The 128,159-nt window shown below is 42.8% G+C and overlaps 9 protein-coding genes across 24 annotated transcripts; 4 read left to right on the top strand and 5 right to left on the bottom strand.

Annotated features, from left to right (window-relative positions):
• Window positions 1–28,187: 28,187 nt before the first annotated feature.
• si:ch73-43g23.1 (serine/arginine repetitive matrix protein 2) lies at window positions 28,188–36,170 on the bottom strand. Its single transcript, XM_034544361.1, has one exon. The coding sequence runs from the start codon at window positions 36,168–36,170 to the stop codon at window positions 28,188–28,190; it is 7,983 nt and encodes a 2,660-aa protein (XP_034400252.1).
• A 3,279-nt stretch (window positions 36,171–39,449) lies between these two features.
• rmnd5b (required for meiotic nuclear division 5 homolog B) lies at window positions 39,450–45,664 on the top strand. Its single transcript, XM_034543779.1, is given in 11 exon segments — window positions 39,450–39,555; window positions 40,767–40,938; window positions 41,122–41,264; window positions 41,347–41,484; window positions 41,672–41,772; window positions 42,188–42,308; window positions 42,310–42,355; window positions 42,597–42,762; window positions 42,885–42,987; window positions 43,083–43,237; window positions 43,668–45,664. Coding segments are annotated over 10 exon segments (1,176 nt in total). The 5' UTR covers window positions 39,450–39,555; window positions 40,767–40,799; the 3' UTR covers window positions 43,732–45,664.
• Window positions 45,665–46,781: 1,117 nt separating this feature from the next.
• n4bp3 (NEDD4 binding protein 3) lies at window positions 46,782–68,034 on the bottom strand. Of its 2 annotated transcripts, none has more exons than XM_034544363.1 (10): window positions 67,826–68,034; window positions 51,561–51,832; window positions 51,255–51,417; window positions 50,520–50,729; window positions 50,116–50,237; window positions 49,776–49,971; window positions 49,584–49,676; window positions 49,240–49,491; window positions 48,804–49,062; window positions 46,782–48,370 (listed from the first exon to the last, which is right to left on the bottom strand). In XM_034544363.1, exons 2-10 carry the CDS (start codon window positions 51,797–51,799, stop codon window positions 47,973–47,975), a joined length of 1,932 nt encoding a protein of 643 aa, XP_034400254.1. In that variant the 5' UTR covers window positions 51,800–51,832; window positions 67,826–68,034; the 3' UTR covers window positions 46,782–47,972. The 2 variants fall into 2 exon arrangements, with proteins under 2 accessions (XP_034400254.1, XP_034400253.1); XM_034544362.1 differs by lacking the exon at window positions 67,826–68,034 and adding an exon at window positions 61,318–61,579.
• Window positions 68,035–69,504: 1,470 nt separating this feature from the next.
• On the bottom strand, window positions 69,505–72,099 carry LOC117737804 (platelet-derived growth factor receptor-like protein). Its single transcript, XM_034543990.1, has 7 exons — window positions 72,018–72,099; window positions 71,599–71,765; window positions 71,359–71,501; window positions 71,099–71,250; window positions 70,654–70,947; window positions 70,047–70,186; window positions 69,505–69,711 (listed from the first exon to the last, which is right to left on the bottom strand). The coding sequence occupies exons 1-7, from the start codon at window positions 72,097–72,099 to the stop codon at window positions 69,505–69,507; spliced, it is 1,185 nt and encodes a 394-aa protein (XP_034399881.1).
• Window positions 72,100–73,619: 1,520 nt separating this feature from the next.
• On the bottom strand, window positions 73,620–78,703 carry LOC117737923 (cationic amino acid transporter 2-like). The gene is made up of 11 exons (XM_034544171.1): window positions 78,340–78,703; window positions 77,637–77,792; window positions 77,378–77,543; window positions 77,124–77,260; window positions 76,542–76,764; window positions 74,860–74,996; window positions 74,661–74,763; window positions 74,427–74,560; window positions 74,147–74,313; window positions 73,947–74,055; window positions 73,620–73,861 (listed from the first exon to the last, which is right to left on the bottom strand). Exons 1-11 carry the CDS (start codon window positions 78,701–78,703, stop codon window positions 73,731–73,733), a joined length of 1,827 nt encoding a protein of 608 aa, XP_034400062.1. The 3' UTR covers window positions 73,620–73,730.
• Window positions 78,704–82,276: 3,573 nt separating this feature from the next.
• On the top strand, window positions 82,277–93,288 carry anxa6 (annexin A6). Of its 2 annotated transcripts, none has more exons than XM_034543748.1 (25): window positions 82,277–82,442; window positions 83,392–83,447; window positions 85,080–85,164; window positions 85,341–85,435; window positions 85,548–85,661; window positions 85,758–85,848; window positions 85,931–86,010; window positions 86,117–86,173; window positions 86,802–86,895; window positions 87,405–87,500; window positions 87,590–87,648; window positions 87,736–87,858; window positions 87,955–88,013; window positions 88,300–88,378; window positions 88,972–89,053; window positions 89,153–89,247; window positions 89,429–89,542; window positions 90,285–90,375; window positions 90,461–90,540; window positions 90,753–90,806; window positions 90,898–90,991; window positions 91,101–91,196; window positions 91,310–91,368; window positions 91,614–91,751; window positions 92,853–93,288. In XM_034543748.1, the coding sequence occupies exons 2-25, from the start codon at window positions 83,445–83,447 to the stop codon at window positions 92,910–92,912; spliced, it is 1,998 nt and encodes a 665-aa protein (XP_034399639.1). In that variant the 5' UTR covers window positions 82,277–82,442; window positions 83,392–83,444; the 3' UTR covers window positions 92,913–93,288. The 2 variants fall into 2 exon arrangements, with proteins under 2 accessions (XP_034399639.1, XP_034399640.1); XM_034543749.1 differs by having other exon boundaries at window positions 82,301–82,442; window positions 91,614–91,736.
• A 1,333-nt stretch (window positions 93,289–94,621) lies between these two features.
• On the top strand, window positions 94,622–108,603 carry tnip1 (TNFAIP3 interacting protein 1). Of its 13 annotated transcripts, none has more exons than XR_004610014.1 (19): window positions 97,502–97,620; window positions 98,657–98,839; window positions 99,569–99,733; window positions 99,866–99,951; window positions 100,105–100,161; window positions 100,827–101,036; window positions 101,795–101,889; window positions 102,317–102,470; window positions 102,674–102,766; window positions 102,892–102,957; window positions 104,087–104,218; window positions 104,301–104,429; window positions 104,517–104,651; window positions 105,183–105,308; window positions 105,456–105,539; window positions 106,120–106,245; window positions 106,507–106,591; window positions 106,941–107,122; window positions 107,336–108,603. XR_004610014.1 is itself a non-coding variant. In XM_034542757.1 (18 exons), the coding sequence occupies exons 2-18, from the start codon at window positions 98,692–98,694 to the stop codon at window positions 107,051–107,053; spliced, it is 2,094 nt and encodes a 697-aa protein (XP_034398648.1). In that variant the 5' UTR covers window positions 94,622–94,743; window positions 98,657–98,691; the 3' UTR covers window positions 107,054–108,603. The 13 variants fall into 13 exon arrangements, 11 of the variants coding, with proteins under 11 accessions (XP_034398648.1, XP_034398654.1, XP_034398652.1 ...); XR_004610013.1 differs by having other exon boundaries at window positions 106,030–106,245; XM_034542757.1 differs by lacking the exon at window positions 97,502–97,620 and adding an exon at window positions 94,622–94,743 and having other exon boundaries at window positions 106,030–106,245; window positions 106,941–108,603.
• Window positions 108,604–108,743: 140 nt separating this feature from the next.
• Window positions 108,744–111,877, bottom strand: gpx3 (glutathione peroxidase 3). Of its 2 annotated transcripts, XM_034542767.1 has the most exons (5): window positions 111,762–111,877; window positions 110,533–110,680; window positions 110,301–110,418; window positions 109,597–109,696; window positions 108,744–109,268 (listed from the first exon to the last, which is right to left on the bottom strand). In XM_034542767.1, the coding sequence occupies exons 1-5, from the start codon at window positions 111,834–111,836 to the stop codon at window positions 109,050–109,052; spliced, it is 660 nt and encodes a 219-aa protein (XP_034398658.1). In that variant the 5' UTR covers window positions 111,837–111,877; the 3' UTR covers window positions 108,744–109,049. The 2 variants fall into 2 exon arrangements, with proteins under 2 accessions (XP_034398658.1, XP_034398659.1); XM_034542768.1 differs by lacking the exon at window positions 110,533–110,680 and having other exon boundaries at window positions 111,762–111,854.
• Window positions 111,878–113,097: 1,220 nt separating this feature from the next.
• Window positions 113,098–122,819, top strand: dctn4 (dynactin 4). The gene is made up of 13 exons (XM_034543531.1): window positions 113,098–113,303; window positions 113,899–113,969; window positions 114,119–114,297; window positions 114,478–114,521; window positions 115,055–115,162; window positions 116,414–116,487; window positions 117,354–117,466; window positions 117,562–117,671; window positions 117,767–117,840; window positions 118,125–118,179; window positions 118,596–118,703; window positions 120,895–120,992; window positions 121,179–122,819. The coding sequence occupies exons 1-13, from the start codon at window positions 113,169–113,171 to the stop codon at window positions 121,396–121,398; spliced, it is 1,389 nt and encodes a 462-aa protein (XP_034399422.1). The 5' UTR covers window positions 113,098–113,168; the 3' UTR covers window positions 121,399–122,819.
• The last annotated feature ends 5,340 nt before the right edge of the window (window positions 122,820–128,159 follow it).

Here is a 128,159-nt window from a genome sequence, read left to right as displayed (position 1 = left end):
AATCATCAGTCAGATTTGATGTTGTGTACTGCATCGCGTCTCAAATTCATTATTCACTGTAAATGTCTTCTCTGTGGGTTAGGAAGTCCAATGCTTTGCAGCATTGCAACTGCAATGTATTTGCATCACATCATGTAAATACACTGAATGGCTGAAAGCTGGAAAGATACTAGACATATTACAGGTAAGGTTTAATTGATAATGGTCTGGTTCACAATTTGCTTAGGGACCCACAGACTATTTTACACTGCTGCTTTCTATGTTAGTAGAGGTGAAATAGCAGCTCAGCTCAGTGCTTCCATCTCCACTTGCTCCTGATGCAGCAGGAGTTGGGCAGGGATACCAGCAGATTCCCCTCTGCTGATGTCACCCTGCAGGACAGACACTTGCCATGTATCATGGTCACACTATTAAATTCTCACTGAAGTCTATTTAGGCCCTAAGGAGGCTGATGGTGGCATCGCATTACTTACTGGGTAAGAGGAGAAGAGAGAGTCAGAGACAGAGAGAGACATTGACCAGGATTGGGTGAAGAGGAGACGAGGTAAGGAGGCAGGAGAAAGGAGAAAGAAAGGGAGAGAAGAAGAGAGTGAAGACAAAGAAAAGGAAGAAACTGAATGTAATTGACCATTCCCCTAATCACCATCACGACTAGCACACACACACACACACACACACACACACACGCACACACACACACACACACTCACACGCAACAACAGCATGAACGACATAAACAGGCAGGAAGACTGGATGACGGCATGCCTGACTCATCTGTTTTCTCTACCCCCTTACAATATGCTCTGCCGTTCTCTGAAATAAAAAAAAATAAAAAAACTCCTCCCATATCCGCCCAGTGCTTGTGTGCAGAGCACCTAATGGTGGCTTAGAGGATCAGCCCAAAGCGTGCTGGCCAGTTGAGCTGGCTGACACAGCTTATGACAAAGGACAGGCGGACGGATGTCAGAGCAGACGGCAGCATGCGCCGCTTACCGCAAGGAGTGGGCTCCCTGCATTCTTCTTTACTGTGTTTCCTTTGTGGTCGGCTGATGTTGAAACACCTCACCCCCCACCCCTCACCCTCACGACAAACACTTTAATCTTTACTGTTCCAGTTTGATCTTGAAAGTATTGTTGGGAAAGAACGCAGGGATTTCCCTTGTGGGGAAATACTCCAATGTACCTGAGATATGTGTGGAATCACTAAAACAACAATGTCAATTTATATTCTTCATACTACGGACCAAATTTAAATAAATATCTCACGTTAGCACTTTCTTTTTCTTTTCGACTCATTTATGCATTAATTGATTAAAAATTAAATAAAGCAATTTCTATTTTCATTTTCACTACCAGCATAGGCATTCTAGTGACAGTATTAACATGATAATGGAAAAAAACATTTGACAAATTGTTTCCAAAGAATAAACCCTATGGTTGATAATATTAAAATAATAATTAAAACGTTAAACTGGAAAAGTATTGTGCAATGCTGTTTTCCTGTCTAAATGGAATGGTAAATGCAAAGTGCATTTTCAATGTGCCAGAAAAACTTCTCTCTGAACCATGTTTAATGCAATCCATCCAATAGCCAGGATGTTTCACTAAAAAACCTCAAATGCCAACCTATTTGAGGCTAGAGTGGTGGACCGACCAACCGACCACGGCGCTTGTGTTTGAATGTGTTGGTCTTCAAAGACTGGCAAGGTGTCCAGGGTGCCTTCTGCTTAATGTATAATGGAACGCCCATGACAGGAAAATGTAAAGCAAATGAAGGAATGATTTTCCCTCTCTTGAATTTCTTCATTCATCTCTGCCAAATCTCTCTGACTCCAAGCCCCCCGCGGGAGCCCGCCTTAGCAGCCCACAGATTATTAGCGGGGTCCATGACCTCAGCAAGACTTTCCCCTCTGCGGCTCTCCGTCTGTCCATCCACCCACTGTTACTCTGTGTGTTCCCTCTCTCCTGCCGCAGCCTCGAGACAGTGTGGGAGCTGTTCAGGGAGCAGGAATGCAGAGGGAGCTCAGCTGCCGGAGGAGAGAAGAGAGCGGAGAGAGAGGCAGGAGAGGGGGATTTTTCCTTGGATGAGGTCATAGATGATGGCTTCTCTCAGCGCGAACGCTGAGCTCGTGGCAGACGCGCCCCTGACCAGCACACGCACACACACAAACACACACACAAGCACGCACACACACGCACACACACTGACTGAACCCATGGGCTGGCAGAGATGACATCTAGTTTTCATCTCTGCCCATTACAGCTAATCTCCCAATCTCCAGATTGCTCCGTCTTTATCAACACACCACACACATGCGGTGAAGTCAAGCCCCAGCGGGCCACTCAGCCATGTGAAAAGCCCTGCTAAAATTTGCCCTGTTACGAGCTGAGAGATGGAGGTGATTACTAATACACTACAATTAGCGTGCTAAGCACACACATATGCCCCAACACAGCTGATTCAACAGCAATATTGTCTCATCTTGAGTGATCTGATCGTGTATTAGCACACTGATTGAGTGAGGAGTCCCGGTTGGTAGCGACTGTCGAGACGGCAGGATGATGATGGTTATTATTGTGATTACTCAGGCAGTTTCCTCCACATGTGTGAGTCACGGAGACCGACGCTCTGTGGCTTTGTGCCATGGTGTGAAAAATATCTCTCCTTCCCCAGCATGGATTTCGGGAATGTGACAGCACCAAGGCTTTGTCGGGGGACAATAGGGCCCCAATCTGAATGTGACACATCCCTGTGGGAGTAATGTTTGTTTTTATATGTCCTCTTCCTGCTGAACTGGATTAGTTGGAGTCGCTCTTACAAGCCAAGCTGTCACAGTCTCGCTGTGAGAGAAGATTGACAACAGTAACACTGAACACAACCTTCGACACAAGTGTGAAACATCTAAGGGCCCTGACATATCAAGCTAACAGTGGACTGCGAGGTGATGTTGGGCTGTTGCTGAGTGTTTGCAGCTGTTTGTCGCCCATAGCTTTTGCACTGTATTTGGCACTGTAGCCTCGTCTATCATCGACTGTGATTTGACTAATTGAGAGCGACAAATTGGTAACAACCAGGTGAAGATTGAAAAGCGGCAGTGTTCATTTTCCATGGGAAGCAAACCATTTTATCTTATTAATCCTATTAGCAAGTTTTCTAATTAATACCAAACACACGGTACAGAGTCTGTACTGGTCATGTTATTGCTTTTGCTGCTGACTAACACTTAACTTGTGTGAGCAGTTTTACCCCTTCTTCGTAATGACCACTGGACATGTTTGTGCAAGCAACAACTTTTTATAGGCCTATTCCCGATTGGTGTCACAAGAAGAATACAGAGTATTGACGAGTTCTTTCCACTGTGTGTTCAAGAGCAACTTTAATGGAAGAAATAAGGCATCGGAGGGGGCGGGGGTGGGGCAACACAACGCATTTAATAGGTCAACCTTTGTTGTGCTTGGCTTGTGTGTCAGGGTTAAAGTGAAATTCAACCCTAAGGTGTCAGCGGTTCAGCAAGGTCTAGTGTAATTGACTCGCATTGAACACCTCCTTTAGTTCCTTCACAAAGGTTGTGAAGCCAATTGACATCTACAGGACAGTTTGAGATCACTCAAACAGATTGGGACTTGCTATTTTTGTATCTTGTCACTTTTGGAATTCAATCACAGTCCTCCCCACCTGGTTTACTTTTGTATTTAACACACACACACACACACACACACACACACACACACACACACACACAAGCAGCCTCCCCATTAGGCTTCAGTTCTCTTCTCTAGGACAGTGGCGTTATTGTTCTCGGGTGCAGGTGCGTTCCTTCAAGTTAATGACAGACTCTTCGCTGACATCTCTATTGACTCTGAATTCGGCCCCTCCCCAAACACTCCCTCCAAATCTTGGTGATCCTTTTTTTCTTTTTGACCTAATATTCAGGTCAGGAGCTGCTGAGCGATATCGACCCAATTACAACTCGGCGGCTGCAGAAGCCTGAGAAGGAAATGCGTTTGGTAAAACAGGCAGCCGCACTGTGAGCGACCACAATATCCTCCTGCTTCTCTGCTCATTAACAGCACTCTTTCCTTTCCAGTCTCTTCCGATCTACGTCCATCCCAGTGGGGTATCGCCTCGCCCCCTCAATCCACCATCAGAGGCCCCACTTCAAAGAGAGTCGCGGCCTGCCTGGAAGTGACATCACCACTCCGCAAGTCTTTGTTTGAGGAGCTTGGTTCACCATGGACTCACTTCATTCACTGCTGGGCCCCAGGTCTGAAGAGTGGTTGTGGCAGAGTGAGTATACGTACTGGCTACTGTCCAGGACCGACATTCCTGTCAGTCCTGTGTGTAAGTGTGTGTGTGGTGTCTCATGATAGCACCTTATATAGAGAAAACAGGGAGGGTAAACCACCGGTAGAGCATCCAGTGAACTTCATAATGGTGGAAGTTGTTTTTTCCTCTAATGTGACCACTGAATCGGACACCGTCCTCTGCAGTCAGTGCCAGCCTTTGCCGTCCATCTCTATAGTTACTGCAAGCAATGCAACGCAGGGAAAGCAACACCATAAAATACAATTGCTGTTGCGTTTCTCAGTACTTATTGGATTCTATAGCTTGGTGGGTGGGAGTAATTGATGGCAGATGTTTCTCTCTTTGAGAGAGTGAAAGAGGTTTTGTGTGCTTGTGTGTCACAATAGGCTTACAGTAGACAGTTAGGATGAGGCTAATGTTTTCCTGGTCAAGGTTAGTTAGTCAGTCATCTTTTGGAGCTTACACACCCTTTCCAATAACATCTGTCTCTTATCATTTTCTGTTTGTGAAAGCTTGGAGATAATATTTCCTTTGTGCTTTTTTAAAAATGTTCCTTCTTGATCATTTGATTGTGTGTGAATCAATGTAGGAGTCTACATTTCCTGAAAGGAGATATGTGCACTGCAGAGAATATTCTAGAGACAGATTATAATTTCAAAGATGCGTTAATTCAGTTTAAAGTTTCAACACATATACAGGTTCCGCATCTATAGATATAATTGATTCATGTAGATTACCTCAAATGTATATACGCAGTTGAAAGCTTTGATCGAGTCTTCACAGTAAACACCCGAGGAATGATTTTCAACAACGTCCCATTGGTACAACTTGGCATTGAGCCTAAACAGGAATTTTATTTTGTTTTTTGTTTTACTGACTTTTATCTCACGCCTCCCTAATCACTCGCCCTGCACATTTCTCCGATTTGTCCTCCCTGACACAGTTTTCCATTCTCTTATCTCAATATCAAGGTTCCTTCACTGTTGGTAAAAATAACCCTTCTGTCAAGATCATTGTCTTTTTACGCCCTCGTAGACAGGGCTGCACTGTTGTCTCACTTACTCATGCTATTTGGTGAACATTTCATTTGCTTCTTCCTGGTCTTTTTTATGCTTTTGTAATCTAAACACTACACATTGTTGTCTAAAGTCTGTAAAACAAGGCTGCGCCTGCATGTGTATATATACTGTGTGAGAAAACGGGTGGATCCCCGGGCCAGGGGGAGATACGCTGTCTGCACTTGGACAGACTCTTCCTCCTGGCTGATTACTGCACAGTCAGACAGGCACACATCCACCAAAAACACACACACATACACACACACACACACACGCTGACGACACACCGCTGACCTTACACACCCAAGAAAAGGCCTGTCGTGCATAAACACAAAGATTGTTTTCTCCCCCCTCCCCCCTGTTCACTGTCGCTTATAGCTGTGCTTTATTCCATCTGTGTGTCTGTCAGTGGTGCTATTTAAAGAGGCTTTCTTTGAAAATGGGTGTAAGTAGCCTAAAGTAACGGCAAACACACTAAAAATACAGAATTGAAAAGGACCTAAAAATAAACAAAAGAGGGAACTGGGGGAAGAGGATGTGAAGGCATAGAAACTAATGTCTGAACATTTAGTTTGTTTATGTGCACAGCTGTCATCTGGCTTTATATGTGCATAAACACTGACACAAATACACACACACGGCATACTAAATGCTGCGTATAAGTTAGTTAGCAGTTGTTTGCTAGTTTATTTAAAAGCTATCAGTCTTTCAGATCTTCTACAATTGGACAGCTGACAGAATAAACTGTTGCTGTGGCAATAGAAAGGTCTTTCTTCATTATTGTTCAACAGTCCCATTGTTTTCATCACCGGAACTCAATGTCAAAAAATACTTGAACACGATCACTTGTAGAATTTGTGTGTTATTATGGCATGTGTCAAATGATTTTGTTGCCATAGGGTTTTGTGGATAGAGGGATGTATGACATTTTATAATAAGACCCCACACAGACAATTATATTTTGTGTCCTCCAGTTATAACTGAGTATACATAAAATGTAGTTTCTCCCAAATTTCAAGAATTTAAAAATCTCTTGTATGCACTGCAGATAGACCGAATATGGCCTGTTGCATGCTTTTTTGCATTGATCTCTGCAAACATGCAAACACACGCAACACCTCATCAATTATGTAATTGGGACTGGTGTGTGCCTTGAAACATTGAGGTCTGTCACCATGTTGCTTTTCTGCCTCCTTTTCAAAACACTCAGAGTGTGGCCAGCTATTGTAAAAGATCTGTCACATGTGCCTGTCCCTGCTTTCTTCTTTCCACTCTGCCTTTCTGAGTGCTCACTGCAGATGTGTCCACAGCACTGAGGACTCGCTAAAGTACTGTATGTACCAGTGGTGTATGAAGTACCCAACATAAATACTTGAGTAAAAGTAAAGATACCTTACTGGAAAATGACTCCAGTAAAAGTGAAATTCACCTATGAGAATAGTACTTGAGTAAAAGTCTTAAAGTATCTGATATTTACTGTACTTAAAAATCAAGAGTAATTTTCTGATATTAAATGTACTTAAGTATTGAAAGTAAAAGTACAAGTAAATGCTGTTAATAAAAAACAAAGGGTCAGAATTTTGAGAATTATGAGGTTTATTCTTTTAAGTGCTGTGGCCACCATGACCAAGCACAAGGAGTTGTGTTGAACATAATTGGGTTGGCTGTGGTCCATCCAGGAGCAACAATGTTCAACATAGTATATTGTACATAAGTATACTTTTGCATCTACTATGAACTTATCATCATAATTCTCCAAAAAGCAATATGACACTATGAAGGAGTTGTAACAGTGCGTTTATAAGTATGCTCATTCCGACTAGAGGATGTAGAGGCAAATGCATAATATTGTGTTCAGCAAAATATATCAACTTGATGCATCAGGTCAGTGTTTTGATAAAGGACACCTACCTTGTACACTCCTCTGGGCCTGATGTGAACACAATAGGCAAAGGGTTTTGCTCAAGCTGAATCTACAATTGTGCGACTGCGACCATCATAACTCAATCTGATCATCCACAAAATGAGTCAAATATCAAAACATGATCAATACTAAAGCAGCACCGAAAGTAACAACCCAGTCATGACTGAAAAATGTCCTGTGTTCCACCACAGTCCCCGACGTTTGTCACATGATTCATTTGTTTTCTAAAGATAGATTTGATTTTGTAGCGAGTAACGAAGGTTTCAGGGGAAATATATCAGAGTAAAAGTATCAGTTTTATTTGCAAAAGTTAGTGAAGTAAAAGTGAAATATAAATAGTAAAGTAAAGTACAGATATCCAACAAAACAGTGCACGTAGCTACAGCTGCAGAGGAGATGGCAGGTTTTCCGCAGAGGGATGCTGGGAGTCCCAGAATGGATGCTTTTTGGAGATGCTATGGAAATACATAATATACACCAGGGCTTATACTGTGGTTGGGGAGAGTGTTGTCGGTTTCCACACCAGAGTAGAAGAAGTAGATGTGGGGGAAAAGTCACAACTGCTTGTTGCTGGGTAATCAGTTGTTAGTAATGGCACCAGAGCGCTGGGTTTTGTTAGGTTGTAGTGGATTTTATATATATTTGCACATGTAGATAAGAGAAGTTTATGTTTTAAAGTAATACATAAAGAAAGATATGATAATTAATTTGGGATATTATGAGGAATATTCTGGAGGAATGTATTATGAAACATAAGAGAGGATCACTGTTTTATTATTCTGTTTTAATGACAAATGTAATGATTAACTGTATGATGCATGAGAATGAATGAATGTTTTATTGTTTAGACAATAGTTAAAATGGATGCCGATTGAAACCTAATGTGTTGCTTTTATTCTGAAGGCAGGATAATAGGGTTTTATTCTGAAGGGGAACTTCCTGTCCTTGACCGGAAGTGTGAGCTTTGACCTCGCCAGCTTATCAATTGGTTTAGCGAACAGAACTGCGGCATCCTTTGAACTGACCAATGGAACTAACCTTTAGGTGTGAATTCATTTGCATGACCAGACTAACGACCCAGCGTTTGTTCTGGGGAGACATGGTTCTACTGGTCTGGAGACTCGAGACAGCCCCGGTCTGTTGCTCCTTGGGAGCTGCAGTCCGTCTGTGGAGAGTTTCTCCTTTCTGGCCCCACGATCGTGAACGCTACATGAGTATTATCTTTGCCATTAAATATTGTTAAACTTTAACTCGAATCCTGAATTTCCTGCGGCCGCGGGACCCGGAGCTTTGAACACGAATCTTACAACTTGTTACAATCGAAACTAGAAAGTCCAGTGTCCTCTACCACTCAGGATTATGAGATCACAATGTGCCCAAAATTAATTTAGTAAATATTCAGATTATGCACCCTGCTGCGATGAGATGGTAAACTGAGAGACACGTGGTTGTCAGTACATTCTCACCACATGACACACCCGCTACTGTATCACACCTACATCATTACTCCGGAGAACGTTCTGCGATGCCAGTTTGAGATTATGCCTGAGACAGACAGGAGCAAAACCAAAGCACTTTTTGGTTTTGCAGGGAAACTAATCTCACAAAAGTGATTTCTCGGTGTGGTCCTTCATCCGCCCTCAAACCATAAAGTGGGACCCTGAGTCACTGTAAAGATGGAAAACAACAGCTCTCACACCTGCGCTGTAAAAGCAAATGCGGACGGTGAATGGTCTTCACAGTTTACTGATCGAATGTGTCACAGTCTGACTTTTTATTTCTTAGAAAAATGACAGCTGGGAATGAATGAGGCAACAGACAAACCTCTTCCTCTTTTTATTTGAATCATTGTGGTTGAATTAGCGTCCTCCTTCATACAGTGACGACACCCACTATAAATGCGGTTCTCTCTTTAAAACGCTTCCCAGCACCTCTTTTGACACCTCATTGGCCCTCCCCTCTCCCCCAGGCAACACCTTTCTCTCGCTCTTTCCACCTCCTTCTGTTGTGTCCGTGTGGGTGCTCTCGTCTGTGTCACACCACATTCCTCCCTGACCTGTTCCTGTGCCATCTCAAAACAATACCGACCATGGAGAAGGAAAGAGACACGCGCAGAGCGGAGGGCCGAGGCTGGCAGCAGTGCCAAACGGAGAGACGTCAAGAGAGGGTGGCCCAGTGAGATCACTGCTGCCGTGATGCCATGGAAATGCTGGTGGCCTTGAAGCATAATCATTTTGAGCTAAAAACGTATAAACATAACGTGGCTGATGTTTAGAAATTGTTTGAGCTAATAGTAGAGTACAAGTTAAGAGGATATGGGCTCCCTAGCTCCCTGTGCAGCAGTGGGTCTTCAGTCTGTCCTCCATAAACACAAAGAAGCTGAAATAACAGCTTTGAAGTGAGGAAGTGGGATTGTTTTGAGGATAAAAGAGGAGAGGGTGGTGGTTTTCAACCAGCTATTTGTCTGCTATGAGAAATCTGTGTGTGTTTTACAGCAGAACTCTTGACCTTCAAATGAGTAAATGGAACAAAACTAAGCCCTGCTTCGGCATTTGAAGACAGGCACAATATACACAGACATACACACAATGCTACAATGGGGAGCCATTGGCATGGTGGTAGCACTTTCCCATAATCCCCTTGCGTATCGGCACAAGTGGTGGGAAGTTGCTATTTTAGTTTTTTGTCAGTATTTTTACACATACAGTAGTCAGAAACCGACTTCCTGAATGTTTTATGGCATTTTCAGTCTCCAAAGCAAAAGACCGCACATGTCTCAAGGTTTAAGAGCTGAGCTTCCCGTTAAAGAGAGTTTGCTTTATGAGCTTTTACTGTTGTTTCAATGGAATGTGTGTAAAATCCTGTGAAGGCCTTACTATGTTCTAAAGTATGCTCCAACGCACTGCTGGCATGCCAAGCATTATTAATCAAACATTACTATGCAACATTATTATGCTAGGAGACGGCCGGGCACCAGGGCTTTTAAGCCTGGATATATAATGCCGTAATGGTATATGTGTTGTGCATTTGCACTCTGAGATAAGATCATTTCAAAGACTCGCCTGTGGAAAAAAATAGCTTTTATGAAAGCTATTAAGCCTGGTCAGTATGAAATTAATGTGTTTCATGACTTCATTTTATTGTTTTATTTTGATATTAATCATCATTTATTCCACTAATCATTATTGAACAGTGTATAAGTGGGAATATACGCAGTCAACAAGCATGCATTTCGCTGACCAAACTTTCTGGAATTCATGTGATCTACTTTAAGTTTACTTGCTACAATTAAAATGAATAGACTGTTGCTTAAGATGGCAAATGTACGGTCAAGGTTAAGGTTAGATTTAAGGATAAAGTTAAATGAATGCAGTTTACCGCTAGATTAACATTGAGGTTAGTTATGAAGGAAAGCACGGTTTAAACTCGGGTTTCTGTTTTGAAAACAAGTTCCAAAGGAGCGACTATGGTTCGATGATCAGACTGGTTGTAAACAAGCCAAACGTTGAGCCAGACATTCTAAACCACTTTATTGAGGCTACAATTCCAAGTGAGCATCTGATGTTGCAGATAATCCCTCATTGATGATGGATGTTCACAACACACAGTTTGGGTGATAATTACACAATGCTTGCCTTAAGCCTAGTGCCGTAGTGGCTGCTCGGTCGAGTTTGCACGGGGCCTACACTCAATCATGAGGAAATGTACGTTACACAGGCTTTCTTGTTGCTGATGCGGAAAGTACAACTTCTGCTTTAGTTTCTTCCAAATAAGTGATTAACGGAAATGATGGCGTCAATAATCAATGATCAGTCATTAAATCGGTGAATACACCGTTATCACAAATGATAGCGCTGAGGACCGGAGCAAATCAATTTAAAATAGAAGTTATGAATAAACATTAGTTTTTCTTTAATATTGGCCACTGAGCTAACAGTGGATCATAATAACAACATGTTTCTGCACTTCTCTGTGACATACATGCAATCTGACAGTGTTTCAGTTTAAATGCAGGTTGTGACAGGAAAGCACAGGGAGGTGATAAATAAGGTGTGGAGGGTACAGGGGTGGGGGGGGCCAAGTGTAGCCTGAGGCCACCTTCTTGTAAAGGTAAGAACTGAATGAAACATCATTTACACAAGACGTACTGAGTCACAGAGACAACACTGTTACACGCAGCTGTTTTGCTGTCTTTGTGTGCATGGCCCAGTAAATGCAGGCCTTCCGAGCCAGCTGTAGTAACCTGAGTAAACGTATGACGAGGCAGCAGCATCTCGGGTAACTTCAAAGCGCCTTCTCCAAAAAAAACGTATCACATTTCTCTCCTGGAATGTTCCCCTGCCACAGAAACACTTTCAGCAACCTTCAGTCGGAGGGCGAGTTTAATCGAGTATGTTTGACATGAAAGAGAATGAGTAGCGAATCCTTTGATCACTGTTAACACACCTCTGTGAGCTCTGGCTCTCCAGGGAGTGAAGGACCAGGTGAAGAGCCTGTTGTGGTCATGTAGGGTTTTATTGAAGTTTGATCTCGCACTGACGACGCAGCTGGTTAATATAGAGGAAGAACAATGTGGCATCAACAAGATGTTCGCATTACTATGACAAAGAGCAGCGCTCTCATGAATGTCTTGAATGAGGATGGAATATTTTTGAGGTTTACAGCATTCCTCTAAATACTTAGCAGAACAATCCTCGGATTATCTAAATAGTTTCCATTACACGCGTTTGTCTCAGGCCTTGAAAATGTATGTCAGGTATTGTTTGACATTGCAACAACCAAATCGCTGAAACCAGAATATGGGGCACCTGATAAACCTGAACCGGGGTTCCGGAGGCGCGGACAAATAGCTGGTGGCTCACTGACTCACACAGGAGAGGGATGTGATGCAAGGCAGTGACAGTTGAGAAAGTTACATGTTGCACAATTCAGGCAGATATTACATTGGTGGGATACAGTCAGAGACAAACAGACTGAGATGCATATTATGGTCAAGAGTTACCTTTAACACCCTAGATAATCCTATCTCCCCTCCCATCTGTTTTTGCCTTTCACCCACTTCTAAGTGGCACGATGAGGAGACCAATAAATACCAGTATGAAGCTTCTTATTATTCGTATAAAGAACCAATATATACAAAGCTGGTTTTGGGAGAATTGTATTCACTTTAAGTTCCCATTTGAACATAAAAATGAATAAATTACAATGTCAATGTTATTCAACAGAGAAACAATTAAACGATGGAAATGATTGGATACTTTCTTTAAATTAATTTGAGAATTAATATAATTTTTTTAATACATAACCTTGTACATTGTGTTACCAAACCAGATATTTTGTAATGATGATTCAGCCATGAGAGTTTCGTACCCATCCAAGCTCTGGAAGTGCTCCAACTGCCAGTCACCTTACAAAATGAGCCACACTTTACGTATTAAGAAACTCCGAGCAACATAATCTGGTAAATGTGTAGCTGTGTCATACCTTTAGTCAAAGTTGTGAATGGGGTATATTCATATAGCCTTCCACAAAACTGTTCTGGGCTCTAATGATTGACAGCTATAAAACCATCCACAGTCCACTGTCAGTTTCCGGTTTAGGGTTGGGTTACACTGAGCAGGACGACCCAGTGATTCCGGTATGTGAATGGATTCAGACACAACTTCAGGAAGCTGTATTGTCACCACTATTCCTGGGTTGCACAACTTAATCATGCTACACAAACAATAGTTAGAATTACTATCAAAACTCAAACAACAGCTATGGCAGTTGTCAACAATATAAAAGCCTTTGTGATGATAAACAATGTGGTGATATCATATCTCAGCAGTCTCACTGAAAAGGAAAGTGTAACTGACAGATCCATACTGTTCTCTTGTCAGTCCTCAGTTGCTCATGCCATTCCTGTCACTTTTTCCGGAGGAAGTCCTCTGCGAATATTTACAGTTGACCTGCTGCCAACCTGGAAATATACAGAGGTTAATTTACTAGAGAATACAGGATGGAAAGAAAAGGAGTAGAGGCACAAAGAGTGAATGAAAGAGGAAGAAAGAGCGGTAATGAAAGTGAAAAGGGCAGGATGTGGTTCCCCTTTGACTTGCTTTCTAAAATGGGGTCCATATGGTTTCACTTCTTGAGAAATATATTTCATCATCATCTTTCTCGTGTCCCTAAAACTGATGGATATGTTTTTTCTTTTTTACCCACATTACAAACAAGATATTCTCTTACCTGCCCTGGCTTATCTAGCCATGCACACACTTGTATGTCGAGTTTTTGACATATACTTTGTAAAGCTTTTGTCTTCAACGATGCTCAAAGTCCACCCGTTATGAAATAAACCCAGTAACCACCAGCATATCTCAAACACTGACCTATGTAACATTGTCCCGTGGCAGGAGTCTTGATCCTTGCTGGACTTTGCAGTGTTCTGATGTTGTGTTGTATAAATTTACTTTACTGATGGCATCATCAGGATTAGCTCATACCGCAGTTTCTGCCAATTCAGAAACCATAACCTACCCCACTTTCCATTAATATTTAATAGAACCAGTATCAGGATCTCGTGCTTGTGTTCGTGGAGTATGGGTGGCTCTTGCTGGGAAGCATCCTTTGAAGAAAGAAATCACTGTTATCCCTTACTCTTCTTCACTCATCTCTGGTCTGTCTGAGAGGCAGATAATAAGTCATAATAAGATCAGAATCTCATTCGTCACTGTCTCTCTAATGCTCTCTGGATTTGTCACACACACACACACACACACACACACACACACACACACACACACACACACACACACTCCTTTCCTTTTATCCAGCTCTCTCCTCTGGTGCCTGTGTAACGGGAGCTGGCTGTCCAGCCTTTCTCAAATAATGGAGAATGTCCCAACGATAGATCTCCATTCCACAGACTCTCCTGACCTTCACACAATGCTGCTTTTGAAAGACTAAATGCCTCTGCACACAAGCCAGGCAGTTACTTGGGAGTGTGTGTGCGAAGTATGAGAGGGGGAATCCCTGAGACAAACAGTGTTTTTTACAAGCCCAGTAATTAAATGGTGCATTTTGCCAACATAAGCGTGCTCGTAAGGCTCTGCAGACTCTTTTTTTGGACAGTGTGGTTTATATTACTCTTTCACAAGACAGCATAAAATGGATATATGGAACATAAGTGTGTTGATTTGGAGGAAAAGGGAAAGAGAAAAGGCATTTGTAAGACCGGGTATGACAAGTCTGTCTGCCTGGGTTTCCTTGACAGTGATGTCTCCCATGCTACAAAGCCTGGTTTGTTTTTCTATCGTGGACCACACTCACATCCAGCAGGGAGGGAATATGGCGGCAGTCTCAGCTGCGCCTCATGGATTATGGGAAATATGCTGAGGATATGTGGGAGACAGACATATTATGTTAGACGTGAACAATACTGGAAATAAAACCAATCCAAGCAGCCAGACAGTCTGATGACTTAGCTGAAACGCAGGAGTTGACCCCTGTGATGAAGTACGGAAGGAGAGTTCATCCGCATCACAGATAATATCAGCCACTTTTACACGTTTAATAATTATGAACACTTGCAGCAAGTGTTGACAATATTCTAGAGCCATGCGAAGCTGTGAGTTGCAGCTGTGGAGCTGAACACAAACGTCCCCAAGCTAACATGCTTACAATGACAATGCTATAATGCCGATGTTTAGCAGATATAGCGTATATCATCGTCACCATCACAGCATTCCTTGAAGCTAAATGCTAATGTCACAACCACAAGGCAACAACCTCCGGATCTGCAAAGTGAAGCCAATGCGAAGTGCCCTAAACTGGTTCTGATTGTGTAGAATTGTCTATGAGAAAATAACCCAACTTCTCACTTTTTTTTTTACCTCAGTATACATTCATAAAATTAATTTATGGTCTCAATCGCTAGTTTCAAGTCTTAGGCCGTAGCTGCCTTGTGATTGACAGGTCCCTTCTACAGCGTCTGGGAGTTCTCTGGGGTTTTCTCTTACAACCTAAACACTATGAACAGTGTGTTTTCACTTCATGAAAGGTAATTGTGACATTTTGGTTGCCTAAAAATGTCTTGTTAAGCATTCGGTTGTACTTACCTTCATCGTCTCATGTCACTTCTGGTTACCAAGATGGCAATGGACAAAATGCAGAACTCAGAGCTTCAGAATCGTGGTTCACAAACCAATGGGGAACGCCACGGTGGCTACACGTCCACCTCTACGTCCTACCTCCACCTTTACAGTCAATGGTCAGCACACCAACATGCTCACAATGAAAATGCTAGCGTGTTCACCACATTTGCCAATTAGTGCTGAAGTACTACTGAAGGTGGGATTCTTGGGTATTTTGCTATAATGTGAACATAAATATCTGTAGGCTACCAAATTCCATGGCAAACCATCCAATAGATGTTGAAATATTCCACTCAAAACTACAAATGTCAACCACATAGTGGTTATAGTGGAAAAGTCACGGGATCTTGAGAGACAAAAGGAGTCCCCTTCGGAGGACCATAAACCTTGTGGTTAATTTTAATTGATCGTACCTGCTGATGTAGTGTATCTTGAAACATAAAATGAAACCCCTGATAGAGTAGAGAGGAAATAAAATGGTCCTGTCTTCTGAAGGTGTGTGGTGAAGGTGTGTTGACATCGGTAGTCTGTCTGGACATGTATGTGAGCACATTCTCTCAACCTGTCGTGACATCACATTTTACTCCTCTCATAACTCAGGAATGCATCGCAAGCTTCCCCTGTCTACCAGGAGCCCGCCTGTGGTACTTTTCCAAAGCACAGCTGGAGTAGTTTTCCAAAGTAACACAAGAGGCATAACAACAGATTTAACAATAAACTTTTTACAACTACATACACTTTTACTTTTCGCCTCCTATGTCTCCTTTCCCCTGTAGTTTTGTTTCTGTGACACTAGTAATACCACACAAACCCAGACGTCACAGATTACAGCTATCAACACATGCATGATTTATGGCACCGATGTATCTGAGCCACTGTGTGTGTAGAGATTGTAAAACACAGTGCCCACCGACTGGAGCAGCTGTGGCTCAAGTTTATTGCCAAGACAATCTTGGCTTTTTATATTACATTCGTAATTTTGAGCCCATTGCATCAAAACAATACACCAGGCAGTGCAGTTTAGCAGCCAACCTAATGCACATAGTAGTGGTTGTATGTTGGAGTAAAAAGGTGACAGTGGGGTAACCAAACATAGGATACAGTATACTGAGTGAGCATAGCCAGCATTCCCCCCGACCTTACTCTGTATTTAGCCGACCCCCCCCCCCCCCCCCCCTCCCAAAAATAACAAGGATCCACAGACCATCATGACCTCACCATCCAGGAGGCTCGTGCATTCACATGGTCAGGGGACAGCGGGCCGCAGGGTGTTAATCTACATGATGTCATTAAACTGGACACATACACACACTCTTATCACAGACCAGACCCCTACATCAACATGAACCCCATGCATGGTGTTCAATGTGTGTACAGTGTGCATGTGGCAGGGAAATGGGGGGAAAAGGAGCTTTTTTTCTGACCAAGAATGTGGGCATGCAATGACAATTTTTTTCAGCACTCATCAGAATAACACTTTTGCTCGGGGGTTGCATTGTTGATCAGTAGTTGGACAAGAGTGTGTATATGTGTGTGTGTGTGTGTTATTAATACCCCAGAGGCGGTCAGTTGGGGGGATTTGAGAGGCTTCTTTGGTTTCAGTGTTTCTGAACTCACAGACAAATGTCCCTACATGGCGGGTTTCTGCTCCACTCCAATGTGCTAACGACCTGGCCTCCACGCTGAAAATGCCAACCCAATCGGACCCCATGCTGCAGGGCATTGATGCAAACTATACGATCTGCTGCTTGAGCCAGCGCACATGCACATCCACATACACACAGAGGGCGGCAGAGTGGCACACTAGGAGCTGGATGCAAACTGGGCAACTTGTGACAGGGTCACAGGCTTGCTTTGAAAGTGATTCAGATTCCCTGAGGGCCTGGGCACAATCTGAATGGGATGGATGACAACCACTGTCATCGACCCCAACAATGGTTATTGTGGTAAACAAGGTACTGTTTAGTGGTCAGCAGCAAAAGACTGTGGTTGTACTTGGCCGCTCCAAGAAATTAACTTAAACGAGAGCATATATGCACAGTCAGCTTTTCTTAAAGGCGAAACATGCAAGATTGTATATATGCACAAAATCAATTGTCGAGTTGGATACTGTTGAATTCTCTTTTCCTACATTTAGTTTTTAATCTTTATTACTGTTTTGGCATTATTCAACTGTTATGTACTTTATGCAAAACGTATTCAAAGAAATTATGAAAACAACTATGGAATTGTATCCATCAGGCATCATAGTAATTCTCCTCACTTACACTCATGCTTTTGGTCAAACACAAGCCAGTCTCTGTATCCAGCAGTGACTCAGCATGTCTGTCTGTCAGTCATCCTCTGACCTTGTGCCTGTCCGTCTGTCTGTCTGCCTTCATACTATCTGTCATTTCAGGCTGTCTGGCCATCTATTTGCAGGATCAGACAGTCTCTCCTGTTTGCAGTTGACAGTTGATGTGTTATTCTGTCTGTGTGTCTGAGTGATGTCATGCAGGTGCAGTGTGCCAGGGCAGAAAGCCCAGGACTCACCCTCAGCTTTTTTATGCCCCTCCTGCTTTTTCTTTTGTCATTGGACTCCTTCCAGTCTTGATTTTCTGCATGCACATGTGCATGCATCCCCAAACAAAAAAAAACAAACCCAAAAACCCAAACATGCAATATGAGCATGAGTACATGCATGCACGTTAGATGGCATGGTGTAAGGATGCAGATGTTCAGTGCAGTGATGTAGGTCCGGTAGTACAGCGTGAGCTGAGGCACTGTTGTGGTCAAATTGTGAGGTGTTTTAAATAGGCAAGCCCTAGGATTGGACTGTGGTGACTGATGGGCCACACTTTCCTTTCCTCGCTCTCTGCCTGTCTGTGCTTTTGCATGGTGATGATGGATGCCCAGCCCTCTGTAAATATAGCCTTGCCCCAGCTAGTTAGCATGGTTGGCATGATCCAGGCCGGTGGTCACAAGCTAAATATATATCCAAAATAAATACTTACAGATTCAGTTCTCAAATGTTGTTTAGACAGGCTGTAGCATATGTATCACATAGAAAAAGAGTTCAGAATCTATTTTGTAATGAAACAAAGACAATGGTGGACACATTGCAGACTGAAAAAGCCTAGAAACCATAGAGTGATACATACCAGTGGAGGAACACACTGTGGTTCTGCAACTGTCTACAGAAGCTTTGCCCAGTGCTGTGGTGGCTGTGGTGGCGAGTCACTGCTGTGGTAACAAGTCATTACCATGGTTTCCATCCAAACTCAGATTCTGTGTTAAAATGCACTGATACTGTGGAATGGATGCTGTGGGTGGAGAAATGGAGACAGCCAGCCAGCCAGCAGTGACCGCAGTAAGTGACGCAAGTGGAGAGGCTATGATGTTAGTGTGGCACTCAAGAGTTCATTCAGGTGTGATTGTACTGAGCAGTGGTGAACAACAACATCTTTCATGCAGTCAATACACAAAGAGGAACAATGGCACTTCCCACAGGTGATCTGTCAATACAGATGCTTAATTAGATCAAACAGGCATCAGTGTACGTGCATTCACAAGCCTGTGACACTGTGTCACCCTCAAATCTGTGACCTGTTGTCTGAGAATAGGCCACGGAGGTATTCAAAAGGTTGAATACTTTTTCATCTGGCAGAACAGGACAACAGAGTCTTTGAGAACGGTTCAGAAGAAGCTTATCGGAGTTCTGCCACCGTGACCGCACTGGTAGGATGGAATCTGGCTGTGTGAGAGTCTCCATTCTGTCCACAACAATAGAAGGCCTTCTCCGCCTGCTCTCACCCTGCTGACTCGGCGCGCTACACCCAAACATGTCTCCGGTTTTCCCCCGCCGCTGCTCTTTTGACCTATATCTTAAATCATCACCTATGAAGAGAAACTATAAAACTCTTATCATGTTATCCTAAGCATTGATGGGGGAATTGACATTTAAAATAAGATGCCCTGTGGAATTGTGTTGCAAACACACAAAGGTTATGTTTACATTAAAAAACACATACATGTAAATATACTTTAGGTCTAACAAACATGCTAGACTGATTAAAATAATGCTACATAGTCCACTCCTTGTTCCCTTCTTTAAATATGTGTAACATTTTCAAAATGCAGACAATTGCCAACAAACCTTTTGGTGTGATATTGATGGTTCATAATGGGAAACTAATATGGAGGAGCTCTACACATCTTAGATACAAATGTGCACTAGTTTTCACGATGACAATGTTGCAACGAATCTGGCCACAGCGCAAAACAACCACAAACAAAATGAATGAATCGTGGAAAGGATGTTTGGACAAAAGCTAAATTGACAACCATTGATTTAGGCATTGCATAACAAGAGTAAGATTAGAGCATAATATATGTTTCATGTATCGAGTCATTAGTTCAGCACACACATATGCGTGGAACTTAACTTGGATAATGCTGGCCTTTCTTATAGGAGAAGTACAAGTGTTGCTAATAACATTATCATCGGCTCCATTTAATTCAAGTGTGACAGTAAACCGTGACAGCGTGACAGAGAGGCAGCATTTACGATACCAGGACCCTCAGCTTTTAAACGGTATTCAGTCATCGTTAATGTCATTGTCTAAACCTGATTGGTTTGTCGCTGTATTTTATTCTGCACCGATTACACCTCAACATGCATAATATTTTCCAACAAAATACCTTTTTGACAGATGTTTATTTTTCCTTGGTTGGCACTGCATGCCCTGTCAATGTAATACTACAACAAAGCGAAGCCTGAGCAGTGCCACTTAGTGCTGAAGGGAAGGTATGACACAGAGTTCATGAATCTGTCGTCACGCTGCATCTCCACCCTTCCACACAAAAATAAATTTGACACAAGGTCGTCTTCAAACCCTGATAAGAAATGTTCAGCGTTCCAACTTGTGGTTTCTGGGAAAATCAAAGTCAGCCGTCTCAAAAGGGAGATTATGAGTGACTACTTGAGAATAAAAACATTAGCAAACTGTGTTTTGGGTTTTCTAAACACTTTGCTACGCTGCTTGAAAAACATTACTCTGGCTCAGGGATGGAAAAAAACCTACTCCGATACTTACTACAAACAATCCGGGGGAAAAGCTGTGAATGACAATTCATCCAGTCCACAAAACTATTAAGTTGAGTTTCATGCATGTATTGTTTGTCTGCTACTATTACTGCTTCTAATGCCATGGTTACTGTGACCGCCAGGATAAGAGCGGTTATTAGATCTAATCTAAAGAGCTCACTCCTGTCATTTAAGTGCAGTAGTCACGTAAACTTGGAATGTGTCTTGTATCAGAGCTTTTTTTCGTGTCCAGCTCTTTTTGGGGTTTTTTACCGCCCACAAGGTTGAGTCTCACTGCTGTCATCAGCGTCATTTTCATCTGGAGCAGCAGTTTTGTGTGAAATCACTCTGATGAACACTATGTAGTAGACTGCCAGCTCCAGCACCAGAAAGCAGACAGACAGAGTCAGCACCTGGTGAATATACCGTATAATAAGCTAAAGAGGCCTATAGTTCCCTCATGAGTTGATGGAGACCAAAACAGACCTAAAGTGAATATTGAATTTACAACTCAAAATGAAGGCAGATGTTGGCCCCCAAGTGATCAAAAATTCTTATTGCATTATATTTTGCTGAGAAGGAAACCAAATAAAGGAGCATGACAAGTTCACGCACAGAGAGGTAAAGAGTAAGTCTTATTCTCAATATGGATAAGGATTGTTTCAGATATGATTTTTCTTTTTCTAGAAAGACTCCAACAATCCATTATTCCTATTATTGTAGTAAAACTGTGGGATCATAAATTAATTCCCGACTTCTTCTGTGCTGCCCTGTTTATATTTGGAGCTGAGATATTTAACAAAATGGGATTCAACTTTGACCCAGTTAGTCAATAAATATTAAAGTTGATACGCCGGTCAAAGTACACGCGTGAGGTCCACCTCCTCGCCTTTGTCACTTTCTATCCCTGCTTGCCCCAACCTCTCTGCTAACTGTTTGGCACCTTGGTGTCGACCCGTGATGTTGTTCAGGATATTAAGTCCTCTAAAGCATTCCATGGAGATTCTTGAGTGAGAGAAGGGAAACATACATATTACAGTTTCCTCTGAACACTGTGAGACTAATGCATTACTCGTATTGGTTTTTGCTCTGATGTCTGATAGTTGCATCATTAAAAGTCTACAGTCTGTGAGGCCGGGGGCCACCCTTGTATGACTCATTACTTTTACCTCATGCCTGAGGAATCCAGTGACCCAAACACCAGCTCATAACGGACCTGATCGCTGCAGGAGAGCAAAGGCGGATTTCCAGGAGATTCCCTCACATTAATTTTTGCCAGACCTCTCTGCAGTTGGCTGAGACCCATGTGGGATAACACCGCTGTCCAACTCAATATAAAGAGCTTTTAGGAAACAGTGTAGCGAATAGTGACATGGCATATAGTGGCGAATAGTGACATGGCATATAGTGGCGAATAGTGACATGGCATATAGTGGCGAATAGTGACATGGCATATAGTGGCGAATAGTGACATGGCATGGCGAATAGTGAATAGTGACATGGCATGGTGTCAATAAGTCCTTCCATTCCTCATTGATCTGCCATCCAGGTCATGGGTGGAAGAATAGCAGCAGGACGGGTAAAGTGATCAGGCTATGACATAATTTTTTGACTACCTCATCCTCAGAGAGTGTGCTCATGTGTGTGGCGTGTGCATGTGCGAGTGTGCCCCAGACTTGGAGACAAGGCTAGACTCATACTATAAGTAATAATTTCCTTCCTAGACATGAAGGGTCCTGGGACACCAAAGGCACTAGACTATAGTCTAGTCTAATGAATTCCACTTTGAATGAAAACATCTTCTTACAGAGCCCTTTCTCTGTTATAATTTAGTCATTGCATATCACAACACTCATTTAAGGCAAAGCTCCTCTGTGTTATTTAGCACAATAATTAGAAATAAAAAATGGAAAACGATGAATGTCCAGCTTAAAAGATGGCAAATCATCCAAAGCAATCAGATTGTAACTTAAAAAATCCTTCATTGATACATGGAGGTGCCAACAGAGGTGGAAAGAGCACTAGAATGTTGTACTCAAGTTTTTTTTAAAGGAGGCAAGTTGTGATACAATTGTTAAAATAAATAGGCTAGAAAATAGACTGCAACAACATTATCAACAAGGTCCACACCAACAGACGGGCACTGTGCATACAACTGATTATCAATTATAGATATGCAACTGCTTTCCTCGGTGTAGCCTAACAGGAAAAAAACAGAAAGGATAAAAAACTCACACAATGTGGTTAAAGCATCACCAAAGCAAACAACGTGAACAATATAAACTCCTCAGAGGCCACTAGCACTACAGCACTTGCTAGCGCATACACAACTAGTTACTTTGCAAAGAAGTGGTTGTTGGCGTAGTTCAGCAGTGTGATGTTGTGCTCGCCTGTCCTCCACAATCTGCTCCAGGGTCAACGGCTCTACTCGCTCATCCTCAAAGCTCCACATAACCAGTCCACTGGGCCTCTCTGCACCAGTGTAACCAGTCCACTCCGCTGCGCTCCTCAAATTCAAAACGCTTAGAGCTGAGTGAGGCTCTACGATCACATCACAAACTGCAGAGAGTCCTGTGACATCGGTGGAGGCCGGAGGCTCCAACAAGAGCATGTTAGCATTTAGCATGTGAGCCAGACCCAGCGTGCCGCGACAATAGAGGTCACGAACATCGTCGGTGAGACACTTATTATGGTCACCGGGCGATTTATAAAAAATCAGTCATTAATTAAGACCGAGACCTATGAAGAGGTTTTTAAAAAATGCTTCATATAACCCAACCCCACAAGTGATCCTTAATTTCATTGTGTTTGAAGTGGCCTGTGAACTTGGCGACACTGAAGCGAAAAATGTATTGGTATCATCTGTGCCACCTCTCTGGACATGGAGCCCTGCCCTCCTGCTGCTGCCCAGAAACACCGGCAGCTTCTTCTCTGCTTATCTCCTTTCTTCACATTTTATCAGGAATTTTCACCTGACTTTTGCTTTTGCTCTGTAGCAGATGTGATTTGAAATGTACAACACTTAGGATAAATAGTAGCCAAATTAAGTAGATTAAAAGTAAAATTGCTACGATTTTAAACAATACTCAAAAGGTAACATAAAATAATCCTTTCTTGGTTCCACAGTGGGGACATTTTCAGTACATAAAAACCTTAGTTACAGTAACGAGAGTAACTGTAATTCGTATTAACCATAGACCATCAGGCAATTATCCAACCATGAATAAAACATGTACCTAAAAGAGTGTCTGGAGGCTTTTCCCGAACCATGTACCATGGGCTTACATTAAAAGCCAGTCGTTGTGTTTGTACTCGACTACTTACACATGTTCTTGTTACCCCACAGGTGAGTCATGTCAAACTAATTAATGTCTGTCTGATGATATTACTAGCGGAGTTTGGGCAATCGTAGGAGAGGACACGTCCAATCTGCAGTCAGACAGTGACAGGTGACGCCCCCCCTAGTGGAGGGAGAGGACGTCTGTATGACACGCACGGATTGTTATGGTCCGTGGTTGCCTGGCAGCAAGGTGAATGCCGGAAGGTTTCAGGTGTTCACCGGCGTCTCGCGTGGCCCTTCTTTCTCTTATCTCCGCTCCTCTTGCTTCACTCACCGGCTGTCACAATCAACACGCACTCACACACACACACACACACACACACACACACACACACACACACACGCACACACGCACACACACACACGCACACACACACACACGCGCGCCGCCCATAACCCCGCCCGCTTCCTTCCTGGAAAGAAATGCCTTATATGGGCATTATTTCTGAGCGGCAGGTGAAGCGACCTTTGAGAGGAGTGAGTTTTGCTTGCTTTCTCTTGATGAACTACATTTCTCCAAGTATCTTCTCCCCAGGTGGTCGGTCATGATCAATAGAGTGTGCCTATATGTGACATGGCCGTCCCAGGTAATAAAATGTTCCCAATATAGAGCTGAATACATGGAGACATCAAATAAGGAGTGGAAAGTTAACGCAAATGCAATCTTTGTATTGTATGAACATTTTGGCTTCTTCAAGATATAAGTTAATAATCATTAGGTATACAGCCTATAGCAATGGTTTCTAACCTTGGGATAAATCTGAACGGCTACCTGATTATTTAATTATACTCACTTGTTTTATTTTTAGGAAATACTGGATAGTTCTACCTTTTCTGGTAGCTTACAATTGATGACCTGCTGAGAGGGAAAATTGCCCTCAGGCAGAACTCACAACAACCTGTGCCACGAGTGTACACTGCCACAAACCAGGACAGGTGTTTCAAATCAGGTGTGTTTTATGTCCCCAATAAAGGTTTCCAGCCAGAGGTTGCTCATATCAATGTCTGACAGAGGCCAGACATTCACCTCATGATCTGGTGTCCTCCCTTTGATTGATACGCCACACGCACCGACAGTCATGGACAGACTGACACACAGCGCTCCTCTTTTTCTCTCTTAGTCAGCGATACAGTCGCCACTAGTTACCACTTCCATAAACTATTGACATCTAATCTCTGGCCACACAAGCAGTGGACACTCACTGGAAAATGTCCAAACAACTTACTTATCATCACTTAAAACTCTGCGTGTTATCTAGGTGCCTGGCCCATGCCACCCACTCTTTTACACATTACTGATACCAGAAAGACAATGCAGAGAGGACTTTTCAGTTGGCCAATCAGCCCCCCAGTGGGTCCACATCAAACGTGGCACCCACTCACTCCTGGGTGCGGCATAGATGATGGGACTCCTACAGCGTGTGTATTCACATTGTGGTGTAGAAAAGTGGTCACAGAACCGTAACAATAACAGATGCACTGGAAAGATTCCCAATGATGTAATGTTGTCTGTTTAATGTCTACGTATGATTGGAATTTACCATTGTCACGTGATGGGGAGGATGTGTTTGGAAAATGTTGATTCATTTATATGATTGTTGGCTTTATTAGTTGTTTAATATGTAGCTTCACAATAAATACGATAAAGCCACTGGATTATCTTAAAAACGTTGCAGAGCAGATGTTTTTAAGATAATTATCAGATTTGAGTGGGTTCTGTTTTTCACTCAGAAAAGATGAACTCCATTAAGCTGCTTCTTGGAACAGGCCCAAGGTGTGTGGAAGTGTGTGTGAGTCTGGAAGTGATTTAGCATGAGGCGTGCCAGTGTGTTTTTAGATTAGACTGTGTTCCTAAGGTGTGTCTTTAATCATTATCCAGGTTGGGACAATACAGGATCAAGGCAATAAACGTGACTAGCTAAACATTGCATTCCATTCACCAGGACAGGAGGAAGTTGTCGGGAGATGGATTGAGTTCAAGTTTATTTTCTGCACACTATCAACACACATCTTGAATTTAAAATTCTTTTTTTAACCTGTGTGTTATTGTTTTGTTGTCACATGCTGTTGCTGTGCCATGATTACGTTTTACTGATAAACATGGGGGCCGCCTTTCTTCTCATACTTATATGACTTGCCCATATAACATAGGTTCAGTCGCCTCCTTAGTAACATGTTGTCTGTTGTGGGAACTAAGTCACTCTCTTTCTAATCAGTAGGACATCACAGCATCTCTCTTCTGATTCAGTTGGCATTACTAACAGCAGCTGTAGGTCTCCAAGACCCACATACGGACACCACAAAATTTGCCAGGTGCTGTGAATAATATATCCCCTCCAGATGTGTTCCTGTGGGCCTTTGACTTACTTCTGTCAGATGAAACAATGTTTTGTTCAGACACATGCACACACACAACCACACACTCGAGCCCCTTTCAGCTACTGGTCAGACCTCTCATTAATTTTACTGCCATCCACATCAAAGAAAGGCGAGACCAATTGTGTCCCTCTGGACTAACAAATTGGGCCCTGGTTTCAGTTAATAGGGCCAGGTTTTAATTAGGAAATCATTAAACTGTGTTTTAGAGTGACTGGCCCTTCTCACGAGAGGTAAGCAGATTTAGACATACCTTCAGGATGGGACTTCCTGTGCTGCTCTGGTGGTCTGTGGCACCCTCCAGTGGTCACGGCAGTTCAATGTACTGACACAAATGAACAGCAGATAGAGAACTGATTCATACTGAATATTAACGGTTTCTTTTGTATGGATAATTTATGTAATGTGTATTGAATGTGTTATAACTCAGTTATGTTGTTAATTCTATACACATGACATTTATTGTACTTTTGTCCTTCTGGGGAGAAGGATTCTTCTCTGTTGCTCTCCCGAAGGTTTCTTCCCCTTTTCTCCCTGTTAAAGGTTTTTTTAGGTGTTTTTTTTCCTGATCCGATGCGAGGTCCCGGGACAGAGGGCGTCGTATGTGTACATTGTAAAGCCATGAGGCAAATTTGTAATTTGTGATTTTGGACTACACAAAATAAATTGAATGGAAATTTAATTGAATTTAATTTCTCTGTCTTATAAATGTCATAGCTAGTTAGTATTTATTTTCAATAACTGCCATGGCCTGTGATCATATCCAATTCAGTATCCAACCAACAATTGATCAGTTATTATGATTAATCAATCATTGCAGTGCCCTCTAAAGGCGAAGAGAAAACATGTCAAGGGGTGGGCTAAATAAATGTCTTCTTTGCAAAGCTGGTCTCAAAGCAATAGCTGTAACATTTGATGTATTATAGTGGAAATATCAAGCATTAACGTCCTCTTACACACGTAAGTCTCTGTATCATTTGGTGTAACTGGAAATCAGAATGTGTAATGGATTGTAAAAACTAATATATGTTTTAATATAGCCTCATTTATATGGTATACATGTGAACATTTGGCATTGTGATGTACTGTGCCAGCACCATTGTCTTTTCACGGCCCAAGCCCTAAAACTCTTTCCACTCACTCTCTAATTGTATTGTTCATTCCAGCCAGATCTCTCACTGCTTGGTTTACCATTTAATTATAAAAAACACTGACTTTATAATATTTTTTAAATGCATTACAACATTTTCCTGAAAATAATGCATTGGATTATTCTTTTTTTTTTTTAATTAATACAATGTCTAATGCAGTTACTGATTAATAATTGCATATTAAGTTTTTGCAAGACTATATTTGCATGGCAGTTTTAGTATTTGACACTGGAGGCCTAATTACATGATCTGGTTAGTAATAAATGCAGAGCTAGTAAAGCACAGAAATGATCTATTGATAAATAGATGAAGGTATGAGAGAGCAGAGCAGTTCATATGTAACATGTTTTATTGGCATTGTTGTTGCAGACATCATGTGCACAAACTCACTCATCCAATATTAGAGAAACACAATAATAAAATAAATATGAGGTTCTTTTTTCAAGATATTTGTTGTTAAAATGTCAGTAAAACCTATTTATTTGTAGTGCCTGAGCATTACTGTTGAAATTACAGTATGAGGTTTTTACCCTGTATCAAAAGTGACAAACATTGTAATAGATCATTTTTAGATTTAAGAACACCTCATAAAAATATCTTCCTCTCTTGTGTTTTCAAAACTATTAACTCAAGACTCATATATTTTTGCACTATTAAAGCAGCAAAGCACAGAACAAGCAGCAGCAAATAAACAACAATCAAAGAATTGCTGTCTTCAGTTGCAATGCGAACACTCAAATAACATTACAGGCTAACATTGGACACCTCCTTTACACACTGTGTATTTAAAACCCAACAGGCTCCAGGAAGGCGGCCTCTGTCCTCTATTTCAGGACCTTTTCCCCCCTGTTGGGGGACGGTTGGGAGGATGTTTGTGGTAATAGTCTGGTGGGGTGGGATTGGGGCTTGCATTCATCCCTGTGGGGACATAATACATGCTGTCCAGGTAACTCTGGTCGAGCGGTGGATGGCTCTGGGGATCTGGCTTGGACTGACCAGAGGGATTCCTGTAGTGGACCCCAGGCCCACCTGGGTGCATTGTTGCAGCGACAGAGGCCTCAGGATATCGGGGTGGCTGAGGCGGCTGGGCCTGGGGGTGGGCTTGGGGAGGAGGAGCTGCATAGGGCATGTACTGTGGAGCAGGAGCGTACATGTTGGGGTTGTGGAGAGATGTGTAGGGGGCTGCTGCGGGAGGATACAGGCTTGAATGTGACATTGCTTGCTGCGGGATGAGCACCTCCACATATTGGCCTGTCTCTGGGTCAAACAACATTTTTCTCAGTGGCTGCATAGGCACCTCAATGTAAAAATACTTCCCTGTCTCAGGATCCAGGAGTACTCTGCGAGGTGTCTGTCCATAGCTACTCTCTGAGTACAAACTGGAGCTATCACCCCCATATTCAGAGCCATAGGACGGCCCCAGGCTTTGAGGGCCACACAAGTATTGGGGATCCATAGGAGGTAGGCCAGGAGAGTGACTGTGGCCTGGATCGCTGTAAGGAGCACCAGCCATGCTTGGCGGCTGTTGCTGGGGGGATCTGTGGACAGGGGGTCGTCGAGGGTCAATATGCTGGGGGGGATACAGCGGGCGATCAGCAGGGCAGGTCTGCATGAGTGAGGGGTGGGGGGGGCAGGGAGGAGGTTGGTGGAGAGGCTGGTACATGGTCGGTGGCTGGCTTGGACCAAGTGGACTTAATTTGGGAGAGCCGGGCTGGTAGCTCAGTGGCTGAGCGTCAGGTCTGCACTGGTGGAGACGGAGAGCGGGCTGAGCCACTGAGTAAGGCAAAGCCTGTCCTGGAGAGTGTGGAGGTGCAGGAGGGGTGAGGTTATGGGGGCTGTGGTGATGGTGAGGAGGGGTAAGACCAGGGTGGGAAGGGCAGCCAGCTGTGCAGGAGCAGGGAGGGGGGCGGGATGAGGGTTGATAGCGATTTGACCTCCTGTGGTTGAGATCTGGGAGCATGAGGGGACTGAAGCTCTCTCTTTCATCGTAGCTTGGAGGGTCATCTGACGCATAAAAAAGCAGGTCATCTGTCCTTTGGGAGCGCTCGCTGGAGAGGGATCTGCAGCATGGCTGGGGTGTGTATCCTGGCACTTGTGTTGTGGAAACAGCTGCAGGTTGTTTTGTACTGTTTGGAGTTACCGGCATAGCTTGTTCATGAGGGTATGCCAATCTGGGATACTGGGGTTGGCTTTCTGGATCCATAACAGCTGGCTGGCTTGGCTGGTTGGCGACCGCTGATTCAGGTCCAGGAACATGGTTTGGTTTGGGGTCAGAGACTGTACCCGGAGCTGAGGTGAAACCTGGCCCAGTGGCTGATATCGGAGCTGTAGCTAAGGTTGTGGGTCTCTGTGTATATCTAGAACTCTGAGGCGAGAAACCTGGCTTTTGCTGCTGACCTCTGTCATTATATGCCTCTGTCTCTGATGCTGTTGACTGGTTTGAGAGATTAGAGATGGTAGTTGCTGTTGCTTTGCAAGATGGAGGTTTGAGGCTGGATACTGCAGACACAGCCAGTTTTCTTGTATAGTTTGAAGTGGATGTGGACTCATTGGAGATCTTTCTATAGATTGTCGGTGAGGACACAACAATTGTTTGAGGCCTCTCCTCAGCTTGTGGTCTTACAGTTGTTGCTGATGGTGTCTGTGTGTCACTTGACATTGCTCCCAAATCTGCCGGTTTAAATTTGCAGCTTGGTTTTGGAGGCACTGCTGGCTTTTGAGAAGTTTTAGCTATAGATTTAACCTCAATGGTTTGAGGCCTGCTGTTTCCTGTAATGTTTGTGTGGCTCTCTTGTTTCTGTGTTTCTTTAGAAAGCGACTTAACCTCAATTGCCTGTGGTTTGAATGTACTCACTGCAGGGAACCTTGGGGGGAAAGTAGGATCTAGTCTTTTCACTGCTTCAAAATCTCCAAGTTCCTTGTGTTCGGCGGGAGGTGTTTGCTCCTGTGTATTCCTTAGCGGAGAAACACTTATTTCCTTTGCTGTGTCTTTTACTGCAGGCTTACTGCTAACACTCTCATCTTCTCTGGCCTTTGTAGGGGTGTCTGTGTTGTTAGATGCTGCTGAGGGGCCAGACGTGGTGGATGAGGAGGAGAATGTCCTCTCTCTATGAGACTCCAGCCGACCTCCATGTGAAGGACTCGTCTGAAGGGGGATCTCCAGGCAGTTCACATGTTTACGTGTAACCACTTTATTCCCAGGTCCATTCATATCACCTACCACTGCTCCAATGTCAGCTTGGTAGCCTTTCTCCTTTAATAGCATTGAAACTGAGTGGCCCCCGCTAGCATGGTTACCACTGGGGCTAGTGGGCCCAGGTGAGTGTGAAGCAGCTGGGGCTTGGAGTAGGGTGGGAATCTCTTTCTGGGCTGGAGATGCAGATATCTTGGTCTTACTGGATCCATCTCTTATTAACACTACAGCAGTGGACACCTCTCTTTCCTTACTGGGCAGTTTGGGGAGGCTGCCGAGCATGGGAGGTTTTCTGTCGGTCTTAAGCACCACAGGTTTGTTCTCATTGTCTGACACTTTATGCACTTCCATCATAGTATCTTGTGTTTCCAATGTCTTGTTTACATCATGTTGACATGACTTTGGTATTGCTGCATCTCCGGTTGTGTTGTGTGATTGTCTGCTTACCTGTGTGACGAGCTTTTGAGCAGCCTGGGGTTTGTCACCTGGGTTCTCCGAGTCTTTCTTGGCGCATGACGTTTTATTTTTGTCTTCTTTCCAGAAAACAGCCTTGTATTGTATTTGCATCGGTTTGCTCTGAAGAGATGGAGATAAGGTTAGCCTCTTTGAATCTTTTACCTCCTCTTTCTGTTCCTCTTTCCTCTCCACCCTGAAGTCCTCCTCCCTCCTTATCGCCTGCCTTACCTCTCTCTCCTCCGGTGCTGTGAACTCTTCCCTTCTTTCATCTTTTATTTCTTCCCTCCTATCCCTATTTGAAGTGTCCATCCTTTCTTTTTCCACATTTGATGGCATTACAGCACTAGTTGCCTTGAAGGACAGATTATATGTATTTTTTACAAGTCGCCTCACATCTCTAACTTTGTGAATGGGGACCTTAGCTTTATTATTCCCATTTCCTTCTTCTTCCTCTGTTTTCTCATTTACACTGGTCTCTAGCCGTTCCTTCTTAATATCTGGAAAAGAAGCCCAAGGTTTGTTCTCTGCCTCAGGTGTGAGACAGACATTTAAGGAAGCTTTCTTTTTCTCCACGGCTCTGACTGTAATCTCCGGTGTTTGTGACATGTAAGCGCCCTTGGCATCTTGTTGCAGTTGTTTGTGGTCCTCTGTGCTTCCACATTCCTGGTCTCTGTTTATCATCCTGACCTGCATGCTGCTGGCTTCTGTGGCAGAAGGAGCTCCTGAGTTCCTGGCAGTGGCATTTGCTGAGTCACCACCCTCGATTCCGTCCCATGTCTCACTGTCATCAGCTCGTTGTACTCCAGTTGTTGACTGTTTACTATCAGACGGCACTTTCAATTCTGATCTCATTTCAGATCTTAATGAGGCTGCATTCGTGCTTTGAGAATCGGCCACCTCACTCTCGTTCAGTGAAAAGTTAACACTACGGCTGCTGCTAGATGAACTTGGCCTGTTACTGGATCTCACTCTAAAGCTTTTTTGTGGTTTGGATTCATCCTTTGTTCTTGGCTCTGCTCTTGCAGGGAGACCCTCAGATGAAAGACTGTGATCTGACTGAAGCCTGGAATTAAGATGATGTGAGTCAGGTTGTGGGGACTCTTTGAGTGGTGCCGCTGCGCTCTCTGGCGGTCGTCTGTTTTCATCAAAAGCGGGGCTCCCTTCTTCTCCTGCATGCTCATCAGGTTGTTTGTCATCACCCTGCATCTTCTTGCACAACACACTCTTGATGAGACAAGTGGCCATCTTGGTTTTAGTGCATGTTTCATCCAGAGAAGCAGATTTCTGGAGTTTTCTTTCATTTTGTTGATTGCGCTCAGGGCTGCGTTCAGAAGTGTAGCATTCTTGCATTGCAGCTGGTGTACTGTGTTGTCTCATGAACGACTCCCTTGAATAACTCTCTAGAGAGGGGCTTTCCACCATGCCTGGTAACCCCGGACTACTATTTGCACTGCTCTCATCCTGCTTCCCTTCACAATTACTCTTTCTCTTCAGCTGGATCTGTCTCTTTGGCACTCCTCTTCTTACCCTCCTGTAGTCCTCTCTTTCCACGGCCACATCCACGCATTCAAAGCTGTCCATCTCATGGCGCATTGATGGATCTAGGCATGCAAGTGGTTGCTGGAAGGGGAGTTCATCATTGTCCAGCCTGGGAGCAGAACCCCTGAAGTCAGCATAGGCCGGCCAGGCGCCACTGACCCCAGCTGGGCTCTCCTGTGTCGATGGTTGAGAATTGTTGGTCGATGAACGATGGCTGGAGTTGTACATGTCAAGGTAATCTACCTCAGGGCTTGACAGGCTGAGGAAAGCTGAGTCTGTGAACCATTTCACCTCATCGTCTGCCTCATCAAGCTCACTTCCCATGCTGGAGCTGGAACTCCGGCAGGGCCTGTTTACGGCCACACGTCCAGGACCACTGCTCTTGTTGTGTGGTGCGGGAGGTTGACGGCGTCGGCTAAGACCACCACCCCTGCTGTCTTGTTGGGAGGCAAATCTAAGCAGACTCTGTTGTTGCTGTAGCTGTCTGGTGGCAAGCACGCTCTCTGAGTAGGAATGCACTGTTGGCAGTCCCTGACGGGTCTCTCTGCTTGTGGGAGCTGTACTGCGACTGGCAGACCCTTTTCTATTCCTGGCATTGAATGACAGCTCAGCCTGTTCCCTTCTGTAACTTGCGTCCCACTGCCCACCCTTCCCCTTTTCAGGAACCCGCTCCTCCCTCTTCTTTCTCTCTCTCTCCATCTCCCTATCCATTTTCCTGTGCCTACTTACCTCCCTTTCCTCCTCCAGCTGCATTTCCCTCTCCATCTCCAATTGCCTTCCTTGCCTGACCCAATGGGCCTGGCTATTATTGTCAACATAGGCAACATTGGGGCTTTCCCTATTTGTCACCACTTTCTTTAAATTACCACTCGGTGAGGATGCTACAACCTGAGAGGGGCTATGGCTTCTGTTCTGCCACGGTCTGTATGGTTTCTCAGGGGCTATGATGTGAACAGGTGTAAACCTGGTGAGTGGCGGAGAGGGAGTCCGCCTTCTGCTTACACGGTGGGCCATGTCCTCTGTTATCCTCTCTCTGGTTTCTCGTCTAACTTTGGGCGACAGCTGGCTAGTTGAAGGTTCAGGTGTACAGGCTGATTTTAATGAGCTGCTGCTTTCAGAGGTTGGGGAGTATGTAGTTAATTGAGGCTTTGCGGTTTCGAGTATCTGCACAGGTGAGGTGGTTGTAGCTCTATAGACAGGGGAAATACCTGGACTCCTGTCCTTGGAGACTAGACGATTAGGAGAGGGAGACTTTACTTCAATGGAGAGATTGTTATAAGTGTCTTCTTTCTGACTAAAGGTGGGGTCAATGATTTGTTTTTCTTCTGGGAAACTTGAATTATCCTGAGGGTTTGCCACCTTTGGTGTTACTTCTACTACTTTAAATGCAGGTGACACACTCTCTTTTGCCAAATGTGTTGGGTACTCTTTTTCTGTAATATCAACTGAAGAGGAATCCCCCTCAACCTCAGGTGTATTTCTTAGAGGAGGAGTAGGCCGGGTCCCATGAGGGTTGTGCTCAGTGGAGAGGGTTGCTTGTGAGTGCTGATGATACCTCTGCTCAGGAGATGGGGCAACAGGTGATGTATCTCTAGTTTTGTGCTGAGGCGAGGGACTTTGATACTTGTCAGATAAAGGGGTTGGATATCTTGGCTCAGGTGAAGGAGTGTGATGCTCAGGCAGAGGTGAAGGTGTTTTATACCTGGGTTGGTGCGACAGAGTTATGTCAGGCTGCAGGACAGAGCTTGTGAAGCCCGATAAATGAGGTGAAATTCTTGGTGAACGGGTGGACTCTGCTCTACTGCTCTGTACACTGTCTCTGCTTGGGGAAGGGATCCTTGCTTCAGGGAAGACAAGTGTCCTATCAGGCTCTGGGGTGGAGAGACGAGAGAGTTCGGGAAATGGGGGAGAGTCCCTGTCCTCAGGCTGAACTACAGAGTAAGAAATCCCTGTGATGTGAGGGGACGAAGTGAGGCTTCTTGATGAGGCACAGTCAAAGTGAGGATCTAGGAAAGGAGATGGAGGTGTTGTTTCCACTTCAGAAGACCACTCTCTTCTACTGACCTCAGGGGAAGAAGCTGTAATCCTAATTGCAGGTGAGGGAGCAGTACGTATGTGGTCTGTGGGAGAGCAGCTACTCGTAACTTTAGGTGATGGAGATAAGCTACAACTTACCACAGGTGAAGTCACCTGGGTCCTGCTCTCAGGAGGTGTTGAAATGTGTCTGATTTTATGTGAGGGGTCAGGAGACGGAGTTCTTGTCCCAGTCGTAGCAGGAGAAGGAGCACAGAGCAGGCCAGGTGAGGGAGCTTTGTGTGTCAATTCAGGTGAACCACTATTCTGCACAAGTTCAGGAGATGTAGCTATTGAAATAACAGGTGTGGGGGGGGTGTGTCGTGGGGCAGGTGTAGATACAGCACTGACCCCAGTATCTTTGCTCTCAGGAGTAGTCGTAGCGTCTCCTCCTGCACTGGAATAATCTAAAATCAGCTCAGGGGTGTGGGTATAATCTTCGTTATCAGGTGTTGAGCCTCTGCTGAGGAGATCAGGCAGGGAGACTCTCCCACTCAGCTCAGAAAAAGGAGATGATGCTTGCGTATCCAGGGAGTAGGGCCTATTGATCAGCTCAGGAGAGGCCAATGAGTCTCTTGACTGGGATGATAACTCTGTAATACTGGATGATAAAAGTGCGGCTCCAGAATCAAATGCTGATTCTGAAAAATCTAGAGAAAAATCTTTGGATGTGGTCTCAGGTGAGGGACTGCTGTGTTGAATAAAGCAGCTGCTCCTTGGCTCTGGAGAGCCTTGCGCAATCCTGAATTCAGGTAACAGCTGGGTGTTCACTGATTCAGACGAGGATGAGCTGACACAGTTCCTAGGCTCAGGGGAGGGACTTGGAGATAGAGACTCAAGTCTATCTTTGTAAGTTGGAGTGGTTCTTAGTGGATCTGTTTCTTGGTGAGCTTGTCTAGGACTAGGTGATGATGGTGAAAATCTTTTTTCAACTGAGGAAGAAGACAAAGATAACGCGCTCCCCTCTGTACTGAGTGTAAACGGGCTATTATGTCCAGGAGAGGGGGTGCTCTCACCAGTGTTGAGGACTGATGACGGTGGGCTCGCTGTACTAAACTGAGGTACTGGTGATTTACTTTCTGGTTCTAAATGTGGGCTTCTGTCCTCAGAAACTTTTGGAAGCCCTGAGGTCAGTCCCTCGGCCACCAGCTGCCTCCTCTCTGAAGACTCGCTCTGCAACGGGGGGCTGTAAACCCTTTCTCTTGAATCTTCAAAGCCCTCCTCTCCTTCACTGGAGCCCGGTGCAGTGTGGTAAGAGCTTGAGGAGTCGTTCAGATCATCTACCAGAGGTGATGCAGCAGTTGTCCCGTGGAGAGGGACAAAAGCCCCTATAGCAGGGCTGCTTGAGAGGGAGGGCGACTCACAGTCGTCTCCAAAAATGTCACACAGGCAGGTGGTCTCGGAAATGGCACTGCGCTGATTAGGGACGTTGATGATGTCGAAGATTTCCACGTGGTTGGGGGAGCCGTCACGATGGCACAGGGAAAAGGCGTGATGGGGAGCACTGCGCAGGAAGGAGTAGCTGTCCCGCTGGAGAGTCCAGCTGTCCATCGCTCTTCCACAAACTCCAAATTCTCACTGTGGCCAGTCCAGTCTGCTTCTCTGGTCAGCTTTGGGCTCTGTTCCTGGACTGGAAGTAAGATATGGTCACCTGGAGGGTGAGCAGCTCATTCATTGAAGTCACCAGGAACAATGATGAATACTATTATGATTTAAAAGCGTATTAATCCAAAATATAGAGGCTAAACTCTGTATTGTTCCTGTTAATCGCCATATGCAAAGATATTGTCAACCTCAAAAGGAAATTTAACTGTCAGTATGTCCTTTAATTAAATGGCAATTAAATAAAAATAATGCAAACATTCACTTTAAGTTGACTAAAACATCCAGTTGAAATGTTCTACATGAAAACCTGACAAGATTTCATCATGCAACTCATTTTATACGACATAGACTGAGATTTATTCATCTTACATGGAAACTGACAATGGTTTGATTTGCTCCGCCAAATACATGCCCTTTATCTTAACTTTCCACTTTGCCTTGGTGTAGGATGACAAGAGGGAGAGGAGCTGCTCCCCATGCAAGCAGAGAAAGACAGAACGATTGGTACTGTACCTTTGGCCAATGATGAGGTTTTCCCAGGGGCATGGAGTTCCTCTGTGTTGCAATATCTGCCCCTCATCTACCAAACTGTCTCTCAAAATCCACAGCACATTCCTCGTTTACAAGACCCGATCCAGGGCTGAGAAGCTCTGTACAGTCAAGTCAGGCAGAGCCACATTGGCTAGACGACTTCAGAATGAAAATGCACTGCCATGTATCAGACTTGAATAGAAAAGGCAAAGAGAGGCATCTCACTGAGACCCATTACATCCTCCAAGGCTCCCATCTCTATTTCTGCCACTCCCCTCTGAGCTGGCCTCAGGGAAATTGCTTACAGAGTCTAACCTGGATCTTTTTTTCCCTCCGGGCTGGGGTTTGGTTGGACATTGGCTTTCCTGTGTGAGCTGGGCAAAGGGGGCGGCACTGGGAGGGGGGTTATAGTTAGCAGCAGGTGCTGATCCAGCCAGGATAGATGAGTGTGCCTGGAATCTGACACTTACAGCTAGATCAGTCACAGGCTCCTCTATATATAGACCCATGCTATCAGGGCCAGATAGCCATAGCTTTAGCTGCTTGCCTGGGAAAGCTGGTGGAGGAATACAAAGCTTGAAGTACAGCCCACACGTTAACCTTACATATGAGGTTAACATTGAGGGTGAGGTGAATGTATGAGCCCCTTTGATTAATGAAGTGTGTGTGTGTGTGTGTGTGTGTGTGTGTGTGTGTGTGTGTGTGTGTGAATGCTACTTTAAGGTGTAACTGGGGTACAACAGGTCCAAGGTAGACCACCCAACTTTGACAGCTCACATGCAGAACTCCTGTGCATAGTAGCTGATAACACTCTGTAAGGTGCTTTCACATGTTTTAAGTCCTGTTTATACTTATCGTGCCTGGATAGTTTATGTTCCAGGATCAGTACCGCCATTGGACATTTTTAGCTTCAAATTGACTTTCCTGTCAGAAAACAGCATATGTCAAAATGTCGGATCAAAAGTGATGCTATTTCACTGTACTTATTACTGTTGCTACAATAGCAGGACCCTCTAAGCCACGTTGTGGCTGTCTGGGCATGTTCGATGGGAGGGAGTTTAGATAAGCCCTCTGTCCCAAACCTAATACCTCATGAGATTACCATTCCTTCTCAGTCATTAAGTCACTCAGGGTAAGCCAATGGAAAATCTTTGATTGCAGCCCAACTAAACAACTGAGGGTATGTCTGTCGAATCAAGCAATTGATACAAAACTGAAAAGTCAACTCTCTATTAAATGTATGGTATCATAAATATGTAATTTGTCCCCTTTTACTGTCTGAAGTGTCATACATGGCCACGATGGCACATATTATTTGTTTGGCTGGACAAAATAACTTGAGAGATATACATCTTTGTCTTCTTTTTTAATTTCATCATTAATACTATAGAAACCCAATAAGGTTTTAAAACAATTTTCAGAGATATCCTGTATACTATTTAATATTTCACTCGAGGCTCTAATGACATGGCACATATAAATCATCATTCCATTGAACTCTAAGCACAATTGCATGATGTGTTTAAATAAACACTGATATTAATTGAAAACCCTGCAGTTAAAGTGTAAAACATGATAGTTCAAAGCAGTAAAGTTTCCAATGGTTGGAGAGGACAACATGTATGTGTGTGCTGGGTTAAGATAGTGTGAACTAAAGTGCACAGAAGGGCTGATATATTTGAACCTCTGTGGTTAATGGCAGCACATTAGACCGGAGGTGGACTCAGAGGGAAAGAATGATGAGCAGCTAAGCAATGGGGATCTTTGATCTACATCACTGATAGATTAGTCACACCAGCCTGCTAAAGTCCAAAAACCTAACCCACCCTCAGCAATGCAACACACCATAAAGCTGTGCATAAACAATACGCTGCCGTCTATATGCACTTTCATATGTATGAAGACAAATAAACAAACAAATTGTGTTCTATTTGTGGGACATGATGGTCAACAAGGGTTCAGTCTCATGCTGGGCTATTTAGATGCTAGTATATAATACTTACAAACAGTAAGAATATAAACAGATCACATTTCAAATCTATTTTTTTTTTTGTAACTGACCTAGTTCCTCTTTTAGGCCAGGCTCTATACACACCATATTTATAATATTCATTGGTGAATGTAAGTAACTAAGTACGTTTTGGTTATTGTCTTAAATTATGTTGAACTGAATAATGTTGAGGTTTAAACAAAAGTTGGACAAAATTGAAGGCCTTTTTACTTGAAATTAAGTATGGGGTTGGCACTTTTACACATCACTGTATTGTACCTGAATATATATATTTTTAATGTATATATTTGATGTATTGCAACTGAATATATACATCAAAAATACATACATATATATATATATATATATATATATATATATTTATTTGTTTGTATATATATATTTATATACATACTAACGGTAAGTATTTTGCGGATCAAAATATATAATATAAATCAATATGATTGACATATATACACATGAGTGGCTAAAAACATATGAGGCATTGCTACAGTACAGATGAAACTACACAAGTAAACTGCATAAAGTAGTGAAAATGAGCTCTACGTCGACCAGCTGCCGATACATATAATAAGTATCCTGACTGTGCCCACCTTTAAAGGACAAGTTGTGACCAATTCAAAACGCTTGCGTGCAACGGAGTAAGTGAAAACCCCCTCGCGACCCCTCTTATTGTGAAACGTCCCGTCTCGGCTGAATGCGACACAGGAAGATCCGCATCGCGACTGCTGGCGAAGTGTTGCCATAACAGGGCTAACGCTAATGTTTGCTAACTAATTAGCAGGATAGGTGAGTGGCGTTCATTTAAACGTGTCTTGTGGTTCAGTGGAAGGCGACAGGTGTGTCACGTGTCGGGGGAGTGCGACACAAAGAAGACCGGCGGGTTGTCATCCCCTCCTGAAATGCTTTGGGCCTCGTCCGTCCGCATCTGGCTGACATCAGCTAACAAGCTAGCTGAGCTTCAGTAGCCGGGGCACCGTTTGTTTATGTTGGCTGTGCGACGCCTTCGTTTTATAACTTACCGAAACACATCGCTGGTTGTGTGTGGCCCTTTTGTATTCGTCGTTGTTAGTGAGTAATACAAATACCAAAGGTGACGTTTAAGTATTAAAATAGAAATGTAGCGTGCGTTTCTGTCGGTTAGCTCTGATACGGTAACAGCTAACTTAGGTGGACATTTTATAAACGGCGAGTTACAGCAAAGCTATGGCTCCCAATGACTTTGTGTTTTTATAACAAGACACGCATACGATGCGAAGTCAGACCAGGAGCTCCAACGAAATAGCCTGATACCATTTTCTCTCGTGAGCTGATGAACGTGTACTTTGTCTGGTTAGGAGCTCGTGGTGCCTGTCGTTAGTAAACACCAGGCCGCAGAGGACAGTGGGCTGTGTTTAACGCTGGAAAGAAAGGCCTTGCTGGTTGTCAGCAAACTTTTAATCAGGGCAGCACTGGGTTGGTTTGCATTTCTCTTCTCTTGATTAAATACAAAAAAAAAGATGCAGTCTACCAGCTGTCAAATGTCTTTGGTAAAAACATTGTAGCACCGCGGTGGGGTCACCACTGGGATGGGACTGTCAGCATGATCAGTTGTGTCGAATGGTTTGTGACCGTGAAATGATGGGATGGGATCCTGCATATTTTTGAATGGGTCCACAATCTACATTTGTAGGATTTTCTTTTGTGTCGTATCCACTGCAGAGAGCTGCAAACTAATGTCAACATTAATTATTTCAGCCTGATCTATACTTAAGCTGGGCTGACATATCACTGATGCATGTCTGTTGGCCGAAGATTTATTTGAAGTAGTTAAGAAACATTGTCATTGCACTCACACGTTTATTGTTCATCAGTAAAGGTGTATTATATCTTGGTGTATTATTATGCGTTGTATTAAGATAAGCATGATCCAACATTTTAATTAACATTGGATCAAATTATCTATATCTATACTGGTACTTGACCTTCTTAGTTTTTTTCTTTTCTCTCTTTACGTCTAGGTGTTGTGGTGTGTGCGTGTTCCAGTCTGAACCATGGAACAGTGTGCTTGTGTTGAGCGGGAGCTGGAGAAAGTGCTTCATCGCTTTGTCATGTACGGCCACCAGTCGGAGGAGAGGCTAGACGAGCTCCTGCGCAGCGTCTGCGAGATACGAGGACAGCTAGTTGCTTTTGGTAAGAAAAACCGATGCACACAAGGTGACTGAACACTATGAAGATATGTTCTTGGCAGTTTTAATTTTTTTTGTATTACATTTAAAGTGGGGCTTTGTTTTTTCTGCTTCATCCGTGCTGACTCGGTCACATACTATTGTAGATACGCAGAGTTAAGACTTTTCCCTTTTTTCTCTTTCGCAGGAGTACAAGATGCAGACTTATCAGTCCTTTCTCAGACTATGGCACAGTGTTGTAAGAATATCAAAGAAACAGTGCAGATGCTAGCCTCCCGACATAAGGACATCCATGGCAGTGTGTCAAAAGTGGGCAAAGCCATTGACAGGGTAAGCGATGGGAAGACTAACTTAATTTAAATATTTAACAATGGGCATGCTTAAACTTAACCTTTGACATGCTTCTCTGCAGAATTTTGATGCTGAGATCAGTGCTGTGGTGGCAGAGACAGTGTGGGACACCCCAGAGAGACAGAAATATCTGAGTGAGACAATTGTGGAGCACCTGTACAGACAAGGGATGCTCAGTGTAGCAGAGGATCTTTGTCAGGTAAGTAACCGTGAAGCCCTCACGGTGTGAATGCAGCCTGAATGGCTTTTAAGAGGATTCCTATCTGAAATGTATCAATGTAAATTGAGTATAATATAATATCATCTAGTCTAATCCTTTCTTTTATTTATTTTTAATGATGATTAATGAATCTTTATAATTCAAAATACACATGTCTGTTTTCCAGGAGTCGGGTGTAGTTATAGATATGAGTATGAAGCAGCCTTTCCTGGAGCTGAACAGAATCCTTGAAGCTCTGAGGATGCAGGACCTCAGGCCAGCACTAGAGTATGTTTTCTTTTCCCCATTTATAAAGATGGTCATCATCCTTGTAAAGAGAATAAAATGACTTCACACATTGGTGAAGATAGACATTCTTGCTGCTTTACATTAAAATGCACTACAAGAAGTACAAAAAAAAAAGTATTAATACAATGTAGCATGGGACAAATGCCATAAACAAGATAGTTGTTTGGTATTTGCAAAAATACATGAGGCTACTTTTCCGATCTGGCTAACTTTTCAAACTTTGGGTGAACTGTCTGGTAGTAGAAGTTGCCACTTTTATACAGTCCAAATATGCTGGAGGAATTTTCTATTCCGTTTACTTTTGATCATGCCACATAAATCCCTTTTGAACACATAATGATCATTAAATTGACACTGTCGACATAATTGATTGTACTTATTCATGTCTTCTTAGGTGGGCTGTGACGAATCGGCAGCGCCTTTTGGACCTGAACAGCAGTCTAGAGTTCAAGTTGCACCGCTTGTACTTCATCAGCCTGCTCAGTGGGGGAATCAACAACCAAATGGAGGCCTTGCCAGTATGCCAGGCACTTCCAGCCCTTCGCCTCTCAGCACCAGAGAGGTAGAAAGCATACAGTGGCCTCATTGTGACACTCCTGACACAAACACTCAAAGATGCTTAGCTTGAGTTGTGTTTCACGTTTTTTTCTAAACCTTAAAATAATTAGAGACTCTTAATTGCAATCAATAAGGAATGAAGGTGTTCTTAAGGCAAATACACAATTATTTTGAGGCTCACCTCTCAAACTCTCATGTAATGTTTGATTTAGTTGTTTTCCACACCTGCACTTTTGTCCCTGCAGATATTCAGATCCTGATGGGCAGTCTGGTGTACCTGCGTCATGGCATTGACAACTCTCCATACCGCAGTCTGCTGGAGACAAATCAGTGGGCCGAGATCTGTAACATCTTCACCAGGGATGCCTGCGCTTTACTGGGTCTCTCTGTAGAGTCTCCACTCAGTGTTAGGTGACGATCCAACACACAAGATGCATCTCTGATTCCCTTTACAATCTCTACATTTAGTATAAACTGTACCATCATATTGTGCTGAAAGAATGTCAACAACTGCTGTGTCTATTTCGCTGCAGTTTTGCATCAGGCTGTATGGCCTTGCCAGTGCTGATGAACATCAAGCAGGTGATTGAGCAGAGACAGTGCAGCGGAGTCTGGACGCACAAAGATGAGTTGCCTGTAAGTCGCTCCTGGTTTCCCAGCGGTATCTTCTGCTCCTTATTTTAATTTTTTTTTCAGCATTCAATTGATTCACATCATGTCTGTTACTGTAGATTGAAATTGACCTGGGGAAGAAGTGCTGGTACCACTCTGTGTTCGCCTGCCCGATCCTCCGGCAGCAGACCTCAGAGAGTAATCCTCCCATGAAGCTCATCTGTGGCCACGTCATCTCCAGAGATGCCCTCAACAAACTCACTAACGCTGGGAAGTAAGTCAGCAATTGAGCCCAATTTATTGATGGATTAATTGGTCCTTGCATGGTAGGATAAGGTTGTGTGGGAAGATTTGGTTAAATACAATGTACCATTCGTATGAACTTGGATCACAACATTTAACTATTACATGCTCATTCAGGATGAATTATTTTCAAATTGTTAACCAGAGGAACCTAGAAAACGCATTGCAAACATAGAATTAGTGAAATTATGTTTTTAATTTGCATTTAAAAAACCTTTTTGTTTTAAGCCTGCGGTCTTGAAATTAATGGAAACCAATGGCTTTAAAACAATGAATCTAGAAAATAACAGTTCATTTTTAGAAAATGACCAGCTATGCAAAGTGTTAATCCGCCAAATAAATCAATATTAAATGAACAATCCGATTGCTGCTCTTCTTACACTCTCCTGTTTTGTCCTCAGGTTGAAATGTCCGTACTGCCCCATGGAGCAGAATCCGTCACATGCCAAGCAGATCTACTTTTGATACCGCACATTTCCTCACAAGTAAGGATGAAGTTCCCTGGAGCTCTTTGCATTTCCAGGACCATTTGCTCTGGCCCTTTTCCTCTGTCCCTGGCCTCTTGGCCTTTTTATTGTAAGCATTAAGGTTTTGTCCCAGTGCTCCTCTGGACAGCCTTGGCCTTCCCGTAACCCACCTCGGACCCTCCAACTTTGCGTAGTATACAGAGTCCAGCGGGGATGGTCCAACTACGACCTGTAGTAAAGAGAGGAGTCTGTCAGCAATGAGAGCATCCTCACAAAGAAGCACCTCCTGAAAAAGGTTCATTCATTGAAACTCATTTGCAAATGCCTGCAGAGTTAAAGGCTTATCTTTCTTAAGTATGTAATACTTTATAGTGTTTTTTTTCCGGCTTTATAAAACAGTTTGAGTTGGATGACTGCTTTTTTTTTTCTTCTTCTTTGTGACAGAAGCAGTTGAATGATTATGGATGTGTGGGTAAATGGCTTAGTCAGTTTTCAGAATGGTAATAAAACTCTATGATACATGAAAAAACCCACAGAAAAACAACTGTCGGAGGTCTATTATTTGCTGGTGAAGGAAACTGTGGAGGTTGCTCTTGAACCGAACTCTTGATTGTGACCCATTACTTCTCCATAATGTAATAAAGGCCTCACGTAGCTTGAAAGTCACTGTTGGCTGATGTAACCATTTGAGCAGCAAAACAATTCACTCATCAACGGTGGAACAGCTTCTTGTTTCTTTTTCTTCTTCGTGACTGACTGCACCAGCAAGATTTTTCTTCATTGTAGAAGCTATTTGTCTTGTTCTATGTATGTATTTAACAAACAGTGACAGAAAGGAAACACAAAATATATACTACTGTGAAATGTGCTTTGTTTCTATTTTTCATTGCAACCGCCACAACGACTGATGTAAAATAGTCAATTAAACTGAACAACAACATGCATATGCGACACTACTGCGCAATATCGACTCAACAGTTCACATCCCGGTTGTGCTATCGCCTCACTCTGCCCGGCATTGTGTACCCTAAGCGTGCAAGCCATGTGATTTGGAGATGTAAAGTGGTGTGATGGTAGCCGTATGGTCTGACTTGCAGTGGCTGTGGGCATGTGATTCAGCTTTACTCGTCGTGGGTGGGGAAGTCCTCTGATCATTGTGGCTGCTTTTTTAATATATACTTAGAAAAATGCCTCTGCTGCATTGCTTTTTAAGTCAAAATAGAAACATTAAATAAATACATACATTTCCTCAGGGCTCATTGGAACAGTTCATACCACATTTTGCAGTTAGTATTAAAGTTGTACATTTCTATAAGGAGTCTTGAACAAACATGACACGGATTTCACTGCTGAGGCTCATGGTTTGGGTTGTTTATTGGAGTTTGTATATATTATTCAGCTGGTGCTGTCAGCATACAACAGGGGAAAACGTGTCACAAGGTCCAAGGCATTTGGATGTACCATACAGTATGTTCAGATGACTAATAAAACAATTAAAAAAATAATTAAAATGTGCAGGTTCCCCGTGTGTCCTCTGGAAATGATGTCACCTCACACTCTGGTGAGGCTCATTTGTTCAACAAGCACCGCACCAGCATAGCTCACACTAATGATGCAACATTACACTCAGTTTTCAGTCAGAGTACGAGATATTTTATCCTGGTTTTATTTGGAAATGGGTTAAAGCACATGTTTTGTGTGGACTTTTGCTGAATTTCCTGTTTTTCTTACTTTGGTTGACAATCATTCATTGCTTCTCTTGAGTGTTCCCTCAGACCGGTAGCGCGCTGTACTTCTGTCGTATTAATTTTGTTGAATGTTTGCATTCCCTGCTTTTGTGTGTTATGCAACTTTTATTGTAAATATTTACCCTCTAACATGTTTCATATACTTGCATCTGAAATGAAAATAAAAATGTATACTCCAAGTCAGTTTTGGAGGCGTGTGATGGCGTTTGATGGTGGCCTGCTCCCACCATAACTCACTGACCATTTTCCTTCATCGATTTAAAGCTGTTCGGCTTTCCTTTCATCATAATGCAGCAATAACGCCACTCGGTGGCGTTATTGCTGCATTATCCAGACTGACTAAATAGCCTTGAAGTCTATGAGATCTCAAGCTGAAGGGTTTTAATTTGAATGAGTTTCACAACAAGGAGCCATTTTTTTCCCGGCATGATTTAATGTTAAATAATCAGATGAGCTGCACTGATGGCATTCAGCGCTGCAATCCTCCTACAGACTGATAACGTGAGGTAAGAATCCTCTCATCCCACTTCAGTACACCCCTGCTGAGCTATGCAGTTATATTAAGCCCCAGTTTATATAATGTTTTAAATGCCAAGGTAAGGGCCCTGTGAGTCAGCCACAGCTCATAGCTGATCCGATTTTGACCCGGTATAACAAATAAATCTGCTCCATGGAGTTGCATGTGCTATCTCACTCTTCACACTATTTTATGGATACGCTTTCACTCATGCATAGCCATAAACATAACGCATGGATTAAAAAAGGAAAAAGGTCAAGCTTTCATCTCTTCCAAAATATTCTTGGAACTCTGTTCCAGTTTCTTAGTGCTTATTTTCTTGAGCAAACAGGGATCCTCCTACGTTTCCCTCTGCGCTGACCTTCCACCTCCCTGCTGTCCGTACTGCAGGAGTTGGTATGTGAGGACTGGCTGGGCTAGAGCAGGGGGGGGGGCTGAGGGAGGGGCGCAGATAAGGATTCAAGGCTCAACCTCTAAAAGCCCCATTAGTCCCAGCAGCCTTCACTGCCCTGTTGTCCATTCTGCCATAAAGCTCCTGTCCTTGGGTTTTATTGGCATGCTTTGTGGAGATTTTAAGCCCCTTCAGAGCAGACAGGCGTCTGAGGTCTCAGGTGAATGCCATCAGTTACACCACTCACATTTTGGCAAGTGAATTCTGAAGAGTTTAATTCAGGCGAAGGGAGACGGAAGGGCTTTCCAGCCTTGATTTGCACGAGAAAACGGCATTGGGGCAAGCGCCAACTAAACAGCTTTTAAACCACTTCATAAACGTTTATTATAAATCCAAAACAGACATATATATATTTATACTGTACAGTTTTAATTCCAGTAAATAGACAAGAGTCACAGTATGTTGAAGGGTCGGTTGAGAGCTGGCGTTTGAATGTTCATGTATTCAAAATAAACGATACAAGAGAACAACTTCACTTATGCCATGCATTGAGTTATTATTGGCTGGATGAGGGCACCAATAAGCAGGACAGTTATGTCCAGCGTTGCTTTCATCGCAATCAACAGATGTGGAAATATGCCCATTAAGACAACAGTGTGCTTGAAGTACCATGACTAAAGGCCAATCAAATCAAAATGACATTATGTACAAAATACATAGGACAGGAGCTGGAAACTGAATGAGAAGGAACATCAGCAGTTGTTTAAGCGTGGTACGCAGTTTTCTTGAAGGCTAAGACACAGCATCAGTCCCGTGGAACAAGATCACTTTAATCCTTGATACTTCACCCAGAGAGGCACAGAACCTTCTGCACAGACTGAACAGGTGCTGACACGTCACTGGGCCACACTAAATCCCCCTGAATCCTGTACAAAAAAAATCCAATCCAAAAAAGAAACTACCAAAATGAACACAAAATAGTAACAATCAAGATATCAATTTGCTCATTTACAAGTTTATAATTGGTCAGCAGTCTTAAAAGCGCGACAGTTTAGGTGTTTGGCTGCATGTTTACATAGTTGCCAAGGACCAATGAGGCACAGACAGCATCTCTGCAGCTGCCCTCAGCGTTAGTGTGTTCTGTAGGATGGTATTGGTCCAGTCTCTGCAGGATCAGGGTATTTAACAATCAACAAGGGAATTGCAAAGGGTTGGGAACTATGGAAGCCCATTTTCTCCAGGAGAAGATTAGAACATCAAAAATGATGCATGATGAAAAGTCAAAGTTGTAACTTAGTAGCTGATCACGTTTACGTAGATCACAAATCTTGACTAAGGACTGCATTATTTTGTTTTAGAAAGCGTTCAGATTTTTTAAATGATTTATTCACAATTACTTATTTTATATCTTTCATAAATGTGACTTTGGTCAAAATTTAGCATGTGCACATTTGTACCCGTCTCATAATCTTTGATTCACTATCTCATCATTTTAATGTAGTGAGTCTATTTCTTTCCTTCTTTAAACCAGAGTTCAGGGAAAAAAATACTTTGCATTGCAAATACCCGCGAGTCTGTCACATTCAAATTTCTGATGATTCAATTCTGTCTATCCACGGCAAACCAGAGGAAGGCCTGTCGTCCTGTTTTTCACCCGCTCTCTCACTCCTCAGCTCCGGCACTTCTTTTTCCAATGTCCCATTTCTGCTCCCTGCTCCTCCTCCTCCTCCTCCTCCTCCTCCTCCTCTTCCTTGCTCTCTGCCCGCCCTCAGCTGGTGCAGTTCCCTCTCCAGCGCCTCATTGCGGTGGTACATCTCTAAGTAGCTGGCCTGCAGCTCCTTCTGGTAGCGGATGACCTTGTCCTTCTCTGTCTGCCACGTCTGCCTCTCTTCCTCGAAAGCCGTGGCCTGGGCCTCGCTCTGGCGGCGCTCCAGCAGGAGCTCTGCACGCAGACGCTCCTCTGTTGGGCCCCCGTACCCTCCTGGAAGCAAGAGGTTCACACGGCTTCAACTACAGTCCAGCAGGGGAAATAATATGAAACACACTGGCTGCAGTCAAATAACCTGATTAGGGATCCAAGCACATAAACGTCACAACTCAAAATAACCCAGACAACAGTCTGTGTGGATAAGAAACACAGTTTGGATGCCTCACTTGCTGTGATATTAAACAGACATCTGTAGCATATAATTATCGTGCTTCTTTTTGTAGGTCTGATATACTTGTTATGCCATTTTCTGTGCTGTGGTTGAATATAAATCAGCAGACTTGCTGTGTCAACGAATGAGCTTCAACTCTTACGTGTCCTTGTGGTGCCTCACCAACGTGTATTGCTTTCAACCAGTGAAGCACAGAGTGCAAACATTCCAGTGATGATATGTTCACACAAGTAAGAGATGGACACATTGGTCTACCTGTTGCCCCAGCAGAAGCATTCTCTTCAGCTCCTTTTCCATCCTCATGTGCAGTCTGAGCGGGGCATCTGCGGCGCTGCGTCCCCTGCACCACTAGCTTTAAAGCATCTATCTGGCCCTCCCTGTTGCGCAGATCTGTGCGGGTCTCCCTGAGCTGCGTCTTCAGCTGGAAGATCTCACTGAGCTTCTGGGCCACCTCCGACTGGGAGTCCCTCAGCTGCTGCTTCAGCAAGGAGATCTCCCCGGATTTCTGGCAAACCTGAAGGAAACAAGGGACAGGGGCAGGAGAACTTTAATTGACTGGTTGTGATCATTTTAAGTAGACAAACAAGAAAGGAATTCAGTTCTCTCCAGTGTTGCCTGTAATTACTGCTTATTAAGTGCTTCTGCCTGCCGCAAAGTGTCCCCCCCCCCCCATGTGCTCCTAGGGCCATACCTCCCACTGCGTCTCCTCCAGAGTGGGACTGGTCCGCTTTGCCATGGCTCCGTCCTCCTCGCTCCTTTCCCCATTCAGGCCGTCGAGCTCCTCTTGCAGTCGGTTCTTCTCCTGCTGGGCCTTGAACAGCTGCAACTGCAGGTTGCGCTGGGAACGCTGGGCATGCTGGGAAACCTGACGCAGCTTGGCGGCATACAGGCGTTTCAGCTCCTCCACCTCCTTCTCCCACAGACGCTGTTTCCCTTCAAACACCTGCATGCGGCGGGCAGATAAAAGGGGTGGGGGGTGAGGCAGATGGATGTATAGATTGATAGTGAAGAACACACCAGTAACTTGAGATTCACCTGAGCGATGGCGCCCTCACTCTCATCCAGGTTTCTCCTCATGTGTTTCAGCTCATGTTCTTTCTCCACCAGGCGTTCCTCCAGATCCCGGACCTGAAAAAGACAACATGAAGGACTTACCAGTCTGTAAATCATTCTGACCCGCTCATCCTCCCTCCCTCCCATCCATCCGTCCATCTGTGAAGTGCTCACCACTTCCTCAACAGACAGGGAGAGTGTCCATTCATAAGGAGGCGGAGCCTCCCCTCCATATGGAGCCAGACGGCTCAGGGTTGCCATGCTCCGACACGCCATCTCTCCTATGGCCACGCCCCCTGGCCCTACAGCCTTCGGGCCCAGAGAGGTACGGTCCAGGGAGCCAATGGTGTTGATCTGGCCCATAGATGCACTGGGGTACAAAAGGAAACCCATGAGCCATTAACATCTCTTCCATTAGCACCATCCACTCAGTCATTAAGTATAACAAAAATCAAATATTTCAACATTTATTTTGAATATAAAATATAGCCAAGGCAATAACGCTGCGGCAGACCTGATATGAGACAGGTGTGGGCGGAAGGGAGGCCGGTACGGTGGCAGACTGCTCATGGAGTTATGGCCTGAGTCTGACAGGTTATCATCCTCCTGGCTCATCCCACGCACCGAGGAGAGGGCCTACAGTTATTATTATACAGTTATTCATCACTGTAACATTAATAGGCTGATAAAAGATTAATTTTAGCCCTAATAAATGTCTGAATGAAATGACACATGGTGGGAAATTAATTGGTTTGCTTCTTTGATCAATGTACATAGACTGGATCCTGGATTGAGAAGGTGTGTGAGATATTCTAGTACGTCAACAACCAGATGAATGGACTAACCAAGTCCTGGGCACGAACATTGATTAACGGTAACTGGATCGAGGCTTCAAGTTACTGTCGTGTGTTAAGATACCTTGTTACCACTGGATGTTGGTCCTCCGTGACGCGAGGGTGAGGAAGAGGAGGAAGAGGTGGAGACGGCTTTGGGGACATGGGCGTAGGCTCTGTGCAGCCCGTTTGAAAGGCCATGGTCTACATCCTCCGACTTGGTAGACGGATATAGGTTTTGCATGGAGGTGAAGTTTTTGGGGGTGACAGGCTTGAAGGCAGACCTCAAACGAGCCTGGAGAAGAAGAACATGAGACTTTTAGTGGATGCAAAGACAGTAAAAAGTAGCAGAGTGGGCTACGGAACAATAAATCAATGCTCTTATAAACTCTGTGTTCTTACAGTTGATCAATTCAAGCAAATAAATGTGAGATTTGATTGTTGCAATAAATTCTGCAACATAGAAAGTGGCAGATTCTCAACCTAGGCTTGTTCACTGGAGAAGACTTAAGGCGTATTTATGCTGATAGCAGGCTTGAGGGATGTTGTGCCACGCTGCCAGAGATGTATAAATGTGATGGTGATCAATTTAACACCGCGCCAGCAGCCGGTCACTGGCTGTATTTCATTGATAGAAAGAAACACAATGGAAAGTCACTCGGCTGAATCTGCGCCAAAAAAGGGCCCGCCTCATAAATACTGCTTTAGGATAATTTAAAGTAACAATTTAAAATGTAACACTTTCAACAATCCCCCGATTCTTATCTATTGTACTTATTTAAATAAGACCCTATGCAGTGTTTGGAACAACAATATTCACCTTTTCATACTTGCCCCCACTTGGCAGTGAGTTCTTTGTCAAATCTACTTCGGTGCCGTCTTTATGGTAGACCTTGGCGTATAATCTGTCCTCCTCACGACCGCTGGCAGAGCCGAGGCCAGGGATCACGTCCTTCTTACCGTCACTTGCTTTAGGCTCTTTTCTGTTTGGAAGCACAGCGGGTCAACTGGGGTCAAGTCCCGTCACGTTTTATAGTACCTTCCAGTCCAGACTACTTCGCCTTCAAAAAGGTGCAGCAGGTGAAATGCTCTTTGAAAGCATCTGCTTCTTTACAGCAGCACTCACCTGGTGATGTTGAGGTAGTTGAGAAGCTCTCTTTGGGTGAAGCCTTTCTTCAGGAGGCCGTTGGTCTGTTTGGGTCTCACCTGGGGCACTGCACGGCTGCCTTTAGTGGGAGAAACATCTGGCCTTTCCACCAGGCTGCCTACACTTCCCATGCCGCAACGGGACGAGACGGGCAACGGGTTACGGAAGTTTTTGTTGGGGCCGCGGGTCAAAGGAAGAGTTTGGACAGAGGTTGCCATTGGTTACAGGGCTCTGTGAGGGGGTAAGGTGCTCTGCAAAAAAAGAGAAAAGTTAAGGTTTAGTAGGTATACCTGCTTGTATTAAATAATGAGCTGATGACCAAGACGACATGCTCTTGATGGCAACATATCATTAGAGGCTCTCTGTTCATGTTCACTGCTTCTTGGCAAACATTTTAAATGCTGTTCACCTGTTCATTCAGGGCTTTTTAGGGCCACAAAGAACAATTATTGATTGACCTGGTGAATATTTTCTCAATTACAGCTAGGATGGGTAATGTTCTTCAAAAACATGTTGGTTATATTTGTTAAAAAAACATCCCGACCAGTAAATCAAATGCTCTGCCAAATAAACAATAAACAAAAACTGTCATGGACTCAAAATCATGAATCGATTATCAGATATTTTGGATTGTGGATTGACTCATCAATTAATTGACTAATTATTGCAGCTCTAGGGCTTTGTTTCAAACTGTAACAAGTGCTAAGACTCTACAGCCATTCTGGTGGCTCTGTGTGGTTAACATGTTGATATTTAGCAGTTGTAGTGTTTAGAGGATGAATAATTATGATACATCCTCTGTGATAATCCATTCAAGGGTTGACAATTTGTCAACCTCATGGTGGCGCTAGATGAAAAGTCAGGGGCTCACTAAAGTCACTTATACTTTAACCTCCTTGGAGCATCGTTGTACAAGGTTGAATGGCAATCCATTCAATAGTTGTTGAGCTATCTTCATCTGGGAAAAAGTGGTGGACCCTAACCCTAACCCTAACCGACCTTTAAATCAATAAAGCAAATAGAGCAGGTCTAGACCGTACTCTGTAATAACTGAAATAAAGTCCACCTCTTGCCCCTTTACTACCCTGAGTGGATGTTGATCTCTGGAATGAAGGTGTTTCATCAGCTGTCTCAGAGCACAGCTAGAACAACAACACAGCTTCTTCCCACAACAGCATAGCACTTCACTACAAAACAAACACAAAACTGACCTCATAACAAACCCTACGAGAGCAATGAATGTAAAATCTTTATAAAGAGGACAAATCCCAAACCAATTTGAAAATGTCTATTTGATAATGCAGTTGTTACAGCATCTGCTTCCCTCTCAGAGGCTTGTGTTATCCTTTCCCAAGCTCCACCGCTACAGGATCACATGAATCAGTGAGGGTTAAGGTGGGCTTTTTCTTGTGAGAAGTTAGCGTATCATTCCTGCGATGTAACCCTGATACAATTAGGTTACAGGAGGCAGGAAAACGAGTGAAACACACATGACACGAGTATCCAAATGTGCCGATCACACCGTGTGCCTCGACGAGCCGAGCACGGCCTTAATACATTTCCCACAGATATGATGTCTGTGTGAGATTAAGTTTCCTGTCACCGCAGGCAACATTTTGAGGAGAAAAGGAATGAAGCTGACAAACAAGTTTCTCTTGACTTTGATGAATCTAACTCAGTTGCCAAGTTACCCAAACACCTACCTAAGAGGGACCATTGTTTGAGCCTCCTCAGCTCTACGCGGCAAATCTTCTTTCAACGTCGTCTGTCAAATCGCCCACATAGCCCCTCCCTCCCTCCTTTTCAGACCTCATTAAGGCTCACTATTGATTTCACCCGTTTGACCCTCTCTCTCTCCCCTCGTGCATAAACACCCCCAGCAGCCGTAAAACATTCTCGAGACCATAAAACACGCTGCAGTCTCTCGGACCATAAACAGGACCAGAGGGAGGCAAATTCTCCTTTTGAGCTTTAGCTTATGTGGCGCTCCTAGAACAGGTGGAGTTTTGCTTAGCCCATTGACAACCATTTTTTAAATATTTTAAGATTCATTTTATTATCAATATCTCCGCCAACAGGATTAGGCGATCGCTCACGTGTACTCATTCGGCTGGTGCTGAGTGGCCAATAGTGTGGCACACTTTTATAGTTATTTTAGGAAAATAGACCTGAAACTGTGTTTTAGATTGGTTATCGATGACAAAGGACATGTTATTAATATGTGGTAATGCCTTTTCCTTTTTCGTGCAGTCAAAGTATTTTGATATTTGAGACATGGCTGAAAAAAAAAAACACTCATTCAAAGGTATGTTGTGTCACAAGATCCAACTTGAAATATCACCAGTAAGCAGACATGAATGCAGTTTTTTCACAGGTGACACACCAACAAGATGAGCTTCTAAACCTGTTCCTGCTGGCTCCTGCAATACTATAGGGAAATGGCAGAACTTTACACAAAATGAAGTAAAACATGCTCACTGGGATGGATTGATTCCTCATTTCAAGTTGGTCTCAGGTCGTTGCAGGTTATTTTTTATACAGCAGTGAAATTAATTGAACCAAGTGTTGGATGCTCGAGAGTGCTTTGCGGCTGTATGGCTGCTCGGGGGATCGAACCTGGGCTCGTCCTCATTAATGACTCGGCCATCCTTCCGCCTGACCAGTCAGTACACACTCATGACACTCGTGCAACCTTGAAGCAATATCTCTCACTTTATAATATGCTGTGTATGAGCACAGACGGCCGAAGTGACCCTCCATGGAGGATCTCCTCTTGCGATCCACATTCATCAAGTGCTTTGCACTGCTGGCCTCGATAGTTATAACAATTATGCAAATGGTTCAAATGGCAGCTCCAGCCCACTCCACTCAGGGCTCTCAGCCAGTCCCAGATCAAAGCCGCCCAAGCTGCTCATATTTATATTCACGAGGTACGATTTCTACCAATGTAAAACTTTCCACTAAAGCATCCGGCTCTTAATAAGCCAATATGATACAATACAGGCGGAACTCAGACTGAGGAAATATGATGATGAATATTATCAAATATATAACGTGACGACTTGGTGGCGCTCTGGTGCCGTCTGACTGGGAAGTCTGTGTCTCGGGTCAGAGTGCAGGTCATGCTGAGTGTGTATGTGTCGGACACCATATGAATAAATCATGAGTGGTACAAACCTAATGGCCACAGGCCACGGTCTGACACAGTATTTTACTCTGTTTGTGTCTTGTATCTGTTAACGACATGAGAGGCCAATCGATGCTCGATGGGAAGCCGGGGCTGAGGTGAGGCAAGGCAATTCCTTTTGGGTCGACAGGAGGGTGAAAATCATTTCATGCTGCAACCACAAATCTCGCAGGACTGAAGAAATCTTGAATCCAGTTGTTTTCCTTAATTGCCTTCTAGTTTACGGGCCTGAGTAAACCAGATGACACGGCAAGATTTACAGCCCAGCTCACAGCTAACCATGGGGTAACACACACACACACACACACACACACACACACACACACACACACACACACACACACACACACACACACACACACACACACACACACACACACAGATCAAAGCTTCCTACCAACTTTGAACAGTTATGGTCTAATTGGAAAGTGCTCTGTTCTTGATTTATGCTTCTTTCAAGGCAGCGGTGAGCTTTTTAAAAAGCTGCCAACTTTGACACCAGTGTATCAAAGTGTTGCGAAGGCAACAGGTGAGGCTCTCTATCCCTCTGATGCTGCACACGTTCACCTGCATCTGCTGCTGCACATGTTTCTGGTGGCCTCCTTGATGCTGGAGCATCAAGGAGTAAAATGAGTACATGAATGAAACACATTTACTTGCTTTAGATCAAGTCAGCACACCTTGTCAGCTGCATGCATCAGTATAATTATGTGAACATGCTGCTGAAAGGGTGTGCATCTATAGTCTTTCAGTAAGACTTTCATGTTCTGGCTTGGGTTTTCTCAGGCCGATATTCATCTAGAAAACCATCCAACTGCCACTTTACTATAATCACAAAGAAAACGAAACATGCAGCCTTCAATAGGAGGGTTTTCAAGGACGCGCTCTCCTAAAATATTGTAATCAGGTGTCTCGCGAGGGGGGAAAAAAAAAGAAGAAAGCTTTCAATGAAATGCTTGAGCGTGAAAAGGGGACATTTCAAACCCTCAGAGACACAAAGGTTAAGGAGACAGAGAAGTGAGAGGGAGCCAAATTCCAAAGATGCTTTGCAGAGCGCAAGCTCGGGCTCGTCATTTGTTGATGCACAGAACGCTCACTCCCACGGACGCTCGCTCACACTTGTGCGTGAGCGGGTCACTCAACAAAGCCCCGGAAAAAGCATTTGCGCGGCTGGCAGCTCTGGACCCGCTGCCCTCTTCCCTCGGCGCTCTCTCTCCCCGGATCCATGATCAAAGTTTGTTTACGTTCGTGGGGTACCTTTGCAGGTTACATCTAAAACTCCCACACGGCACACTGTTACATTATATAAGCTCTATCAAAGCTTTCACAGCTGTTAGTTGTGTAAAACACTGTAGTGCGATTACCAAATCAGCCGCTGGCCTTATTTCATCTTCCTGCAGTATTATATTTAACTCCTCCTCTGCCATGACCGCATGCAATGGAGTCAGTGCAACTTTTCAACAGCTTGGAGAAAAACAAAACAAGGTTCTCATCAATAACCCCAAATAATAATGGTTATTCTGGATGACCCGTTTCTACCACAAAGAGCACAACAAGTAATGTGAATTCAAGTGTGACTGATATCTGATATCTGATATCTGATATCGTGGAGTTTCGGCTGTCGAGATCCGTGAGCAGCAGCAGCAGCAGCAGTGGGGTGAACTGTGCCAGAGGCCGATTATAGGAAGGAACCATCCGGAGCGCTCCACTCTCTGACTGGATGCTACACGCTAGTGTGTGATGAGTGAGTGAGAGAGTGTCTCTGGCTGTGGGGCATGACAGCAGAGGGAGCGCTCAGCCTCTAATTGTTAGCAGGTTATTCATTATGGATGGGAGACAATCAGGCAGACAGACCTCGTTCCTCTCCACAGACCCCGAGGCCTTTCAGGGGAGCCGAGATGTTGTAAAGCCGGGTCGTGAAGTGTTCCTTCCACCTTTGTGTCTGAAGGCAGTCAGGATGTTACACATCTGTAAAAATCTGACAAGCTACACGCGGACATGGAAATTGAGTCAAGTGCCTCAAGCTCCCCTCTTTCTTCTTGCTCCAGAACTTGAGGTCAACTTTCATTTCACGACGCTGGAGATGATGAGCAGTCTCTCACATAACTCACTGGTGGTTAGACGTGGTGGTGCGAGAGCTGAAGGCCCAGTGTTCAGACTCACACTCTCTCCATTGATGAGCGACACTTCAGTCTTTACAGAGGTCAACGGGTCATATGTGGTCATGGAAGTAGAAACAGGGCGCTATTGAGCACGCAAACAGTTAAGAGCAGACGCAGACGTTTTACGAGTTCTGACAGGGAACACCGGAGCAGCTTGTATACCACACTGTACCATTGTATACACACTGAGCTCATAACGACATATTAGCCCAACTATTTGGCCAGCACTGTGTGATGCACTAATATGCTTTTTTTGAGGCAATATTTCACTTTTACTAATATAAGAGTCTTAATACAAATGTGGTTTCTTAACATATTTACATGCAAATGTATACATATAATCCTAGATTCAACACAGCGTCCACACAACAACACACCATCACCGTGGTCTCGTAGTATTGAGTGGAACGTGAGGCGTACACAGCTCGTAGCAGTTGCTGACATGTTGGTGCTTTCACATTTCTATATAATCAATACATTTTTAGAATTGTTTTTTTGAGCCACCGTTTCTATTTGACTTCTGTGAACAGCATGTTGGATCAATTAAAAATCCCTCCTCACCAAATGCTGCCATGCCTGTCATCCATCTCATTATCTTTTCTTAATATCTATTTTAAACATTTTAGTCGGATTTAAGCTGGTTCCTTCTCCAGTGGAGAAGATTCTATCAAACTCTCATTAAATAATTTCTACAGCGGCCTCCTTTAATACTGACCCAGAAGAGAAAACATGGAAAAGTCAAAACACAGGACAAATTGGGAAGCGTTGGCTTCCTTAGAGGATCTGCAGTTACACCATCTTTATGAGCTCCATAACTCTGTGTAGAACTCACCGTACTTATCATGACTCTCTGGCTTTTAACCGGCACTCTTCTTTCATTTTCTTTATTATTTTCTTTTCTTAAATGTAATATGTCCTGCTCTGCTATTTTATTATATATATTGTATATGAGGGATGAATAAAGTATCTATCTATCTAAAAACACTTCCTCTGAGGCAGACCAGGTGAGGCGGGTTGCATCACGCTGTATCTGTCATCCCATTGATGGCGGTCCGTACAGTGCGCCATGGCCTTCACGGCCTCTGCGGACTTTCCGGTATTGTATTTCTGCACAGAGTTCAGACAGGATACTGGCTCTGACGACAGAAGCAATGCTGGGCGTATCTGGGTTGAACTGGTGTATCATGGAACCTTATTGATCTGGATCTGACTGATGAAAGAGCCGGCTGCTTCAGCGTGAGAAGGTGGCACCCAAGGGAGTGTATTCACAGGGCCACCTTTTCCCTCCAATTGTATTATTAATGTTATATATGGGAACATTTACTCAACAACAACTGTTTCTCTCTCTCAACAGCACAAAGAGACTGTTTTGTTAGAATATCAAAGATTCTTCCATTTGTTGTGTGAAAGACGACTGATTGCATAATCCCTAACTTTGTTTCGATGAATGCCGGTGTTGATCCCTCAGTAAGGTCACAAGGTTAAACCATGTGGGTGTGTATGGGTGTGTATGTGTGTGTGTGTGTGTGTGTGTGTGTGTGATAAAGAGACTACTAGCAGCGTAAGGGTAGGTAGCACACACACAAACATAAGCATGCCAGCGGACACTATCTACCCTTAGTGGTGAAAACAACATCTGAACCGAATACATCTGCAACTAGAATCTGATGAAGGCAAATATAATTCAAAACACACTGTGGTCCTTTACTAAAATAGAATGTATATTGATATGTATGGCTCACACTGTGCATCTGATCCACCCTCACATGAAATAGTGAGTCCTGCATTAGTAAACTGGGCGTTGAACTGGAGGGATTATCACAGAAATATTGAAATAAGATAAGACATTTACAGGATTACAGCAGCAAATGGGTAAAGTGCACACAAGACATAGTAAGACATAGTAAAATTGCCCACTAGCTAACTTTGCCCCCCTTAGTTATTGTTGCGACACCTGTCAATCTTTCCATTTTTTCGCATTGGCACGTAACGTCGGTATGGACGATGATACATCTTTACACTCTGACATGTTTCCTTGTTTTGAGAGCATTAGAGTGCTAAAATGAATAATCACAATGGATAAACAAGGAGTGCAAAAAATTGCACCAGACAGAAATATTTCCTCAATAACTTCATTGGAATTTGTGAGAAAGCCAACAACAAAGTTGCACGTCATTTATTTCCTCTTATCCTGAAACCAGTGTGCGTCTCTCCGTTGGTTTCTGTTCAAATAGTTCACAAGCAAAGTCTGTCCAATGTTTGCCAACCGCCGCTATCAGCAGAGCGCATTCAACACAGTGCACAAGTTCAGAGGAAAAAATGTGAAGGGAGAGAACGATGTGAGGAAACACACTCACATTCCTGACATTTCTTACCAGGTAATTATTAATGTGCCGTCACAGAACCCATAGAGCACCGATACGGGCGATAGGACAGGGGGCTGTTTCTCTGTTGTGGGTTTACTTCTGAAAATAAAATGTCTGTTATCCAAAGCGCCTTAGTTCCCATGAGAGCTAAGTTGGTATTATCAGACATTTAATGACTGATCATTCTACCACGTAATCAGAGCGGGGGAGCCACACTGTGTTAAATTGAGCTGATAAAGAGAAAAGCTCGAGAGCAATAGCTTCTTATTAAATTCATTAGAGCGAGGAGGATAGTGGGAGACGTGAGCAGAGGCTCTTTCTCCTTTTCTTTCTGTGGCTCCTTTGTTTCCTGGAGTGGTTCATGTAGGAGTCACCACAGTTCTGTGATTACAGAGATAGAAATCGAGTGGTTCCCACATCGACCCACACCTGAACCAATTCCACTTAGCACCTGCAGTGAGCGTGCGAGCATCCATCCAAAATACCCTCAGTGTTAGACCACACACTCAGCACAAATACAAACAGGGAAACGCGTGGACTGAAAACTTGATTGGGATTCAGAGGAATACACAGATATGGATTGATTCACAGTATGACTGCTCTGCATTTTAATTATTTCCTATTCAGGCCTAAATATATGGGGTCAGATCAGTCTCAATAATTGCAAATGCACACAGAGAGATTTACAAATGCGCACAGAACAATTTACAAATATGTTTGATTTACAAATGCACACAGAAGGATTTACAAACAAATTAGACTCACAAATGCACGCTGAACGACGTGTCTGTGTTTATTTATTTGTCAATCGCATTTATGAGACTCCCCTGCGGTGGCTAGATTGGCAAATGCGTTTTCTGACATCTGATTGGCTACAGATGGGTCTGTTTTAAAAAAAATGCATTTGCGAATCTAGCCACGGCAGGGGAGTCTCATAAATCCACACACACATGTGAAGAATCCACAAACAAATGCAGTGCGATTGACAAATAAATAAACACAGACACGTTGTTCTGCGTGCATTTGTAATTTATTTGTAAATCCTTCTGTGTGCATTTGTAAATCAAACATATTTGTAAATTGTTCTGTGCGCATTTGTAAATCGTTGTTGAGATCCAAGAGCATTTTTTCTTGGATCTCATCTTCAGTGTAACCAGAGGAGGAGCGGAGCAGCCTGCGTGTCAGTAAACACGGATGCTGATGCATGCTGATGTCAAGTCAGAGGATCAGCACTTTTTCCTCCTGTGGAGTTTCTAAAGTGAGTGTTTGTTGTGTGTTACAGTGGGAACTACTGAAAATCCGCTTGTTCAGCCGGCACAGGTCACAGCTTTACTGTCAACGATGTCAGCGAAGCAACAAGAAACAACAGTTATTAGGAGCATGTCACCATGGGCCGCTGTGGCGTTTTGCCTCCAGCTACACAACTCAATAATAACAATATAAGCCAGTATTGTTATTGTTAGTAAGGATATGTTGTTACCCAGTTGGGTCCAACACTGAGCCATGAATAGTTCGCGGGGGGGAAATTCCGGGAACACAAATAGACCATCAGACCGACGATCACCAAAACAAAACACACAGAAGAACTTAATGAACAGAGTTTTATTTTAAAGAAATCATGCTGCACAACTCAGTGGAGCAGATCATCATACATCTTGTTCTTCAAGCGCCATGTGGCTCCATTTTGGGATGTTCAATAATTAACAGTTAATTAGCATATTGGTTCTGTGCTGTTGGGGAGGCTGATGCTGCTGCTCACTGTGACGTCATTCGCCCAGGAGAAAAGATCTCGTTCAAAAGCGAGCTAATTCCAAATCTCTCAAGGCAGCCTTAAATCACAGAGAGTTCAGAGCGCATGTAAATAAGTCAAACTTTCCCAGCAGCAAGCTCAGGAAATGTATAAACACAGGTGGGCAGAGTTTTATCTTTGATCTGAAACCCAGCATGACACAGTCGACTGTAGAGTTTAGGTACTTTCACTTTTCTAAGCAAATACAAATACAAAAAAATAGAATATTTACCTGTTTGTCTGTCCACCTGAAACTTCACTTCTCTGCTCCTGATCCCATGCTCACACTATTTCTCTCTCTTTCGGTCTCATGCCCACGCTACCGATTATCACGTCCATGATTATGACTTCCTGTTTCTCCGTCTGTGGAGGCAGTTGCGAGGTGTGGGTGGGAGGGAGCTGCCCGGTCCTAACAGCTGACCTGCAGGCCACGACAAGATGACTTTGCACTGGTCTAAACAGAAGACTACGGCGATCGTAAGCTGTGCGTGAGGATGGCTTCATCACAGAGAGCAGCGTGGAGATATAGTTGTTTCATACAGGGAACAGTGAGAAATCTTAAAGTCGACCCTGAAGCAGCTAGAAGTTTCAACTCCCCTGAGAGAACCTGGTACTTTCCGGCCCTCTCTACACCATATCCCTTTTCCTCATCTTCCCCTCCTCACCTGCTCATCTCTTTGTGCTCTTTCAGTCCTCTCAGGAGCCGGTGTGGTTGGACTTGTTCTCCCAGTTTCACAAACAAAAGCCCCACATATGAACTGGCTCTGAGGCAGTCAATCCAGAGCGTCCATTGACATACGAGAGCCAGCTCTACTGGACAAATACCAACAATACAATATGTCTTGTTTGTTCACGGATAATAGGACAATAATGAGGGATCAGACTTCGGTTAAAGGACAGACAGCGGGAACACAGAGAAAGAGTGATGAGAGTTGGAAAAAATGAGAGCGTGCAGATGAGGAATGAATGGAAAATGAGGGGGTTGTCTCAGCGTGGACCGTCTGGACAATAGTCTGAGTGTAAGTCCCCCTTCTTGAGGCTGGGTTACTGGACGGGTTCTGCAACGTATCAAGTGACATAACTCAAACTGGAGCTGCTTGCATCTGAGCGGAGAAAAGAGAGGACATTGTTCTCGGCTCCTTAACCAGGAGAGAGTGACTCCTTTCTTCGCCATGCGATGTAGGCCGCGGAGCTGATAGCTGATGGGAGGGAAGGAGGTATTTGGGCTTCTCAACGGTGGCACCAATAGGTGGGCACACAGCTAATAAAGCACCGTGCCAACTAGAGATGCACAATGTAGCGATTGGCACGCTATTAGAGGCATTCCAGAGCAAGAATGTGATGTTTTGTGGGGCCCCTTGGCCCGCCGAGTGCAATTTGAAGAAAATCAGCTGACAAAGGAAAGGAGGGGATAACCCGGTCGGGCACAGCAGCCTAACACTTGAGCAGGTGCCGCTACAGTACCCCTGTCATTACCTTTGGGCCTCGCAGGCATATCCAGTCTGAGATTCCACAGATTTACAGTTGCCAGTCTCTCAGCTGGCTGATAGAGCTGCGGCAAAAAGAAAGCCCTGGGAGCCTGGGGGAGTGGTGATGGTGGTGATGTGTGTGTGTGTGTGTGTGTGTGTGTGTGTGTGTGTGTGTGTGTGTGTGTGTGTGTGTGTGTGTGTGTGTGTGTGTGTGTGTGTGTGTGTGTGTGAATGGATGGAGGACAGGGCAAAGAGACAACAGGAATGTGGGGTTGCATAGATGTGAAGCTAAAAACAACAGAGAGGGACGAGTCAGGGCATGCTTACAGATACTGTACCTGTCTGACCAGTCAACTAGACAAGGCAACAACCCAAGCTAGACTCATTTCCTCTGCCTAAGCTCTTCTGGACAATAACTTTACAGGAAGCGACTATGGGAGGCATGCTGGATGTCTGGCTCTTAAGAAATTACATTATCCTGCATGAGCTTGGTGTGTCTGTCAGTTTCTTTAGGAAAACATGATATGACATTTTGAAAATCTGTCATTAAGAGGAAGACCGCAGGAGCATCTAATTGCACAGAGACAGATTTCACATAAACAAATGAAGTGTAATAGTTTGACATTTTGGAAAATGAGTTTGCCAGATGAGAACATCTAAAGCTGGAACCAGCATATGTGTAGCTTAGTTTAGACTAGGTTAGCTTAGCTTAGCTTAGCGCAAGGACTAGAAACAGGGGGAAACAGCTCAACTGGCTCTCGTCTGTCGGTAACAAAATCCACTTAAACAGCACCTCTAACGCTAGTAAGTTAACATGCTTGTACCATAACCGAAGTTAACAACAACAAGGCAGATTTAGATTTTAGAATTTAGGCAGGCTGGATATCCGTTTTCAGTCTTGGTGGCTGTATATTCATACTTAACGAACAAATCTACACGTGGCGAATCGATCTTCTCATCTAACTCTCAGCAAGGAAATGAAACTGTGTGTACTTTCCAAAGTGTCAAACTATTTCCCTAAAGAAACAAAGCAAGACCGGGACAAGGACAGTGCCAGTGAGTCTTAACCGCTGTTCCACTTTACTGCCAGTGTGACCTGAGTGAGACATGCGCAGGTCACGGCAACGAAATGTAACCTTTAAATCTGCCGTATTGATTTCCTGTGAAAGAACAGGATGTGACAGCAAACTGAAATGCTGTTGGAGAGAACAAAGCCGCGGCCGCCTCGACGACTGCTACTTGTACACGCTGGTATAAATAAACAACAATGCCCACTCGCAGAGGAGGGCTTCGACTCGTGGCCTTTTGTTCTGGAACGCTACAACTCTTCAGACTAAATAAAAGAGACATGGGCCAAGTATTCCGCATACACACAATTCGTCACACACTCACACACGCGCATGCACACACACACGGGGTAACTATTACTGTTGCTGATATCTATAGAAGGCAGGTGAGTGCATGCGCTCCTCACTGCGAGATAAGCCGGATCAATAAAAACACGAGGAAACAAGAAGGCCGGGTTGACTCACGGGGGAAAGAGGCTACATTTGTTAACGAGACAATAGTCCCAGAATGTGATGCCGCCAGATTTGGCGGCTATTTCCGTCTGAGTTGGTGATATTTAGAAAACAAAGGTCACAGCATGGGGTCTGTCCACCATCCTACACTCTCAGACCTCTCCCCTCTGAAGGTCAGGGGGTCCTGCTTGTCCCATGTGGACAACACTATTGTCCAGCAGTCAGGTGACAGGTCAAGCAACCACGCAGTCAGTATTAACCCAGGAAATGCTGGACACAGTACACAGATTTTGATGATATGCCAATTCGCCAGCTCCTCTTTGTGCTAAATGTAGCAATGCAAACTCACACCTACCTTTAATACCCTAAGTCTGTGATGTTACATGTTTTACATGAGCGTTGTGAAAAGTATTCAACAAGTTATTTATTTTCTGGCAGACAATGCGGCTTCATCTAACCTTCTTCTAAAAATGAACAGACATCACTGGTATCGCTACATACACAATGGTCCTGATTTAAGTAGTAGACAGCAGGTATGATATTTGCGGAAAGCGGATAGAGAACGTCTATTTAAAGTTTTCTGAGAGATGTCTGACCTCTTCGAAGTTGACGATGAAAGCAGAGAAAATGCATCGACATCAGATATCCCAGTTTGTTGCCAGAGTAAAACTCCCACGTTGGCTTCGACGCCTGCACGCTGTCACATATGTCTGTGATGTTTGCATTCCAGGTGATTTGGTTCTCACGCCTTACCTACTGCTCCTTAGGAGAGTAACACCTATAGGACGTAACGTTGACAACTGCATATGACGTGCAGGTGTTAAAAGTACTCCACAAAATGTATGCTTACGTGTTTATGAATATCATTTTATTTTTTAGTGTTGGGAATGGCAACCTACTTTGAAAGATCAATCTTCAGATAGAAGTAAACACCTGTCACTTGGGGATAATGATTAACGTGGGTGTGTTCTCTGTATTGGAAGTTAGAAAAATAATTCAAGCCTGTGAGCCTTGCAACTTGACCCCGCCAAATTTGGGTAAATTAAATCAGTTTTTTACTGAAGCTCACACAACACTGAGGATAACCGAATGTCCGACCGGTTAGTTCATGTGGTGAAACAACTGAATTTGAGTCAGTCACTTATAGCGATTGACACTTTATGGATTTCTTTCTAAAAATCAATGTCATGCAAACTATTGCCACTTAACCCGGTCGGGCTTTAATCGCAGCGACAGACGGCCCAGAGAGAGAATCAGGCCACGGGCAGAGGGATGATCGAGGAGTGAAATAGTAAGAGTAAGAGTAAGAACACGATACTTTCTCTTCAGAGTGATCAGGCAGGGCCTTTCTAGAAAGAGTCCATGAGCCGAGTGCACACAGTAGGGGGGGAATAGGGTAATAGGACGAGTCCCCGGATTAGCGGCAAACTGAGGAAATGGGGAGAAAGGGGAGGATAATCTGAGGAAACTGAGTTGAAGAGTATAGACAGACCGATGTAGAATAATAAGAAGAAGAAGAAGAATAATAAGAAGAAGAAGAAGAAGAAGAAGAAGAAGAAGAAGAAGAAGAAGAAGAAGAAGAGGAAGGGCTGATTAGTGTTTGATTAGCTGGCTGGCCTCAGAGGGAAATCTCTACCAACATGGGGCCATTATGCTACACCATCTGCTAGACTGGAGTATGCATGACTGACCTGCGATGCACTTACACACTACACAACGTGGAAAAAGCCGAACAGTGTATTGTGCTGGAGTTCACAGTGGTGATGTTAGATGTATTGTTTTTAGTTGCTTTACGGCAGCACTAACATCATTCTGTGGGATTACGGAGGCGGTGAGTTTGTTAAAATTTACTGATGGAGATGAGTTTGTATCCTTCTCTATTTAAGTTAGGCAACAAGAAGCAAATAGTCAGCAGACATCTAACTGATCAGCAGAATTAGTGTTTCATCAGCTGCCACACACACCCACCCACACACACATACACACACACACACTCACTCACACACAAGTGTCAACCCTCTGGGAACTAAAACAGCTGAAGGAATACTTCCCATCAGCTGTGCGGCTGATTCTGCAGAGAGAAGAGCGGCCAGGAGACCGACTGCGTGAATAGATAGTCATCAGAAATCTCCAAATGAGCTTTTAGCTAACAGATGGGTTTTGTGATATTGAAACAATCATCAGCATCATGATACTTTTGATCAAAAATGTCCATGGCGATAATGTGTCATCAGTGTCATCTCTTTGAAAAGGATTTTAAAAATTGAATTCTCTTAACGTTTCTTAAAATTCGTTAAAATGTTCAAAATGATGATCACAAGTCATCAGAGCTTAAAGCAGCCCAAAACTACAAGTATTTATTTTGAAGTGACAAAAATGCAACTAAGTTTTTCCACATAATTCATATTCAGCCATCTGGGGAGTTTGTGCTGTTGAGTCAAATGTCGATTTCTTTGGCAGCGCAAATTAAATTCCACTCACGTCCATTGGATTGGGTTGGTTCCAGACACTATACCTCAAAGCGTCTGCACAAAAAACCCTAAGCTATATGCAAGGATAGCTATCACTGGGGGGTAAAAACTACATTTCTGTGTGTTTGTGTGATTCGTGTGAACTGACCCTTTAAACATCATCATCTTGCAGTCAATCCTGATCTCACACAGTTCGAGCCAACACTGCACTTATTTGCTCGGTTTGTTTTTGCAGTTGACGATAAAGGAGAGCTGATTGCAGAGAATCCCATAAACTCAGTCACCTCTGAGTCATAAAGACGTGGGCCTGATGAGATGCAGAAATGCATTTTTTTGTGCAGTGACTGGAACCCTAAACAGTACTTAAGCTGTCAATGACCCCTCATACACTTCACATCAGCGGAGACAGTGTTATATCACCCCACCATCACATCTTTGCCTTCTCCTATAATTCATTCCTAAATGACAGAAACGGTTACCACGCAGTCTCCATCTATTGTCTCTCTATTGTCAGACCTGCTCCTTCACTTGCATCAGCACGCACCCACAACCACCGCACTCGAAAGGACTCTTCCTGCAGCGCTCCATGAGTCCTCAGGTCAGAGGTCACCTGTGGCCTCTGGTCTCCACGACAACAGCCTGGCAGTCCCCAAGACCGAGCTGGTGTCTGCCCCTCCACCCACACACACATGCACACACACAACGAGGTTCTCTCACACACACACACAGAAACAGCTTTTGTCCCCAAACTCCTGTGCATCAAAAGAGACCCTGGACATTTACAGCCACGCAGGACAAACACTGTTCAATACACTGCAGTGGAGACCACCATAGCTGCACAGTGACAGGAAATAAAAGTAAAAAAGACATTGTTCATCCATCAGTATCTATCTTCTCTCTCTCTCTCTCTCTCTCTCTCTCTCTCTCTCTCTCTCTCTCTCTCTCTCTCTCTCTCTCTCTCTCTCACACACACACACACACACTGCCAGTTTCCAGGTCAACAGTGAAAACAAACCGTCAGGATTAAGCCTGATCTGGAGACTACAACTATTTCATTACTTTACATACTTTAAACTACACATTCAAGCATTTATTCTGATTTCTTCTCAGGTCTAGTGTACAGAAAGTTCTGAACATATCATCATCATCATCATCATCACCACCATCATGGGCCACAGCGAGCGTGCCCTCACACTGACTCAGATTCTCGGGCTGCAGAGCTGCACGATGTGCACGGGGAGCGGATCGCGAGGAGATTAGGACCACAAATTGTCGCTCACCATATTGTGCACGCAGGACATCTCCCGGACCGGCGCTGGTGCTCTGCTGTGGGTTCGTCTCTCGCTGCTTACGCAATGAAACGAGCGGCGCGGACGCGGCTCCGCGGGGTATCCTCCAGGACTTGGTGCGGACCCAGCAGGCAGCGCGCGGGGGGACAGGAGCGCAGAGTCGGGCTGTCTCTTTTCCCTCTCGGAGGGTTTGAACCGACTGCGAGGAGACACGAGAGAGACAGGGGAACATGTGCCCGTCCCCCCCGGTGACCGGGCCGACACACTTCGTGTTGTGAGGGGGAACAGCGCCCCCTGGCGACCAGGCATATAGATGCGCTACTTAAAGGGAACATGTGGTGGCAGCAGAACCGCTGACCACTGCGCTCCCTTTGGGTGTTGAGAAGATGAGAGATTCCTGGCTTTAAAGTCCCAACAAAATAAGTCCCATGTTCACTGCTTCTCAACTGTACTTTGATTTATTGTAAATGTATTGTACATTTTATCGTAAAGGGAATTTTCTGAACTTATCAACCAACGATTTGTTTTTTACTTCTGACTTTGTTTGTATCACCCTGTCCGTCGTTTTAATGACACGCAACTTGTTTTCTTTTTAATTTGTTTTTGTATTGATTGAGTGATGGGTTGTGATGTCATATCGAGAAAGTGGAGGTCATTTGACATTGTTCTCCCATTTTCAGAATGCATCTCGGAAAGGTTGTCAGTGATCAGCGTTGCCGTTCAGGTTTATGGTAAAAGTCTAGTGACTATTATTTTGGTTCATATAGATATTCATGAATAACGTTGTAGCACAAACTAACTGAGAGAAACACAAAAAAAACCTTTGTGACAGGTGAATCATCTATTTATAGTAATATATTAGTCATGTGTATTTGATAACAATTTTGGTACATGATAAACCGAGGTTTGAAGGGCAGGGGGCCAACATTACATTGTTGATGGACTAAGTATATTTCTCAGGGTAAATATCCCATTTCTGTAAGGCTGCAACAATTATTTTCATTATAAATATGTAAATCTTCTTAGCTGTTCAGTCACAAGTTAGTGAAAGATGTAAAACACAAATCCCAAGAGCTCAAAGCGTCATCAAATTTATTAACACTGTGAAACAAAGCTAAAATGTTCTGGGACTAACTGACGAATCATTTTAGGTCTTCAGTTTTCTATACATTTCTCAATTAATGTAATCGTCAAAATTCTGTTATTAAGTAATTAATGAAAAATAATCGTGATCATCAAAACTTAATGTCAATATTTATCAACATAATTATCACTAAATAAATATCACTAAATATCACAACATTAAAAAAAGAGCATCAAACTTATTTTTTTATGGAAAGAATATCTCACTCAAAGAAAAACAAACCATCTGCATTATTTTAATAATATAATCACAGCTGTTTCTTTTCTTTTCTACGCCCTCATGTTTGGCGTGGTCATGCAATAATAAGAAAAGTAGTACAGTGACATGTGTCGAGAACAATATACATACATTAAACTAAACATCCATATCTCTGTTATAATTGTGATGCTTCAGTGTGTTTTCACGAGTCACGACAAAAAGAGAAGATGATATTTTGTTGTACATATTCATATGTGACTAATTAGAACACTGTTTAATACTGTGACAGAGCAAAATGCTTCACCTGATCTCCACCTTCTCAGATGGTTTATGGTTTCTTAGGTTTGGCTTTGGGGACCACTTTAACCGTGGTGGACACTGATTTGGCTCCTTGCAGGTTGAGGGCGGTGCAGGTGTATGCGCCCTGGTCCACGTCCCTCACCTCGTCCACCAGGAGGACGGACTGAGACTGCTGTCGAGCCGCTCCTCCACCGATTGGACTGATGCTCTCCTGTGTGTACAGAGGCCTCCCAATCTGCAACCGGAACAGGTGCGCCCTTCAGTATGGATATAAACACATACTGTACAGCATGGGAGAAACGGCACCCCCTTTATAATATGCCATGAAGTCTGCAGTTTAAATGTTCTTAAATCATTAATAGAGGGTTATAGGCCTGGATGCTCTGCAGTCCATAGGTTGGATGCTTCTTAACTAATTCCAAACTAGTTCAAAAGACAATGTAAGCTATATGACACAGGATGTACATCAATAACAGATCCTTCAGCTGCTTTGTCTCACAAGCAACCTGAAACTATTGTAAAGTCTCAATGTAAAAAGCTGCATTATCCCTCTCTCCCTGAGTGTCTGACCTGCTGTCCTGGGTATTCCCAGGTGAACTCCACGACCACGTCCTGTTCCCCCACCACGGAGCAGCTGACACGCAGATTCACCCCCACAGCCACCGAGCTTGACGAGGCCTGGATCACTGGAGCAGGAGGAGCCATGGGGTCTAATGGAAATGTGATAACCAAACAATAATTTAACGACTTGCAATAGTCAGCACAATAAAACTGTTTCTGCAGGCAGCAGTTTTCTTCATAACAGTTTGTATGTTCTTCCTTTTTGTCCTGTAATCTTTAATAATAAAAAATATGGTGTACTAAAATGCCCTCTTCGGGAAGTAGTACGATTTTATCTACAAATGCGTAAAAAGATAGCAACGACTGTGGCAAGAGTGCCAATACACATTGTTACTTCTCGTTCTGCAGTCAATAAGTTGACATTTCAGTCAAAAACACAAAGTACAAATATACAACAGGATAAGAACATTTCTCAGCCCTGGGTTTGTCTACTTGTACATATCATTTAACTGTGTTCCGGTCTGATGGATGCTGGGAGAAGCTTTGTCATTGATCAGCAAGAGGCAACAAATTAATTCCCAATAAAGGGAATGGACGACTCCGTGACAGCACTCACAGTTAACGTAGATGAGCATGTACTTGGTGGAGCTCTGCCTCAGGTTGCCCAGACTGGCGACACAGAACAAGGCTCCAGCATGATGAGGCCGGGGTCGATGAATGGTGAAGCCCCTCTTGACGTTAAACGAGATCTCCGTCCCGTCCACTGCCACCTCCACTGGTGGAAACTCGCGGTGCAGAGTCACTTTAGCCTCAGGTGACGTCACCTGGCAGGGGAGGAGCGTCGGCCAGTTGGTTCTCAGCTGAATCGCCTCGTAGTAGTCCGACGACGGAACGAATAATTCCTGTGGATCTGATTGTTACAGTGAGAAGATGTGGTAGATTGACGATGAGATGACACTTGAATGTAAAAGTTTCCTCATAACCTGGCAGGAAAAATAAAGCGGAGGCCTGCAGTTCTAAGAAGTGCACATGCAAGCATCAACAAAGTGTATTCACTTTACCAGGAAAGAATACAAAGACTCTGACAGCTTTGTCGTACTCCTTCCTGCAGTCTGTGTCTTCACAGTACATAGGATAACAGGTGTACTCCCCTGTGTCTGCACCAGTCGTGTTGACTAATGTCAGAGCGCCATATCGCTTGTGTTGGACAATCCTGCAGAGCCAAAGAGGGGAAATCAGAACACATATGGACATCGTTCTGGCATGAAAAAACAAAATGGTACATTGTGCGCAATAAAGATTTACCGACTGCTCAGCTTACCTGAGCCTTCCATCATCATCCTCCTCCAGGTACTTTGGGACGCTCCACTGGACAGGTTTGCCCCGGCACCTCAGCTCCAAGGTGTCTCCTGTCTGCACACTTATAGAGTCGCCCACCTTCTTAAACTTCCCTCTCTTTAGCACCTGCATGTGTCAGATATAACATAACACAGATCATGTCTCTGTGTTTAATGAATGTCCCATGGACAAATCAAAAGCCATTGTGTCGTTCATGAAATACCTGTGTGAGGACAGCCTGTGCCGGGACTGCAGGTGTAGCTTTGATTTTGGGTTTGTGTATTACAGTTCTGGGCCCTTTATTTGTTGATTTGCCAAGTTTGGGTTTGCTGGGCTTGGGCTTCCTTCCTGGAGTGGTCCTCTGCTCTTGGGTGTCTTCTTGACAATAAGCTACAGCGTATGCAGAGAACATGATGCACCAATAGTTAATTTACATAGATGCAGGTACATGTTGAATGATAGAAATTGATTGATAGGTATTTAATATCTTGGTAAAAATAATAATGGCATCATCGTGGATCAATGTACATATCTTTTTTTATTTTTTATCACAGGCCGACTCATGCCATGGGTTAGGCCCTCCTCATGTTTCTAGGAACACATGTTCCCAGAATTGCTCAGCAAGTGAATAAAGTCACTTACCTAACTCGCAGATTACGGCAAAAATAAGGAGAGCGCTCAGCACCCACCTCCCCTTTGATCCGAACACGTTCACCAAAGGCATGATTGATCAGTGGAATATTATCAAAGTGGTCTGTGGAGTGTTAGTGAGTGCAGTACAACACAGAGAACGGGCTGCAGAAACCACGGAGAAGTGGAGGAGGGCAGAGCTCGCAAAGTGAGCTGTCAGCTGTTTACCAGAATCAAGGAAAGTCCTCCTCCTGAGAGTGGCATTAGTACCCCAAATTCCTCCTGACTGGCTCAATGGAGGCTTTCAAGCCTGTCCGGACCAATGAGGGTCCAGAGACAGAGGCCCCTCCGTGTGAAATCACACAGCCTGTTTGCTTAGCTGCTGGACTGGCAGTGTGCTAGCTGCATGAGTCTGGCCTGTCAAAACAGCCCAAACGAGGAATACCGGGGCAAGGTAATTACAAACATTTGGTGCCCAATAAACCTGTTGTCCAACATTTACTGATTGTCTTTGAACGATTTAAAGTGAATCAAATGCTTTACCAGCATTAGACTAGTATACAAGGCACATTATCATCATCATGCAAAATAATTCATGAAAAATAATGATCAACCTTTGTACCTGTTATATTTTTTGGGTGCATTATATAATGCATCAAGTACCTTATAGTGGCTGTGAAACATCGACATGATCCCAAAAGTGAAACCATTTTTGTATGTGAAATTTCCATCAATTCAAGCCAATATTTAAAACACAATAACCTGCTGTAGATATTGTAAAGTCTTCTGAGAAGAAACTTTAGGCTACAGCATATAAATACACTTACAATATATCTATACTACCAACTATCCTTGATGAAACACACGTTTCTAAGAAATCAAGTTTTTTCATATTTGATTAAATCCATAGCATGTGAGAACAATGTAAACCTTTCCTTCTGAGTGACTCGCTAAGCCTCAGTCTCGAACATGAGACAGGAAAGCTGCTGTGAAAGTTCTCTTTGTTCTTAGTGAACTCCGCCACATCAACATGCCCTGCAGAAAATGACCTCCACTTTGTAGTCCTTTTGAAAACTAGATTCTTTCTTTTTAATTAAGGAATACATTTACAATATATAATTAGAAAACATGTACAGTTTGCGTATTTACACTTTGAAACAACAAACAATTTAAGTGAATCTTTAAACACACTGAGAGCAACAAAAAAAAGACATTCCACAAGATTTTCAGTATCTACATTGTACTTTTGTACAGTCTAATTCTACATTTTGATATGTAAAAAACAATTCTATTGTTATTCGTAATCGTAATTAGATTTGTAAAAAATTACAATACATTCCTATATTTTACAATTGATATGAAAAGTGTAAAGTTGTGAACAAAATAGTAATCGACAGAAAGGTGTAAACTACTTTGATAGTAGAGGTTCAAGGACACTCTGACATTGATACAAGAAACATATACAGCTCCAAAAATACATCAGGCATGGTTCAATATTGGCACAGGGAATATTTAGATAAAAATTCAGACTCCATCATAAAGTGGAATACAAGTTAACCAGTTGGCCCATCTGTCCATTTGCCTGCATCTCATCACGGACCACCTGTTGCACTCCAATATTAAAGGCTGCAGGAACAGATCAGCAGAGCTGCATGTAAAACAATAGTTACAAACTTAAAGCGGTTACACACTGTAACATCTCAATCTATTTCTCTCCAGATGAGCTCAGAATTTTTCCTCTTTAATGATGTCCATATCTGTATTGCCGCTGATGGTTATGATCTTCTTCTTGTTGGCCCTACGGCGCTGCCTCTGAACACTGTTACGGACACCATAGCCAAAATAGATGATTAACCCTGGCGAGAGAAGAGGGGGACCATTACAATTCAGCAGCTAACTCAATAAAAGATCTCAACCTTTCAAGCAGAAATATGTTCTTACCCACTAACATCCAAATAGCATATCGTATCCATGTTTCTGCACCTAACTGGACCATCAGGTAGACGTTGATGAATGTGCTCACTAACGGCAGAGCAGGGAGAAAGGGCACCTGTGAACAGAGAGGAGAAGATGTGAAAGGATGTTCAAGTTGATGTCTGTTAGAACTTGCTCAGATTGCTCAGATACACAACTACTCTCACCATGAAAGATGCCTTGGTAGTATTCTGTGGGTGTCTCCAGATGAGGAAAGTGTTTTGCAACACGATGAAGGCGAGGACGCAGACAACCACCAGACTCCAGGTTTCCATACGGGACAGAGCATCTAAGGCTTGGGTCAGGGTGACACACAGTGCAATCAAACATGCAACTGCAGAAAAAGAAAAAGAGACATCAGTTCGTGGACCAGAGAGACCAGATTTTCCAAAGCAAAGAAATTGCTTGGTCAAGAAACGGTACTTCTTTAATGTTTGCCTTACTTACCAGAGATTATAGTCAAGATTGTGACTCTCCTTGAGGTGGATGAATTGGGAGTTGACGGAGGCCTCAAGAGGGAAAACTTGGTGTTTGATTCTTTGATCTGTAGGTCTGTGTCTTCAGAATGACCCTCTTGGTACCTTGATTGGAAAAAAATGAATTGGCTTCATAAAAAACACATCATACATTTCCTCAGTAGGTAAAGCACTGTGGGAGAAGAAATGGATGGAAATAATTTACCTCAGTATTAAGATGCATATGGCTACGAGTGTGTAAGCAAACAAAGTGCCGATGGACATCATTTCCACCAAGGCTTCCAGGTCAAACAGCAGAGCCATGATGGCTAAAGATGACAAAGAGGCATACAGTGTTACTTAATTAAGTCTGTGAACCTCACCACATGTACATAGAAGCTGATGAATAGCTGGAACATCTGTACCTGCCACAATTCCAGACGATATGGTAGCTATGGCAGGACTGCCCTTGGAAGTGACTTTAGTCAGAGGTTGGAAAAGCAGGCCGTCTCTTGCCATGGCGAATAGTACCCGGGGCATTGGGAACATCGAGCCCAGCAGGCTGGAGAGCCAAACGCAAATCGTGTCAGTCAACAAACATTGAAATGGAGCTCTAGCACAAGTTTAGACAGGAAGACCATACCCCTCAGCCCGCCATCTATTCCTGACATTCCTGCCAATCATTCCTCACGCATGCTCACGCATTGTTTACTTGCTGTCATCGTCCTGCACCGTCAATCATGACACCAGCTGCGCAGATCAGCTGATCCCCTTTATCCAATAAGCACACGGAAACAATGACACGGCTAGCCAATCATGTGCTGCTATCTCATTTAAACATGACTGTCTCTCTACCTTCAATTCTTTCATGCTGCTGTTACGCACCCCTCCACCTCCCCATATCCGCCCAGTCTCCACGGATCCATCAGCTTCATCAACTCATCATTCCATCAGCTCATCATCCTCCACCAGGTCTGGACTCCACGGGGGGGGATCTATCTCGTTGCTGATCGGGGCAGTCGGCCCTCAATTGCAAATCTCCCCGCAGAGTCCAAGTGCCAAAGATGCTGAGACTTCATCATTTCATATCATCTGTTAACAATAACATGCATCCTTTCTTTATCTAACTGGTCTCTCCCTGATTGAAATACTTTTATTAACAGGCCAGCATGACTTTGTTCTCCTGGTCATTCATTATAACATCACATGCTGTATTCCTACCTCAAAGTGTCTTTGCTGGCATTCTGTCTCAAATCGATATTTAGGAAAGTGTTTGTCATGATGTTATATAAGGTCCTATCCTTAATAATTAAAGTCATACTAATTGACATTGCATTTCAAGAAAAGTCAAGCTTGTTCAAATAGAGACAATGACCGTGATGCCAAACTGAGCTTTGTGATGATTCCTTTGGATTGTTTCTAGATGTCATTTGAAGCCCTTCCTCCTTCACAGATGGCACTTCTATAGAAAATATGTCTGCTGAGGTCGTTCCGGCATCTGATCAGGATGCCTCCCGTACATCCAACTAGTAAGAGGCCCCGGGGTAGGCCCAGAACACTCAGGGGGTTGGGGGGGGGCATCTAGTCTGGCCTGTAAATGACTTGTGGGTTCCCCAGGGAGAGCTGGAAAGTGTTGAGGTAAAAGGACGTCTGCACACAATGGCAATCCTAACATGCTGATGATAAGCCGGTGTAATGTCTACCATGCGCCCCATCTTGGTTTAGTCTTAAAACTTCTTTAGAATCGTCGTATAGATACAGATAAGTACATGAAATTTGACCTCTGCATGTATCACATCCTATGCATTTAGGAGCAGGGGTTTGCTGTAGAGCAACCTGGACAGTGGGAGCCGGGAAACGAACACACTACAATTCATCCTGAGAGGAACATAAATGTCTGTATCATTTCATGGCAATCACCAAGGTCAGTGTGATTATCTGACTATATATCCATTAGTTGTTGCAATAGTTCAGTCTGGAACAAAGTGGTGGAAGGACCTTGCTGCAAGCATGGCTCAGAAAAGTGAAACACTTTAAGCCCATACATTGTTTTCCCCAATGACAGTCACATCACATGACCACGACTGTACTTCCAGTGGTCTCTTACCTGGTGGATAGGGCACACAGCGATCCCACAGCCACAACGTATTTGGCAGGAGCCCAGCCGATGTAATCAAAAGCCACTGGAAGGGGGCTTTTTTCACTGAGCAGGTAGTAGGGCATCATCAGGGTAAGAGCAGCAGACACAGCAAAGTAGGCCAGGAAACAGATGAGTAGTGAGGCCACAATGCCCACTGGGACAGACTTCTGGGGGTCCTTCACCTCCTCACCTGTGAAGAAAAGCAAAGAAGTCAGTGACCATTTTCAGCTGTTTGGGGGTAATAATAAATTAAGTACCGTAGGGAACATCCCACAAATATGATACAATAATACTTGTAATAATGTTATACCCAGGGGACAGTTCAGTTGTTATCAAGCCACCAGAATGATATACTTGACAACAAATGAATCGTTTTTGAGACACCTTCCACTGATGAAGGCCACAAGAAGCAGATACAAAAAAAGCTCTCGAATGCATTCTGTTAAATTATTATGTGTATTTGATCTTGGTTATTTCGCAAAGGACCTCATCTACTGGTAAAAAAATGAACCATATTTAATCACACTGATAAAGACGTTGTCATCTGACCTGTTGTAGCAATGCAGTCAAATCCAACAAAAGCGTAGAAGCATGTTGCGGCGCCGGCCACCGTTCCACTGATGCCATAGGGGAAAAATCCACCCACTCCGTACACACTTGTCAGATTGGCAGTCGAGCTCAAATTTCTGCAGTGGACAGGGAGCATTGTTTAGTGTTTATTTACATTGAGGGAGCAATATAAAGGTATTTATGTAAGAAATGATCCTGCACACAGAAACACTTCCATTGCTCTTTGACATTACTTGAATTCTGCTGTGGCGTTTATCAGAGCCTCCTCACTGATTCTCCAGTTGGAAAGGTCCCCTTTGATAAATCCAGAGATGGCCACAAACACCAGCACCAGGATGTTGATTAGTGTGAAGATCTTGTTGATTGTTGTTGACTCTTTCACTCCGAATGCCAGCACACCTTAATAGGAAATATGGTGGATGTTATTTTTTTTTTTTTTGTACCCTATATGTTACTGCTGCCACCTTAACAACACCGGTTTCATAATTTCACCTGACAGTAGCAGGACGAGAACAGCAGCAAAGACATCTGGGTAAGGTGCAAGGCCAACAAGATTCATGGGCACATTTCTTTCAAAGAATTCCGATATGACGCCCCCTATGAGGTCATCGAATGTCCCACTCCATGCCAGTGCAACACTGGATGTCCCTGAGAAAAAGATGCAATAAATGAAACAGCCTGAGTCACCATTTAACTGAAGTCATAAACAGAATATTCCACCGGTGATAGGTCCTTCTTGCTGCGTCCTTCTCACTTTATGGCTCTGTTATTTCAAACCACGAGGGTCAATGAATGACATGCAAGCAATGAATGAAGTGGCTTTTTTTGGTGAAAAACACTCTTCATATGAAAAGTTTTACGGTGAAAAGAGCCATGAAGAATGTGCTTGAAGAGCAGGCGAAAGGTTACGGTGATTAAGAGTCTCATGTTGATGGTTGATCATTTATAGGTTTCAGTCTTCTCAGTGAGCCAAACATTTTACATGAGAGGGAAGAATGTTTTTCATGGAAATAAAACAGGTTTTCCAGAAATTAATATTAAAACCGAGATTAGAATGAAATTATATATTTGTTCCAATACATTTTTAGCTGAAGGCAACTTTTTAAACGGGACAAAACCTGCCTCGCTGAAAAATAGACAAGACAATCTAGTGTAATAGCTAATGTATGAACAACGCTAACAGTAGCACACTTACCTATGACGTAGGAGAGTAACAGATTCCACCCAGTGATAAAAGCCAGCAGCTCTCCCACAGTCACATAGCTGTAAAGGTATGCAGAGCCTGTTTTGGGAACCCGCGACCCAAACTCTGCATAGCACAGCCCGGCGAATATGGAGGCCACAGCGGCGATGAAGAAGGAGATGATGATGCTGGGTCCAGCAGAGTCTCTGGCCACCTCTCCAGACAGGACGTAGACCCCGGCCCCCAGGGTGCTGCCCACACCGAGGGCCACCAGGTCCAGGGTGGTCAGGCATCGGTTAAACGTGGACTGCTCCCCCTCTGGCTCCAGGGGCTTCCTCTGAGACAGGCTCACCAGCAAAGACTTCGCCCACGGCATGCTTCTATGCGTTGGGATCGGGATGGGAAAAGAAGTGAGTGCAGGCCGTGGGAGTGCAGTTTGATGTTGTGGAGAAAGAGGGAGTAAATGGAAGAAAGAATGAGGGGACAGGAAAGTGGGGAAGAAAGGGCAGGCAGAACCTGTCAGTGAATAATTGTCAGGTCAGCTTCACTGTAGAACATTTACTCTTCAAAGAGAACTTCTCGAAATCTGTTATTTATGTAACAGTGACTAAAGTAGCTATTTATTAAGGCATAAAGGTCAGGATGAATAAGCCACTGAAACTTGAACAAATTCCATTTTGATAAAGCTTAATCATGATTAGATGATCAAATGTAATTAAATTGCTCTCCTAATATATCACTGGATTTACATGAAGGACAAAAAAAACTGAATTCACTCACCTCTCCTACAATCTCTTGCTTCACAGGGCTGCTTAGAAAAGAAAATTAATAGGATCCGTCATTCCCTTATATCACATTATTCTTTTATACATGCCCTTCTTTATCACCCCCATGATATGATAGTGCTGATGCCTGGAGTTTTCATATCCGCCCACAGCTCAGAAGCAACGCCCTCCTCGTGAACTGCACTTTACTCAACCTTCAATTACTTACACAATTACTTCCTTGAGCGTTCCTGATAATGCAGGATATCTATAATTAGTTTTCCCTGCATGGCAATACAAATAAATGATTTTTTTAAATCGCAAAGTGTGTCTTGACATCACGCGAGCAAGTCGGAGATGATCCCTCCTTTCACACTGATGCAGTGTTTACATTACCAGTGTTGACATGTTTGTTTTTCATGAAAAGGCTTTTTTGCTTTTCTTTTCCTGCCTTTCCTGCTGCACAGTCTGGAAGTTTGTTTTTGATTGTTTTTTAACTTCTGAGCTATAAGTAATTTGGCTTTTTAACCCACATTTACAATATCTGACACGGCAGGGAGAAACGACATGAAGAGGAGGAAATTAACAAACCTCCAAGGAAATCAAACAGGGACTGTGACACGTTTTCTGTTATTCATATTATTTAAATGTGACTCTCATAGTGCATAACTCATGCTTGTAATATAAGCGAGAGCGATGGCTTTGGTAGTCTTCTCATGATTAGGCCTTCACACTGTACACGTTCGTCTATGACTTTGGATTTTGTCCTACACAAACAGAAACCAATAAAACCGAAGCATCTGAATGTCCGACACCCATCAATAAAACATGGCTATTAATTATAATAAGAAAAAACACTGATACACTCTCTCTTTATATCACATTTCCAAACTGTTACAAGGTGCTTTAGAAGTATGCCGAGTTGTTGCTTTTCAGTACGTCATAGCAAACTACACACTATTCTCAAAGTGTGTTTACATGCGTGTGTTGTTTTGAAACAAGTCTGTGACCTTATCACTGAGGTCACGTTGGAGTTTTCCTGCCCCATGCATCTACCTGGAGGCGTGCGCGGGCCAGACTAACAGTCCTGAGAGAGTACATGAAACAGAGGGGGACAAAGCGGCTTTCATGGCTTATGCATGCAGCAGGCTGCACGCTTGTTCTCTAAAAGGTAGCTTTCGCCTTCTCGTCTCCCATCAGGGAATTTCAGCTCATAATCCCTCCTGGCATCTCCTGCAGCAGGCGGATGGGAAAGCAGCGCTGTGGACGGTCAGAGTACCTTTGAACCAGACTTAAAGCTCGGGCTTCTTATCTGCAGATCTCACTGGATGAGATATGGTTTCCAAAGGAACATTGGAGCAATGCTCAATTCAACAATATACACCTGTAATGTGCAGCTTTATGATCAGAGCTTTGATGTGCATCACGCCGAAGCTCAGTTATTGATCATTAACATGTTATTCATGCATGTCTGCTATGAAGTTAAAGAAACATCAGTGGTACAGAGAAATAGTGCAGTCCAGCATTCAGAATGACAGAAGTTAAAGCAGAGGTCCAGTATTTAGCTCTGACTGGCATCTGGTCATTTTATTCAGTAGATACACAAGTTGTTTACCTTGTCTTCAGTCCCACGAGGAGTGACTGGTGGTGGAAACCACGAAATGAAGCAAAAATATCCGTGCTGTTGGCTCGGATGAAGGAAACATGATTTTTACTGTGATATATACAAGACTGCCCTGTGTGACCCTCCCACTCGATGGAATTACTTACAAAGTAGCCTTTCTCACTCTCGACCCGTTTGGTTCATAATGTCCTCATTATTGCATGGAAGGCACGGGGTGAGAATTGTGAACAGCAAATCCCATTCAGAATGTCAAAAATGCTTTTGTGCTCACTTCATTTGTTGTTTTGTTTTCACTTTTTTTTTCATTCTATTTTTTTTTTTTTAATCCAGGAATTTGTGGTGATAGATAAATAGCTTTTCAGATTATGTTTCTGTTATTGGGAAAATTCAAGTCACTGGTGAGTTTAGGGACACAAACACATATGGTTATATACATAATACACACATTTATTTAGTGCCCTAGGTGTTGTAACTGAGTCCAATTGTTTTTTGTCTGTAGTAGATCACATAGTATGGAAGGCCATTTCAGTCACTGTAAGAAAAGAATTAGGATCCTGTAAATCATAATAATGAGATACTATCTCATAATTTCGATTTACTATAATGAGATAGTAAGACGAAATAATGAGATAGTATCTCATTATTATGAGAATGGGCTTCCATACTATTGGGCTATTATTTTGCAGTTTCCCCCACACGGTCTGAGATACGGCCAGGGCCTCATGCAACGCATTTTAAAAGCAGAAGAGGTCAGTATATAACAATCACATTTCAACACTGGTGCCTCCCCCGTCCATCTGCATTGACCTCATATGGTCCCCTCTCACTGACCACAGGTAGAAGTGTATGGAAGGAGCTCCACGATAGCATGTACTGACAACATGTCCAGTTCAACTAGAAGCATGAAGGGTCCTCCGTGTTTCTACGGTAAGATGATATCAAGTGATACCCGTGAAACGTTGATAGTAACAATGGAGCCAATGACACCGGGTGTCCAGTCAGGTATGAAACGTCATGATTCTGTTATGTGTGGCTGGACCCTCTTGGAGTCACCTCTCGTCTCTCATCGTCTCTCTTCTGGCCCCAAACTCTATACAATATCACCAAGAATTAATAACCCGAGTTTGTATCAATGAGTGCCTCATATCACACACACTTACTGGAATAGACGCCTGCGAGGACATAAATAGAGCAGGAAAGCTCTCACATCAGAGCCGCTATCATTGCAACAAGTCGGAAACACGACGGGAACAGATATTGAAGTGACACCAGCTAATCACGTCTGAACTTGTGACAAAGTTCAAGGATTCCGGAGTGAAAAGTCTCATAACATGAAGCTGTGCTTAATACTTTACGTGGCCCATTTAAATTGCTTTTAAAGATTGGCAGGCAGCAAAACTAATGCTAGAAAGCAGATGAAATATACGCGAACAACTGCGCAGCCTCAGTGGCTTTTGTGTTTCAGTTAGGACTGTATGTTACCGGTCACATTTGAAATAGTATTGTCTTTACCGTGAGGCATTGCCCTGCTATACGGAGGTGCGCGGGCACACACACACACACACACGCGCGCGCTTCAGGAGAAGCTGCGCAAGGGAGCGCCGCAGTCGTTGCGTCAAGGAGGACACGTAACGGGACTGCTGAGTCTGACCGTAGGAGACAGACAGATCGGGGACACAGCACAGACGGCAGAAGGACTCTCACTCGGAATTTCCTGCACACAGAAGGTAAAACATGTTCACGAGTATTTGTAAACCTTTTCAATTCGAAGCCAAACTTCTCGTGGAGGAGTTTGCCGATGTGTAGTTATTGTAATGTGCCAATGAAGACAGCAAGATAGATACCCCAGGGAGACAAAGACCTAGCCTACTTTAATTCTGAGAATTATTGGATATAAAAGTGACATAATGTACAACTATAACGTCTTCAAATGTTATAGAGAAAAGTCTAAAGTTAGAGTCTGTATTTAATGTAAAGCCCCCGTCGTGTAGGCTGTTCTATGTGGGGTACAGAGAAGGGTGTGGTTCTGTATACATGGCCCACTCCCCACAGACCTTCATTCTGACATTAACTGGGACTGCTATTTTGGGAATAGCTTCCCCTTCAGACTAAAAGCACAGCATTTCAAACCTGGATCGAGTTTTCTCGCTTATTCTCTTTATTAAAGCTGAATGGTAATACGTCTGTATATGTCGGTAATATGTCTTCAATTTCTGTAGAAATGTATTGGGATTTTTGCACTGCGATTCTGAATTGAGAAATGTAGTCAGTCAAGGAAAGTTAGCACAAGTACTTTCTCTGCAGCAGCTGCCCCCATGTGCTTTACTGAATGGCTGCATTATATGTTAGAGCATGGAAAATGTGACGAAATAGTTTTCCTGCCAATTGGCTTAATGCATCGGCCGTGTCATCTTGGGTCAATGTGAGGTCCAGTCTGATCGAAACGTATCTCCCTATTCTGTTTCTTGTGCTGTAGATGGAGATCCGTTTTAACCAGCACACTGAACAGACAGCCTCATTAGAATTACTCAGCGAAAAGGAGGGATCATCCCATTGCATATTAGGTCTTTGCAACATGATTTCCTGCACATTGGAGGAAAATGACACCCGGGATAGGACAAGGATGTTTTGCAATGCGGTTCCCAGCCCTCCATCAGCATTTCTCTCTCTCTCTAGGCCTGCAACTATTGATTCCAGAGCAGTGTTGACACAGAAGACCAAATATAGAAATGGTAAGTGGACAGGACCTTTTTCATCAGGCATTATGTAAGAATGATTCGTATTGTATCTGAGCACACCTTGTATCTGTGGAGTATGGATGGTTTTGTGTGCCACTGAATGAGGTGTAGACAGAGTGAGGTCATTTAACAGCCACCTGCCACCACGTGATTCTTCCCCATCATAAAGGCAGCAGTGTAGGGTGTCATTGTAACCTGCGGCGCCTGCATATGTGACCCTGACAGCATCTGTCCAATAGCTTTGTTGTCCAACTTTATCGCCAGTGTCCTTTCGCTCTGGTCTTACTTGAGGTGAACAAAACACTTGCTGTTAATTATGCTCTGCACATCAGTGGCCTTGGCAACAGAGGAAACAAGCAGCACCCAGGGAGAAAGGAAGATGTCGACATTTAGCTCCTAACATTAAATCCACATTAGGAGTTTTCCACATAAGAGCCATAAATGTGATATGTACCATTAGTTAAAGGCCTGTTGCTGAGGGCTTGTATGTGTGGCCCGGTTGCTATGTGGGTGAAGCTCTCCAGCTGTCGTGAAGAATGATGGTCGCAGGAGTGAAGTAGACGATCAGAGCATGTGCAGTGGCCCCTCACCAGGGTGGAGTGTATATTTTGGCCGGCTGCCTCGATGCAGCAGTAATCTCTATACGGCAACAGCTGCAAGTTTGAGCTTTCAATATGTGGCCCACACTTTCTTAATTCGCACAGTGAACGATCATATAGCCTCACAACTTCACAGGGCCGGAACGACTGAGCAATGAGCATTTTAATCATTTTGAGCCGTTGTATGACAGACCCCTGCAAAGGGAGCTACTTTGTGTGCAACCTGACTCCCAGCTGCTCGTACACACCCACTGTCCAACTCCTACATGCACCGGTGACACACACACACACACACACAGACAGACAGGTGCAGCAATGACAGACAGTGTCCCGTCACTGCCACTTCAACACAGTCCACTACTCACACCCTGCAAGGAAGTGTGGGTCAAGCCAGTGCAATGTTAAAACTGGTACATCGAGTGCAAACATTTGACCCTAGAATAGCAAAGTGTATTGTGAGTCCTGACCTTCTGACCTTTAGTCGGGAAGGTTCACATCCAATCTCTTTCTCGACTTAATGAGCTGCCTGGGTTGAGGTGAGCTGCATAGTAAATGTTAAAGGATAAAACCATGAACACAGCAAGTGTGTGATAGAACATGTCCCTGCTAGTTTCTCTGTGAGCCTGATGGTTTGAGCTAAATGCTCATGTCAGCATGCTAACATGTTGATGTTTAGCAGGAATAATTCACAATCTTAACATTTAAGTACAGCTGGGGCTGATGGGAATGTCATATAATTGCCAACGTTTTGGTCCATTGAACATTAGACCTGATGATAGCACCACTATAGTTTAAAAGTCAGGGGATCAACAATGTCTGTCAGCTTTATCTTCTGGGCACCATGAATGCTAGTACCATTTCATGGCAGTCCATTGAACAGTTATGGAGATTTCTATTCCTAGAAAAACACGTTATGTATATCTTTAGTAGCAAAACGTTGCGTTTCTCCATATTGTGTCAGAGTTTCACACAACCTAGATGGCTCAACATGACAATTAAAAATGTTGTTGAACTCTTTTTCTCTTAGGTGTTCAGAGGCACAATAACGGATGCTCCGGATTATGATCCCACCACTGATGCTGAGAGCCTTTACAATGCCATGAAAGGCATCGGTGAGTTCTTCACTCCTCTGTGATTTGTGGCTGCGGAGGGGAAAAGGTCATCTTTCATCTTCTCCAGTTGTAGGCTGAATGATCTCACAAATAATTTCACACAGCAAGGATGGTAGTCCGATCAGTTTCTGTGTGTGGGATGGAGTTTGTTGAAGATGTTGCTTTGTGTTCCACAGGTAGTGATAAAGAGGCCATCTTGGACCTGGTCACCTCAAGGAGCAATACACAGAGGCAGGAAGTCATTGCAGCGTACAAATGCAGCTTTGGAAAGGTACCAGAATACATATCATCATCTCATCTCATATTTTTGTTTGGTGAAATAGCAACACATTCTTCAACACAGAAAGTGGTTGGGACTCCATTATTGTTTGTCGTTACAATAGGACCTGATTGAGGATCTGAAGTATGAGCTGACGGGAAAATTTGAGCGCCTCATTGTCAGTCTGATGAGAACCTCAGCCTACCATGACGCCAAAGAAATCCACGATGCAGTCAAAGTAAGACATTTACCTCACAGTGAGATGTATAATACTTTATAATACATTGAATTAAGCAGAAGCAACTTCATAATTAACTTAATGCTCTTTTTCAAGGGAGTTGGAACAAACGAGAGATGCCTCATTGAAATCATGGCCTCCAGAAACAACAGACAGATGAATGAGATGGTTGCAGCATACAAGGACGGTAAGCCATGTTCGATAAGATTCTAAATCAACGTAATATTTGTTTAGCGTCTCTAAACATTCAACGTCGATGGTGTCTCCAGCCTATGGCATAGACATAGAGGAGGACATAACCACGGACACTTCAGGACACTTTAAGAAGATGCTGGTTGTTTTACTTCAGGTCAGTTCCCTGAGGAGTGGATGAAATCATCAGAGAAGTATCCAGTCCACCGTACAGTGACAGTACTTTTAACCTCTGACTGGTTGTTTTGGTTTGATGGTTCCAGGGAACCCGCGATGAGTCAGGAGTGGTGGACGCAGACCTGGTGCAGCAGGATGCACAAGTGAGAAACACTATGACTTGTAGAGGAATGCAGCATGCTTGGGCTTATTGTCTTTATATGGTCAAAAAGTAATTACATTTTTTATGTTGTGTGTATAATTTACTTTTCTTTACTTAAAACACATTTAAAAGTAACAAAGTAAAATTTGAATTGCCTCATTATAACATATTGTCCCGTTGAACAAAATGATTGTGCCGCTTATTAAAGGCATTGTTGATGCATATATCAACAATACCAAGAGTCTATAGTCTTTTTCTGTGGGTCCTTACAGGCATGCTCTGTAAGGCTGCATGTAACACAGTACACTTCATCGTAGGGACCATGAATGTCTGCACATTTCTTTCATAATATTCCATCCAAAAGTGGGTGAGATATTTGGGCCGACCAAGTGACACTGCTTTCCCTAACGCAAAACCGCTAAAATATAACTGTCTTGCCTGATTAATGCATCTTTAAAATGTCTTCTAACATAACCCACATGTGATATTAATTTGCAATGTGCAATAAGGTTACTTATTAAGGTGGATAAACTCTGCATGCACTGATAGACTTTGGATGTCTGAAACATTTCTATACATCTTTTAGTTTTATACATCATCTCATCCTGTGTATCCTCACCTCTGCGTAGGATCTATATGCAGCCGGAGAAGAGCAGTGGGGGACCGACGAGGCCAAATTCATCATGATCCTGGGAAACCGCAGTGTGACCCACCTCTGCATGGGTGAGCACGCCTCTCAGGATAATTATCACAGCAGTGAAGCATCCAGACACTCCCACTGTGACCTCGAGTCTCAGGCGTTAATGGCACCTGAAAAGTTGTTGTCAGAGTTAACACTCCTCTACCACTGTGCCTTCTCTGTCTAATGCCAAGAAAACTGTCTCCGGCCTGCTGGTCAGAACTTCGTTTTAAACACTTGCATCGGGAGATTAAGTGATTAAAAATAAAGAAATAATATGGTAAAAGTGGGTTCCAATTGTAACATCAGTTCAAAGCAAAGATGCCTTGTGTTACAGTACTCTACAGCCATATTGGTGCTGTGAGGCTGTACTTAGGCCCAGTGGTGCTTTCAGGTGACATCATCATGCTAAGATGCTCACAGTAATAATGCTAACATGTTTAGAAAGTGACATTTACCAGGTTCACCATCTTAGTGTGGCTCAACATCCTTAAACTAGCTCATTTAGCACAGGATAGATTACATTTCATTGCGTTGTCTTCTGTTTGTTCAGTTTTCGATGCATTCGAGAAGATTGCCGAGATGTCCATAGAGGACAGCATTAAGCACGAGCTGTCTGGGGACTTTGAGAGGCTGATGCTGGCTGTTGGTAAGAAACAAACTGAGCGTATAAAGCAACATGGGGGTTGTCAAGTTGTCAGTTTAACGCATGGCGCTCTTCTCGGTTTTTCCTCATAGTCCAGTGCATCAGGAGTGTTCCCATGTTCTTTGCCAAGCGCCTGTACAAGTCAATGAAGGTAAACGTACTAAACAACACATTCATTGCAGTCTAACATTTTGATATGATATTTGAAATTGATTAGGACTACTAATTCATTTTCCAGGGTCTCGGTACAGCCGATAACTCCCTGATCAGGATCATGATTTCCCGCTCCGAAATAGACATGTTGGACATTCGAGAGTGTTTCCGCCTATTGTATGAGAAGTCACTTTATAACATGATTAAGGTTGGTTACGATGTCTTTAATGTACTTAGAATCAAGAAGCATCAGAAGATTGTACACCTAATATTTCCTGATTTTTTGTATGTTCAAACCTGCCAGGATGACACGTCAGGGGATTACAAGAGGACACTGCTTAATCTGTGTGGAGGAGATGATGAGTAAGTTACAGTGTGGCTGAAAGAAACAGCAGCAGCCAGGAGGGGGCGATAGAGCACCACTTTTCAGGAGTTTTTGCTTTCTAAGGGGAATTCAACCATGGTCTATTGAGTTATGAATGATCAATGCAACAGTGAAGAGAACTACTTGGTGAAGATTACTATCCAAAGTCTGAAAGAAAAGTGCATTTAATAACAGATTCCTGTCTCCATTGAAGTATTCACTTTGTACCACCTGAAGTTGTGGCTTTGCTAACTGTCCTGTCTTGTGTCAAACTGATCATTACAGCTTAGCTGGAGAGTTCTTCCCTGAAGCTGCTCAGATAGCCTACAAGATGTGGGAAATAAGTGCCATGACCAAAGTCCAGGTTTGGGCCCCATCTGCTCCCCCATTAGATGTGTCATTGCATGTTTGGCTTGGCAGTGGCATGCATCCTAATTACCTGCTGGGCCTGCAATGACCCTGCTTCTTGCAGTGACACGAACTTGGCGCCGATAACGCTGCCATGTCTCCACAGCGAGGTCTTTGTGTGACTGCGGATAGGATCAGAATGCTGTGCACTCAAAAACAAATCGTTTATTTGTTATAATGCGCTCTCAAAACCACCTCGCTTTGTCCTTGGAGTGAATGTGACAAACATCTCAGCATTTTGGTCAACAAAAGCTCGTCTCACTAACGCTCTATAAAACTCAGTTGTTCTTCAGCCTACACACCTTTCCCATTGTTGGTGGTGTCATGGCTTCTAACCTCAAGAGGGCAGACTCCCCCTCAGCAAACTCTTTTCTGTTGTATAGTTCTGCATGTTTCGTGCTTTAATCTTACTTTTATCTGGTGCATTTAATTATATATTCAAGTGAAACTGTCTCACTTTGCCAGTCCACATGATGTGTGTGTGTGTGTGTTTGTGTGTGTGTAGTTATTGAGTCTTACACTTGTAATTGTGTCATCCCACGACCTTAGCTAAGGCCAACAATCCGCCCTGCACCCAGCGTTGACCCTGCTGCCGATGCACAAGCGCTGAGGAAGGCTATGAAGGGATTCGGTACGCAACACTGAAAAGCACATTTACACCACTATATAATAATAATATAATGTTACAAAACAAGTTTTTACAAATGTAACTGCCTGTTGCTGCCTACAGGAACAGATGAAGATGCAATCATTGACATTGTTGCACAGAGAAGCAATGCTCAGAGGCAAGAGATCAGACAGGCCTTCAAATCCCTCCTGGGACGGGTGAGTGAAATCAATTGTTGCCTCAACCCAACAAATTATGTCTCAAGCTGGAACCTACAGTATGTTTTACCTCTTCGTGTTTTGATGCACATGTACATGTATCACTGGATGTGTTAAAATCAACATCTAGCATTCGCTTCAAGCTGTTTCCTGTAACTCAGTGTGTTTGATCTGTCCTCAGGATCTGATGAAGGACCTGAAGTCTGAGCTGTCAAAGAACTTAGAGAGGCTGGTCATTGGGCTCATGTTGAACCCTGCAGAGTTTGATGCCAAAATGATGAGGAAGGCAATAGAGGTACAGTAGATCAAAATCACTTGATGATAATTGTCTTTGATTGTAAAGTACATGTGTAGTAAAGACAGAAGCTCATTGGTGGGATTTACTCCCTCATAAATGCTCTATTTTCCAAGTCTGTGTTGGTTGATGTCAGGCCCAGAGAGCTATAGCTAGTGCTTGAATGTTATGACAATTACACAGAATGTATTTGAAAGTCAAATATCTTTGCATTTTAGATATTTATAATTAAACATTGACTGAATTGCCTCGTGTAGAAACCGGACTCATCCATCACTCTGAACATACAGGAACTGAGTGCAGAAAAGTGTTTTAAAATCCATGTCCCTATTATTTACACTTGATGCAGTATAATTTAATATTTGTTTTATTTGAAGCTATATGTTCCCAAAAGACAGTTGCATTCATATGTATTGACTGGTCACAAGCATCCAATGAGCTATTTAGGCTTAAAAGAGTACAACCTATTTTACACTTTCTGGCTTATTCATAGGCATGAGATACAGCTCATTCTCAGGAGATTCTAGGATGTGAAAATAAAAAAAAAACTAACAGGGATTACAAAAGCTAGATTTTGTCAGTAGATATGAGGAGGCACGGTTCACACATACTCTCTGCCTAGATGTGTGGTGTGGTTCATGTTCATGTGGTTTGTTGTGTTGTTGTTGTTGTTGTTGTTGTTGCATTTGTGAAACCCCCCCTACCATGTTTGTGCTTAAAACTCAAATTTATTTTTTAACAGGGGGCTGGGACAGATGAACACGCTCTGATTGAGATCCTGGTCACCAGGAGCAACGAGGAAATACTTGCCATGAACGCTGCTTATAAGGATGGTGAGTTTGATACAACAACACAAAAGTTGTTAAAAGCACTCACTTGGTCTGGAAACCTTTTACATGCAAACCTTTTACATCACAGCCTATAAGAAGTCTTTGGAGGAAGCCATTCATTCAGACACATCAGGCCTCTTCTGCCGCATCCTTGTTTCTCTCGTGCAGGTAATCACCATCGTCAGCTTGAGAACTTAGACTGTGTTTTGTTTCCACACCCACTCACTGGTTGCAGTCTGTCTGCTTACTGTACCAGAGAAATGTAATCACATGCACAGTTCTCTTTTACAACACCATTGTTAAATATTGAAGGAAAAAATAAACGTTCTTGGTGAATCACTGATAGTTAAGTAGCATTTAACTGTCTTTACTTGGTTCAGGGTGCAAGAGAAGAGGGCCCTGCAGATGAGGAAAGAGCTATTGCAGATGCTCAGGTGACTCAGTGTATGATGTTTAACTGTAACAGTTGACTGTGTATGTAACTGAAGAATGGGTTTAAATGTGTGTTCCTCCTGAACCTATCAGGAACTTGCTGAAGCATGCAATGCCGACTCTGATGACATGGAGATGAAGTTCATGAGTGTTCTGTGCACCAGAAGCTTTCCCCATCTTAGGAAAGGTAAAGGTCACGAGATCTCAGTGATCACTTGAATTACTAGATAAAATATTCTAAACTAATGTAATCGATCAAGCTCATGATAACTGATCATAGTGTATTCTATTCGCAGTATTCCAGGAGTTTGTCAGATACTCCAACAAGGACATTGAACAGATTATCAAGAAGGAGATGTCCGGAGATGTCAAGAATGCATTTTATGCAATAGGTAATAACTGTTTTTGACCTTGTTTTTGAAAGGGGTCACACTGTACACTGCTGACACAATATATATCCTGTGACTCCTCCTCAGCATTTTATTTATCTCTCTTTGTTTTGCAGTTCGCAGTGTAAAGAACCAGCCCTCTTATTTTGCAGATCGTCTTTACAAAGCCATGAAGGTATTTTTTCATAATGTGTGAATTTTGGCAAGTTTGTGCAGTTGTATAATTCTACAGCACGTCATCTGGTGCTTGGATGCCAGATAGCGATGAGGTCATATTTGTAGATGCATGCAATGTATTTAGGTTGTGTCTTCTCTCCTCTGTGTACTTTCTTGGTATGAATGCTGCTGAGTGCTCTCTGACAGGAGCAGTCACTGTAACTTAAGGAGAATAAACAAAGTATCTATTGATCCCGGCTGCAGGGCCTTGGTACAGATGACAGAGCGCTGATCCGCATCATGGTGTCCCGAAGCGAGGTCGACCTTTTCAACATTCGTAAAGAGTTCAAGGAAACACACGATGTCTCCCTCCATGAATTCATCCAGGTAGAAACTATGATCGTAAGTCTGAGTCTTTGTCAACTAATACTCTTGCTTGGTTTGTTGTGTTCTCATCTCATCTGTGTTTCTCTATGGAGGTTTTGTCTCCTGGTCTTTGTCCCACGCTGTGTCAGTGTGTGTTGCATGTCCTTCTTCTGCTGCTGGGGTGGGGGAGGGGGGCAGGGCTGTGTGTGTGTGTGTGCGTGTGCTTGTGTGCTTGTGTGTTGGGGGTGGGGGTGGTTAAGGAATTTCCCTTACATGCTTATTAACTTCCTCTCTATATCCGCTGTGTGATTGGCTGACAGCCGCAGAGACAGGAAGTACCCAGAAACGGTTCTATAATAACTTGCAGATGAAATCACCGTGACACCAATACAAATAAACAAGTATGGATGCCTTGGATTAATTTTGCCGGAAATATTATCAAATTATGCAACAGCGAGGATTGATATATATATTGTTTATTTTGAAGTGTGTATATAGAGAAGAAATTACAATCTTTTGCGCAGTTGTGTAGTTCTGTTTATATTTTTAGGCAGTCAATTTGTGTTGCACAAGAGATCCATGTCTGTACAGTAAGACCACCTACTCGCACCTCATAAACTACCAATTCAGCTTTGGAAGTTGGATATTGTTTCTTTCGCACAGAACTAGGCTAACTGTTTCCCCTTGTTTCCAGTCTTTGTGCTAAGCTAAGCTAACCGGCTGCTGCATGTATCTTCACATTTACTGTACAGACGTACGAGTGGTGTCAATCTTCTCATCTAACTCTTGGCAAGAAATATAATGGCTTACAGAGGAACTAGTCATTAAAACAAATTTAGACTTGACAATTGTGATGACAATTATAAAGATGGAAATCTGTATCTATGAGTGTCAGCTAATAATAGTAAGTGGGTAATTCCACTTGATTTTAGCTGATTTGGGGACTCGTGGCTTGTGAGTTCTGCTTGTCCGTATAATTCACATTTATTCAACTTTAGTGAGAGATTAACAGTGTTTTGCTATTATGTAAGTGAAAAGAATAAACTCTGCTTTGCAGTTTCAACTCTGTAATGACCAAATGTCAGCAGACAGACAGTATTTCCCATTGATCTGTGTGTGTTCTCCATCGTTATTCAGGGTGAGACCTCAGGAGACTACCGTAAAACCCTGCTGATGCTCTGTGGAGGGGAAGATTAAACTCCTCAGCTCCGTCCACAGACTTTAAAAAAAAACAACCACGAGACAAGCCTGCTCACTGAGGGAAACTGCGGTGGTTAACGTCAGTATCAGTTGTCCGTGTCCCAAAACGGTTGCCTCTCCGAAGCCAAATCAAGTGACCTATGACCTTCCAGCCCTCCAAGCCAGTTTCTTGCCCTTGTGTCTGATCATCCTGTCGGGATGATATCTTTCTTTGTTACAGATCATATGTAACATTAAGATCTTCATGTCGTTGTAAAAAGGTGTTTCACATGTACATCATATTGGAAATTAGCAAATGGAATAGTGCCTTCAGATTGCCGTCCGTCCAATGATTACTGTGATTTTAAGGTATCATATAGAATAAAAAGGAATAAAAACACAAGAACGTACTCTCTCTCTCTTCTTCTTCTTCTCCTTGGAAAACGTTTGAATGAATTAAGTTAATGTGAAATGTAAATCATGCTAGCTCACATTTTCCCCTCCCTGTGCTTTTCTGTTGGGGTGTGGTGCCCTGGTTTGTGCTTGGCAGGGCAGTTCAATGATTACCTTTGTTGATAGCAATAGGCTCAGCAGAATGAGAACTAGAATAATAATTATCAGGAAACCAACACTCCAATTCAATGTCTCTTCTGCTTAATAAAAGCAACAATTCCCATAAGCTATTGTTGATAAAGGTTAACTGTGTAAATAAAGGGTGGTATTTACACATTACAATTCATTCAAACTGATGTTTAGATTATTGGATGGCTGCTTATATTTTAGGCCTAAATCTAAACAAATAAGGTTGTTGTTAGCCTGTTCAACTCCCCTGAGTATTTACATTTAAACACACTGTAGAGGTATAGCACAACTTCTTCGGCTACCATGACTGAACAGTTATCTATACCCCTACACATTCAGATGTTAAAGGAGAAAATATGTTTACACTCAACTGTAACTTAACCCTTCATTTCAACTTGTATATTTGTTCAAACAGAAGAAAAATACAAGACGGCTGTCTCTGTCCTTGTCAATGTCTCAGTTCATGCATATGTGTGAACCCAGCTGTTGTCAGGCCATCTTTGAGTTAAAAGAGGAAAGGAGAAAAAAAAGGTATGTGGCGAGGAAATCCCCTGCAGTACGCCAAAATCCAAGGCAACAAATAGTCTGCAGCAGTCAGTCACACTCTGGTTTTAATGGCACACCCAACCTGAAATTGCTCAATTTGATGATAATTGTGAGAGATTAAGAGATAACTACTGTTGCACTTTGTTAAAATGCAGCCTATGTCAAAATACACGATTTTGAAATACCCTTCTGACAGCTGGGGGATCTTTGTGCTGTGGTGCTGTTCACAGCAGCTCGCATGAAATATATTGAAGTTTACATATTTCAAAGCAGTTGCCTCCTCAGAGACAGTTATGGGTGAGGCCTTTGACTTTTCTTTAATCTCCAGTCTCCATGAATATAGTGGCACCATGATCTGACCATTGTACTGTGTATACATGTTAGCGTACATTTTTTTTCTTGAATGCCGCTCATTTCATGTCGTTATGTCATATTTTTGTGGTCTCCTCTATTCATTGAATTTTGCTGAAATGCATTAATGTGTGCAGCGTGGTGTTTGTGCTGCAAGCTACTGTAAGATTAACTAAATGCATTCAGTCTTCTTCATCTGTAGTGTTACAGTTTAGGCCGCACAGTTGGACAAACACCAGGTTGTGTTCAGCCTCAGCGTACAGTATCAGGCCATTTTATGGGAATTCCCCAACTCTCACATTGATTGCTCCCCCCCTGTTCACCAGTTTCCTTAAAAAGTGCCTCTCTCCGACACAAGCTGAATGTGTGGGTGAGTTGTTGTTTATTTGTTTTAACATTTGAGGTGTTTAGTAACAGAGCATATTAGATTAATTATCAGTATTTTGTGGCATCGTCTTGTTTTGTATTTTTTATATTAAGTTTATGAGAGAGGTTTATATATTTTATTCAGGGCAAGTTGAATAACTTTCATGTTGTCGCTGAAACAAGGCGTTGTTGTTCTGTGTTTGGAACGGTACATGAGCGGCAAACGATTAATACCTGCACTATAAACCAGAACAACATACTGTGAGCTCTATAATTGTATGTCATAGGGGGTACTTGCTTGCTTAAGGAAATAATTTGATGGTGGATATGATTTTGTAATTCATTACAACACGAATATTGATGTCAAATTCATTTTAAGAACAAAATCACACAATGTTTTAAACTTAAAGATAAAATGTATTCTTTATCATTATTATATATACATAAGCTTGAGAGCAATTTACTTATCAACCTCTCACACTGGTTTCTTGGTCGTAGTTTCGATTTTCAATATAATTTGCTATGAAGAGCCTGTTAGTGTTACCATTGAAGCCTATTTGGTACCAGTGCACGTCATCCACATTTTTTGCATAGTGATAGAGACTCTTCAGCTAAGATGACCCTGGTCTTAAGGCCTCAAGAGGACAGCCCAGTCACTAGCCGACTAACAAAAGGACATTTTGTATTAAGCAGCACAGAGATAATGACTATGAGCTGCTGATTTCTGCTGTTGGAGATGGGGAACTGGACTGTCTCAGCAGGGTGGGGTGCCGACTCTGTACTTGTTACACTGTGGGCTTCAATCTGATGATTAACCCTTTCCGCATGTCATCTGCTCACTCTTCTGAGGAAAAATGCTTTAACATATTGAATGGAAAAAGTAGGTGGGAGGAGAAAACAAAGTGTACACTTTGTTACCCAAGAGGACTAAAAGATGGGAGGACATTTCCTGTGTCCTTTGGCTTTTGTTTTTGTGCACCAGCCTGTTTATTATTTCATCAGCCAGAGATTGAAACATTGTGCACCTATTACCAAGGACAAGGTGTTTGGTGGCCCGCTGTGTGAACTGTATGTTTGCTTTTTCTTGTAGCCAGTTGACAGCTCTCTCGGGAACACAGCGACACATAATAATAGTGTTTTCTGGCCAATGGGACGCTGCTGGTCCACATACCATATAGTTTAAAATCATATTATCTGTCATTTTGTTAATGCATGTGGTTTGGATTAAAGCAAGTGACTCTGCAATTAAATCTAAACCCGTTTTAACTGCATTATAAGGTACTATTTTATGTATGCTATTATCAAAAAGCAGTTTTAACATTAGCTGTTCCTCAGTATTACTGGTGCACAATTTTTTTTCTTACAGGAGATAATAATGGTGGCCACATAAATAGAAAAATATGAGTGTGATTCCGATTAGTTTAGATGAATTCATAATGAATCATGTCATGTATAGTGCAACACAATTTTGAAACTATGTGTTTCCCGTGTTAACACAACACGCTTCCCGATAAGACCTCCAAGGCTAACGCTCTGACATCTAAAAATATATGGTCGGGTTTTGTCCAAATAGTCTGTGTGGTCAAGCAGCGGCACGTTTTACTTGTGATTGTAGACTTTTTGGGAGTTAAATTAATTATTTTGACCCATTACAGAGGAGTAGAAACAAGCAATACCCCTGTATGGGTCAGTCTAATAGTAAATGGTCACAAGATGAAATGCATCAGAAGTAGTTTGTGCTTTCAGTTAACTAAAGAATGATCTTTGTAACTCGTTTAGGAATAAATATGATCACAGATTACCTGTTTGTTTATTCCCACAAGATGTCACTATTGCTCTAAATAATTCATCTTTGGTCACCAGGAAATTACATTACATTTCAACTTTATCGTGGTATTATTTTAAATAAACCACATCTAACATTTCACAGTGAGAGCTGAAAGGAATTCCTTTATTAATCAATTAGTCAATTGACAGACAACTAGTCAACACATATTTTGATAATGGACTTATTGTTTAACTCTTTTTCTATTCCTCAAATGTGAATACTTAGTGTATTGCTTTGTGTTGTGTGTTTAGGTATTTGGACCGTTTGTAACCAGTTTGAATAGTCAAATTGAGCAATATGGCCTTTTTTTGTTTTTTACTAATTTATTTTATTTTATCAACTGAATAACTTATTGATAAAGACAACACCATTGCTAGATTGTTGTCCTGTGCTGTCCTAATCACAATATTGATATTATATATCTCACAGCAGCTTTCATACATAATATTTCTTGTTAAACTATAGTGTAGACTTAAAAAGATCACCGTAACTTGAACTAGCCTTATTGCCCTGCTAGTTCAGAGGAAATGTGTGATGCAATAACAGAAACCCCCAACAGCCCCTTCTCTAAATGTATCAATGAAGAAAAAAGTATTTCTATGAAAATGGTTGGGTTTGTCCCTGGACTATAAAGCATGAGTACAAGAGGTAAAAAAAAAATATTACAAAAAAAGAATAAGAAGTTGTCAATCATAACGATTAAAGAAAAACATCTGGCTGTTTTTCATTATCTGCTTTACTCGCCCGTGCCATTGCGTCATATGAGCCATTCTTGTAATATATTATTCATGAACATATTTAAGTCCACCATGTATCATTCTGGTAAAACTTCTACCAAACTCGCATTTTGCGCCACTGTTTACATTACGGCCAGTGGCTCCCTGTGGTGTCCCGCTGACAGTGCGCCGTGTCCCGATTGGTCCGCCAGGCTGTCAATCAATCGTTGTTTACATCAAACGAGGTGGAAATTCCCGGGTTACAGCATAGACCAGTAGACCACTTCCGCAATAGATGTCTGGGCTAGGGAGACGAGAGGCCACTGCGAACTGAAAGGTATCCAGACAAAAGACACCTCTTTGTTCTTTTGTTTGTCGCTTAACTGCGCTTTCCAACAGACTTACTGCGTCAATAAAAGTATTTATAGTGGGTAAAAAAGACGAGCTAGCGGCTTCCTGTCCCGCACTGTCATCTAGTGTTAGCTAGCCGACAGCTAACGAGGATGTTGCTAGCAATTTGCATGACAACAGCGAAAACTAATATTAGCCTTCTTCAGCCAATCAAGGTAGCTATCAATTGCTGGATTGTGCTGGATTTGACTCTCGACTATTGGGTAGATGTTTGTTTGCAGGATTCACCGAACATTTACAATTTTCTCTGTGCTTTTGTCTTTTTCCTCTTGGATATGAACGGTGTAGTAGTGAACCATCACAAACGTTAGCACACTCTTGCCTTATGTTTCACTATTTGGCACTATGGGGATGATGTTGCTGCTTTTGTGCTCTCAAAGCTGTCGGTTAATCTTTATTTTCTTTGCTGTGCTTCGCCGATAGTGTCCTTGTCCTGCTGTAAATTATAAAGGGCTTTTAGCTAGTTAGTTCAAAGTACAGACAATACCTTATCTGAGTGGGTGGTATTTATTTAATCTGTTTTTAAAATGTTTTTATTTCTTAGTGTTTGTAATGTTGCGACAGTAATAGTTGTGGTTCATCGATGTTTCTACTGTAGGACAATTGGTACCAAGAAGTGAGTCAGTTATTTTTCCTCATACTCGTTTTAGCCAATGCCTCTGTTCAACTATTTCCTTTCCGTTGGTTGCTCTCATGCTGTACCTACCACAACTTTCTGATGGCCTATGAACGGTACACCTTTTTAACCTGGGATTCAGATGTGTCTGTTTGTCAATGTTAAAGTTGCTTCTCCCAACGGGAGAAGGGAACACAAGTACTCCGTCCAGCAGTTTTTGTTTGCTGTAAAGCTCTGCCACCACAACATGTTTTTAAATAGGTGTTCTTTTATCTTCTAATGAGTAGCATCTGGTATTTTATACGTTTTGAATTTAGCTGAAAATAACTGTCTCTTCTTTTTACAGTTCAGAGAACCATGTCTAGGAACTGAGCAACGGCGATGGAAGGGAAAGGCCCGTACCGCATCTATGATCCAGGTGGGAGTGAGGTCAAGGCCAGGGAGGAGGCCGGAGGGGGAAGCAGCTATAGACAGCTACTGGAGGAGAACAGCATACTGAGGGAGCGGATGAAGGGACTTAAGAGCTTAGGTATGTTCCCAACGACAGCATGGTCACCCCAAAGCTGAGGACCGAGTGCTAATAACAGCTGCTTTTTGGAATTCCACATCTGTCTAAACATCTGAGGATAGTTTTACACACACACACACACACACACACACACACACACACACACACACACACACACACACACACACACACACACACACACACACACACACACACACACACACACACACACACACACACATTAAGTTAGAATGAAACAATTATTTATATATATATAATTGTTTAATTCTAACTTAACTTAATTCTAACTTAAACAATTGTGTGTGTGTATGTGTGTATATATATATATATATATATATATATATATATATATATATATATATATATATATATATATTTGTTTAATTCTAACTTAATGCAGCCACAAAGTCATCACATGATGTCTTTCATAACAGATTATATGACTGAAGTCAAAATATAGGAATGCCAAAGGGAGACTGAGTTGGAATGTAGTAAAGCTGGACGATCTTCATTGGTAGTTTGTTGAAAAGCTTGCATGCAATGTGAACGGCTTGATTGCTCCTTTTGTGACTCACCAAAGGAGTGCTTCTCGCACATAGTTTGTCACCAAACTTCTATTATATCTGATGACTGTTCATGCTGATAGGTCTAGTCTTAGCAGTGTTTGAAAAGAAGTTAGTTCATGTACACTGCTGCTGGACAGAGACAAGATCTATATGAAACTTGCAGGTGATTTGCTGGAAGAGTCTCAATCAGAGGCATCAAAGCTTCGTCAGCGAGTGGAGGAACTTGTGAGAGACAATGAGGCCCTCAAGTCCTCCAGCTTTGCGGCCAGTCTGTGTATGGGAGGGCCCATTCATACGGAGACACAAAGTAGGCCTCACGTACTTGATGGTAATTGTTAATTTAACTTATTAACTAGATACATTTTTACATTTGTGGATAATCACTCTGAACAGTGTTTTAATTGTAGGACTTGCTGTTCTACTTGACTGAAACTTAACTTTGGTTTTGGTATTGCTTCAGGTAAACACTGTTTACACCCCACTGCAGAGCAGAAGGAGGAGCAAACAAGCTGTTTAGGGAACACCCTTCAGCCTGAGAAGCCCAATGTAAGTACTTTGTACTGTGAGTGAGATCTTTTGGTTCAGACAGAAACAACTTTGTGATGATTGTACAATTGTAAATGGCAAGTTTGACAAATTTATTGATGCAATTTCAGTCATTGTGTACTAATGTACTACTTTTTTTTTGTTTTTTTACAGGAGGCCTCAGAGTTTGAGGTTGTGAATGTAGAGGGGAAGACTTCAGACGCCTTGACTGTACGTACCAGACTTTTTGTGACACAAATTATTAAGAAAAATGAACTACCACAAGAGCTCAAAAGAAAGAAGAACGTTTTTTTTTAATTGGATCAACTATTTAAAATGTTTAGAATATCACAATACTCACTTCCAAAAGTAATTATTTTGTGTCCTGTTATTAGGCCAACCTTATATAGCCATTGCCTCAATATTAGGAACATCCTTGGTGCGGTGACTCAACAACAAACTCAATACTGGTAGCTCCAGTCTGAGTCAGCCAGGGGAAAGTCCAGGATTATTACTCACTAGAATTACACCGCTGATTCATTCACACACTACATCCTCGAGGATGTGTTAATAGGACACTATGCCAGAATATTTCTAATGGTACTGCCTAGCCTGTTAATACAACTCTATAGCCTGCTTTGGCACAGTTTCACACCCGAACACAATATTTTTGGTAAAAATATTACCACATGCAACTATATTGTGTGAGGATAACATTTTTAGATCCAACAGGAAATACTAGTTTGCCTTTTCAGATAGATTTGCTGCTGCTATTCATAAAAACGGTAGCTGACTTTTACAGTTTATTGATGTTTCATTCTTGTGCCGGTTGAAATTCATTGTACACTGAGCCTGAGGAGAACTGACTGACTATTAACCTGTCTGGATGTCTCCAGGCCGGGTCAGCGGCAGGAGTAATCCCCGTCCTGCCTCAGGAGAACATCGGGCTAGTCAGCCAGCTGAAGAGACTAGAGAGCTCCTTCAGCATATTCGCAGAGGAGTCCAACCCGAACCAGCTGTTGGCTCACCTTGGTCGCATGGCTGTGGAGTTTCACCATCTTTCCTCAAAGGTCCAAAAAAATGAACAGAGGACTTCCCTCCTACAGGTATGCGACAGGACAACTGCCTGATTCAATGCTAACCATTGACTTTAATGACATTGCAGATTCATAGATCTAAATATTTGAAGATTTAAATGCTATGTTTTTTTTAATGGTAAAATGTAACTCATCTCTGCATTTAGTTTTTTGAGTCCTTTGTTGATAGATTGTATTGGCAGTGTGGAAAGAGAAAGAGGACAACGGTCATTGTTTTTAATTTAATGACATGCATACGAAAATGTATATTCTTTTCAGACTAATGTTGTTTGCCACTGCAACAGTAGTGTTGGTGTCGTATACAGTTGTCTGCGCGGGTTGTGTATTACATTCACTTAAACAACTACTACTACTGGTAGCTTTTCTGATGTGAATGCATTGTCATGTTATATGTTCTATATAACATAGATGATCCCATAAAGAGTAGACAGTACCAGTAGAAGTGCGTCTCTACTTTAATTTATAAAAATAAAAAATGAAATTAGTATTTGCAGTGACTTGGTCTATATTCTTTTGACATTTTTATTATCATAATGTTAGTTTCTAAACCTCTCTCATAAACTTAAAAAAATCATTTGAAATACAGGACGATGGCCTTGAAGAGTAACTTTGTGCCATTCAGGTGGGACACATGTACAGGATTCAAAGTACCTTTTGCATTGTACCATTGTATTAAAGGTAGCTGGCTCTGTGTAGGCATTCAGACATAAAAACAAAAGATGTTAATGTCATTATACAGACAGATGCTTGCTATTGTTATTTTATAGACTCTATGTGAGCAGCTCAGACAGGAAAACAATGAGCTTCGAAAGAAAATGGAAGAGGATCATCATATCAGGAATCATGACTTGGAACAGCTGAGGTAATGTTTTTCTTCTTTTACATTTCACTGGTGTTTCTGCTGGAGCAGAACATGTGTTATTATTAAGGTCAAGGAACACATTGTCAGATTTGCAGTATATTCCTGACAAATAATTCAAACACTTTCACATTTCATTATTTTGATCTTTTTTTACTGTGACAATTTTGTTTCTCATGACCTTTTGAATGTAGTGGGAATAAGCTCCTCAATATTGTTTGACATATAGAAACCCTACACAGTTTTTACTTTGTCGTGGATGTGCATACTTTCACTTTTGAGGGGGGATTATTCCACTGCTTTCTGTTGGCGTCATTGCACTGGTAACGTAGGTTCTTCCCAGGTTCTTCCTAAAGGACATCCTGAAGCTTTGCAACAAACTCTGGGAAGGGACCTTGCTCACAGATGATCATTTTCATTTCTGATTCAGGCAGGAGAATCTAAAACTCAAGGAGCTGGTCACAGGAGCAGCAGCAGCACCAGCAGCACCACTTGACACCGAAGCTGCAGAGGCCAAAGAGGAGCCTGTGAAGGAGGAATCGGCTGCTGTGAGACCCAAGATGGAGGCCACCACACCACAGAAGGTAGCTTAAAATAAATGGCATGGAATATTTGATCTCTTTTTTTTATAATTTTATTTTACTGTCATTTACATGCCAACTATCTGTTATTTTAAATAAAAGTTTTTTTCAGTCAACTTTTGACTTCAAACTTCTGCACTAAACTCATATGGGGTTCGAGTTACAGAGGAATGTTGTGGATTAAGAAATGTTTTGTATGCACCCAGAGTGGAAAAGCTGCAGAGAAAACCCAGAGTAGACCTTGTGATGTCGAGGTGTATGAAAAGAAGATCAAGCTTTTGGAGAAGCAGAGAAAGGATGTGAGTCTTTTTTTTTTTTTTTGGGTCTTACTGCTCATCCTCTTTTGCCATAGGGGAAAGTCTCTGTGTAATATGTTTCCTATATGTTCGGTGTCATTTGTTTCACTTTCTGGTGCTGCTCACAGGTACTGGAGGTGAACAAGCAGTGGGACATTCAGTGGAACTCCATGAAGTCACAGTTTGAACAGAAGGTACAGTAATGACTTTACAGCTGTTGTGATTGGTGCGGGAAGACATCGCTGTGTCCTCGACCTGATAAAGAGCTGAGGAAGGAGAATTCATATCTAATTCTCTCTGAATTCTCATGACAGACATTTTCATTTTTGTCATTTCAAGTCCATTTAAAAACTATAATTTTTTTATGAAAACACTTGACTTTTTTAAAAATTTGTTTAATTTTTAGGATATTTCAAAGACCAATTAAACATACCCGGCTTCTTTTTAGATTCAAAGCAAAGCACTTAGAACATTGTACAAGAATGCATATATATGTTTATTTAGTACATTTCCCATAAAACTGTAAATAGTGTATGTGCTTAGAACGGTGAGCCATTTGTCTTTTGCTTTAGATTCCATTCAAAATTCTATTCAACACATTTTGCATTACGCCATTGGAATAATGGATACTAATGATCTTTCCTCTAGCATTAACGTTGACATGATTTTGAAATTTTGAAATATTTGAAAGGCACAGGGGACTCTGACATTGGTGTGCATCAGTTGGCAGTGAAGCAGCTCTGTGTTTTCTATTTGCTTGTCCAGTGAAAGGTGCAATCTTGCAACAGCTCGCTATCTGAGCATACTTACCACACGGCCTGTCACACCTCAGTCAGAATTCCCCTCACCTCTCTGGTACCCGCTGACTTCCTCTCGTGGTGCAGTCAGAGGGCAGCAGAGACACACACATGTACACACTCTTGCACTCATACTCACACACCTACGCATGTGCTCTCCCACAATCATGAACAAACCTACATTCACACTTTGTTGAGACTGCGACACCATGCAGCCTTGGGTTTAGACCGCAGAACCCTAGATATATCCATTTGCGTCACTAGCTTTGTTCATATTTGATTCAAAAACAGAACTGCATATGTTTGCAAATGTGTCCTTGTCACTGTGGTTTAGTCTATAATTTAATTTCATACATTTCTAAGGACGTATCCTAACGTGCAACAACAGATGTTTCTCTTTAACAGAGAGACGGAATCACATTGTACTCTTTTGGGGGTTGGTGTATTTGAGAATTACATTTCATAGCTTTGGTTCGTGGACTCAATGAATGCTGTCCTCAACTAAAATGTTGTTGTTGTCCCTCAGATCACAGACCTCAGACAACGGTTGGCTGAGTCCCAGAAAACTGTGCTTGAGCTGGAGGCCGAGAGAGAGCAGAGGCAGCGCGACTACGACAAGAAGCTGCTGCTGGCTAAGTCCAAGATTGAAAATGTACAGGTGAGAACACGAAGCCCAGGTGATAATAGTCTTAACAATTCAAAACCAGGAATGCATTACAAAGTGTGTGTGTGTGTTTCAGGGGGAGAAGGAGTGCCTCAACTCTGAAACCACCGAGCTGAAGCAGAAGATTCGCTACCTGCAGGACCAGCTGCTGCCCCTCAGCAAACAGAGGGAGTACCAGGAGAAGGAGATCCAACGCCTCAACAGGGTGAGTGTACTTGGGCTCTCCTCTCGTTCTGCAACTCTTCCACTGAGACTTTTCCTTCTGTGTAATACTTGTTTTGTCTTACTGCAGGCTTTAGAGGAGGCCTTAAACCTGCACACCCCTTCATCCTCACAACAACTACCTGGTCAGGGTAACTTTGCCGATGCAGCCAATAACCTGAAGAAACAGGAACTGCTCACTCAAATTGCTGTACTAAAGGAACAGGTCAGACATGCAACAACACATGCAGACACACATTCTAGAGTTGTTTGGTACCAGTATGGGAAATGGCTCTGATACCACCTAAGAAGCTATGCACTGATCTGATATTACATTATCGGATCATCTTTCGGCTGATTTACGACACACAGGACCAACAATAACAACGCGTGTCCCCTGCCGGACCTTTACTTTGCTGGTATGACACACCTACGGTTAAACGCTCTTGTACACCCTATATGTCCCCTGATAATTCTGCATGAACAAGTCCTGCTTGGCTAAATAACGGCACTAACAGCTGGTAACAGAGGTGAGCTTTTGGTAATAAACTGGAATGGATAAAATGGTTTGAAGGACATTTTTCACAACAATATAACTTTACATTTTTTAACGCACTGGTATCGGATCAGTGCGATGAGCAAGTTCAAGTGTCGATATCAGAAAGGGAAATATTTTCATCTCTAACATCCACACAGTTCTGTTGCAATTACACATGCATTTCCTCAGCTGCCTTTTTTAATTGTTTTTTTACTTCAGGTGAAGATCTTTGAAGAAGACTTCAGAAAAGAGAGGAGTGACAGGGAGCGAATGAACGAGGAAAAGGAGGATTTGAGACGGCAGGTTGAGAGACTTCAGGGTCAGATTACTAATTTGACCAATCAGGTAAGCTGTGTGTTCTCTTCTGTATATGCGTCATGACGAGGAATGCTTTTAGCTTTTGTTTCTTGCATTTGATCACAATTATAACTGAACTGCTCATGTGGGATTTAGATTTTTATGAATTTTTTTTACTTTGTGTTTGTGGTTCAGCTTCATCAGGCACAGAACGAGTGTCAGAGAGAACGTACGGAGAGATGTAAGCTGGAGAGACTGCAGATGCAGCATCACAAACAGGTACTGGCTGCAGCTCAGGCCTGAGCCTGGTAGTGTTGCAGACGAGTTGATATTTTAAATTGAAATTGTGCCGTCAACCTGGAGAAGTGATATGTTTTTGGGCCATGCTCCCAAGTGCATTTACTTAGGGCCGAGGCCTTCACTGAAAGTGGCTCTCCAAGCCTTTGGGACACCTCATTCAGTACAATATGACTTGTGGTAGACCTGGCTGACAAGCGCCCCCTTGTGACAGAATGCTGTCATGTAGATTTTGACTAATAAATTCATACTGGCCAGATTAATACTCCAGGACAAGAGCCTCACTCCAGCTAGCTTGTTAGTCAGTGCATTCGGGATCAGCAGGTGGAGCATTCACACTCCTCAGTGGGAGGCAGCTGCAGTAGGGTGAAAGGTCAGCAGTGGCCCATGCCATGACAGGGCCACTGCGCTCGCTGAGAGTAGCAGCCGGGCACTGATTGGGGATCACGTGTGTACTTGTGATCCCTCGTAGGGGCAGCAGCAGGAAAGACGTACCTCAGACCCCACGTCAGGCTCAGTGAACGGCCCGCTGAGCCCTCCCTACTGTGGTCCCTTTGTGCAGGTGGGACCGCAGGGCCCCGAGGGCTGGCCCATACACTTCCCTCCCCGGATGCCCAATGCAGCAGGCGCCACAGCCGCAGCCGCCGCAGCACCGCCCCCTGTACGAGACTTCCAGCCTGTTACCCCGGTAAGGGTCCTCTAAGGCCCCTCTGTCTCTGGAGTGACTCTGGTTCACTGAGGAAAAGAGGCCCTTTTCTCTCTCACCTCTACTCCCCCTATCTTTTGGGGGAAACAAGCAGTTGTAATTAGGTCTTAACTGTAGCGCAACCTAGCCACGCTTGCATTCAATAACCATTGTTGGGTTACGGCAAAGACTTGAGGACTGCGGGTTTTGATGAATGGGTCTATGTAGTGATTTCAGCTAAGGGGGTGCTTTCTCTTTGGTCAGGGTTTTCCTTGGCAGTCATCATTCCCGCAGCCGAGAGGGGCCAGAGCAGTAGGAGAGAGCTCAAGACCACCACCAGAGAATGCAGGTATGGTACAGCCAGCCCAGTTCACAGATGTTGCTAAAAGGATACAGATGGTGTTACTCTGTATATTTCTTATATATATTGACAAAACATTACCAAAACCACCGATGCGTTTGATGCAGTAGTTCGTCTCCCATTACTTTCTGTGGTTGACCAGATAATACTCGTTAGTAGGATCAATTCATCATTTACATGATTTGTTGACCAAAGAAATACAGAATATTGCCATCCTTAACCTCTCATGCAAATCGACTCATTAGATCCCACCACACTACATGTTTAACTGTTAATTTCAAATGAAAAGTGTGTGACTGAAGGTGACACATTCTTGTTTTGTTTTATGCATGCGTAGATCAGTCCGCAGCAACAACAACAACAACGACAGCCGCAGCAGCTGCAGCAACAGCCACAACAGCTGGATTTGGAAAAAGGGAGCGACAGAACATTGACCCTGGAAAGCACTAAAGCATCACTGTACCCACCAAATGGAGTCTGGGTAGTAGCATGAAATCAGTTTGTTTTTGAGTTGACAAGGTGTGATTTGATCTATAATTTTCCTACTGAAGTGTAGATATCCTATTGTAATGTTGTTTATACTTGCGTTTTATAAGGCTATTTGTGAAACACTTCGCTATTCTGAATATATACATTAAATATTATTTAGTTTTTTTTAATTTTTATTATTATCAGGAACTGAAGTCATTTATTAAATAGGTTGGAATAATTAACATTGTTTTTTTTTTCCAGAAAATATACCTACGTGCTTGTATCTGCAAATCTGTAACAACCTGACACTTGGTTTGTTACTTGTAAGGTTACAGGAAGCCATTCCCCAATATGAATAAGGCAACATATACTCATTCCAACAATGAATGATTATATATGTACATTGAATCATAGAATTTACAATGTGAATGTTGATTGATTTATGAAGATTTCTTCAGTACCATCGATGTTATAGAAATGTCCCATATGTGTAACTGTTCAAAAGTGGTTGTTGAAATACCAACATTTTGGGAAATGAATTTTCATGGTATCATACCAAAAAACATGATTGTGATTATTGATAATTTATTTATAACCTGCTGTTTTGATAGTTGCATTGACTAAGTGTAAATCATTGTCTTTAGTAATGCTGTTCTTTCTATGTTGTTAGTGTAATCCCAATATATTGTAGCTATTGACATTGTATGTTTGTATCAGACACAATACACAATGCACAGTACATACACAACCTTTTTTTCCCATGATGATGGACCTAATCTCATTAAACGCAACACTTCTACTTGACCACAATTGATTGACCACTCATTCCGATTCTCATACTCATCTTACTGCATCCTGTATTATTGCCCACAGTTCAGCCCCGACATCCAGTATCTAGACCTACACCACCGAAACCTTTAGGCAGCAGCGATGGCGACGTCGATCCTTTTTACAGAGTTGTAATCAGTGCAGCTAGTACTGAAACATGAAGTTGTTGCTCAAGCAACAGAGGAAGAGTTTCATCAGTATGTAGGGGCCCTAGATTCAATTGTACAGCAATACAGCTGCTCCTGGGAGGAAAACCTCTCCCAGGATGTCTGGCTTTGCTCTCTGTCCACTTCAACGCCGTGCTGACTGTTTTGTGAAGGGTTGTGACAAAGTCAAGAGCTTTGATAACAGACAGCATCCACACCTCAACAGAATGTGTGTTACCATTTTAAAAAGGAAGATCCAACCTCAAATCAAGCCACTGTTTTCACTGAATACCCACTAAATTAACATAGAAGGGCTTTTACAATGTGTGCAAATTAATTAGAAGCTCCATCTTATCAAACAAGTTAAGTTACAGGGAACAAAGTCCTGATGGGTGAGCTGAAATGAAAAATTTGCCGAATTGCACTTTGAAAGGTATGCTGTAATTACTGGCAGTTGTATTTTCTTGGTTTGTAGCCTTTTCTTTTTTGCTGTAGGCAAAAGCACATGTGAGACTTTTTGTATTTGACTGGCTTAATAAATCTATTCTAAATGTCTTTTAGCATCTTGCTTATTCATGTCCATTTTTATTGCACAATAGAAATGTCGGGGCCACAATTTTAATAAATCATATTCTTTCCCATTACACCCTCATATTGGTTGTTTCCTGTAAAAGAAAAGGGTCCTCACATTTGTGTGTTCTCCATGATTTATTATTAGTAATTAACATTTAGAATGCGATGTTAACATGTCCTGGGATGAGAAGACGACATGACACTGGGATTTCAGGGCAGCTCGAATGCACTGAAGAGCCGTCCTGAACCCCAGACTCCAAAGAGGCCCCACAGGGTTCCTGTTTTCAAGCCTCCTCTTCATTCAACATGCCATCCTAAGTATCAGAATCTGTTAACATTATTCTAACTGTTTTACATTGCTCTACCTATCTGGTGCATCTCATTACAGATACTTCCTTAGGTAGAGCACACAGAGGGATGAATCAGATCTAGCTGATCGTCTGCTGCATGTACAGCTCGAGCAGGTATTTGTGAATGTCATCCAGGACCGTGGAAACTCTGACACTTGGGTGCCACCTCATCACCGGCTTCCCGTCCGGACCCACCAGAAACTTTTCAAAGTTCCACTTGATGTCGGTGAGTTTCATGGGCACCCAGAACATTCTGGCAGGGTCCCCGATGAGATCTCCGACTGGAGGGCAGGAGTCCTGCATGGCAGAAAGCACAGTGTCATAAGGAGAGAACAAAGTCTGGGGCCCCGCCACCTGTTGTAATCATTCCTTTATCATGATACAAAGGTAAGTACAAGTTGTGCATTCACTAATAAAAATAAACAACTGATAACTAATAAATGAGATATTGAATACATAAACTACTTCATCCATTATAGGAAACCTTGAGTGTTTTCCACTGGATCATAAATCCAAATCAAAGAGCTATGCACTATGTCGTATACAGCTGATGAGTAATTTGATACTAATATATATATTAGTATAAATGTAAGCTTTTACATCTCAAACACAGACCACGACGTACCTTAAGGAAAGTGAAAACCTCTTGCTCTTCTTTTCCATTCACGTCACCTTTCTCAAACATCAGGAAGTTTGGAACAAATCCATTGCCTGGCCTAACATGCCTGGAATCAAAAGGACGACATCTTATCAGTGGATGCACCCCTAAACACTTTGTGGCCTGGCAGCTGTCCAAGTTTCACTGAGCCAAGGACAAAAACACTGGCGTCTGCCAATCAGTTTAACTTTAGTGAAGAAATGGTTACTTTCTTGATTCTTTCGTTGTTCTGAGCTTGTACTCATGGTTGAATGCTCTTATTGTAAGTCGCTTTGGAAAAAAGCGTCAGCTAAATGACATGTAATGTAAGACCAGCTGATTGAAATGGCTTTGCTCTGGGTATAAGACAACTGGTGGAACCTAAGACATACATTCTGTGGGTCAGAGGCCTCGAACAGAAACGGATCTTAATGCCAAAGGGTGTTTTCCTTTATTAATGAAACGTTGCTGATTGATAGAGGATTTAGGAATATTGCAAATTCCTCTCTCCATCAGCTTTGAGGGCTCTTATGTTACAGAACATTACAATGTACACTGTCTTGTGAGACGTTTGCGACTGAAAATTAGGGGATTCTCATGTTTCCACATCTTCTACAAGCTGAAGAAGGTTCAAACTGCACTCAAATAAAACCTCCAATATTGACTTGCTTTTAACGAGAAACATTGCTCACTTTATGCCTGGCAGAATTTCATGTCTTTGCCCTGGTTCCTGTTTCCCAAATTGGTTGCAGGGATAGCCCAGAATGGTTAGTCCAAGGGGTTTCATCTGCTCGTGGAGTGCATTCAGTTCTGAGAAAGGAAAAGAAGAATATATGCAGATAGAGAAGCTTTCATTCATTTTATTTTATTATTTTAATAAATACTGCAACACCAAATAATGCTGCCCGTTGAGCCGTTTCTTACCCACATACTGGAAGGTATACCCTCAGTATGTGGCCACGTTGATGAAGAGGACGCTCTTGCCCTTGAAGTCACTGAGGTTCACAGTGTGACTCCCGTTTAGGGTCTTTGCACTATATTTGTATATAGTGTTATTTGTGGATTTACATCGCTGGAGAGTAGAAAAACAGGTCAAAGCAGGTTATGTTTGTTGTAACTGGCCAAAGTCCAACACACAATCATCAGCATTTCTTTGGCATAGTATGTTGGCTTATAATAGATTAATCTTGTTTGATATTATACATCTGCAACAAAGCATATGCCTATATGGACTTATTTGCTTTTCACCCATTTTCTAGCGAGTGGTAGACCTCAACATGGATTTGACCTCTCAAAATAAAAACATGTGTCATTATGGTGCAGCCCTTCATGAGTCACACATATATTTAGATATTAACAAATCATATTTGTAATGGACTGAGAAGTGTTGAAAAAGCCCTGAACATTAACCAAACAAGTCTATACCATCTCTGTCGGACCCAACCTGTTTCCATGGAAAAACAACAGGTTGTTAGCCAACAGTTCCCAACGCCCTAACACAGAAAGGCAGATAGGAACAGCTGTAGCACTCTCACTGTTCTCCCACCTTATAGATTACAACAGTTACATAAACATAGTGTCAACATTGTGCTCATAGAAACAGAGGCCACTGGGGAATAACGCCCTCTATAATCAGGTACATTTTACAAAACATAACCTAAAGATCTATCCAAAAGCAACTGTCTTTTACAGTTCCATTTCTAAAAAGAAAGAAAATACATTTAAAACATATATAAGATGTTGCAGGGGTTTTTTTTTCATGCAAAACTAGTCTGGTATGAGATGGATTGTGTGACAGACACATAAAAGACTGCATCACTTGCACCACTTTAATAACACTTTCTATATCTTGGAATTAAATCAATTAAATTAAAACATATAGTGACGTCCTCTGGTATTAGGCTGCCGGTGTCACGTCTGTCTATCTATCTGGATACACACTATCGATCTGTGTGTGTGAAACTTAGAAAAACAAGGCACATCGTGCATCTATTAAAAGCTGAAGGAATGAAAACAGCATCCTCTAGTGTACTACTGTAATCATGCTGATCAAAGATCATTATTTTACACAAAGCTGGAGTAACTACGATGGAAGGTTTGATATGTGTGTGCGTGTGTGTGTGTGTGGCGGGGGGCATCAACAGGTGGCCTACCTGTGTGAGTGGGGTTTCGGCGGCGCAGGGTCCCAGCAGACCGAGCAGCAGCATTGGTAAGAAGGGCCGCATCATGTCGTCCTTCCCCGTCACGGTGACGACTCGCTGTGGGTGTCTGTCTGTCCGCAGGAGTATTTGACTCCTCTGGCTGGGGGCGGAGGGCCGCACAGCTGGCTGAGATTACGCCCCCTGCTGACGCAACGACGTAACACACGGCGATCGGCCTTTGAATGAATTAATGAATAATATAAGATAAGATAACTTAAATAAGATGATCATTTATTAGTCCCGCAGTGTGGGGATTTACAGGTGTACAACAGCAGAGGCCTTTGAATGAATTAATGAATAATACAAGATAAGATAATTTATATAAGATAATAATTTATTAGTCCCGCAGTGTGGGAATTTACAGGTGTACAACAGCAGAGGGCAAAGTGAAAACAAGAGACAAAAACAAGTAATATAAATAAGCAATTAAGCAATAATAAAACAGTAATACAAAAACAGTTAGAATCCACAGTAACTGAAATATTATATATACAGGCTGAATAACTTATTGCTTATCAACATATGGACATAAAACAGATTAAGTAATAAGCTTGTTTCTTCTTCACACACACACACACACACACACACACACACAAACACACACACACACAAAGTCAACTGCAACTGTCTTTTACATTTCCATTTTTAAAAAGAAAGAAAATATATTAAACAAATACATTAGACATAACATATACAGTATAAGATGTTGCAGGTTTTTAATGCAAAACTAGTCTGGTATGAGATGGATTGTGAGACATGTGGGACAGACACATAAAAGACTGCATCACTTAATAACACTTTCTATATCTTGCAATTAAATCACAGCAATCATCATTTCATATCGTTCAGAGTGCATCTGTGTGACAGAGGTGTGCGAGTGCATGAGAGGTGGAAAACATTTGCAACTTTTTGTTGTCTGGTGTTGTTGCCACACGAGATAGAAGACATGCCAGGTGCTGAAGAATGCCTTTATATTTAGCGCTTTTACATTATTGCGCACCGCCTGTTTTCAACACACTTTAAATTATTTTTTGCTTCTTCTTGGTGTCGTTAAGATGCATATTTGAAGCGGTTGAAATGATATGAAGAGAGGCTTTCAAACAAAACAGAACCACACTGATACTCTTATCCAGAAATACTCAACACAATACTAGATGACCCCCTGGTCCCCTGATGATCTACCCAGTAAGCTCATTCAGTAGTTCATCCATCTCTGGGTGTGGGGCTGGCAGTTCCTATACTGACCACACGTGGTCGACATTGAGCACGTGGTGTTTCCTCTCGTGCCAGACAACTAGCAGCGACGACCACACGAGCAGGAGCAGCAGTCAGTGAGCCCATCGACTGAGCTGCTCGGAGATGGCGTCCCTTCTGCAGCCGGACAGAGTTGTCTATCTGGTTCGTGGAGAGAAAAGGATCAGAACCCCTTTGTCTCAGCTTTATTTCTGTCGCTACTGCAGTGAGCTACGGTCTCTGGAATGTGTGTCTCACGAGGTACGTGGACGTTTTCACCTTACTAAAGCTAGCTGTTAGCTTCATTTAGTCAGCAGCTACTTTGTTGTTAGCCGGTTTGCTAGTAGCTTTGACAGGTGGGTGGGTCTAGTCCAACCACATACGCGCATTGTATGGCTGAGCCGCTTGTCAATCAAGTCTTTTCCCAACGGTCTCCTCCTCTTATTGGCTACAAGCTATGGTTTAACTTCCGCTGGAGTTGGCGTTATTTCGAGCACAGCATAAATGGGCGAACAAGCTAGCGAGCTAGCTCTTGGTATTCTTTGAGTTGAACGTTTAAGTATTTCCCCAGCTCATACATAAAGAATATGTCCGACAAGTAAAACATATTTTTTACATCATTAGTTCACCCCAGCTCACGTCCTCAATGTCAAAACCCATCTTGTTAACGTGGCTCTCAGTTATGGACACCACACCCAGAGCGCTTCAGATTTTTCACATATTACGATTTCAGATTGTTCCTTGTAAACATGCGACAGCTCACACGAATCTTGTCTCCTGGAAAAAAACATTAATTTTAAGATGTGGATGCGCAGTTTGACTGACTCCTCTCTTGAACCCCTGTTTTGGTAATCAGGTGGACTCCCACTATTGTCCAAGCTGTCTGGAGAACATGCCATCTGCAGAGGCTAAACTTAAAAAGAACAGGTGAGACTCACGTGCCCATGCCTAAAGAGAGCTACACACATAAATACATACACAATATAACACACATGCATGTCTATTCTGACGTATCTGTCTGGTCTCCGTATGTCATAAAAGTAATGTCCATTCATTCCTGATTACCTGTGCTACAGGTGTGCCAATTGTTTTGACTGCCCATGTTGCATGCACACACTGTCTACTCGAGCCACCAACATCCCAGCTCCTCTGCCTGATGATCCGACCAAGACAGCCATGAAGAAGGCCTACTACCTGGCCTGTGGCTTCTGTCGCTGGACCTCCAGGGACGTGGGAATGGCTGACAAATCAGTTGGTGGGTGCAGATATGAACAATGTAGACACGTCAATGTGGTCATATTTGAAGTATTTCCAAAACTTTAAAAACAAGTAAGAAGCATCAACAGTTGCTCATTTATTCAGCACATGTACAAAGCTGTTATCTGTTGTATTGGTTTCTTATGGCTAATTTCTTGTCTCTATTTGTTAACTGCAGCCAGCGGTGGATGGCAGGAGCCAGAGAACCCTCATACTCAGCGGGTAAGTTTCCCCCTGTGGTCATTTATTCTCACAAGTTTCTCACATGCTTCCTGACCATAAAGTACTTATTTTGGAATAGATGTGCCTGTGAATAAGTTACGACAACACATTGCTGGCCAGAGGCAGAAGGTTGCAGAGTTCAGAAAATACGGCACAAACAAATCATCAATGCCCCTTTTTCATTTGATTCATAATTCAAATGGTTAGCTAGCAGTTAAAAAAAATTATTGTACAAAAGTGTTACTTTTAGTGTTTCTCTACATGATGATTGTAGGTGATCATTTATCTGCACATTCTACACGTTAATTGAAAGTTTGTCAGCCCTTGTTACATAAAAGGACATCACATTCTTTGATGTAAAATCACTGTATTTTACAGCTTCCTCTTTTAATTTAAATGTATTCAAACTCCTCAAACTGTTGAGTAACCGAACAATATGTAGTTTTGGAAGACTGAGTGTCTTGTTTTATAATAAAAAAATACAGGAAGCATTGATTAACAGTATCTGAATGCAATGTTTTGTTTCCCTACAGATCAACAAGCTGATCGAGTACTACCAACAGCTGGCCCACAGAGAAAAGCAGGATAGAGATAGGAAGAAGCTGGCCAGGAGACGACAGTGCATGCCTCTGGCGTTCTCGGTACTTTACTTCCTATGAGCCCAATTCAGTCTTTCAAAAAATTCTGTTCCCTTTCAAATGTTGAAACGCTGTTGTCTTATTGTAATCTGTGACAACATTTGCAGGTACTGTTGGAGCAGAATTTAGGATAAAGATTCATTTTATACAGCGGTTTTAACTAAATCTCAATAACATTACCAATGACACATTCAAAGTACGTGCCCTTGGGGATATTATATGATTATCAAATATTTAACAAAAGCAGGAAAGAATAATAAGTTGCTTTTAAGTGTATAGTTGAAGTGCAAGATATACACCGTGTTTATACTCGGGCAGATAAGTATTAAAATGCAATTTATTTGTCGAAACAATTTTTGGGTTCCTTTCAAAAAGTTCTCCATCCACATTGAAATTTCAAAACAACAGAAAAAAAGCCTGCTTAATCTGTCTGAAAGGTCAAAACGGAGCTTGTTGGCACAAGGCTTTACACCTGCATTCTTTTTACAATTTTAACATCCAATAATGCAAACCAGTCTTTCCTGTTGTGTATTATAAACGTTCCAAGACACTTAAGCTGCTATGTCCTGCAGTTGTTTTCCATCACTGATGCATTTCTGTTGCTGTTGCATGTCACCAAATGCCACTAATGTTTGCTGAATTGCTTTTGTTTCACCTGGTTCTTTATTCTCTCCTTTTTCTTTGCTTATGCACTCTGATATTTTGGTTTTTGCCCCCCAGCAACACACTATTCATGTGGTGGTGAGTTGTATTTTTCACAACTTGGATAGTCTCATCTTTACAGTAGCCCTGTCTTCATCTCTCTTCCTATGTAACTGAGTAACCTCACAGATCACATGACTATCTCCTTGGGTAATCACGACTGAGATCCAAACAATGGGAGCCTTTGTGTTTGTAAGAGGGAGAGAATAAATGAAAGACTTTGTTTAAGTCTGTGTAACCAGATAACAATATTTTCATACTAATTAAGTCTGTCCGAGTTGATTCTCTCCCACTGTCCTGGGCAGAAAGGCTCCCGTTATGGTCTCTTACCACAAGACAAATGGAATTGTTTTGGTTTTATTTATTGTTCATTTAAATGACAAATACCATTTTATTTCCATTTTAGTTTTTTAAAGTTGTCATAAACTCTTGTTAAAAGTAGTCATGAAGAAAATTATTGTAGATTATGTAATTTCATAAAATGTCTTTAGCTCTTCTTTTTTTACTCTGTAAAATGTCTGATCTTGTTTTTCCCCTACTAAATTCACTCAGGAAAAATATGGCCTTGGAACCAGACTGCAGAGGCAGAGGTCTGGAGCTCCCATATCAAGCCTGTCTGGCCTTTCGTGAGTGGTCTTTCTATCATATGCAGGGAATTTATTTGATCCACACAAGGAAATTTTTTTTTCATATTTGAACTACACGCATATTATTGGTGACTTGGATGAATTGACTTCTTACCATCCAGCAGCGATTGTTTCATTAATTTCAGTGTGGCATGAAAATCAATTTTGAGCCTTGAAACTTGGCTTGAGGTAAATGGGAATCCATCACAGTGAACGGCGCTTCAACCTTATTTTTTCTCAAAGTGCCTTCATCACCTTGTAGTAATGCAGTTGAGAGCGATCACCATTTTTATATTAAACCAGAAAAGGACCCTGCTTTATGTCTGAAAACAAATTGGCTGACAAAAGGCACTGTATTGACAAAGTATGCTGTCAGATCTAAGAGAAACATGTACAACAGGCTAAAACCATGAACATATTTATGCAGATTTGGTATCTTGTCTCAAAAGGTTACTCGTTCAGTAGCCAGGTCTAAAATCTCAGCTGACAAAGGGTCTTTTTTCTCAACTTTGACCGTGACAAAAAATGTAATGGTGCTGCTGGACCTTAAGTAGTGTGTGTCAAGTCTTAGCAAGTTTCAGAAACCAGTGGCTACAAGAAAGTACAAACAAAGTTTAAAGCCTTACTTTACGCTGAGAAAATGCTCAGTGGCAATGTGAGATATACGTAGGTTATTTGTAGTTAATGTGCTAAAACTTCCAACGTCTCCTTTACTGTCAATAAATGTGTTGTTACATGTATGCGATCAGAGTGGTGTAAACATTAGAACATCTCACTATTCTTTACTGCTTTCAGTTTAAATTCAATAGCTTCGTTATAAGAGATGCAGCAGATTGTTGATGGCAGTATTTGGGTAACTTCACCAGCCTAAAAGAGGGTGAGGACCAGAAGGAGATCACCATCGAGCCTGCCCAGGCCCTTGATGAAGTGGAACCTCTGCCTGAAGATTGTTACACCAGACCCATCAGCCTACCGGAGGGTAAGAGTTGGTTTGGAGCTCACTAGACACCACTGATCATGTTTGTCTTTCTAATTGAGATGGAGTTGAAGATGAGCTTTCTTGTGTCCTTCCAGTGACCACACTGCGCCAGCGGCTTCTGCAGCCTGACTTCCAGCCTGCTGGGGCGTCTCAGCTCCACCCCAGACACAAACACCTCCTGATGAAGCGCTCACTGCGCTGCAGGGTCAGTACCACTGCACACTTTTATTCTGCCGTATCGATTTTAAAAGGCTGATCACATTTACATAATCATTTTCTTTGTTTTGTTTCCTCCTCCAGAAATGTGAGCACAACTTGAGCAAGCCAGAATTTAATCCTACTTCAATCAAGTTTAAAATACAGTTGGTGGCTGTGTGAGTATTGGCCATCAGATGTGTCTTCATGATGAATGAATAAATACAAACTCATGTTCAGGAAATTATCCATGCAAAAGTAGCTTAATCTTAAACACATTTAAAATAAAAATCTCCCCAAAATATATACAATCTAAAAGGGTGTCCTGGAAAATGAATCGATGGACTCATTTGGAGCAATCTATCCCGTACACATAGCATGCTGTTCTCAGGGGCTCATCAGGAGTTCATGTGGTTGGATGCTGTATTTGAGTGTAACCTTGTACTGATTGTTCCTCCCACAGGAGTTACATCCCTGAAGTGAGAATTATGTCCATTCCAAATCTCCGGAACATGAAGGTCAGTGTGTGCACTGGTTCGGACATGTTCAGTGTATTATATTTGACATGTTTTACTGTCCTTAAAACATGTCTAACGACGGTTAGAGGCGAGGTATTGTGTTTTCTGACGAGGTTGTGACACTAAGGAAACACTGCATCTCTTGTACTTGTACTCAACCTGATGCCTAGAGATCAAAGTACTAATACAAGAGGCGGTTAAAAAGAAAAGGCTCAAATGCACTTGGCGTCCCTCATAACCTGCTTGCTGCAAGCATCCCAAACAGGACAAAACTTAGTTCTAATATGTTTGAATAAAAATGGTCTACTCTAAGTTATGGTGCTATTTTAGAGATTAAAACAAGACCAGATCTAAAAGGGAACTCAATCAGCTCTGAAAGATAAGGTGGGTTAAACCTGAGTATCCTGTGTATTTAGGAGAGCCAAGTGCTGCTGACTCTGACCAACCCTGTGGAGAACATCACCCATGTCACACTGGCTGCTTGTGAGGACGAAGACCCTGACGACATCAACAGCACAGCTAAGGTATTTAACAGTATTTTCTTTAAATAAACTGTTTTCACTAAAGTGTCGGACAGTTTCAACAGGTGTAAATGGGTGTTGAACACTCCTTACTGTCAACCATTGCCAAACATTAACACTTCTAATTAAACAGTAATAGTGTAAATTCTTCTCTCATGACAATCCTGTAAGGAATAATAAACCAACTCTGCAGCTCAGATATTTTTAGACTGAGCTGAAAAGTGGTCGGAAACATTTCAGTTGGGATGATAATTTAGTTCCACGTTGCCGGCTGGGTACACAGCTTGTTTAAGAGTAATTCTGCCACACATGGTGGCCACACGTCAATGAATGGAGCTTTTACTGCCTCATGGCTCAGTATATGAATTTTGTGCATAGTCACATATTGTGGCAATTGTTGCCACCTGCCTACTCTACTAAATGTTGCACATTATATCAAGCAGTATTTCTGCGTGCAGGGCGGTCTGTTCATTCACACCCCGCCTGTTCCATATGTGGTCGGTCGCCTTAATCATCATCTTATATGCAGAGCAGTTGGGTCCCATTTTTACCTCCATCTGTCAGCTGTTACAAGCACAGCTCAGTGCCGTGTTCCCGTGGTAAACGGTCTGCTGAGCCGCCAGTAGCTGCTGAGAGCTTCTCGGTGACTACAGGCGGTTTGTCTTGGCCTCTTTAACGATGAAGTCATGGGCCAGACTGGGTAAGGAAGAGCTCCTGGCCAAAACGGACAGTCTTCATGACCCATTTCCTTTCACATTGTGGCCAAACAGAGTGCTTTTCTGCCATTCTGCTTGATCTGATATTGAAACACCTGGAGGGCAGCGAGCCAAGCTTGGTTGATTTCATGGTCCAGCTCTTTCCATATATCGTTGCTTATGTGTTGTATTGTAGTATGTGTCTGTTTGCTGATGACTCTTAAAGGCACAATATACTCATTGTACAGGTAAATGTGATCCAAAGTAATCCCCCCCCTCCTCTCACACATAGCAAAAGTATGACTGACATTTCTGAGCAATTGCATATGGATGCCTGAGACAATATTTTGGTATCGGAAGCATTTTTGTTTTTTAAACCGAGAAGTATTGACCAATCACGTTTGAGCAGATGAATGCAGATAAACAGTCCTCCCGTTATCTCTCAAGTGAAACTCCAGTCTGTTGTGACGCGGCGTAGATATCCGCTGGCTACACCGGAACCCCACAATGGAGCCCCTCGCCACCCAGGTGCTTATCTGTCGATGGGTTCAGAGATTGGTGTAAATATAAATTAGTTGTTTTCAATTTGGGTTTTTGGAACACCTTCACATGAAGTCTGCAAGGGGCAGCGACACTTTAAAGAGCTGCAGGTGGTGCTTTTATAAGCGTAAAGTTGGAACCTGCCGTAAAGCAGTCAGTCATCGAGCCCCAAGCTGTTGTCAGAGGGACTCGGAAGAAACGGACCACAGCCAAAATGGTAAAGTGAATATTTTGTTTTTTATTATGGCCGTAGCATAAACGCTTATTTCGTGTTTGTGCAAATTGCTGTACATCTGCTTGTTTTAGTGCTGGTCTCTTGATAAAAGCCCAGTGGGCTCTGATTGGTCAGCGTTCCTGTCTCCCGCCTCTGCTCTGTCGCTGTATTTCACAGCATCAATGCAGCCAGGGACTCGCTGCGTGCGCCAATTACACAGTTTATCGTTTCTATCGGAGACATCACAACCGTACTTAAGTCCTGACGGATGGGAAAGCTCAGTTTCTGAATACAGGCTGTCTTCAGTTCTCCCTAGATTGAGCAAAACATATAATTACCCTGTTAAAAAGTCTTCAGTTGACTTGGTCTCTTTTCCCTCTTTTGAAAAAGAATCCAGAATCTATGAATATGCAAATATTGTTCACTTTAAAATTCACAAAATGACACTCGTGCATACAGCACACGTCCTAAAGCACACATACTCCTCCAACAAATACATTTTAAAACAGCCCTCTGGTGACAAACTGCACGTTCATCATTCTGCACACTGAAGGTCAAACTTCCAAGTGAAGCAGCGACACACCTTTTTGAGTTGAGGGGGATTGTTTTCCCCAAAACACACAAATTGACGTTTGCGTGCTTCAAAACGGAGAACATTTATGATGTTTAAAAACTAAGTTGACTCCTCCAATAGTCTGAAAGTCACTGAATGTTGAACTGTAACCTTTTTATTTTATTCTTTTAGATTATGGTACCAAGCAAAGAACTGGTCTTGGCAGGAAAGGATGCTGCTGCTGAGTACGATGAACTGGCTGAACCCCAGGACTTTCAGGATGACCCAGAGTAAGTACACACACATACATACACACACATACACACACATACACGCACACACACGGACGGCTGAAATGACGCCCCCTGCTGACGTAACACATGGCGATCGGCCATTGAACACTCAATTATCTGTGCATCCGACACACAGAGAATTGATAGTGTGAAGTAACTCTTGGCCCTCTGTTCTTTCCACAGTGTTGTTGCCTTCAGGAAATCCAACAAGATTGGTTTCTTCATCAAAGTGATCCCTCAGAAAGAAGAGGATGCGGATGTCACTGTTTCATTTAAGATCCGACACGACTTCCGCAACCTCGCAGCTCCGGCCAGGCAGAACGAGGAGGCAGGCGACGTCGTCGCTGAGGCCATTTGGCTCACGCACCATGTGGAGCTGAGGCTGGGACCACTCGCTCCCTGAACATGCAGACTCTGTTTGCTACCAAACTGTCCCAGTGTTGAGTTCTCTGAACTCATTTCTGTGGGATGAATTTAATTTAAACATGATTTCTGATTCTGCTTATTGTAATGTTAGAACTATTTGTGATCTTCTCTGCATACAGCTGTTCCAGAGCTTGAGCTTAAGTTGCAGCACCATCGTGGATAGCCCACTTTATAAAACTACCTGGAACTGTGACTGACTGGCAGGGTTACTTTGTTACTTTTTGTTTATCAAAATATCCCTATATACTGTATTTGACTGATTGTCATTCTCCTCAGCTTAAACACTACACCACCTGACATTAAAAAGCACTTTTAATGTGAAACAGAACTTTATGTAAACACACTGCCATTCAAACGTTTGGAGTCGCCTCTTGAGTTGATGGGTTTCCTCTTTCCATCAATATTGAGTGTAATGCAGATATCAAATCTATTATTTACTTTGATAGTATGTTTGGCCAAAAGAAGTGCTAAGTGTTAACGGACTAAGACCGTTTGGCTGCTGTCTCTACAGTGTTACCTGCCGGGGGAGAATACTGTTGTGTTGAGAATACCCAATAAGTCCCAAATTTGAGTTTGTACAAAAAATTAGCCATTTAAAAAAAGAAAAGAAAAACAACAACAACATTGTTTTGATTTAAAACCTCTACTCATTTGCTCGATTGTGAAAAAGGTTTTATTTTCTTAAATTGCAAAGCAGGCAAAGTATTTTTTTTGTCTTATTCCATGTGTCAGCTGTGGATTTCTTTTTTAAATTATATTGTAATAATGATACATGTAAAACAATAACAGTTTATGTTCAATGAGTGAGTTGATATACGTTAACATAACATTGTGAGTATAAAACGTTGGAGAATAAATGAGCAGAATCAGAAATCATAATTGAGAACAGTCCGAACAAGTCCCCGCTATGCAGCACACTGTATATGCTCAGCTTATGTATCCTCATCAACATCTTTTTCAGCAGACTAATATCGTATTAACTCGCATGCTTCAACGATGGCAGATGTGGCTCCCGTGAGACAATGTCATCTCAGTTGGCCCTCGGCTGTTTTCTGAGCAGAAAGCTCCTCCTCGGGTTAAAGGTGATACTTGCCTATCATTTTGCTATCGTCTTAAGTCAAGCAGTAACCTTCACTGGCACGATGGGGAGGGAGTATAAGACGCTCTGCCGATGACATTACAGTACAACGTGTTGATTATTTAAATGTTTTGAGATTATCACTTTTTTTTTCTGATTTAGGAAATGTATCTTCCTGGTTTGTAGAACTCGCTGACCTCTCTGCCAGTGTACTAAATCGTAAGCTGCTGTCATTTTTGGTCCCGAGTGTGTTAGTAAAACAGAGCCTTACAACACAGTTAACCTTCTGCACAGGCTAATAAATTCATGTGATACTGTAACAGTACTCTTGACTTCTTTTGTTGTTGAGGACTGACATGACTTTCTATACAGGCGGGAGTTTTTGTCATAAATTGTGACTGAATGTGTCTGTCGAGCTCTCCCTGTGCGTTTCATTTGCACCACAGGGTGGCGCTGCAGGCAAACAGATTATTTGGGAGAGCGCTTCTGTAATCCATTCCTCAGTGTGATCTTGAATTGCCCTACAAGCTGAAAACGGTATGTCTTGATTATAGTAATGATTGACTGAGAAGGTACAACACTCTGATCCAGACAGAAACATTTGAATAATGAACCAAGCAAAGCCCGATGTGAGCTTTTTCAGGATGTGAGTGGTGAGGATAAATGGTCTATCTGTCAACATTGGGAGTATCTAATAATGGAGTGTGTGTTGCAACAGATAGCATTTTGTCCATAACACATATCGGTCCTGTTCAGTGATGCTTCGCACACATGGGACAGTTTATTGCCTCTGGAAAGGCCGAGCAGATACAAAAATACTGGCCTGTCTGCTGTGTAAACAGACCCACTCTGTCTGGGTAATAAAGCCATGATTTTCTTTTATCTCCGGCAGATATAAACAGCTCAGAGGAGTGGCCAGTGTAAGAGACATACATCACCACAGAATATGAGGTAATAAAGCACTCATGGGGTGAGGCTGTACCACTGAAGTGGCCCAGACTCCCACTCCAAGCACCCGCCGATAGCAGCAGCATCTGACTTGGAGAGCCCAGCAGTGGTGTGCTATATACCTGCACTGGGCGGTTGCTTCCTGCTTCAGATATCACATTTTATTAAAAAAAAAAAATGAATGCTTGCTAAGCTAAATTTGTATATATAGTCTTGGCCATGATTTAATTCAGACAAACATGGAAGACTCATCGAAAATGACTGGGTTGCAGATGGCCTTGAACGATCCCCCCAAAAACACTGTCTGGAAGACACATTCTGGATTCCTCTGGTCTGGATAATATTTTCCTGGATCAAGGCTCAATTATTTCATGCTCAGCAACAGCGTGATCTTATTTGTAGAACCTCATACTGTAAACAGCAGAGAAATCTGACCTGTGACCGTGGTACGCGGATTAGAAATTAATATCGTGGCCCTCCAGCCGTGTCGAGTAAGCAAGTGGGTTAGTCAAGGGCTTTCATGTCCTTCCTCTTCCTCTGTTTTCCCTCTTTTGAAGACTAACATCTTTATTTATAAAGACAGGCCCGGCCAGCCTTGACCAGATGAAAAAATTCCTCACTGAATTACTAGTCTGACTGCACCCAGGACGTTTCCACAACTACGTCATTGCCCCAAACCGCGAATAACTCCACAGAAGAAGCATGACAGAAACAAGCAAATAGAGGAGAACAACTACAACTTAACAGAGGCAATAAATTCCCTCCATCTCATAAAAACATGGCATCTAGAAGCCTGGACAACTATCACTTCTCTCTGTATTATTACCCCTGTGCAGTGCTCCAGTACATATGAGCATTATAATGTGCATTCTGCATTATATATGTCAAGTGCATAGATATTAAATGGCATGCAAACTCCTGCACGCTATCTAATTTGCAAAAATACATCTCGACCTTCAATCCTTAGAGGAGTCTCTATTTTATCCTGCTTGTGGACCAGAATAGTTTGTGTATGTCCTGTCTCTGAGAAGGAGAAGCACAACAAGACCCAAGAGCTCTTTTTACTCACTTCCCCCTTTTTCTAGGCTGGGCAGTAGGCCTGGAGGTGGTGTGAGTGATTAATCGCCTGCTTCATTTTATGCTCACCAGACCATCATCTAGTTAATTAGAGGTAATAGATGATGTCTACCATGATGAATAACTGTACACATGTGGGCTTCCAAAGCTGGGTAAGCCAAACCTGAGAAACATTAGCTTTTTAGGAAGAACCCCCCCCCCCCCCTGCCCCTTCTTCCACGACACTCCTTTTGTCATTTTCTATCCATCTCCCTCCATTTCCTCTCGCTTTCATTCAGTCTGTTTTCAGGCGGCTGGAGGTTAGTTGGAATGTTGACTTTGGACGTCTGGTTGAAAAAGATCGCTCTGAGAAAGCAGCTGACCCTTGACACCCGCTCTGAGCCCCCGTCAGACACACAGGGGCTGCTGGCCCGCTCTGAGCTTTCATTTATTATTTGCTCAATTGCTCACCGGGTGCATTACGTGTGTTCGGGCTCAAGTGTGTCAGCACCCCGAGCCAAGGCCAGTGCCACAGATTGGAGCCCCGGGGGGAGGGGGGGTCACTGTTGCCATTGGAAGGCTGGGAGGCTGCTGTTGGCTCCACATCTTCCCACTCAATGGAGAGACCAGAGTAGATATCAAATCAGACTTAATCAGGATTAGTGTAGTTTAGTGAATATATTCGATAGCCCCATTTGCCACCATATGGTACTCTGTAATTCGGTCACAGTGTTCTTTGCAAACCTTAAGAGCAAAGTCGGAACAGTTGTGATCCCACAGAAATCTGCCCAAAAAAAAAGTTTTCTCAGGCCAGTGCCCGGCCTGAGTTGACGTAGTAAAGAGCGGAGATGAAGCTTGGCTTAGCATGAAGACCAGAAACAGTAAAACGGCTTCTTTTAAATGAGATATAATGTGAGAATTAGTGAGTTGTAGATGTGCTGGTAGTTGAATTATTATTATTTTTTAACAATTAGACACAGCCAGTCGAGTCGACCTGTTTCCGGTCATTATGCTAAGATTAGCCAAGCGGCTGCTGGCTGTAGTTTAATGTTCAGCTTTCAGATATACAATAGTGGTATCTCTCGTGTCTGAAAGCATATAAGTGAGTTTCCCAAATTGAATAAGAGGTGATTTTCAATGGCGTGGTTCATGGTTGCAGAGTTGTGTTGACGCCTTGAGGATCCACTTGAGCATGACGTCAGAACCACACCTAGGCCCGAACTTTCCAAAATACTGTTGGGTCTCTTTGCAGAGACGTGTAAAATATTTCACCCTGCATCCAGAATCCTTTTATTTGCTGATATCAGCAAAAAGAGACGAGCTTGAGTTCCTCTGACATTTACAGAAAAGAGTCATGCATCTCTGCACCTGCCACACTAAGATCTTAGTTCAGTGATAATCAGCACACGATAATCCTCTGTGGTCTACAAGTATCAACCCAAACAAGGTTCATAAACTGCCCAAATTAATCACATAAAATTCACAAAAACACAACAATTCAGCCACACTCCAGCAATAATGCAAGTTCAATTAGGGCAACACTCGTAATAGAAGCACTATTGTTGTCTCATTGGGGACGGTATATAGCCGGAGGCATGTTGGTAAGCTAAGCCCCATTAGGTCTTGCTGAAAGTGTGCTGTCAGCTAAGAGCTTGTGGATAGATGCTGAAGACAGTGGCGTCTGGCGTCCGCTGTGCAGCTGTCCCAAACCCACGATAGCCCAGCCCATCATGACCCACCAACACACAACACATACTGTGGGGCCTTAATCCAGATCCAGTATACACTCACACACAAGTTACCATCACTGAGCAGTGCCGTATTTCCCCCAGGAGAGGCTAAGTTAAATCGATGTCGGAAATCAATGAGAGCTTTATTGGATTTACCGTGCAGGAATATGAAATGTCAAACTGTAGATGTGGATTTGTTGTGGACTCTATCAGTGGCACATTTCACAGACTGAAGAGGTCCGCCGCTGTAGTTGAACCTGAGATGTATACAGCAACAAAGCTTTTCTTTCCAGTGTGTTTTTACGAGCATGAGCATGGTTTACTTTATGATTATACTCTGTTTTGTACATGGGAGATATTTATGATGTATGAGATGTATGAAGAAGCTTCCCATCAAGGCATCCCAAAATAACTCCTTCTTGTGGAATATTGGACACTTTCACCTCTTCAGGCCTTTAAGCAATCCATTAAAAGAAACATTAAGACTAACCTGTGATAAGAGATCACCACGCATAGACTGTGAGTTAGAAGTGGATCTAGTGACTGTGACATATCCATTGGTTTGTTGACAGCCATCTGAAAGCCTTATGTCTGGTATTTCTTGGCAGTTGCCGTCTTGGCTTTTTGCAACCAAACCCGAAACACAGAATTAGACCAAAGGTCTTTAGGCGACTAAAAAGGTTACAATTTACTTTCATGAACTGAAAACACACTGAAAGGTTTTAATAATAATCAATTTAATTTATATATCGCTTTTTAAGGTACTCAAAGAAACTTTACATTCATACACCGTAGACACAGCTACGGGGAGCAATGCAGGGTTAAGTGTCTTGCTCAAGGACACATCGACTAGGGCGGGGAATGAATCGCTAACCCCCTGATTGAAAGATGGACCTGCTAACCACTGACCCACAGTCGCCCCAAGTTCTGAGTTCCAAGACGAAAATGTGGGGAACTCCTGGACCTGACAAAGCTGTGGTAGCGGCCTATCGATCACATGGAAGCCACGCCCTGAAGCATACGCTTCTTTATTGTTTATAAATGAACATCATGCTGTATTGAAGAATAATTGAAACTAGTGATTGAGACCATAAACTCATGTTTACAAAGTCGATCCAGGTAATACATCAGGAGAGTCATTTTCTTCTAGACTTCTATACGATCGGACAGTTTTTTTGCATCCAGAGCAGTCGCCCCCTGCTGGCCATTCAAAAGAATGCAAGTCTAAGGCACTTCCACATTGGCTTCACTTTTCAAACCTGTAAGTAGGTCACACACTAACACACCGTTTTACATTCATAATTGTGTCAGCAAGTAAATACAGGGACCTTTAATCCAGGTCTACTCTTCAAATGCCCACTTAGTATTATCTGTCGGTACTCTTGTTATTATAACTGCTTTGGCATGAGGAACGATGCAACTCATTGATCACACACTACCGTCTTTCTTGGAAGTGTGTTTAGCTGGCTACATGCGCAACTATGCAATTATACACACAGACCAGTGAAGGCAGAAGACATCTTCTGTCTGAGCCTACTGCAAAACTATATGACATGAATGTAATAGTGTGGTGGACAAAGCCTACAACCTATACTGTATGTTCATGCATGAAGAATATCATTTTTCACATTTACATGCAGCGTTTAGTATAATACTCGTGTGACTTTTCATTAAATACCCTGCAGAATGAATGATCTAGCAGCTAATGCAGCCACAGATGCGTTTATTTTCATTCAGTATTCATTATCTTTAAGTCCTAAGTGATCTTGTTTTCACCTGCACATTCAACACTGAATTAATGAGAGCGTGTAAAAAAAACAAAAAAGGTTGTATGGATACTCAAGCTCTGCTGTGGAAACAGAGTCAAACTCAAGATCCCACAGGGACTGTCGGCAGAGAACAGAGGGCTGACTTACACATTTCAGT

Source organism: Cyclopterus lumpus, chromosome 10 (assembly GCF_009769545.1).
Source record: "Cyclopterus lumpus isolate fCycLum1 chromosome 10, fCycLum1.pri, whole genome shotgun sequence".
Taxonomy (NCBI): domain Eukaryota; kingdom Metazoa; phylum Chordata; class Actinopteri; order Perciformes; family Cyclopteridae; genus Cyclopterus; species Cyclopterus lumpus.
Note: the sequence above shows the minus strand (reverse complement) of the source record. Positions and strands in the feature narration are given on the sequence as shown.

Excerpts from the sequence above, each read along its gene's own strand:
- LOC117737804 (XM_034543990.1), bottom strand. The coding sequence starts at position 72,099 with ATGCCTTTGGTGAACGTGTTCGGATCAAAGGGGAGGTGGGTGCTGAGC. Across the intron at positions 71,251-71,358 it reads GATGATGATGGAAGGCTCAG|GATTGTCCAACACAAGCGAT; the intron begins GTAAGCTGAGCA and ends TTGGCTCTGCAG. Across the intron at positions 69,712-70,046 it reads GGGAATACCCAGGACAGCAG|ATTGGGAGGCCTCTGTACAC; the intron begins GTCAGACACTCA and ends TTCCGGTTGCAG.
- si:ch73-43g23.1 (XM_034544361.1), bottom strand. The coding sequence starts at position 36,170 with ATGGACAGCTGGACTCTCCAGCGGGACAGCTACTCCTTCCTGCGCAGT.
- tnip1 (XM_034542757.1), top strand. The coding sequence starts at position 98,692 with ATGGAAGGGAAAGGCCCGTACCGCATCTATGATCCAGGTGGGAGTGAG. Across the intron at positions 105,309-105,455 it reads TTACTAATTTGACCAATCAG|CTTCATCAGGCACAGAACGA; the intron begins GTAAGCTGTGTG and ends TTTGTGGTTCAG. Across the intron at positions 105,540-106,029 it reads AGATGCAGCATCACAAACAG|GGGCAGCAGCAGGAAAGACG; the intron begins GTACTGGCTGCA and ends GATCCCTCGTAG.
- gpx3 (XM_034542768.1), bottom strand. The coding sequence starts at position 110,395 with ATGAAACCCCTTGGACTAACCATTCTGGGCTATCCCTGCAACCAATTT. Across the intron at positions 109,697-110,300 it reads GAAATTCTGCCAGGCATAAA|GCATGTTAGGCCAGGCAATG; the intron begins GTGAGCAATGTT and ends TTTTGATTCCAG. Across the intron at positions 109,269-109,596 it reads AGGTTTTCACTTTCCTTAAG|GACTCCTGCCCTCCAGTCGG; the intron begins GTACGTCGTGGT and ends TCTGCCATGCAG.
- anxa6 (XM_034543748.1), top strand. Across the intron at positions 85,849-85,930 it reads GGTTGCAGCATACAAGGACG|CCTATGGCATAGACATAGAG; the intron begins GTAAGCCATGTT and ends TGGTGTCTCCAG. Across the intron at positions 87,501-87,589 it reads GAGGCTGATGCTGGCTGTTG|TCCAGTGCATCAGGAGTGTT; the intron begins GTAAGAAACAAA and ends TTTTCCTCATAG.
- LOC117737923 (XM_034544171.1), bottom strand. The coding sequence starts at position 78,703 with ATGCCGTGGGCGAAGTCTTTGCTGGTGAGCCTGTCTCAGAGGAAGCCC. Across the intron at positions 77,793-78,339 it reads GTTACTCTCCTACGTCATAG|GGACATCCAGTGTTGCACTG; the intron begins GTAAGTGTGCTA and ends TCTTTTTCTCAG. Across the intron at positions 74,997-76,541 it reads CTGTGTGCCCTATCCACCAG|CCTGCTGGGCTCGATGTTCC; the intron begins GTAAGAGACCAC and ends TTGGCTCTCCAG.
- n4bp3 (XM_034544363.1), bottom strand. The coding sequence starts at position 51,799 with ATGGCAACCTCTGTCCAAACTCTTCCTTTGACCCGCGGCCCCAACAAA. Across the intron at positions 50,730-51,254 it reads GTGGGGGCAAGTATGAAAAG|GCTCGTTTGAGGTCTGCCTT; the intron begins GTGAATATTGTT and ends CTTCTTCTCCAG. Across the intron at positions 49,972-50,115 it reads CCACACCTGTCTCATATCAG|TGCATCTATGGGCCAGATCA; the intron begins GTCTGCCGCAGC and ends TTTGTACCCCAG.
- dctn4 (XM_034543531.1), top strand. The coding sequence starts at position 113,169 with ATGGCGTCCCTTCTGCAGCCGGACAGAGTTGTCTATCTGGTTCGTGGA. Across the intron at positions 113,970-114,118 it reads GCTAAACTTAAAAAGAACAG|GTGTGCCAATTGTTTTGACT; the intron begins GTGAGACTCACG and ends CCTGTGCTACAG. Across the intron at positions 117,467-117,561 it reads ACCCATCAGCCTACCGGAGG|TGACCACACTGCGCCAGCGG; the intron begins GTAAGAGTTGGT and ends GTGTCCTTCCAG.